The sequence below is a fragment of the Aulonocara stuartgranti genome (genome assembly GCF_965226115.1).
Source record: "Aulonocara stuartgranti genome assembly, chromosome: 4".
NCBI lineage: Eukaryota > Metazoa > Chordata > Actinopteri > Cichliformes > Cichlidae > Aulonocara > Aulonocara stuartgranti.
Window position 1 is genome coordinate 36008361 of NC_138942.1, and position 143460 is coordinate 36151820.

At 42.2% G+C, this 143460-nt stretch overlaps 7 protein-coding genes and 1 long non-coding RNA gene across 23 annotated transcripts; 7 read left to right on the plus strand and 1 right to left on the minus strand.

Moving 5' to 3' along the window:
- Positions 1–5600: 5600 nt before the first annotated feature.
- On the plus strand, positions 5601–13970 carry LOC309704964 (uncharacterized protein). Of its 4 annotated transcripts, XM_082530507.1 has the most exons (5): positions 5601–5871; positions 7800–7994; positions 8147–8252; positions 11861–12877; positions 13203–13970. In XM_082530507.1, exons 3-5 carry the CDS (start codon positions 8235–8237, stop codon positions 13893–13895), a joined length of 1728 nt encoding a protein of 575 aa, XP_082386633.1. In that variant the 5' UTR covers positions 5601–5871; positions 7800–7994; positions 8147–8234; the 3' UTR covers positions 13896–13970. The 4 variants fall into 4 exon arrangements, with proteins under 4 accessions (XP_082386633.1, XP_082386631.1, XP_082386634.1 ...); XM_082530505.1 differs by having other exon boundaries at positions 7800–8252; XM_082530508.1 differs by having other exon boundaries at positions 7800–8252; positions 13206–13970.
- Positions 13971–15300: 1330 nt separating this feature from the next.
- Positions 15301–20731, plus strand: LOC309704982 (uncharacterized protein). Of its 5 annotated transcripts, XM_082530557.1 has the most exons (12): positions 15301–15527; positions 15639–16244; positions 16371–16470; positions 16689–16902; positions 17000–17178; positions 17274–17367; positions 17746–18101; positions 18197–18314; positions 18389–18480; positions 18582–18673; positions 19502–19603; positions 19805–19916. In XM_082530557.1, the coding sequence occupies exons 4-8, from the start codon at positions 16720–16722 to the stop codon at positions 18261–18263; spliced, it is 879 nt and encodes a 292-aa protein (XP_082386683.1). In that variant the 5' UTR covers positions 15301–15527; positions 15639–16244; positions 16371–16470; positions 16689–16719; the 3' UTR covers positions 18264–18314; positions 18389–18480; positions 18582–18673; positions 19502–19603; positions 19805–19916. The 5 variants fall into 5 exon arrangements, 4 of the variants coding, with proteins under 4 accessions (XP_082386683.1, XP_082386681.1, XP_082386682.1 ...); XM_082530555.1 differs by lacking the exons at positions 16371–16470; positions 16689–16902 and having other exon boundaries at positions 15639–16257; positions 17050–17178; XM_082530556.1 differs by lacking the exons at positions 16371–16470; positions 16689–16902; positions 18582–18673; positions 19502–19603; positions 19805–19916 and having other exon boundaries at positions 15639–16249; positions 17045–17178.
- A 2660-nt stretch (positions 20732–23391) lies between these two features.
- On the minus strand, positions 23392–28102 carry LOC309704974 (uncharacterized protein). Its single transcript, XM_082530535.1, has 7 exons — positions 28014–28102; positions 27372–27577; positions 26756–26921; positions 25024–25785; positions 24820–24887; positions 24266–24309; positions 23392–23533 (listed from the first exon to the last, which is right to left on the minus strand). The coding sequence occupies exons 2-7, from the start codon at positions 27573–27575 to the stop codon at positions 23482–23484; spliced, it is 1296 nt and encodes a 431-aa protein (XP_082386661.1). The 5' UTR covers positions 27576–27577; positions 28014–28102; the 3' UTR covers positions 23392–23481.
- A 27624-nt stretch (positions 28103–55726) lies between these two features.
- On the plus strand, positions 55727–64714 carry LOC309704958 (uncharacterized protein). Of its 2 annotated transcripts, none has more exons than XM_082530495.1 (4): positions 55727–55997; positions 58273–58378; positions 61996–63264; positions 63590–64714. In XM_082530495.1, exons 2-4 carry the CDS (start codon positions 58361–58363, stop codon positions 64280–64282), a joined length of 1980 nt encoding a protein of 659 aa, XP_082386621.1. In that variant the 5' UTR covers positions 55727–55997; positions 58273–58360; the 3' UTR covers positions 64283–64714. The 2 variants fall into 2 exon arrangements, with proteins under 2 accessions (XP_082386621.1, XP_082386622.1); XM_082530496.1 differs by having other exon boundaries at positions 63593–64714.
- Positions 64715–67699: 2985 nt separating this feature from the next.
- Positions 67700–68547, plus strand: LOC309705021. The gene is made up of 2 exons (XR_014276428.1): positions 67700–67760; positions 68191–68547. It is a non-coding gene; the product is annotated as an uncharacterized lncRNA (long non-coding RNA).
- An 855-nt stretch (positions 68548–69402) lies between these two features.
- LOC309705004 (uncharacterized protein) lies at positions 69403–73790 on the plus strand. The gene is made up of 12 exons (XM_082530598.1): positions 69403–69499; positions 69718–69950; positions 70048–70226; positions 70322–70415; positions 70794–71149; positions 71245–71362; positions 71437–71528; positions 71630–71721; positions 72568–72669; positions 72871–73038; positions 73164–73319; positions 73551–73790. The coding sequence occupies exons 2-6, from the start codon at positions 69768–69770 to the stop codon at positions 71309–71311; spliced, it is 879 nt and encodes a 292-aa protein (XP_082386724.1). The 5' UTR covers positions 69403–69499; positions 69718–69767; the 3' UTR covers positions 71312–71362; positions 71437–71528; positions 71630–71721; positions 72568–72669; positions 72871–73038; positions 73164–73319; positions 73551–73790.
- Positions 73791–113446: 39656 nt separating this feature from the next.
- On the plus strand, positions 113447–122267 carry LOC309704963 (uncharacterized protein). 2 transcript variants are annotated; one of them, XM_082530503.1, is made up of 4 exons: positions 113447–113717; positions 115993–116098; positions 119717–120817; positions 121143–122267. In XM_082530503.1, the coding sequence occupies exons 2-4, from the start codon at positions 116081–116083 to the stop codon at positions 121833–121835; spliced, it is 1812 nt and encodes a 603-aa protein (XP_082386629.1). In that variant the 5' UTR covers positions 113447–113717; positions 115993–116080; the 3' UTR covers positions 121836–122267. The 2 variants fall into 2 exon arrangements, with proteins under 2 accessions (XP_082386629.1, XP_082386630.1); XM_082530504.1 differs by having other exon boundaries at positions 121146–122267.
- A 2392-nt stretch (positions 122268–124659) lies between these two features.
- LOC309704983 (uncharacterized protein) lies at positions 124660–131563 on the plus strand. 7 transcript variants are annotated; one of them, XM_082530564.1, is made up of 14 exons: positions 125257–125313; positions 125744–125822; positions 126013–127052; positions 127271–127503; positions 127601–127779; positions 127875–127968; positions 128347–128702; positions 128798–128915; positions 128990–129081; positions 129183–129274; positions 130127–130228; positions 130430–130597; positions 130723–130878; positions 131110–131561. In XM_082530564.1, exons 4-8 carry the CDS (start codon positions 127321–127323, stop codon positions 128862–128864), a joined length of 879 nt encoding a protein of 292 aa, XP_082386690.1. In that variant the 5' UTR covers positions 125257–125313; positions 125744–125822; positions 126013–127052; positions 127271–127320; the 3' UTR covers positions 128865–128915; positions 128990–129081; positions 129183–129274; positions 130127–130228; positions 130430–130597; positions 130723–130878; positions 131110–131561. The 7 variants fall into 7 exon arrangements, with proteins under 7 accessions (XP_082386689.1, XP_082386690.1, XP_082386687.1 ...); XM_082530561.1 differs by lacking the exon at positions 127271–127503 and having other exon boundaries at positions 126013–126130; positions 126221–126831; positions 127646–127779; positions 131110–131560; XM_082530562.1 differs by lacking the exon at positions 127271–127503 and having other exon boundaries at positions 126013–126109; positions 126221–126831; positions 127646–127779; positions 131110–131560.
- Positions 131564–143460: the final 11897 nt, after the last annotated feature.

Sequence of the window (143460 nt, forward strand, 5' to 3'; positions counted from 1 at the left end):
AGTGGTAGCCCACTGTATCTTGCATGCGTGAGCCCAACACTTCTCTGTAATTGTCAAATTACCCTCCTTTTCCCACTTCGCTTTAATATACAGAGTGCTGTCGTTTTTACACCGCCGGATGCTGTTATATAATTTAGAAATAATTTTACTTTGCACTTCAGATTTGGTTAGTAATAAGAATGTTTCTACAAATTAAGTTGTGATTAAAATAATTTCTGATCTGTAGATATCTAAAAAAATCATCAGATCCCAAGTCATGTTTACTCCTCAAGAGATTTATTCTAAAGACACTTCTTCAGCTGAGAATCTAAAGGTAGAAACACACAGACGCTGCAGCTTTTACTTGCAAGGGCATGATCACAGATGCTCCCACCAGAGTGGGGCCTGTGATGTGCGCTCTGTTCTTGCACTTGTCTTTATTTATATACAAACGTAATACAACAGTGAATACATCTATTCATAGGCAGAGGGATGTTAGTGTGTAGGGAGTGTGTGTGTGGTTCTCTTCTTGTTAGTGCAGATAAAGTGTCCAGCTCTCCTCTTCCTGGCAGGAGTGAAATAATCACAGCTGGTTCAGCTTTTATCGCTGTGAGGAAGAATTTATCAAATCTAAGTCATCAAAAGGTCATCATGCAGTATTCTGTCACATGCAAACTTATATCACTCAAAGCTTATACTGACTGCTAAGTACAATTTTATATTGACAAACTGAAGGAGGAACACACTGAGAAAAAAAAGGAACAAAAAAGGGCAGCTCTTGGATTTACGTGAGCATCTCACGTGTGTTTAACACGATTGCCTCAGGCTTTAAAGATCTGTACAAAATTCAACTTCATTGCATCAAATACAGGAAATCATAGCTTTCCTGTATTTCCTCCATTGTTGGCATGCTGGTTAGTGCTGTTGCTCCACAGTAAGAAGCTCCTGGGCTCAAGGCCACAGTCTGGCTAGTTTGCAGTGGTTTCTCTCTGGGTATTCTGGTTTCCAGTGTGAGAGGAAAAGTCAGGCAGTTATTAGAGCTAGGTTAACTGATGATTCTAAATTATCCATGAATGTAAACGGCTGTGTGTTTCTATCTGATAGACTGGTGAGCTGTCCGGGGTGTACCCTGCCTGGTAACCTATCACTTCAGGGTTATTTCCCGGCCCTGCTGCAACCAGGATAAAGATAGGAGGATGGTAGTTGTTGTAGACCCCTTCAATTTTTATGGTAACCAGGATCTAGACTTGATACTGAGACAAAAACGGTGCCGACTTTAGGATTAGTGAATGTCCACAACAATTCACCCAGCCTGTAGAAGAAGGGTGGAGGTTTTGTCTTGCTTTGTTTGTGCAGGAGCAGAAGGATGACAGAGACTAAAGGGGGAGGCTGTAGCTTCACATGAGTGTGAGCTGCAGACTGAACCCTTTGGTTGCTAATGTTGAGTCACTGATGTTTGCATTAAGAAAATTGTGTTTTATTAGCTGTGTTTTAATTAAGGTATCACATTATATTGTTGGGAATGTTAAATGCTAAAGTGAAGAAAAGCTTTGATTTCACTCATGACTGAACATGTTATTATTAACCATAGCAGGCCACTGTAAAGAGTCAATTAACTTTTATAGAGGAAAAAAGGCCAAAAACTCTGTGAATACCTATGAATAACAGGCAATGATAGACTTGTCACATTCAAAATAGAGATATGTAATAACAAACACGAGTCCGTGTCATTTAGGTTCTCCATTGAAATAGTCAATCATTTAGAAAAGTAGAATATATATATATATGTCTCAACGCTGTTTCTCAATAATATTAAAAACCTAAAAACTATTGTTGTGGAAGATAGAAGTCACTGTGACAGCCCTCTGACAGTGGAGGACGTTTGTAATCCTATTTCTGCACTTAAGGCCAACAAATCTCCCGGCACAGATGGTTTAACTGCAGAGTTTTATGAATCATTTTCTAATCTCCTGGCTCCGTTCTTACTGCAGCTTTTCATAGGAAGTGTAGAGAATAACATCCTCCCTCCTACTCTTACTCAGGGTCTCATAACACTTATTCCAAAGCCAAACAAAGACTTACTTCTTATTGATAATTGGAGACCCATCTGTCTGCTCAATGATGACTATGAGATTATGACTTTAGTACTTGCTAACAGAATGAAAGAGTTCTTGGACACAATTATGGATGAGACACAATCAGGCTTTATGAGAAACAGACACCTTTCTAAGAACAATCCGTCCAGCCCTTAGTGTTATTAGTGATTTCTCTGAGGCATCTGGTTTATGTCTAAATCTTAAAAACATGTGAATTACTAGCAATTAAAGGCTGCACTGCAAATGCTCTCTGTAACATTTCTGTTAAACAAGAAGTCACACACCCAGGACTGTTAATATCCAAAGACCAAAAGTCAAGATGCTCGTCAAACTTGTCAAACAGTGTTGGGGAATTCTCTTTTTTTTTTTTTTTTTTTTAACGATCAGAAATGCTTTTATTTCTCAATGTATACGTTTTAAACAGTCATCGTAATTTCTCTTTTTTTATCAGCCATAGTAGACATGTCCAACTGGGACTTAACCCACATATGGTTGCTGGAGTCTATCCCAGCTATCACAGGGTGAGAAGCACCATACAATCTTAGCAGTTGCAGGTTTAACCATTCATGCTCACATTCACACCACATCAGTTTAGAACCACAATATAACCTATTATGTCAGCATTGAGGGCAGGCTGGGGGGTTTGTACCATTTTCTCTCCAGGAAGCTTTGGGTGGTTCCTTCCGGTGGAGCTACCTTCCTGGGCTTTCTGTTCCCTGCATCTGGAAGTAATAATTCATTAGAGACCTCCATATTTAAGGACCGGTTGTGGCCGTGATTTTCTGGCAAACTGTTATACCTACCTTCATGAATTTATGATCCACCTGCTCAACCACCAGAAGAACTCTCCTGTTTCTCTTTTTTTCACTTTCCCACTCTCAACTGGCCCTGCTTCCTGCACCTTCCACATTGCTCCCCACCTCTGTGAGACTCAATATGCTCTGGACCCAAACCACCATGCTCTTTACCCTGCTCCAGAACCCAGCCTGCCCACAGACCTACCTCCTCTCTTCCTCCACTCTGGGAGCCACAAATCCTCCCAGACCCCCAGCATCCGACTCCTCTCCCTTCACTACTGCACCTCTTGAAAAAAATAAAATAGCTCCAACAGAAAGACTCAAACAAGGTGATGTGGCATGGAAAGCTTCCAAAGGTTGCATGAAAACTGAGTAAATTAAAATAATTTACTGCAGTTCTAACTGTAAAAAAATCATCAGTAGAAAAAACACAACTCTGCTAAGATTAACACACATCTATATAAAGCAGGAAAACATCAGTAAATCATTTTTATCTTTCAATAAGGGGATGGGAAAGTCTCACATTAGGATGCGCTAGTTACTGTTTTCTACTGAATACATTTTTAGAAATTGTGACCTGAATATTATTTTGCTGAATGTCTTTAACCGAATGACTGACTTTCCTGTCTTTTTCTTTCGTTTCATTCCTCGCCTCAGCTCTCACACCAAAAGAAACCAATGATCATTTTATGACAGTTAAAAATAGAATAATGGTGCACACAAATTGCAACGTGATTGGAGAATAATGTGCTCAATTATTTGTGTGTGTGCGTTTTAAAATACATGAACACAAAAAGTGGGTAAGACATCTTTTCTGAGAGTGTATCTTTCAAAGGTCTCTAGAAAACATCAGTGGGTACTTCTAGTGTTGGGTGGTTATCCTTCAACTTGAGGGTATTAACTGTTAAACATTATGGTGTTAAGGTTAGGACAATGTGCTTGATTTTTTTTTTTTTTTGTGTCCCGTTTGGATCTATAGCCATCAGAATTGTTGTCTTAAGGCCAAGAAAGATGCCAAGCGGATTTATTTTACCAAGTGGATCATCATGGCCTTGCCATATTGGTCCATTTGATTGACCTTTATTATAATTATGAATTTATTTTATTTTCAGTTGCTACAAACGGGACAGACATGACTGGGGGATAGGACAGGGAGAAAGAATGAAAGAAAGAGGGAGAGAAAGAAAACCAAAGGGGAGAAGAGACGGTGAGAAGGGGGGGAAGAGAGAAAAAACAAACACCTGGGTCACCTGTATGGAGAAAAAAAACAGAAGAGAAAGCAAACAACAAAGTGCAACATAATAAAAACAGCACCATCACAATAAACTAGCTAGCAGTAGATATCAGTAGATACTAAATAATAAACGATATTGTGCAGCACGCAAGATAGACAGCGCACAATGTGCTTTGAGGCAGCAGCCAAGAAAGCTGTAGTCCACGTCTGTGAACACCTGTGTGTACACCTGTGTGCATACCTGTGTGGATCAGCATGCTTGTATTCCAAAGGTTTCTCCATGTAACGATCTGCTAGAGGGTGTGGGGGGGCCACAGCCCCGTCCTCCAGGGCATGAAGCAGGTATGGAGGAGATCAAAACTCGAGACATCCAGAGGCCCCCAGAACACAAGAGACCAAGGAAGACCAACAGAGGGGCAGCCGCGCCACTGTCCCAGAAAGAGCTGAGGAGAGTCCCAGATAAGGGCTCACTCAGCAGCCGCGGAGCAGAAGCCAGGGGGGGTTGCAGTGACGCGCCCGTGAGCTCCGCCGGCAGCCAGCCGTGCCTGAGTGACCGAGCCCCAGGCCGAGAGGCCGGGGGCACCCCACCTCCGAAGTGGCCCAAGCGAGCCCCAGGCTCCAGGCCCCGATAAGCGGTCACCAGGGAGTGAGCCGGTGTGTACCCGGACGCCCACCCCCAGACACAAAGAACCACCAACGCACCGACACCTGAGGGAGTCCACCACTGGCAGGGGAAGTGGTGTTGGGGAATTCTCAATGGTGCTTGGTGCCATACCCTCAGGGACTTTAATGTTATATAAAAACACTGACAGCTCAATATCTGCCTCAGTCACTCTCCCTGATCCAGCTGAGTCAGCAGTGGGAAAAATCTGCTTTTCACAGGAACTTGGTAACAGCAATAAGAGAATACGTAGTTTATTCCAAGAAGATATCGTCTCTCTCCCATATATAGAATATCTTACTGGAACCGACATGTTCCAGATATCACCTGGAAGACAGTCTGGATGATCCCATAAATATCTAGTTGTGAACAAGGTGAAGGAAATCTCATATAAAATTCTTCATAAATGTGACCCAGCCAGTCACTATATGGTAACATTTAAAAGAGACATAAATACTAATTGAACTTTCTGTGGGGATCATCCAGAAACTGTGACACATCTCTTTTGGTTCCTCTACACAGAGATTCTGGAAGAATTTAGCAGTTTTGTTATTGTCTATATTTTAAGGGAGTTTTCTTTACGATGGGAAAATGTTTTATTCTGTTTCTTTAAGTTCCCCAGGAAGAATGATAAATGTTTTTTTATAAAAAATTTGTTAATACTTTTAGCTATTTTATATCCATAAATGTAAGTTTATTAATAAAACACCATATTTCTGCCTTTTTATAAGGATATGAATTGTACATACAATCAATTTCAGACTCAACCAACAAAAAGCCTCTCAGAACAATATTTATATGTAGATTTTTTTCGCCTCCTCATATCATCATTTTTTTACTCCTGGTTCTGTATGTTCATGTTCTGTTCTTTTGTAAACTTCATCTGTTTGTATGTTGTATACTCATTGTGTTTCAATAAAGTTCGATTTAAAAAAAGGTACGTTCTAAACGAAGCTTCAGACGTCACTGATCACGTGACTCTGGCCAAACGAATCAAGCCTCGACACGGTGCTTCTGAAGCAGCGCGTTGATCTTTCTGACACACGCACCGGAGCGTCAGCTTCAAGCGGACCATCACTACGTCTCACATCTAAAGGTGTCAAGGTAACTTTGAACTGAGTTCAGTCAATCTGGAGTTTTTCCAAGTTTTCTGTTGCTCTCTGTGAGAGAAGAGCGTTAAAGGCGGGGCTCTCCAGAGTCCAGCAAAACAGGAAACCACAGCTGGGTGTGTGTAAGTGTGCAAACCAATAGAATGCATCGTGGTGGGAGGGGGGGGCATCACGGGCAAGAAAAAAATAAAATAATCGGTCGTACCCATGCTTCCCCGACGTCATGCCAGCGCATATTGGGAAATTCGTAGGCACCGATCGGTTTTCTATCAGCCATTTGCTGGGAGTAAGGGCGCCCTCCGTTTGCGAGGTGCGCCTGCTGCTGGCGGCACAGGGAGGAGAGGGCGGGGCGGCGGGGAGTCTCTGGCTGGCTGGAGCGGCATCTAATAACCAACTCGCAAAACAAAATAAAAACAACAAACAGATATTATGATACAGACTTATAATCTGCACCCATGTTTTTTCTACATTCTATAAAGTGAGCGCGAGAGCCCTCGGTGCGCCTGCGCGCTGCTGAAGTCAAAGTAAACTTTATTGTCATCTCCGCTACAGACAGTCCAGCATATAGAGAGACGAGACGACGAGGCTGCAGTTACAGCGGTGCAAGTAAACAAACAATAAATATAAGAAGAGTAAGAAAATAAATATAACTTTAGGACTCGAGGTAAAGGATCAATAACAATTTAAATTTATAATTTACAGTTTGATGATTTAAAGTCTCACACAACCCGTCAAAAGGGGCGGGGCCGGCTGCTTCCAAGTAGAGCACATTTCATTTATAATGATGTAAATCCAAGCCCATCATGGATTCACGATCTGAATCCTGGGTTGTGTGAAATCCCAGAAATCAACCTTAGACAAAGTGAATCTGTGAACTAAGGTGTAGGTCTGTTAGGTTAATTGTGCTGATCCTCGGGTTGGGGGATTTGTGTTTGTACTGGAGCGCAAAATTCAAACCAATGGAAGATGGACAACAAAAGTTCAAAGCCATCAGGTGCTCAGTTTATGTATTTATTTTTGGCCTGCATCAGTAAGAAATGCCAAATTATATACACAAAGTTACAGGAATCACCACTCCTGTTATTCATGATGATTTCAGTAACATCACATAATAACATGTAACATCCTGTAAGCACAGTCTGCCTGTGTCTTTTCTCTGCAAATGAACATTTTCAGCCAATATAGGTAATACATCAACATGGCTGCCGTGGCTAAGTTAGGAATATTTATAATGTCATTTCAAAACTTGCATATGATCTGCAATTTGTAGCAGATCTACTGACTGTCACAGCAGCTGGAGCAGTCTCAAATGCAGGTCAGTCCACTGCTGCCCCCTGTGGCCAAGTGCCATAGCTACTGCTGGATGAACTCGTGACACATCTGCACCTGTTTCTATGAACACATTGAGTCTGAGTGGCTGCACTTACACTGGTGCATTCAAACATATTGAAAGATGGCAGCAATGTGGATTGTCAAGACTCAAACCAACCATTGAGCAAAGACAGCAGGATCACTTGTTTCTGTTTGTTATACAGCCAGATTTACTCGTGACACACATGTGCAGCTGCTTTATCACCTATTCTGAATTTGTTTCAAGCACAATACATTTGTTACACATGTTGGGATATTGTGTTTGTTTTAAATGTTATATACCTGTGTGGTATGTGACTTGTGTTGCCATGACGCCAGGTCTCTCTTGGAAATGAGATTTTTAATCTTAATGAGATTTTTTTTTACCTGGATAAATAAAGGACTAATTTGTAACTTTCAGTGTTTTCCGGTCTTCCAAAAGAAAAAAACCTTCAACTACATGACATGCAGTTGTGTATTTGTTTTCACCTTATCATACACTTGAAGTTTTACAAATCCCCACTTCTTTAGTGAATATCATTTCAGTCTCAGACAACCTCGTTTCTCTTACAGAGGTTGAATGCACCTTCTGCGGATGGCGGTACCACACAGTGTGCGTGGACTTCCCCTGCACAGAAGGCAACTACAAATGCTGTGAATGCTAAATAAAGAGAAACAAATGATCCCTGTTGTCTTTGCTTGATGATTGGTTTGAGTCTTGACAATCCACATTGCTGGCGTTGCATCTTTCAAAGCCAGCAATGGCAGGTATCAGTGCTCAAAGCTTTTGTGTTTGTTTCCAACAAGTTGCCCACCTCGGGAAACAAAAATGTGTTCTTTTACTTGTCAGATGAACATATGAGACACTTTGACTCTTCAGTGCAGTGTGGAGCCTAACAAAGATCTGTTTTGTGTCCCAGCTGATCAGCAGGAGGAGGAGAGTCTGACGGAGCAGCAGAGGAACATTTTCAGCTACTTGGACTCAGCTCAGCCACTACAGAGGAAACAATGAGCTCAACACAGAAGGTGACAGACAGAGCAGGACCATATGACCAAAGATATTTATCACCATATACATCTGAACATTTGCCATAACGATGTAGCTGACGATAGAATTGACAGCAGACAAAATACTTTACAGCTGCACAACTTTATTAAAAAGCCATCAATGTATTTTCACTGAAACAAGCAGCTGTTGTTTATGTGCATTAAAGTTATATAAAAATGTAACAGTGCAAATGCAAATTCCTCGCTGACAGTTTAACCAAAAGGCGTTTCCAGTGGAAACTGGCCGACACATCCTGAGCATAACCATGTATAATATCCACTAAACTTCAGAAGAGGTTATACAGTCGTGGCCAAAAGGTTTGAGAATTGCATAAATATTGGAACCTGGAGAAGTTGCTGCTTAAGTTTTTCTAATAGCATTTTGCCTGCACTCCAGAATGTTATGAGGAGTGATCAGATGAACTGCATCGTCCTTCTTTGCCATGAAAACGAACTTAATCCCCAAAAAGCCTTACCACTGCATTTCATTGCTGTCATCAAAGGACCTGCTGAGACCATTTCAGTGATCGTCTTCTTAACTCAGGTGAGAATGTTGGCGAGCACGAGGCTGGAGATCATCATGGCTGTATCCCGATTCAGGTTCTGCAGCTTTAAAGTCCTCAAGGGCCGCGTACTCAAAGGCCGCTAAGGCCGAAGTGCGAGGCTCGTAGGCTCGTGAAATGGGACGTCTAGCCTCCGTCGCGCTGCCCAGGTTGCCTAGCAACCATGATACTAACAGCTGGAAACGTTTCATACAGCTTTGTTTGACAGAAATGAAGGAGAACATATTTAGTTCATTTGTTTCTACATGAGCTCTGTGTGATTTGATGAGTATCTGAGGCTGAGACCACAGGACTGTGAAACATGATTGTTGGGCTTCATTTCTGTGCTGAACAGTCGTTTAAGATTAGCTGTAAATAACAATTAGCTGATGTTGTTCATGAGACTAAAGTCATCTCACTGTGGTAATGTAAATATAATATGGCCAATATTATAGTTATTATATTAATCACTTCACTCACAGACAAGTATCTGTGACAGTGTGTATACAGATGTATCATATATAAGAGACAAATATTGTTCTTTTAATATGTTGTCATTACTAAATTTGGCTCAATGCTTACATATATGTGTAAAAGCAAATGTAGGAGCTGTGATAACTGTGTCTGATAGAATGAAGAGCAGACTGATATATGAAATATTCCTTTATTGGGTGAGAAAATCAGACCATGTCATAACTGCTGTAAGTCACACAGAATAGATATCAGAGCCTTAAACAGGCTGACGTCTGCTAAATGGGTCAAACTGGGCAGAAAGTCTACAAACACATAACATCCTTATAGAATATGATGTAACACTATAGATCAACTTAGCTCAGAATATATAAAGCATATAAACAGTTACAGCAATATGATGCAACAAACACAGCAGCTACTGATCCAAAATACTCAAAGCTTCATAGAACTGAAACCAACATTTATTTTAGCTCCATTCTGCTGCTGATACAGACTTTAGGTTTCTGAACATTAAACTTGTTGCTGCCTTTCATAGTGTGTAGCTTGAAGGCCCTGAGTACTCTGAGTACTTTCTCCCACACTGGAAACACTGGGATGATCACATTATGTGAACATTACCTAATAAGACTGATTCAGCACAGACAGTTATGTTAAACTTTCCTAGCAGTCCTTCACAAACAGGGAACAGTCTGTCTATTCTCTCCATCTGTCAGCTGCTGCTGGCTCTTCCTCCTCCTCTTCCTCACACACTGCTGAGTTTGTCCTGGTGGATCATCAGGGCTGCAAAGCCTCACAGATGATGTGCAGCAGTGGGTCCCTCAGTCTGTCCTCACTCTGGACACTTGCAGTCGTCACACATGGAAATCAAATGTGTGATAAGCTGCAGGATTCAAACACAAGTGTAACTTATAAACACACGTTCATACTTTTATTCCACAATCAGAGAGAAAGAAACAGAGAGAGAGTGCAGGACAGACAGACAGGTGACAGTCTCAGGTGTACACACTGCTACACAACAGCACAGAGAAGCAGGATTTAGTGTTTGTGTTATTACGAGTGTAAACAAGAAGAGTTCCAGATGGTGCAGTGGACACATGTGTGACTGCTGTGATTAAAGCATCTTTCTTTCAGCTTAACGAGTGAACCGTCAGCTCGTTCAAACACGTTAAAGTGCGTTTGGCTCGACACCACCGAACAGAGGCAGCAATATAACACAGCTAACATTAACAGTGCAGTGGATCCTGCTTGTGCCGTGATGTTCAGGACTGCAAATCGAGCAGCATCACTGACTTTCAGCTTGTTGTGTTTGTGGATATATGACTGACTTTAATTATCCATGAAATCATCACAATCTCTGTCAGATTAAGGTCGACTATTGAACGGCGTATATTTTAAAGGCTTTAAAACCAAGTTAACGCTGAAAGTACAAACATCACTAATGTCACATAACTCTGCCGACAAGGCATAGCTATGGCTATGAAATGCTCTTTGTGTATCACTTCTTCATTATGAAAGATGTCATTAATGCACTAGTAATGTCTCATCTGGAGTATTGTTCAATCATTTGGTCAGCAGCTAATAAGACAGATCTTAACAGACTTCAGTTAGTCCAGAATAAGGCGTCCAGATTAGTGTGAAGATGTTCATACTATACTAATATTGATCAAATGCATAATAACCTTTCTTGGCTTCCTGTACAGGCTAAAATATTCTATGGCTTACTTGTAGTTCTAAAGAAAGCAATTCTGTTAAACACACCACATTTATTCTGCTCAGCTGCAGTATCCAGATGAAATACATCATCATATTACACAGTTTTCAACAAGCTGCAATTTAGTAAATGCTCGAGTTAAAAGTAACGTTTTGTAAAACTGTTACATTTAGAGCAACTTTTAAGTGGAATAAGTTGCCTTAAAAAATTAGAGAATTATTCAAAACTTCAATGAACACTTAAAAGCCGATTTACAGAGCTTTTAGTTGTTGTAAATATTGTAAGACATGATTTGTTTTTGAAATTTGTGTAATGTGCCTCAATGTTATTGATATTATTATTATTGATTGCTTATATTTGAACAATTGTGAAACCTCACTGTGGATGTAAGAGTGCAATTATGTGGATATCTTGAATCCACTTTATTGTGTAATATTTTATGTGAGTATTTGACGGAAGACGAGCAACATCTGTTGTGGAAGCTAACGGGGTTCCTTTAGAATAAACAAACAGGATTTATTATCACTGAATAATTCTGTATAAATCTATACAAATTATAGAAATATGTAACAGGAAACAACAAAATAATCTAAATTATAAAATAATGTGTGTGTGTGTGTGTGTGTGTGTGTGTGTGTGTGTGCATGATTTTAGTGTTTGAACAGTCATGAATTATCTTTAACAGCAGGTTGGATGTAATGTGTTAGAACTACCAGCAGGTGGGGATAAGAGACCTTTAAGGTGTTTGGTGCCACGCTCCACCTTCAGGTTTAAAACTAGTGTTAATGGAGTTTGAAGGCTGAGTTTGTTCCACGACTGCATTTCACTCACTGCCTCTGTTTGTATCTCTGTCACTGCAGGACCAACATGGAGCCAGAAGTCAGCGCTCTCAGGAGGCCGACAAACCTCACAGAAGAAAGGGAGAGAAAAAACACACCTGTGACGAGTGTGGGAAGGAGTTTACTCTGAAGGCTTCACTAAAACAGCATCAGGTCATCCACACTGGAGAGAGACCGTTCAGCTGTGAACAGTGTGGAAAGTCTTTTTCCTGGATGCGTTGCCTAAAAACACACCAACTCATCCACAGTGGAGTTAAAGCGTACAGCTGTGATCAGTGTGGCAGAGCTTTTACTCGCAGTAGCCACTTACAGAGGCATCTAGTTACCCACTCTGGAATTAAGGCATACAGCTGTGATCAGTGTGGCAGAGCTTTTACTCAAAGTAGCCACTTACAGAGGCATCTAGTTACCCACTCTGGAATTAAGGCATACAGCTGTGATCAGTGTGGCAGAGCTTTTACTCAAAGTAGCCACTTACAGAGTCATCTAGTTACCCACTCTGGAATTAAGGCATACACCTGTGACGAGTGTGGGAAGGGTTTTACTGAGAAGGCTTCACTAAAACATCATCAGGTCATCCACACTGGAGAGAGACCGTTCAGCTGTAACATGTGTGGAAAGTCTTTTTCCTTGAAGCGTTCCCTAAAAAGACACCAACTCATCCACAGTGGAGTTAAAGCGTACAGCTGTGATCAGTGTGGCAGAGCTTTTACTCGCAGTAGCAGCTTACAGAAGCATCTAGTTACCCACTCTGGAATTAAGGCATACAGCTGTGACATCTGTGGAAAAACTTTCAGCCAAAGAGGGCACCGAAATGAACATCTACGCATTCACACCAGACATGATGTGTACTGCTGTGAACAGTGTGGCAAATACTTTACAACAGACGCACAGTTACAACAACACATGTTTACCCACACTGAGGAGAGACCTTATCAATGTGACCTGTGTGAGAAGACTTTTAAATCTCCACGTCACCTGAGACAACACCAACAGATCCACACCAGAAAGAGACTCTACAAGTGCAGCTACTGTGAGGTATGTATTTATATTGTTATCTTGTCATTTTAGCCTGACTGTTTGGAACAACTCTGCTCATTAAACTGTGTTAGCATGTTAGCAATTCTACTGCATGGAAAAGCAGCTCTGAGTGATTATTCAGATTTTCCTTTCAGTTATGATTTTAGTATTACTGTAGTATTATGGTGGTAGTATTGTAGTTATTGCAGCCCAGTAAACTGAGTGTGTTAACTGAAACAGTCAAATGTAGTTGGACGTCTGCAGAGATGCTCTTTATTTCAGGCGACGTTCAGGATACAAATGTTGAAGGACTGACTTACACTGTCTTTGTGTCTTTGTTTAGAAGCAGAGCGACACAGATGGATCCAGTTCTCAACCCTGTCATCACTGTGGTGGTGGGAAAGACTTTCTTTGTGACCTCTGTGGAAAAACTTTCAGTCAGCAAATTACCCTAAAAGTACATCAACGTAGACACACTGGAGACAAACTGAAATACTGCAAAGAATGTGGGAGAAGCTTCACCACATCAAGTGGTTTAAAACGACATAAACTGATTCACAGTGGGGTTGAAAAGCACCTCTGTGATCAGTGTGGGTCATCCTTCACCACTGAAGGTGAACTTAAAAGACACAAACGAGTCCACACAGGAGAGAAACCACACAAGTGCAGACACTGTGAGAGAAGCTTCTCACATTCACATGGTCGTAACAGGCATGAACGTACACACATGGAAGGAAACTACAGCTGTGACCAGTGTGACAAGAGCTTCAGGAATCTCAGTTCATACTCTGCACACAAACGATCCCACGTTACTAATAAACTGTTTCACTGTTACCAATGTGCCCAAACATTCACCTCATTGTCTGCTCTGTGCAAACATCAGCGCGATCACTCAGGGCTGAAATCACTCCCATCACTGGATCACAGTGAATCTGAAGACACAGAAAGATCCTCTGGTTTCTGTGTCAGACTCAAAAAGCTTGAGATCAGGCTCCACAGAGTTCAGATAGAATCATTTAAACTTGTGTTGAACTGAACTGGTTGCTGGGCTGAACTTCTACATAATACAGATCTACATGGGATCTTCTTTTCTTTGTTTTACTGAGTCAGTTTTGTCCTTTTTTCTCTGTCCTGGTTTTGCTCGTCTGTAAATGATTGAAACTCAGTCAAATAGTTCATTGTTCTCCAGCAAAACGTTTTGGAAACTCATGTTTAACCTTTGAAACTCTGACATGTTTTAGCACACAAGGCTTCATCGGGGAGTTCACTCATGATTGGACCATGAGAACAAAGGTTTTTAGTTCTTTCAAAGAGAGTCTTGGAGATGTTTGATGTTTCTGTTTTTCTGAAACCACCTGAAAGAAAAACTATTTTTCTTGCTTTATGTAGTGTGGAAGTTTTTAATGTTTCTTCATCTGTGATGTTCTTGAATGTGTTCACGTGAAGATGGTACAAATAAACTGTCCTTTCAGCTTTAGCTCCTAATTTATTCATTATTTATGGATGTAGCACAGCAGCCGTCTCTTGATTAACACATGGAGGGCTCGGGATCTGATGGTGTCGTCTCCCTAATTTGCCCACTCAGTAAATCTCACTCATGGCCAAGAAATTGAAATAAACCTTGTTTCCCTGCTGGATAGTGATCCACTGTAACTCTGCTCCTCCTTCCTGTTTAGGATTTCTGTGGCTGAAGTAAAATTCCCTCTTTTACCAACCCGTTCTCACTCCCGACGCGTAAAATAATGACGATTTGTCACGTCCCTTAACTTCTCATGCTGACGCCTAAGGTACCCTTCCACGTTTTTATGTGACGCTGTGGGTTGTCAATTCATTCCAATATGAACGTGCTCGCGGCGATCAGAGATGCTTCGAGCAGAGGCTCCAGCCATCCATTTACTCCAATAATAACCCCGTCACGGCGAAACATGACGCCGTGAAGCACAATCTAACTGGAGACCCGGGGACCCTCTCCGCGAACGGGTTTTTCTCCCTAATTTAATGCTTTCTTTTAATGACATCGTTAACATTTCTCAACAAAAACACGTGAAAGTATCACTGATAATTCAACAATAAAATGGCTTCATGTTGTGGCCATCACACAGTGTTTTCCAAACTGATTCACGATCTGAAAGTGCGCAGATTTAACGTACATAATCCTTTGTTAGGTTTATTATTTTCATTTCACACGTAAAACACATTTATAGATTCATTCACCACTCCTGTTAGTTTTGGATGCGCTCGGCTCCAGCCAATCAGACGCAACCTGTGTAAGCAAAGGCTGACGGGAGAACGGAGAGACCCATTTATAAGAATAAGAAAATGAGGCGGAACTGATTGATTCTAATGCAGGTATGTAAAAAATACATATATTTAACATAATACCTTGATGTGTGTTTCAAAGTTTGTTTTTTCATAAACGCTTCAAACAAACAGAGGTAAACGTTATGTTATTTGAATTTTTGTTTAAAGTTTATGTCAAATTAAGTTGGTTAACTTAAGATGTTTGATAATCTTTGCTTTAATCATGGACTGTATTTTAGGTGTTCCCTTTTTTCCTTGTTAATTGCGTAGAATGATGCACGGAGTGAACCTCAGCCAAGACCAGTGCGCTGGAAAACACGTGACAGACAGGGAGCTTTTATTCCTCAAAGACCATCAACCAGTCGAAGTACTAGTTGCATGCCACGTGGTCAGTGTTCACACAACCATTGATTTTATCTCACAACTTGTTTTCACCGAAGAATTTCAGTAAGTAAATATTCTTCATCCCCCCCCCCAGTGTCCAGAGAGCAGCATCAATGTCCACGTAAAGAACCTGGTTATGTTGCCAGTGTCAACCCAACAAAAGGTACTTTACCTTCTTGTATATGTTGTGATTTCTGTTTACTTTTATATTTGTTGTTATAGTTGAGTTATGCAGGGCTTTTGTGCAGTCCTAAGAAACATACTGCCCAGAGTGTTTTTCACTTTGTGGAAGAGTTTCTTCCTTTCTTTATTTTTTTTCTGTTAGTGTGTGGAACTGAGGTGCTTCGTCAGGAGCTCCTTCAGTTGTTGGAGGCTGGAGAAGAGGACGCAGCCATGACTTGTGAGACGTCGTCTGAGTCAGCTGCTACTCACTGGGCGATCAGAAATATGGTGTCCTCGCAAAAGTGGAAAGAGGCCAGGCCTTGTCTTATAGACAATATGTTAGCTACTCTGGATCCACAGTCACACCGTGTGTGTCAGTGTGGCAAACAAGTAGTTGTGAGGTGCCTGGACTGCCTGTCTCTTCCATTCCTTTGTGCTGACTGTGATATTGCAGTTCACACACGCTTTGTCCTGCACAACAGAGAGGCAGTAACAGGAGGGTTTTTGCAGCCTTCATCAGAGTTTCACAAGCCAATAGGTACAGTTTTTAAGTCTTGTGCATTTCTTGCTATGTATGAGTATGAGTGGGTGCTGTTATTGTATATTTATTGTGTATCAGTTAATTTCTAATTCTTTTTATATATATTGTGTGTTTTAATGTTAGTTCGGCTGTTGCCTGTGCAAAGGCCAGACTGTGTGTGACTGCCCAGCAGGTAACGTTGAGGTTTCACCCGGCGCAATTGTGGCTCTTGTAACCATAAATGGTAAGTTGCCCTTTTGTCACACACTACATACACAATAGATGTGTTTGGAGGTTTTATTGCAAATTGTGCATTGCTATCTTTGTTTTAATTACCCTCGGCCCGCAGTATATGTGGGCACCTGTCAAAGGTCATTTGGATTTACCAGACCGCTTTGAAAACAACATGAAAAAAATGAATGCTTTGAGCCATGACTGAATTTCTCCTGATCCTTTCTAAAGGCCGTTATAACCTTGCACCAGCTGTGGCCTAATGTGGTCCCCCTCAGTTAAGGACATCCTGGGTAGTGGATATTGGCCTGGCACCTTAAATTTCTGCACCCTGTTTTCAATGGATGCCTTTCAGTCTTTCTATGACATTAAGAAGGCTGCACCAGGGATGTCACTTAAGGCATTTGTCAAAATGCTGGATGAACGAACAGCCCATTTTGGAAGGGTGAGTTCCTAAATTTGCCAAGTTTAAGGAAATTGTGCAAATCAATGTTTATGCTGACTGTCCTTGAATATTCTGTTGTATGTCCTCTATGTAAAAGAATGGCCGAATATCAGCTGATGCCTTCAGTAAAAGTTTCTTGGAGTGGAGTGCTGTAAAGTTTGAGGTGGACAGGATGTGCAAGGAGCCATGCTTTAGCTGCCCTGCCTGCACTCCACACATGCTTGCCGTCTCAGTTGATGGAAACCGCAAGCTTTATCGCTTTCAGTCTAATGCAAGGTACATTATGCATTGTGGACATAAGTCAAATATGGATTTGTAGAAAAATGTATTTTAATGTTTCTTTTCAAACAACTGTCACTGTGTTCGTTCAGCACTTCAGAGCAGGGGAACTTTGAAGGTGTCTTCATTGAAAAAGATGAGGAAGTTGCTGAGTTTGTGAAATACATCCAGAGACACACAAATCATGTAAGATACACATATATATTAGTGCTGTTAATCTTGTTAAAATGACGTTAATGCCGTAACCATATACACTTACGTGTGTGTGTGTGTGTGTAGACATATATGGATGGGTCGATATTTTTTTTTTATTTTTCTCTTGGTGTTGTCGTAATACTATTTACTTTACTTTATCTTAATGTGTACTTAATTTTGTCACCATGTGTATTTAAAAAAAACAACATGATTTTTATTTTGTGTTATCAGTGCTGTCCTGGGGAGATATGAGGTCTTGTGTGACTCGAGGCTAATTCAGCTAATTGTTATGCATTTGTTTTAAAAAGTTTGTCCCTGATAGGGCTTCATCATGTCATGTCTTTTATGTTAAAATCTTTGAGTGTATAGGTCCCGGGGAAAGGGTTGTGCGGATCTTCATCTTGGACTGCAGCAAAGGAGTCATCCAAAAAGTCCACTGGGAAGTTGGATGAGGAGGGCATGGAAATAGCTGTTTGTCGCCACGGAGTCCTCTTAGCTGCATTGAACATGTTTCGAGGGGAGATCTTTGCTTACCCCCTTTTTCTCCAGAGGAAGTTGGCAGCTAGCGTCCCAGGACATATTACGTTCCTTTGCTCCGATGTGGCCTGTAAATATTTCCCCTATTTAACCAAGGTGGCTCAGCAGTGCCCTGAGCTGAGGAACCTCTTGTCAATGCTTCCTCTTCTCTCCGTCATGCATGCAAAGCTCACACTTGGAAATGCGAGGTATACTGCAGCTTGTAGTTTTGGATTAGTTTGAGACATTTTGTTATAAGGTTGAATGAATTCAGCAGTCATGTATTGTGACCTCCTTTCTATAGATCAAATGGGGAGGTGCGTTTCAGGATGGGGCCGGTTCAACAGTTGGAGAAGAGGTGGAACAAGTAAACAGTTTCCTGTCTAGGGCGGCCATCACAACGAAGTACATGTCTAAAGCAGGTGTGTGTCCGTGTCTGAGATTCCACTCAGTCTCCTGCTCATTAATTCTAATTTGTATACTAACTGAAATGCAGGGCGAACAGACATGCTGACCCTCCTGGCTTTGGGGTGGAACAAAAGGAAAGTGGAACAACTGGGCCGCACTTTGAGCCAGTGATATCTAAAGGTCATTTTTTCAACACCCATTTTAATGTGTGTGGTAATGGGGGGAAAACACCAGTACTCTTTTAATGTCAATATGAATGACATTTATGAATGCATTCTTAGATCATAAGGATCCTTAGAGAACAAGTGGAGCCTGAATGCGAGCAGAAATGAGCTGGGTGTGGATGACGACACACTGCAGCAATGGGCTGAAGGTGAGTCTCAATATAATAAGAGATAAGAGATAAGATAAGATAAGATAGAACTTTATTAATCCCTCAGGTGGGTTCCTCTGGGAAATTCGACTTCCAAAAAAAGCACAGCACCGACCAAAGTTACAGTTACAGAACTGTTATATATATATATATACACACACACACACACACACACACACACACACACACACACACACACATATAAATACAGAGACAAATATAAATAAAATATACAAAGGGGATAAATAGAATAAATAGGAATAAAAAATAAAAATACAAGTGAATTGCACATTTCAAGTATTGATTCTATTGCACTGTTGACTATTTACAAAAAGTATTGCACAAGGTATTGTACAGTGAGGTGCAGAGGCACTACAGCTTAGTTGTTCCCCCCTCCTTTGTCCTCCTGTTTCCCCTCCCTCTCCCCTCCAGAGAGGAGTTAAACAGTCTGATGGCGTGTGGGACAAAGGATGTATAACTCATGTATAACAATAGGACCCACCATGGCCTCATTAAAGAACTTAGAGTTAAGATCTTTCTGACAGTGTCAACAAACAATGAAAAATAAGCCTTGGAAAAGCAAATTTATGGCAGAGTTGTTGCGTTTCATCAAATTGGATAGAACCTGGGTTGAAATAATGTCGTACTAGTTGGTTTTATAAACCTGAACACCAACATACTTGTTATCTCATGATTATCATGAGATAGCAGCACATGAAGGCTCCAGATGTCTTATAATGAATGTCATCAAGTCAGTGATTACAGAGTCCAGTGTAGTTTGGTGACTGTTACTCATCCTGTGCTCTGATTAATATTCCTCTCACTTAGAAAGTGATCAAACTGATGGCAGCCTTGGAGCGTTGCAGGCACGAATAGAGGAGCTTGTCGTCATCATCAGAGTGCGAACACAAAGTCCTTACAGACAAAATGGTACGTCCCAGTTTCTTTGAAACGGACCGTTTGATGCTGAGTTTGTACAGCTTGTGCAGCTACTTTGTAAACAGAATAAAATCAGATCCAGGTTTGTTTGAGCTGGATGTGATTTGTTCCAGCAAACAAATTGATGAGTGTAGATTAAAATGTAACTATATACATTATGTGAAGGTGTGAATTTTTTATGCTTATTTACAGATAGCAACAAGAGGCGACACAGAATTCGCAAGGTCATCTTAGTTGAGAAGAAACGCTTGGCGGCTGCTGTTGACGACTACAACAAGCTCGCTGAACCAACAAAGCAAATCGTATCCAGTGATGCCCTCATGCAGACCGATATTTGGCCCTGGCAGAGCACAAGTGAACGTAAGCTCTTGATTTCCAAATATCCTTTTTAAACAAACTCCCAGTATCTGAGCAGTAGTTGAATGTTTTGTTCTTGAATCATAATATGCTGCTATGTTTTCCCATCTGATGTTGTTAAACTGTAGCTGCTGCTGACCTCCGGACAAAGAGAAAGGTCTTTGAGAAGGTGATGGCTGTGAGGCGCCTGAGAGAGGAGGAGATGATGCTCTGCAGGGAGATGCAGCATCACTGGACAGTGTTGCGAATGCGTTCTGTGGTGTTGGGGACAATCTCCTCAGACTGTAAGCACTTTATTTATTTATTAATTTTTTGATGAATCGATTGAAAATAAGAGCAGATGCTAAAGTCTTACTGGATCTTTTACCTATATCTAGATTGCTAGCTAACACTGCCTTCTCCCTTTTAAAAAAATGTTTAATTACAGCATCCTAATTCCTTGTGTTTATGAGGTGATGTTTTTTTTTGTTTGTTTTTTTTACTTTTCTCATTTATTTGTTTTGTTCTTTTTACAGCCTCCTTTGTTGGCATGTCGGAGGATGCACAGAAGGGACTCTGTAGCCTGGTTTTAAAAAAACAAAGTGAACTGAAAGCTGAAATGCTCAAAGTAAAGGACGTGTACAAGAGAATCCTCAGCCACCAACCACTCCTGGAAATGGACTCGGAGGAGGAGGAGGACATTCCAGACGATGCCACTGAGAGTGATTTGAGCACTTCTGATGAAGACTGATTGTGTCATCATTGATGTTTTGTTTGGTAAAATAAAAAGTTAATCACATCTCTGTTCAATGTGATTTTTCAACAGACATTTTACATTTTGAGAAGAAAAATGGAATTCCCTTGGTGCAGTTGTTTACCCTGAATCATTATTTCCCATCTAATTTAATGACTAGTGTACATGTTCAGATACGATAACATAATTTAATTTATGGGATGCTTTCTGGGCTGCTCAAATTATCACAAAATTTAAAAGCACCAGGCAGCACACTCACAAGTAAATTTTTTGTTCAGTGTTTTGTCGAAGAAATCAACAAGTACAACTGAGATGTTTGCTGTAGTGGTGTGTTTGTTAAGAAGCATGCCAGCACACTGGTGAACTGACAGTCCCAGAATGCACCCGAGCCAGTGACTCGCCCCAGAGCAAATGAAATTGCTTATCTAGAAAGACAACCGTGATCAAAGAAGAAGTAAAAGAGTAGGGAACAAATGGTAAGGGAAGGTACTGTGGGGTAGGAAAGAAAGGCCAGAGCTGTGCAAAATGACCTCCAGCAGGCCACAAATGTGCACGTCTGCTCAAACGGTCAGAAATGGACTCCATGAGGGTGGTATGAGGGCCCGACGTCCACAGGTGGGGTTGTGCTTACAGCCCAACACCGTGCCGGATGTTTGGCATTTGCCAGACAACACAAAGATTGGCAACTTTGCCACTGGAGCCCTGTGCTCCTCACAGATGAAAGCAGGTTCACACTGAGCACTTGTGACAGTCTGGAGACGCCGTGGAGAACCTTCTGCTTCCTGCAACATCCTCCAGCATGAGTTTGGCAGTGGGTCAGTTTTGGTGTGGGGTGGCATTTCTTTGGGGAGCTGCACAGCCCTCCATGTGTTCGGCAGAGGTAGCCTGACTGCCATTAGGTACTGAGATGAGATCCTCAGACCCCTTGTGAGACCATATGCTGGTGCGGTTGGCCCCGGGTTCCTCCTAATGCAAGACAATCCTAGACCTCATGTGGCTGGAGTGTGTCAGCAGTTCCTGCAAGACGAAGGCATTGATGCTGTGGACTGGCCCGCCCATCCCCCAGAACTGAATCCATTTGAGGACATCTGGGACATCACGTCTCGCTCCATCCACCAACTGCACCACAAAATGTCCAGGAGTGGGCAGATGCTTTAGTCCTGGAGTCTGGGAGGAGATCCATCAGGAGAGCATCTGCCACTTCATCAGGAGCATGCCCAGGTGTTGTAGGGAGGTCATACAGGCATGTGGAGGCCACACAGACTAGTGAGCCTCATTTTGACATGTTTTGAGGACATTACATAAAACCAGATTAATGATTCTGTATTGCATTGATCAAGGAACCAACCCAATAGGAGCTAAAGGAATCCTCTTGACATTACTTCACTCAGTAAGTTTATACTATGTTTAATGTGCATTTTCTTCATCAGTTTAGAACATAACATGTTAGCGCTCCCTGGTCCTTTTTGGAGACAGATCCTGAGACAGCAGGCAGCTTTGGAGAACTCGTGTCAGCTGTGGTAATTAAGGAATACTTTGATTTAATATTGATTTCATCACAACTATCCTCTGGCACATATTCCTGGATATATACAATGACATAAGTAAACTCCCATTTTAGAATCATTGCCTTCTTTGATCTGACTTATTGCCTCAGACTTTGGCCCCGTGTCCCCAAAACTACAGAGAATCCATGACACTGGGTAAGAGGCCTTGATCATGTTATAAGTGAGAGAGTTTGGTGTAACAGTGGTTGAACATGCCAAATCAATCCACAACATACTGCCATTCCCCAGCTGTAACCTGCATATGCATCAAACCAAAATCCAGTACCACAGCCACATGATAGACGTACAGATGAGGTTAAAGGGCTGTCTCATTTTGCCAGATAGCTTCATCCCAAAAAAGATCAACATTCTTCAAAAACAAAAGTTTGTGAATATTTGCTTTTTTGCCAGGCCTAAACCAACCTGTTAAACTTATCAAATTATTGTCATAGATACGAACCTATTGATTGAAACAGAATAATCCATTGAAGCCTCCATCATCATCCACGATCACTGTTACTGTTCAGATTATTTTATCTCTGTTTTCCTCTAGAATGTTTTGAAAATCAGCATTTGATCAACAGACTTTTTAAAAGTTTATTTTGATCCTATTGTTTACGTGTGTAATTGCATTTTTATTGAAATTATGACAGGAAAACCCTCAATCAAATTGTATCTTTGATATCTAATAATAATATTAACCATAATGTTACATATGTAATATGTACACAATAATATTGTGCAAACAAACAAGAAAAATAGCAAAAAATGTCAATTTTTTTAATACCCTGTATATAAAGACCACATATGACCACAACTCCAAATGTGCAATTGTCACTGCATCTAAACATGACATATTACAAAAAGGTAGAAACATATAATATACAATATGTTCTGAAGCTGGTACTGGTGCAGTTAACTTTGCTTTAGGCTCCCATACACAGTAGGTGTTACTTACTATACGTGCAGTAATATGTTATAATAAGCAAGTCACTTCTATATTTATGAGCATGTAGACAATAATGTTGGCTGATATGTAAAACTATGAGATGTCAAGTGCAGGGAAGATATTATTGATCGATCAGATTCATGAATATGTTAGGTACTTAAGCCACAATTAGAGAGTGAAACAGAGACACTGGTTGAAATGTATAGTAAATATTTTATTTTGAACTTTTATGCTGAACTACAAGCTGTGAACTGTGCGATCTCTGCCACCTGTGGTGCCTGGTTTACTGTGTGTAAAACTGCGCAGGTTCCCATGTGTCATCCCACACTTTGCCACTGTCAGGAGAAAAACATAACAAACAACAACCACACACAAAATAGGACAATTTAGGTTGTGACATATGACAATTTTTTAGGATGAAATATCTTCTATATTCATGTCATGCTTTATACACCTTCATTGTAATATAAATTAATCAAATCAAGTCAGAGAGTATTAATATATGAAGCAGACGTCAAGCAGGACCACAGCAGCAGCCACGATCCATCGGAACCTGCTGGATGAGAGAGCACAGAAACTCCAGGGAAGAAGTTTAGTTAGTAACATGCATGAACTGCATTACTGAGACATGTGTGTTTACAGATGGTGGTGAGGGAGAGGGGGAGAGTTTTCAGTAAAAGGAGACGTGACTGCATCTTCAACCAATACTGAGCCTGCATAACCCTGAAAGAGACAGAGAGAGAGGGGGGGGGGGGGGGGGCACTAACCCCCAGCAGTCTGGTCCTATTACAGCATAACTAAGGGCTGAGCTGAACCAGCCCTAACTATAAGCTCTATAAAGAAGTAAAGTCTTATGCCTACTCTTAAAAGTGTTGACCATGTCCACCTCCAAAACTCATAATGGACTTTGGAGGTGGACAGCTATCAAGCTCCTCACAGAAGAGGAGCTCGATAGCTAAAAGCTCCCAATTTACTTTAGTCCAAATACATGAATTCAAATTGAAGTGATAACTATTTATCAACAATATGAATGTCTGTTCCCGTCCAACAAAGTTGTTACTACATACCATGTTGAGCAAGGCTTCCACTTGACTTTAACTTCTTCTTTTTCCTGAAAAACATGATATAAACAAACAATTAATTAAGAAAGACATGCAAGTTGCATACAAAAAGGAGCTTATAAACATTTGTGTACTATTGAATGGCTCAATATATTATACAATTAGTTTACAAAAACATAAGAACCACTATAATGCTTGTACTGCCAGCATCGAGTGCATGTCAGCAAAGCAACACTGCTTACATTGTGGCTCACAAGCAAAACTAACTGAAGCAGATGTTACTGAATGGGAAGGAGCACCTCCACATCAATCACTCCTTCTGAGCATGATGTCAGGAGGACTTTAAAGAACGTAAACATCAGGAAGGCAGCACGACCAGGTCGTATCAGGTGGTCTGTTCTTATTTAATTTCCTATTTGGAGTGAAATCCTGACTCAGTGGCTGAATTAGTGAAGATTCATCAAATACAAAAGCTTATGGATAGTCAGTCAGGCACAGTTCAAATCTGGGAAGTCCAAAGACGCAAACAAATCTGCACAACAGCAGGCTAAATTACTTACATTTACAACTCTCCTGTCTACTATCTCTTCATATTTGAAAATCTTCTGTGTACGGTGTTTTCGGCATTCTGAAAAATAACAAATGAAATATTTACATGAGTTCTGTAAAACTGGAAAAAATGCAAAAATTAAGAAAAAGAAATCTTAACAAACTTAACGAACCTGTCATGTGTTTCGTACATTTACAATACCATAACATCTAACCTTTCCTTGTCCTTTTTTTGTTTGGGACATCCGAGGTGTACACCGTAGAAATTGAGGGAGATGTAGGATGTGGAGATGGAGAGGAGGATGCAGGAGGAAGCAGAGATGAAGAGGAGGATGCAGGAGGAAGCAGAGATGGAGAGGAGGATGCAGGAGGAAGCAGAGACAGAGAGGAGGATGCAGGAGGAAGCAGAGACAGAGAGGAATATGCAGGAGGAAGCAGAGATGGAGAGGAGGATGCAGGAGGAAGCAGAGATGGAGAGGAGGATGCAGGAGGAAGCAGAGATGGAGAGGAGGATGCAGGAGGAAGCAGAGACAGAGAGGAATATGCAGGAGGAAGCAGAGATGGAGAGGAGGATGCAGGAGGAAGCAGAGATGGAGAGGAGGATGCAGGAGGAAGCAGAGATGGAGAGGAGGATGCAGGAGGATGCAGAGATGGAGAGGAGGATGCAGGAGGAAGCAGAGATGGAGAGGAGGATGCAGGAGGAAGCAGAGATGGAGAGGAGGATGCAGGAGGAAGCAGAGATGGAGAGGAGGATGCAGGAGGAAGCAGAGACGGAGAGGAGGATGCAGGAGGAAGCAGAGATGAAGAGGAGGATGCAGGAGGCTGACAGAGGGAAGATGTTGGTTCAGGCTCTAAATGAAGAATAAATTCCTGGTTTAGAGCCTCTGGGTCTGGGACTGGTCCAGCATCCACACTGTCAGCAGAGGATGGTCCAGCTGCTGGTGTAGAACGTTTAGCAGGAGGTGAAGCTTGTAATTCTGAAAAATTTTAAATATTAAACATTCATTAAAATGGGTTGAAAAAATGTACAGTACACATAAACACATAATAAGTAGTGATTTGCATGTTTTCAGTTAAGTTTTACTAAAGATACAACTGGTAAATATTGGCATCAAATAAGTCATCTCGCACACTCACTGACCCAAATAATTCAGTACAAGTGCCCTCGGGGGTAGTGTGACATCTGTAGTGCTTTTCTACATTGTACATTAAAAAATTAATGAGTGTGACTATAAATCCAGATAGATAATGACTTTTTCCTCTGATGACACTACTTTCCTGACTTTGTAGTGCATAACATTTGACACTTCAAGCTAGTACTGTGACTTAGGAGTTTTGTACAATGGTGATGCTAACTACCTCAGGGAGGTAATCAGGTGACCTCTTAAGAAGTATATAAGTTATTTAAGAATCTTGGTGTTCATATTGGTAACATTATATAACATTTGTTATACTAGAAAGTCTCGAAGAGAATTATCAGGTCTGGTTTTTGTGAAGATTTTTAAAATTACATTTGTATATACATGAGTGTGAAAGACCATACTATACACACACACATACAAAATTGTTCAGGTGGGTAACACCAGAGGTTCAGTATGGCTAGCTTTGGTGATGTGACCGACACATGGGGAGGTAATAAGGCAGATATAACACTATTTTCATGTTAGCAACAGGACATGTAGGACAGCTGTCACCTCACAGCAAGAAGGTTACTGGTCTGAAACTTGGCTGAATACTAGAATAGAACAGAACAGAATAGAGTAGAGTAGAATAGAATAGCTGGTGACTGTTAACTATCCTCATCCTCACCATCTTGTTTGTCTCTATGTACCCCGTGATGATCTGCCTTCTTATCTAGGGTGTACCATGAGTATCACCCAAAGACAGCTAGGATAGGCTACCTGATAAGGACACCTGGTTACAGATAATGGACAAAGCATATCTTACTTCTCAGAAGGTGTTCATAAAGCTTCCTCATCTTCATGAGGATGTCACGTGCAGCACCTTCCGCTGGTTCGATCTGAGTGATCACGTCCCCTACTATACGGCCCTTACGGTCAAACTGTCCAAGAAACAGAATTGGTTGGTAGCCCAGGGCATGTAGCTTTGAAACCTGCAAGAACAACAAAGAAAAACATGCAGCCAGTCTTTCATGTAAGCAAACGGATGTTTAACAAACCTTTAAGTTTCACATCTTTGTTGTTTTATTGTTGTCGATAGTTAAAAAGTATTTATGGTGACCAAACCTGTAAATGTATGATAAAATCCATCTTGAAATGTTTTGTCTCTCAGTTAATAGCCGATTAAATTAAAAATCAGAAGTAGCTTAAATAAAAATAGTTTTTAACAAGTTTTTTCTAGTTGGATGTCTTTAGTGTGATGATGTTATTCTGATGTGAATAACTTTTTTATTTATGCTCTTTTATAAATTAATATTTTATGTGTATATACATGTCTTGTTAGTTTCTTACTTCATGATATACAAGAAAACATTGACAACTGTGATTAATAAAGAATTGTCTAGCAGACCAACCACTTATTAGATCAGAACTTTTAAACTTACTGACAACTGGGCTGAATTAACCACCCTGCTCGCATTTCTGTTTTTTTTAACAGAGGCAGCCCAGTTACTGTTTTTAAACTGTTCTTGTTTCTTTTTCAATCCCTCCTTTAGGTTCAGGCTGCCCAGGCATCCACTGCATGTCTTCCTGTTGCAGGTGTTTGGGGCCTGACAGGAAGGGCATGGTTTGGTTTTTGGCTTTGTCATTTCTGCAAATGAAAATGGAACATGTAGGGATTATTTCAGGTCTGTTTTGGTGAAACGATTACAAAAATAATTTATGACCAAAGAAATAACTTATGTTACGAGGCAGTATTACACCATATTTAGAAAAAAAATCAATTACGAGATTAAAGTCGTTAATATTGAGTTAATTACGTGAATAGGGTTAAAAAAAAACCCTGAATTGATTACAGAAAAGATACATTGCTAAAATAGAGCAGTACTAACATTAGCTGGGTGGCCAAGCAAGTGTCTTACACATGAGAATACATCACAAAAAAAATGAAATAAACTTTTGCAGAAGTAGTTCTCTTGGTACACAGACTGCTCTGTGAAAACATTTCAAGTTTAATATCAGTTTAATATCACTGAAATTAATATTTCAGTGAACATGCAAATTACCCACAGTTTATCACAACTTACTTAGCTAGGATCTGCCTCGTGTCCAGTCGAAAACTTCGCTGCAGGACCGTGAGTTGAAAGATACATTTACTGCGACTCCCAAGATGCATTGCAGTAAAAACCATCCAATCGCCTTGCTTAAGATCTGTTGACGTGTCGCTAAAGGCGCGCTGTAGATAAATATTGCAATTTGTAAAAAATAAAATACTAAAATTTGCAATTTTTAATTACATAATTAAACACTGGGCCAGTTTAATTTCGTATTATCGCTGGTTATTATTTTAGAGTAAATAAAGGAATAACGGGTAGCACCAAGCTGTTGTTATCTTCATTCCCATAGCGACGGCGGTCGAGGATTATGGGTAGTGTGCAGTTACGGGATTAGTGCGTCTGCGTAAATTGGTCTGATTGGCTGGAGCCGAGCGCATCCAAAACTAGCAGGAGTGGTGAATGAATCTATAAATGTGTTTTACGTGTGAAATGAAAATAATAAACCTAACAAAGGATTATGTACGTTAAATCTGAGCACTTTCAGATCGTGAATCAGTTTGGAAAACACTGTGTGATGGCCACAACATGAAGCCATTTTATTGTTGAATTATCAGTGATACTTTCACGTGTTTTTGTTGAGAAATGTTAACGATGTCATTAAAAGAAAGCATTAAATTAGGGAGAAAAACCCGTTCGCGGAGAGGGTCCCCGGTTCTCCAGTTAGATTGTGCTTCACGACGTCATGTTTCGCCGTGACGGGGTTATTATTGGAATAAATGGATGGCTGGAGCCTCTGCTCGAAGCGTCTCTGATCGCCGCGAGCGCGTTCATATTGGAATGAATTGACAACCCACAGCGTCACATAAAAAGGTGGAAGGGTACCTTAGGCGTCAGCATGAGAAGTTAAGGGACGTGACAAATCGTCATTATTTTACGCGTCGGGAGTGAGAACGGGTTGGTAAAAGTATATCCTTGCTGTACCCTTAATGCTAATTATGCTAAATTAACCGCTGCCTTTGCCCCTTTGGGATTATTCTTATGTCACTGGGATGTTGACCTTTGACCTTCACATTAGAGAGATGGGCAGACATAATTAGTGTATGAATTTTAAAGTAACAGGTAATAAAGAGAGTGTAGCAAATGTAGTCAGGTTTATTACTCTGTATCACACATGAGTGCCCGAGGGAGGCGGGGCTGACTGGGGAGACACAGGAAACAGAGAGACAGGGCTGACTCGACATGAAACGATGAAACGTGGGACACGGGAACAGAAACTAAACACAGGCTGAAATGAACACTGAGGGAGGGAGAACTAAGATTACTGAGAGCCTGATAAATAAGAAGAACAAAAACCAAGAAAAACAAGAGTCAAAGAAAAGCAAAAACACAAAGCATTGGGCCAGGACCCACTGCTGTGACATTTATATGTGATAAAAACATTAAAAACTGCTCAGATGTTGAAATCTTTCTACGTATACTTTAGGTTCAGCTCTGCAGCCTGGCATTTGGTTAAGCATGATTCAAACATTTGATTTTGTTTAACTGGTTTTAATTATAGTTACTTTTTGTGAACATTTGTTGCAGCATTTAAAAATACATCATTTATTTTCAAACTTTTATTTGATTTAGAGCATCATATTTGACCAACGTAAATGTTTTAATTTCATATAAAATAACTGAAACAGTGAACTAAATATCTGAAATCTTTCCTTCCTTAAAAGTTATAATCCTACTTAAGTTATAGTGCAAACGCTTAAGCAACAAATATACTTGATGCTAATTAATTAATATTTCCCTTTGATGTTGCAACTATGCGGTCACTTCTGTCTTTAAACAAAATAATATTTTCCAGTTACAGAAATCATAAAGTCCAAACTAAAGTGCTACTGTTGCTATATGCATTTTATATAAATCATGGATGATGGTCCTGACATGAAGGAAGAGAAAGTTACAGGTTGCATCCTTTGACTTTGTCTCCGTGCCTTTGGGCGATTTTCAGAAGGATAGATGTTTCTGTTCAATTCTTAAATCAATGTTTTCAAACACAAACACTATTTTAAAGCTTCTAGAGAGTAAAATATTCATGATAATTATAATAACAATAATAAAAACAAAAGCTCTCAGATCCATCAAACCAAGCAGCAGAAAGAACAATAACTGAAGAGAAAACTTTAACCTTGTAGACTTCATTATGTTCCAGCTGCTCTACAGACGCTGTGACCTCGAACTTAAGCAGGTCGTAACGTATGTGCAGCTCAATAACTTCATAATCAGACCCTGTGGTATTTAGGCAGCAGAACAACTAAGAATAACAACTACAAATAATGTTTTTAGGTTTCTGTTGTACTGCAAGGTTCTGTACAGGAGAACCAAACCAAGAGCAAATATTACGTCTCATTTACACCTGAGCACGAAGAGCCATCAACATTTAGCAAATTGAATCATCTTTGTTTAGATGCAAGAAGAATCATATAGAAATAAAAAAGTAGAAATAGAAATCCAGAGCAAAGATATCCTCTAATTCAGCGTAGCACATGTGCAGCTGCTGCGATTCACGTAAGCATTCGGCTCGTCGCTGCTGCAGATTTTTCTCTCGCTGTTCTGGCTCACAGCGCTGCAAACACAGAAATAAATATCCCCAAAGCTGTGAAAGGGAGCTAATTAGTAAGAGTATTGTTACTCTCCGCAGGAGTAGTCCAGCAGTAGAAACCAGTCCAATAACAAGGTGTGTAACATCTAGCAGGGGGACAGAAAAACCCAGGGTAACTTCTAAGGACCTCAACGTCTCTCTCACATTGTGTTTTTTAAACATGCTTCCATTTGTCACTTCAGTCTTTACTCTGAAATACAGGAAGAGAAATCATGGCTGAAACAATTTCTCATGAAACCAGGGGTGTGGTCCAACAGTCAGTTTGGTGAGGAAGGTTCCTAACTGAGAGAAGTGACCCAGAAGTATCTGTGTAGCAGCCACAATGAATCCAGATCATGAGCTGATCCGTGACTGCCTTTGTACAACTTTTACAAAGTGACTGCGAACATTGTGGAACGATTCATAGCGTTTGATTGCTTGTGTGAATGTATTAAACAGGAAACCAGGAGCTGCAGAAACCCAGTAATGCTGGGTTTCTGCAGCTGCGTGTGCGTTTATTATTATGGCTCCAGGTTACATTTCAGGTCTTCTCAGCCCACACCGCCCCACTCGAACTCTGCGCTCCTCCAGTCACATGCTGTCATTAGTTCCACGCTCCCAGTTCAAATCTAGAGGTGACAGCTTTCTCCATTGCTGTCGTCCCCCTTTCATGAAATCCTCTTCATCCTTGGAAGTCTTCAAATCCAATCTGAAGCCCCTCCTATTTTCCAAGGATCTCTCTGACACCTCTGTTATTGTGTTTCAGCTATTCTGCTCTTTTATCTCATTGGATGATGTTTGCATGTGTAGACACGTGTACGTGTAGTTTAAGTTCACATATGTGTGCTTGAGTGTGAATGTGTACATTTTTGTATATGGATGTGCATATTTGCATGTACACATATTTTTTTACAAACATATACGGATGTCTCACTGTTTCTATGATGTTTTCATCTTATCTATTTTAATTCTTTTCACCATATCATCCCTCTGTTCAGCACTTTGGCCGACACTTGATGTCTTTTAAATGTGCTATATAAATAAAGATGACTTATATTTGCATCCGTGTGTCAGAGTGTGTGTTCTTACCTTTAATTTAGGACACGCACACACAGCATAGAGTGAACAGGGACTATTATTGTCCCACAAGGAGCAACAGGACAATTGACCTACTGTATGCTAATGTGAGAGGTGCATACAGAGCCACCCCCCTCCCCCCACTAGGGAAGTCAGACCACAACCTGGTTTACCTACAGCCACAATACACACCCCTCGTCCAAAGGCAGCCGGTCACAACGTGCTCCATCCGGAGATGGACCCCAGAAAAGGAGGATGCTCTGAGAGACTGCTATGACACCACAGACTGGGATGTGCTCCTGAGCCCACATGGTGAGGACATAGAGGGGGCGACACACTGTCTTACAGACTACCTCAACTTTTGTGTGGACACAGTCGCCCCTGCTAAGACGGTACGGTGTTATCCTAATAACAAACCGTGGGTAACACAGGAAGTCAAAGCTGTCCTCAACATGAAGAAGAAGGCTTTCAGGAGCAAAGTGAAGGAGGAGATGAAAGCAGCACAGCGGGAGGTGAAACGCTGCCTGAGGGAAGCAAAGGACACCTACAGGAGGAAGGTGGAGCAGAAGTTGGAGAGGAACAATATGAGGGAGGTCTGGAATGGTGTGAAAACCATCACAGGCCACAACACCAAGAAAAGCACAGTGGGGGGGACTGTGGAGAAGGCAAACGAACTCAACAACTTCTTCAACAGGTTTGACCAGCCCACAACCCCCCCACCCTCACCCTCACTACAGAGTCCTCTCCCCACTCTCCTGCCTCCCTCGCTTCCCCCCCTTCCTGACACCATGACACCCCCCTCCTCCAATCAGCAGCAAGACATCTCCCCCCCTCCCCTCCTCCCAAACATCTCCCAGTGTCACAGTGGATCAGGTCAGGAGGCAACTGAGGAAGCTTCGCCCCAGAAAGGCAGCAGGCCCAGACAAGGTGTGTCCTAGGATGCTTAAGGCGTGTGCTGCTGAACTTGGGGAGCCGCTACAACGAGTCTTCAACCTCAGTCTGCGACTGGGGAGAGTGCCCGCCCTCTGGAAGACATCCTGCATCGTCCCGGTCCCCAAAAAGAACCGGCCCAATGAGCTGAATGACTTCCGACCGGTGGCACTGACGTCACATCTTATGAAGACTCTAGAGCGGCTCTTCCTCAACCTCCTCCGACCACAGGTACAACATGCCCAGGACCCACTACAGTTTGCATACAAGGCGGGTGTCGGAGTGGAGGATGCCATCCTGTACCTCCTACACAGAGCCCACTCACACCTGGATGAGGGATACTGTTTCTTGACTTTTCCAGTGCCTTTAATACCATCCGGCCCTGTATGCTTCAGGAAAAACTGAACAGGATGGAGGTGGACCCCTGCCTGGTGGCTTGGATCTCCGACTACCTCACCGACAGACCACAGTACGTCAGGCTGAAGGACATCACGTCTGACACAGTGGTCAGCAGCACAGGAGCACCACAGGGAGCTGTGCTGTCCCCTCTTCTCTTCACCCTGTACACCTCTGACTTCTGCTACAACTCTGAATTATGCCATATTCAGAAGTTTGCAGATGACACGGCCATCATGGGGTGTATCTGGGATGATCAGGAAGAGGAGTACAGAAGTCTGGTGAGGAACTTTGTCGCATGGAGTCACACAAACCACCTGCAACTCAACACCTCAAAGACTAAGGAACTGGTTGTGGACTTCGGGAGGTCCAGAGAAGGTCCACTGCCGGTTCAGATAGAGGGGGAGGAGGTGGAGGTGGTCAACAAGTACAAGTACCTCGGGCTGTGGGTGGACAATAAACTGGACTGGTCATGCAACACAGAGCACCTGTATAAAAAAAGCCCAAAGCCGACTGTACTTCCTCAGGAGGCTGAGGTCTTTTAACATCTGCAGGAAGCTCCTGAGGATGTTTTACCAGTCAGTGGTTGCTGGAGTACTTTTCTATGCTGTGGTGTGCTGGGGGAGCAGCACAGCAAAGAGGGACTCATCCAGGCTGGAGAAACTGATCAGGAGGGCTAGCTCTGTGGTCGGCATGAAGCTGGACACTCTGGTGACAGTGGCAGAGAAAAGGACATTAAAGAAACTGATGGACATTATGGACAATGCTGGGCATCCTCTGCACACGGCCATAAACAACCAGAAGAGTCTGTTCAGTGACAGGTTGCTTCTCCCCAAGACAAGAACTAACAGACTTAATAACTCCTTTGTCCCACACGCCATCAGACTGTTTAACTCCTCTCTGGAGGGGAGAGGGAGGGGAAACAGGAGGACAAAGGAGGGGGGAACAACTAAGCTGCAGTTCCTCTTCACCTCACTGTACAATACCTTGTGCAATACTTTTTGTAAATAGTCAACAGTGCAATAGACTCAATACTTGAAATGTGCAATTCACTTGTATTTTTATTTTTATTCCTATTTATTCTATTTATCCCCTTTGTATATTTTATTTATATTTGTCTCTGTATTTATATATGTGTGTGTGTGTGTGTGTGTGTGTGTGTGTGTGTGTGTGTGTGTGTGTGTGTGTGTGTGTGTGTGTATATATATATATAACAGTTCTGTAACTGTAACTTCGGTCGTTGCTGTGCTTTTTTTTGGAAGTCGAATTTCCCAGAGGAACCCACCCGAGGGATTAATAAAGTTCTATCTTATCTTATCTTATCTTATCTTATCTTATCTTATCTTATTAAGCGTGTGGCCTGTGTGTATCTATGCCAGTGAAACTGGATCTGCTCATTTTGAATATTGAAAAATATTGTGACTTAAGACAAACATAATAACTAAAACAGAGCAGAAACACGACAATTCAGCAGAAAAGTAACAACTTAAGCAGAAATATTGGAAAATGAGCAGCTGAAAAAAGCTGAATAAGGTGACGTTCACTCAAAACTACTTGTTGTTCAACTGTGAAAAACTGGCAGAAATGTTAAAAACACACGAAAGAACAGCCAGCAGATACACACAATTAGAAATATGAGCACATATGGAAACACAAATGCACAGAGACACACAGGATGTCAGTCAACCACTCTGAATATTCAATTTGAATCTTCCTGGTTTTATGGATTCCCCTCGAACCAATGGCCATAATTTCCTAACCGTAGGGGCTGGAGCGGTCATTCTTAGACCGTTCTGTTCAGAGGAGATGGGGGAATCTTCAAGTGTTGATAGTTCATAATTAAAATATAAATTATTAAAGATATATGGCTTATAATGCACCATAACTGAGTAGAGTTGAACTGCCTTGACTTGCCCTCAAACAACGGTTTGTAAGTCTAAATCTATTTGAAGCATCGATATCATTCTTTCACTGTCACATACAGCAGGCTTTGGTGAACAGTTAAGGCAATATTTTCCGGTCTCAGGCACATTTCATACACTGTGCTCTGCAGACAGGCACACGGACCTTTCAGGTCTACAAAAAGTTTCAAATGAAAAGCTCACAGGTGTGTTTATTAACTCAGTGTTGCAGAATCACAGTGATTCATTAAAAACGTCTGCAGAAGTTGCAAACTTATGATTCATGTCATAAGTTATGATACACTGCTCTCCCCTGCATAAGCTGTTTTTATAGTATCAGCATTGGTATCAGCAATACTGGCCATACATTTACTTGGTATCACATCTATCCCACAATCTGCAGTACTGCACACACTAAGATCACAGTGGACAGATTCTGTCTCTATGCTGGGAACGTCTGTGTTTCCCGGGATCAGCTGTTGCAGATTGTTGGTGCATGGAGGGCTGGGGCCTCTTCTGCCCCCCCTAACGGAGACCACGTAGGTAGTCGGAGGCTGTAAGACAGCGGCTCTCTGGAGAAATCTGATACCTCAGGAGGATGACAGGATTCAACCAGAGAAGCTGCTTCATTATAAACGAGTCTGTGGTTTATAACTGAAAGCTATGATACACATAAACAGCCGTCCATGCACTTAAGTAGTGAGTGAGTATTCACTCCAGTGATGAGCTGTGAGAAAGAAACTGCACACACAGCGAGCGGGCGACCATAAGATTATTATTGCCAAGCAAGAACCTGCAGCTCGAGCAGGCTGAAGAAATCCTTTAATGCTGATGCAGGCTTCACAGTGTAGAAACGAGAACTCTAAGAAACAAAAGAGCAGAAGTCATGTATGAAACACAACACAGTTAACATGTGAAGCACTTAAAAGAAAACACAAATAAAACACTTCCAGTGAGGCGTGGCGATTTAAACATTGCCTGTACTGCTCAGCAGTTGTAATGGCATCAAGAATATCTGCACATAGTTCATAATTACAATTAGAATGAACATTTCTTTCACTAAACTCAAAGTCACTCATTATAGAGCGACATCACTATTTTAACGCAGATGCTCTGATGTAGTAGGTCCAAATACAGGATGGTGGGTCACCCACCCTCCTGCTCCAACATGGTAGGAAAATTATACGGTAGAAAATGTTTATATTCATAACAATGTGAATTTTCTGCTTTAAATACTTTTATATATGTTTTTAAAATGGTCCCTCCACCCACTTTTAGTCCTTTTTCAGACATTGAAATCGGAGGAAATGTTCCAAAAATGTGCTGATTTGAAAGTGAATGATGCCGATCTTTGTTTCCATAGCACAGATTTGTCTGAGACATCATCGAGTGTCAGCCTGTGCCTCTAAGGAGCGTCCAGCGTCCTGTTCATTGTCCATTTCTATCATAATGCACGCACTGGGGTTAAATATTGAATAACAATGTTCTTCCAACTTACGTTTTTCCCCACAGAGTTCAGACTCAATACTGTTAATAACAGACAATCATAGGGTCCTGCTGTCCACACTGTTATAGTTCTTACAGAAATACAGGCTGAAACATACAGATAGGAGCAGCTAAGAGAAGAAGAAATGTGCTGAAACTGTCAGAAAGGAGATTTATTTGTTTCCACTTTACATGTGTGTGAGCATGTGAAAGTTTGTGGATGTTCTTTGTCTGTGTGTCTGTATATAAGATGTAAGGGCGGTGGCCACAGAGATGGTCCTGGTGTTTCACTGGGATGCTCTCTCCACATTGCAATGTGTTTATTAAACCCACTTCAAATCAAGCTCACTGGGTGTGTTGCAGAGTATATAGTTAGTGTAGTTGTTGTTTTGTTTTGTGTGTCAGTTCTACTACTAAGTGTCTGTAATGTCGGGTTGTGTTTAGTGGTTGAGAGGAGGCGGCAAAAACACTTAGCAGGATAGTCAAAATCAGAATCAGAATCAGAATCAGAATACTTTATTGATCCCTGGGGGAAATTATTTTTTGTTACAGTGCTCCATTTTAAACCAACATTAAGACAAGACAGACAATACGCTAACTAAGAATAGTACAATATATACATATATATACATACATACTGTCATGGTCCTGAGTCTGAGAACTCAGTGTTTTGTGTTCCTTGTGCTTTTGTTCATTCAGAGTGTGTATTCTGTTGTGATTTTGCCATTTGTTAGGTTTCTGTTCTTTGCCTGCCTGCTTCCACTTCTCTGTGTTCCCTCTGTCTGTCCATGGTGTTATTGTGTCTGCTCATGAGTCTGCCTGTCAAGTTCAGTGTCCGGTCTGGTTCTCTTTTATTCTGAAAGTTCATGTCTCATGTCAGTGTGTTCAGTTTTACCTCTCCCCTGTCTCGTTAGCCTTATTGCTCCCAGCTGTGTCTCCCTCCTGTGGCCCATTCCCTGATTACTCCCCGTGTATTTAAGCCCTGTGTTTTCCTGTGCTCTGTCGCGTCGTCTGTTTAACTCCATGTCAGTCTGCAGTATTCTGTTACCTGGTATTCATTCTGCGTCTCTCTGCCATCTCTCTTTGTGCATTTCGCTCCTCCTCCCGTGAGTGTCTGGTTTAAGTTTTGTTCTTTAGTTTTCCCAGTTTAGGTTTGTTTACTCCCCGCTCTGCTCTTCCTGTTTTGTCACTTTATCACCTCTGCAAATAAATTTTCACTCGCACCCCAGTCAGTGCCTGCATCTTGGATCCTTTTCTCAATTCACCACACGACTGCTGTGCAGCCGTGACAGTACGACGCGACCACAAGATGGATCCAGCGGTCTTGGCCGGGGAGAGCGACCTCACACGTGCCCTACGCCTGGTGGACTGGGTAACCCACACCTCCAATGCACGAGCGAAAGTTGTGGGGATAAATGCCGTTGAGGCAATCCTGGCAGGAAATCCCTATCTCCACCAGGTCCGGGGATTTACAGACTTAATCGCTGAGCTGCATAAAGCCCAGGAAGCGGTGCAAGCTCGGGAAGTAGCCAATTGTGCCCAGCAACAATGCACTACGACCGCCACAAAGCATCCGTCTCAGATTCACCCACCGGAGGTTTCACGGCCCGACCCCCCAGAGGTTTTTCCCTGCCTGTCGGAGCCGTCAGCGGTGGGGAGGAAACATTCGCGCCACCGACGCTTCACCCCACAGCCGGATTCAGGGACTCCTGTGCGACCAGCTGTGGTGAGTTTTAAGGACGCTGGTGCTTCTGGGACTGTGTTTTCTGGGGCCGTTCATGGGGAGGGTAAAGACAGTACACGGCGTTTACCTACCTTCGTGGTAACTGACCTCTCACAAGTTGGCATTTTCAAAACATCCATAACAGTAGCTGACTGTGTTTCATCCACTCCACCACCAACTCCAGTCTCACTTCAACCAGTACATCAGCCTTTAGCCAGTTCATTAGCCCAGCCTGCATCTATGCCATTAGCCCGATCACCCGTTCCCTCCATACTGGAGGCTGTGTCTGTGCCACCCATTTTGAATCTCGTTCCTAGCACCCATTTTGAGCGGAGAGACAAATGCATTAAAACCACTCTAGTTTCTCAGAAACTGGCTAATTTAGAGACTGTTACTCGCCCCAGGGCCTCCCCAGAGGCTGGGTCTCAGCCCCCAGCAGACTCAGGACCCCTGGCGGTTAAGAAGCCAGCTGAGGACCACACCCGGCCGTCGCTGCCTGAGCAGACCCAATGCTCTGTGCAGCTGCAGTCTGCCATGTGTTTGCCAGAGGCCCGTGCGCCTGCTGGTTCTGTTGCGTCCCTGCCAGAGGCCCGTGCGCCTGCTGGTTCTGTTGCGTCCCTGCCAGAGGCCCGTGCGCCTGCTGGTTCTGTTGCGTCCCTGCCAGAGGCCCGTGCGCCTGCTGGTTCTGTTGCGTCCCTGCCAGAGGCCAGTGTGCCTGCTGGTTCTTTTCTGTCTCTGCCAGAGGTCTCCTCACCTGCTGGTTCTGTCCTGTGTGTGCCAGGGGCTTTAGTGCCCACTGGTTCTGAGACTGTTTTTGCTGGGGGGCCCGAGGAGCCCGTCCAGCCTTCTGCCTCGTCAGCTGGGGGGCCCGAGGAGCCCGTCCAGCCTTCTGCCTCGTCAGCTGGGGGGCCTGAGGAGCCCGTCCAGCCCTCAGCTGCAGTCTCATCACCAGCTGCAGTCTCATCACCCTCGCCTGGTCCAGCTTCCGCTTCCTCATCAGCATCGCCTGGTCCAGCTTCTGCTTCAGCATCGCCTGGTCCAGCATCGCCTGGTCCAGCATCCGCTTCAGCATCGCCTGGTCCAGCATCCGCTTCAGCATCGCCTGGTCCAGCATCCGCTTCAGCATCAGCTGCTTCGTCTGGTCCAGAATCCGCATCATCCTCATCAGCTGCTTCGTCTGGTCCAGCCTCTGCATCATCCTCATCAGCTGCTTCGTCTGGTCCAGCCACTGCATCATCCTCATCAGCTGCTTCGTCTGGTCCAGCCACTGCTTCATCCTCATCAGCTGCTTCGTCTGGTCCAGCCACTGCTTCATCCTCATCAGCTGCTTCGTCTGGTCCAGCCACTGCTTCATCCTCATCAGCTGCTTCGTCTGGTCCAGCCACTGCTTCATCCTCATCAGCTGCTTCGTCTGGTCCAGCCACTGCTTCATCCTCATCAGCTGCTTCGTCTGGTCCGGCTCCAGCCTCCTCTTCATCCTCGTCTGGTCCGGCTCCAGCCTCCTCATCAGCCTCGCCTGGTCCGGCTCCAGCCTCCTCATCAGCCTCGCCTGGTCCGGCTCCAGCCTCCTCATCAGCCTCGCCTGGTCCGGCTCCGGCCTCCTCATCAGCCTCGCCTGGTCCGGCTCCGGCCTCCGCTTCTGCTTCAGCCTCGCCTGGTCCAGCCTCCGCTTCTGCTTCAGCCTCGCCTGGTCCAGCCTCCGCATCCTCATCATCCTCATCAGCTTCGTCTGGTCCAGCCTCCGCCTCCGCCTCGTCTGGTCCAGCCTCCGCTTCGCCTGGGGCTGCAGGGGCCACGCAGCCTTCAGGTCCCCTACTACCACCTCCACATCGTCGGTCATCTGCCAGGCCGCTTGTTGGGCATCTCCGCCACTGTGGACGCCCTCCTGAACGCCCTCCTGAACGCCGCCACTACCTTCCACGTGGCCGGCCTCCGGACTTGTTTCCACACCGCTGTTGCCGTCCGCACAGTCGGCCCCCAGAGCTGTTTCCACGCCGCTGTTGCCGTCTGCACGGTCGGCCCCCAGAACTGTTTCCACACCACTGCCTACTGCGTGGCCGGCCTCCGGACCTGCCCCACTGCTGCTGCCTTTCACACGGTCGGCCCCTGGAACTGAACTGTTTTGGCCTCCGGGTCGGCCCCCTGACCTTGTCCGTCTGGGCCTTTTCGGACTATGTCCCTCCGTCCTGGACCCCCACCGCCCGCCCTGGTCGGGTCGTTTTCTGTTTTTTGGTTCGTGGGGTTTTTTTTTTGGCTTTGGTCCGTTTTTGTGTTTCTGTTGGGCTGTCTGGTGCCAGCCCTTGAGGGGGGGGTACTGTCATGGTCCTGAGTCTGAGGACTCAGTGTTTTGTGTTCCTTGTGCTTTTGTTCATTCAGAGTGTGTATTCTGTTGTGATTTTGCCATTTGTTAGGTTTCTGTTCTTTGCCTGCCTGCTTCCACTTCTCTGTGTTCCCTCTGTCTGTCCATGGTGTTATTGTGTCTGCTCATGAGTCTGCCTGTCAAGTTCAGTGTCCGGTCTGGTTCTCTGTGTCTGTTAGTTTCCTGTTTTATTCTGAAAGTTCATGTCTCATGTCAGTGTGTTCAGTTTTACCTCTCCCCTGTCTCGTTAGCCTTATTGCTCCCAGCTGTGTCTCCCTCCTGTGGCCCATTCCCTGATTACTCCCCATGTATTTAAGCCCTGTGTCTTCCTGTGCTCTCTGTCGCGTCGTCTGTTTAACTCCATGTCAGTCTGCATTATTCTGTTACCTGGTATTCATTCTGCGTCTCTCTGCCATCTCTCTTTGTGCATTTCGCTCCTCCTCCCGTGAGTGTCTGGTTTAAGTTTTGTTCTTTAGTTTTCCCAGTTTAGGTTTGTTTACTCCCCGCTCTGCTCTTCCTGTTTTGTCACTTTATCACCTCTGCAAATAAATTTTCACTCGCACCCCAGTCAGTGCCTGCATCTTGGATCCTTTTCTCAATTCACCACACGACTGCTGTGCAGCCGTGACACATACATACATAAGTCACTTATAAATAAATAGTTGGAAAAGAAACATGTGTAGTTGTAGCAGCAAACAGTGTGTTAAGTGGATGCGTTGTACAAGGAGATGGCCACAGGCAGGAAAGATTTCCTGTGTCGTTCAGTGGTGCATCATGGGTAATCTCAGTCTCTCACTGAACGAGCTCCTGTGACTGACCAGCATGTCATGGAGTGGGTGGGAGGTGTTATCCAACATTGTCTTTATCTTGGACAGCATCCGCCTCTCCGACACCACCTTGAGGGAGTCCAGCTCCATCCCCACAACATTGCTGGCCTTACGGATCAGTTTATTAAGTCTGTTGGCATCTGCGACCCTCAGCTTGCTCCCCCAGCATGCAACAGCATAGAGGATCGCACTGGCCACAACAGACTCGTAGAAAATCCTCAGCATTTTCCGGCAGCTGTTGAAGGACCTCAGTCGCCTCAAAAAATAGAGACGACTCTGGCCCTTCCTGTAAAGTGCTGTGGTGTTTTTAGCCCAGTCCAGTTTATTGTCAATGTGTACTCCAAGGTATTTATAGTCCTCCACAATGTCAACACTGACCCCCTGGATTGAAACAGGGGTCAAGTGTTTCCTGGTCTTCCTGAAGTCCACGATCAGTTCCTTGGTCTTTGCCACGTTGAGCTGCAGATGATTCTGCTCACACCACGTGACAAAGGAGTCGACCACAGCCCGGTACTCTGTCTCATCATCCCTGCTGATGCATCCAACCACCGCAGAGTCATCAGAAAACTTCTGAAGATGGAGGTCTCTGTGCAGTGGCTGAAGTCTGTGGTGTAGAGGGTGAAGAGGAAGGGGGAGAGGACAGTCCCCTGTGGTGCCCCTGTGTTGCTAATCACCTTGTCAGACACACACTGTGGGAGACGTACATATTGTGGTCTTCCTGTCAGGTAATCAACAATCCAGGACACCAGAGAAGCATCCACCTGCATCGCTGCTAACTTATCACCCAGGAGGGTCGGCCTGATGGTGTTGAAAGCACTGGAAAAGTCAAAAAACATGACCCTCACAGTGCTCGCCGGCTGGTCCAGATGGGTGTAGACACGATTGAGCAGGTAGATGATGGCGTCCTCTGTTCCGAGACGAGGCTGATAAGCGAACTGAAGGGGATCCAGATGTGGTCTTACTATGGGTCGCAGCTGGTCCAGGATGAGCCTTTCCAGGGTCTTCATGATGTGGGAGGTCAGTGCCACGGGCCTGTAATCCTGGGGGCCACTGGGACGAGGCGTCTTTGGTACAGAGAGAATACACACTCACACTGGGAATTCCACAGTGTGTCCTTTAATGCACCTGATAATGGATTGCATTTATATAGCGCTTTTCGAGACGCTCAAAGCGCTTTTACAATACCACTATTCATTCACTCTCACATTCACACACTGGTGGAGGCAGCTACAGTTGTAGCCACAGCTGCCCTGGGGCAGACTGACAGAAGCGAGGCTGCCATATCGCGCCATCGGCCCCTCTGGCCAACACCAGCAGGTGAAGTGTCTTGCCCAAGGACACAACGACCGAGACTGTCCGAGCCGGGGCTCGAACCGGCAACCTTCCGATTACAAGACGAACTGCCAACTCTTGAGCCACGATCGACCTTCTCTTCGGCAACCATATAAGCCCGGTTGAACGGCTGCAGCTTAACAAACATAGTGTTTACAAACATAGCACAGTGTTCGTACAACCCATAACGTTGCAAAAGAAAGGTGTCTGGAGAGGTAAAACATAAAATCCGTCCCTCCTCATGCACTAGCGTGCAAGCACATGTCCACACATTCACAGAGAGGGCAGTGGCGCATACCGATGACAACATTAACCCTCAACTTGGGTTGTCTTAAAGAGACACTATACCACTGTGACTTTTACATGTCACAGCAAAAAAGCCACCAACAGCAGGTTGAAGTGTAAACGCTGTGGGGAAACAGGAGGAGTGATACACCTCCTGTTTCCCCACAAAACAGCACAACCAAGGACTTAGAAGCACAATATAAAATACAAGTTAAAATGCTGGGTCACAAAGAACCGTGACAGACTCACCTTTAACTGCCCAAGACAAAGTTATGTGACATTAGTGATGTTTGTACTAACTTGGTTTTAAAGCTTTTACTTTAACTTATACGCTGTTCAATAGTTGTAGTTGATGATTTTATGGATAATTAAAGTCATATATAAGGAGGATTTTTGCTTCGGTTTTCTCATATTTTTTTCTCAGTCTCATCTTTTGTCATTTCAACTCCATGTGTGGCAGATTCCAACCTCAGCCAAGCTTTCCTATAACAATAAAAGACTATAAAGACACATCTCCGGGATGCACTGGTACGCATCTTCAGTGATGTATCCTGGGGTCATCAGGTGTTTCGGGTCTCACAACATCATACACCCTCGCCCAGGCGACCCAGCTGGGGGTGATCAGGCCCCGACTTGCGTACCAGTAGCTACCCACGGATCAGCCCTCTTGATCCACAGCCACCTTGTGGCTTTCTCTGCCGCTTCACTCACAGCCTGGATGGCCCTCTTCTTGGCTGCCCCAGCCACGCCCAGCCAGCCTAGGACTTTGCAGAGTGATCGTCCTGCAAAGCCCCTACAACCCACTTCTATGGGCTCATAGAAAGTCTTCCAGCCCCTTCCCCTGCACTCCTGCACTAGTTCCTAGTACTTTCCTCGTTTCCTTTCATTGGCCTCCTCGATCTGCTCTTCCCAGGACACTGTGAGTTCCAGCATGATCAGCTGTTTTGAGGCCTCAGAAATAATTATCATGTCTGAACGGAGGGATGTTTTTGCAATGTTCTGAGGGAACTGTAGCTGTTTACCCAGGTCAGCCTGTAGCTGCCAATCAGAGGCTGTGTTGAAGAGGCCGGTTGTTAAATTCGGGCGCACCTGGGGTTTCTCTCCAGCCTTAATGAAAGAGATTGCCTTCCTCGGAGCATGATGATGCTTGCTGGTGCTGATTCCTGAGGCAATCTTTTCAGCAACTACTCTGAGCACCTGGTCGTGCCGCCAACGATACCGACCATCGGCCAGGGCCCTTGGGCAGCTGCTAAGGAGGTGTTCTAGGGTCCCTCTTCCAGAGCACAGGGGACAGACAGGTGTCTCGCTCTTCCCCCACAGATGGAGGTTTGCTGGGCTTGGCAGAGTATCGTATACTGCCTGCACTAGGAATCGGATCCGGTGGAAGTCTGCCTGCATGATGTTTGCCCAGGTGACCTTGCGCTGCAAGGTGCTCTCCCACCTTGTCCATGCTCTCTGCCGCTTAAGGCCTACAGCTCGACTTACTCGCCCCTCCTCCACACTTGCTCGGACCTCTTCCTGGAGTAGCTGGTGTCTCTCCTTTCCCTGTGCCCTGCTGACCTGGGCCTTTGGGAAGTACCCCAAGCCTGCTCCCCCTGTTGCTAAGACCCTCACCAGTGTTTTCTGCCTTAGGTGTGACTCCGCCACCTCAACTGCCTTCTCAGCCTTCCACTTTCTTCCTGTCCTTACCTCAATACCTGCTGATGCCACCTTGCAGTCTTTAGAATCTCTGTACTGTAGGGCTTCTTCTAGAGCGGGTATTGGACGAATGTCACCAGTGTCACCAATTTTCTAAAGAAATATATTTCAGAAGGTTCTGTTGACATGAAAATCTCACCAGATGTGGCAACAACCCATCAAATCCACACATGCAAAGTAATCAAACCACACGTTTCCATAGATTATGTGTAATAAAGAGAAATAAGACAGGGAAAAAGTCTTGAACACACTTGCTGCAGTTTGTTTAACACTTTGTACAAAAGCCTTTGTGTATGATGACAGCATCAAGATGCCTCCTGGTGGACAAATTAGTCGAACACATGTATTCTGTGCGCTGTGGGCGTGGCTCTACACAAAGTGACAGATAGTCTCTGAGGTAACCACCATGAGATGCTCAAATGCTCTTAACTTGCACATCACATGTGCTCAGACGTTTCTCCACATCAACAGGGCCCCTTCTATAAACTGTGAGGATTCAGGTCAATGGCCGTTCTATCAGCTTTAGTTTCTCTCTCTGAAACCAGCTGGCTGTGTTTGGGATCATTGTTTGCTGAAATGTCAACCCTTGTTTCATCTTCATCAACACAAATTTTACACTAGAGGGTGTATTTACAAATGTACTTACAATGTCTCAGAGTTTATGAAAAATCTAATATTAAACAGTTCCTAAAATAAGCACACTGGTCAACTGGCTAATTCATTTCTTTTATTTTTGTGTCTTCAGTCTCCTGTGAATGTGGAGTCAGTGTTTCTTCCCCAAGATCTATATTTGAATTTTAAGTTGCTTTCAGATCATGTGAATGATCACACAGATCAGACTTGGTGCAGATAAAGTTAAAGGTGCAGATACATTTGAATTAAACTTGAATGAGCCCTTTCCACATCTGATCTCTGCTCTTGTTACAGTCACAGTTTCCAGGAAGCTCCACAAGTGTGACGTGCTGGAGAAGAGGTTTGTTTGGCAGCCTGACAGTCACACACTTCACTAGTGGCCAATACCACGTCTTTGCCTTATTACCTTCTCTTTGTCTTGAATCATTACTTGAAGAAGAAATGACATAACTAAAAGTTCATATTAAATAAACTGAAACTAGCAAACCCAAAGTAACAAATGAGTTTTGCATCAATCATTGGTTTTTAATTTGAGATTGTTTCGAGTTCGAAAAATGTTGAGCAACAGAACACACCAGCAGAGGCTCAGGAGAGTGCAATCAGACAATGAGTTTATTAAAACACACGCAGGAGAAGAAGTATACAGCATCACATCAGCAAAACGCCTCCCCCTAAGAATACACAAGATGATGATTTCATAGCATCAGGGTTTTACGCCCCCTCGTGCGTCAATTACAGATTAAAATACATCGATTACAGTCAATGGTACATCTTAAATGTGTAAAAAGAGATACAAAAGTTCAGTTTTTGATAACACCTGCCATACATGGTAATACATTTCAAGCCTACATGGTCCCTGAAGACTGATCCCTTTCTTAACTGCTCTCCTGTCATCTGTTACCAAGTAGACTAACATGCAGTTAGAAGCTAAATGAATTCCAGACCTTTGGCCTGGCAAGTTTCTAGATTATATGTGTTTGCAAGCGTGTACGCGGCCTTCTATGTTCCAGGTCACCCACACAATGGATTGTGAAGACATAGCGCTTCACAAAGCTTGAGACCTTTAATAGACTGAACATCAACTCTGAATGAGCACAAATATGCAATGTGTATAAAATGATCATAGCTACACCTGTAATGAAAAAGGTTAATATGATGGCAAACATCTTTGATACAATATCAATCCTGTAAGTAATATTATTAAGGCAATGTTAATAATGCAGGTTATATTATTGCAGTAAAAATAATTTCTGTATCTCCACAAGATCTACGTATGTCCAAGAATGCTAATCACAAACTGCTAATGAACTTCTACCATGGAGCTCCTTCTGCTGCACACTGTGGTTCAGCTGCTGTGGAGGACAAGAGGAAACTGCAGCGGGTGGTGAGGGCAGCAGAGCGGCCCTGGGCCCGACACTAACCTCCCTCAGAGACATTTATATACTGGCAATGTCATCCTCAAGGACCCCTCGCACCCTGGACACTCACTGTGCACCACCACCCATCACATTGCACCTTATATTGCACTGATCACCTCCTCCTTTGTCTGGCATATAACTTGTATATAAAAAAAGCAGGAACTCCAGCAACACTTGAGGGAAGAAGAACAACTTTAATAATTGACCACCGCGTTTCGGCTTGTGGCCTTCATCACGGTCATAGTAAAACATTGTAAAGAATTGCTTAAATACAAGACAGGAAACAGAAAAAAATTCAAATTAACCAGTCAAAACTTCATAGATAGGTCAGCTGACATATAATAGGTAGGTATTGGTTAATTGGTTAAGTCCCGCCCAAGTAAATACTGGGCTAGATCATTAATGATGAGGAGGGGGGGACATAACCCCCATATGTCTGAAAATAACACATGCATGAAATGCATAAGAAGGATGCTATAAATATACACACAGATTTTAAACAAACAAAACAAAAACAGGGGGGCAGTCTTTAATGGTAAAAGCACGTTAGAATTAGAAAACAAGATTACATCATCACATGGGAACACATTTGTTAAAAGAACCTTATTTATGTCTCTAAATTGTAAAGTCTCTAAAGATTAGACTTAAAATTAGGACTTAAGATGAGATGTCTAGCACGCTACTCCTTCTTTGGCTGAACTAACAAGATTACTTGAATAAACATTACTCATGTGAGAGTAATTTAACTGATAAAATTAGGATAAAAAAATAAAAATAATTCTTTTTAAAAAAGGTGTAGTTCATAAAACCTCATTGATCGAAAAATGCTCATTCATACCTCTGGGGTGCAGACTCTTAAAACGGAATATCCAAGATGCTTCTCTTTTTTTCCGGATAAAATTTATGTTGCCACCTCTTTGGTTTAGTTTAATGGCTTCAATGCCGGAAAAATAATGGTGAATTTGGATGTTTATCGTTGAAGTGTCTTGCAACAGGGCTGGTTGAATCATTCCTCTTGATCGAACTTCTGTGTTCATTAATTCAATCTTTAAGAGGGCGGGATGTTTCTCCTATATATATCTTATTGCATGGGCACTGTATCATGTAGATTACATTTTTAGTTCTGCATGTGATAAAGCCCTTTGTGGCAATGGCTTTGTCACCTATAGGGTCTTTGAATGATTTGACATTTTTGGTGTATTGACAATTAATGCATCCCCCACACTTGAAATTACCATGTAGGTTATGAGTTATCAGGGTTTGATCTGGAGTGTCACCATTGGTGATCAGGTAGATTCTGTTCCAGTTATAGTCCCATAAATCATGAAGCTTGCTGCCAGAAAAGCTTCAAATCTCCTTTAAAAGCTATTTGTGGTCTTGGTTGTGGTCACTGATATCATTTGCAAAAACCCCAGTGTGAGAATTGTTGTGTGTGTGTGTGTGCGCGCGTGCGTGTGTGCGTGTGTGCGTACATGCGTGTGTGTGTGTTTGTGTGTGTTTGTGTGTGTGTGCGTGCGTGCGTGCGTGCGTGCGTGCGTGTGTGTGATTAACATTATCGTGCAAACGAACCAACAGAGTTTGATTCTACCGGCTGAAAGTCTCCATAAATGCAGGCGTTTCGGCGGCTACACCGGCTTCCACGAGTGTGACGCTTATTTTGAGAAAATAATAGAATATAAATTTATTTTTATATTTCAATATCACAATAATCTTCCAATGTAGAACTACAAGTTAAAAAAGAACTAACATAAATCAAATACACTTCAGCTAAACACTTCTAATTTATTTCCATCTTACATGCTGTGACTGCAGCCATTCCCACATCTCTGTGAATGGGACTCATGGACATGGATCAGTGGTTGTTGATCAATGGTCCTGAGAATCTGCATAATTAAGATGAAGGAACGGAGCTCCCAGCCCATCGTTCCTGCAGCTGCTTTCAGTCTTTATGCAAATGTCCTGTTTGTAAGACTGAAACCTGCAGCTGAGACTGAAGACGTCACCTGATGATGACGACACGTTTCTCCCACAAAACGCTGCGTCCAGATGAACAGAAGCAACAGACTCACTTTCCTGGATGATTGAGATGCATCAAGACTTCATTGTGTGTTACTTCTCATTCAGCACAGACACATTATTCCTGTTAGGTCATGTCAGCTGTCACTCAGTACAAGCACAACTGTGAACAACACAAACTTCTCTTCAATGTGTCACAGAAACACTAAGTGTGAGAGCCTGTATGACACACAGGACAGACTGTAAGCTCTGCTGGCTGCACAGCACTTTGTAGCAGTTTTCCAACATGTCCTCCACCCGTGATGTCAGTGGTGGGACCCCAGTCACAGCACTCAGCACCACCTCCTTTAAATGGATTTTATAGCAGTTCCTCCCGTTACTCGGTGCAACGCTTCTTAAATGTGTTTTTGCAGGATAAAACACAGCAGGTGGTGTAGAGAGGACGTCAGCTGACGGAGCAGAGGGAGGCAGACTGTGGATAAATGACAGAGTGAGAGGAGAGCAACCATGACAGAAGCACAGGTGTGGCAGATAGAAGTGGCTTTATAGACACTTATTGTCAGTCCTCGTGCATGCTGTGGAAATAAGTGTCTGTGTCATGAGGTGACATGTGAGCTTATCTTTGGTCAATAATGTCATGATCGGCTGTGTGCAGGCAGGAATTTGACCCAAACGCAAACTCACTGGAGACAAGACTGAACTCAAAATGGCAGCTTTTATTGCTGAACACAAAACTCTACAAAACCTAAACTGGGAAGACTCTAACAAAACACACATAGGGAGCCACAGGTAGAAACAGAAAGAGAAGAGAAAAGAAAAGAAGAAAAAAACAAAAACAAAAACAACCCCCCCCCCCCAAAAAACAACAAACAAACAAACAAACAAACAAACAAACAAACTAGGGTTAGGAGGCAGCAGGGCAGCCAGGTTTACGTAGTACTCAGGGTTGTAACATCGTACACAAAATCACACCTCATATGCTTAACATAGTCTGTCCATTTAGACCATATTCCCTGGAAGTTTAAGAGAAAATGACACTTTTTCCATCGTATAGATCTCTTGTACAGAATGGATCCAGTCTTCTATCGTTGGTGGTTCAGGCTTAAGCCATCTTCTCGTAAGAGGCTTTTTACTTACGGCCAGAAGGATGTACAGGAGTCTTCTGTCGTTGGAATCCAGTTTATCCACTGGTGCATTGCACAAAAACATGGTCTCAAAAGTTGAAGGAAAAACAAATGAAAAAACATTTTGTAAATGATCATGGATTAGAGACCAATACTGGCGAATATCTTTACAGTCCCAAAAGATGTGGAAATGGTTAGCTCCGTCTCCCCCACATCTCCAACATTTATCACCAAGTCCTCGATATCTTTGTTGAGCAGGGGTAATGAAAAATCTCATGATGCTTTTCCAGCTAAATTCATGCCAAACATTAGACCCAGTGGTAGCCCACTGTATCTTGCATGCGTGAGCCCAACACTTCTCTGTAATTGTCAAATTACCCTCCTTTTCCCACTTCGCTTTAATATACAGAGTGCTGTCGTTTTTACACCGCTGGATGCTGTTATATAATTTAGAAATAATTTTACTTTGCACTTCAGATTTGGTTAGTAATAAGAATGTTTCTACAAATTAAGTTGTGATTAAAATAATTTCTGATCTGTAGATATCTAAAAAAATCATCAGATCCCAAGTCATGTTTACTCCTCAAGAGATTTATTCTAAAGACACTTCTTCAGCTGAGAATCTAAAGGTAGAAACACACAGACGCTGCAGCTTTTACTTGCAAGGGCATGATCACAGATGCTCCCACCAGAGTGGGGCCTGTGATGTGCGCTCTGTTCTTGCACTTGTCTTTATTTATATACAAACGTAATACAACAGTGAATACATCTATTCATAGGCAGAGGGATGTTAGTGTGTAGGGAGTGTGTGTGTGGTTCTCTTCTTGTTAGTGCAGATAAAGTGTCCAGCTCTCCTCTTCCTGGCAGGAGTGAAATAATCACAGCTGGTTCAGCTTTTATCGCTGTGAGGAAGAATTTATCAAATCTAAGTCATCAAAAGGTCATCATGCAGTATTCTGTCACATGCAAACTTATATCACTCAAAGCTTATACTGACTGCTAAGTACAATTTTATATTGACAAACTGAAGGAGGAACACACTGAGAAAAAAAAGGAACAAAAAAGGGCAGCTCTTGGATTTACGTGAGCATCTCGCGTGTGTTTAACACGATTGCCTCAGGCTTTAAAGATCTGTACGAAATTCAACTTCATTGCATCAAATACAGGAAATCATAGCTTTCCTGTATTTCCTCCATTGTTGGCATGCTGGTTAGTGCTGTTGCTCCACAGTAAGAAGCTCCTGGGCTCAAGGCCACAGTCTGGCTAGTTTGCAGTGGTTTCTCTCTGGGTATTCTGGTTTCCAGTGTGAGAGGAAAAGTCAGGCAGTTATTAGAGCTAGGTTAACTGATGATTCTAAATTATCCATGAATGTAAACGGCTGTGTGTTTCTATCTGATAGACTGGTGAGCTGTCCGGGGTGTACCCTGCCTGGTAACCTATCACTTCAGGGTTATTTCCCGGCCCTGCTGCAACCAGGATAAAGATAGGAGGATGGTAGTTGTTGTAGACCCCTTCAATTTTTATGGTAACCAGGATCTAGACTTGATACTGAGACAAAAACGGTGCCGACTTTAGGATTAGTGAATGTCCACAACAATTCACCCAGCCTGTAGAAGAAGGGTGGAGGTTTTGTCTTGCTTTGTTTTGTGTTTGCAGGAGCAGAAGGATGACAGAGACTAAAGGGGGAGGCTGTAGCTTCACATGAGTGTGAGCTGCAGACTGAACCCTTTGGTTGCTAATGTTGAGTCACTGATGTTTGCATTAAGAAAATTGTGTTTTATTAGCTGTGTTTTAATTAAGGTATCACATTATATTGTTGGGAATGTTAAATGCTAAAGTGAAGAAAAGCTTTGATTTCACTCATGACTGAACATGTTATTATTAACCATAGCAGGCCACTGTAAAGAGTCAATTAGCTTTTATAGAGGGAAAAAAGGCCAAAAACTCTGTTAATACCTATGAATAACAGGCAATGATAGACTTGTCACATTCAAAATAGAGATATGTAATAACAAACACGAGTCCGTGTCATTTAGGTTCTCCATTGAAATAGTCAATCATTTAGAAAAGTAGAATATATATGTCTCAACGCTGTTTCTCAATAATATTAAAAACCTAAAAACTATTGTTGTGGAAGATAGAAGTCACTGTGACAGCCCTCTGACTGTGGAGGACGTTTGTAATCCTATTTCTGCACTTAAGGCCAACAAATCTCCCGGCACAGATGGTTTGACTGCAGAGTTTTATGAATCATTTTCTAATCTCCTGGCTCCGTTCTTACTGCAGCTTTTCATAGGAAGTGTAGAGAATAACATCCTCCCTCCTACTCTTACTCAGGGTCTCATAACACTTATTCCAAAGCCAAACAAAGACTTACTTCTTATTGATAATTGGAGACCCATCTGTCTGCTCAATGATGACTATGAGATTATGGCTTTAGTACTTGCTAACAGAATGAAAGAGTTCTTGGACACAATTATGGATGAGACACAATCAGGCTTTATGAGAAACAGACACCTTTCTAAGAACAATCCGTCCAGCCCTTAGTGTTATTAGTGATTTCTCTGAGGCATCTGGTTTATGTCTAAATCTTAAAAACATGTGAATTACTAGCAATTAAAGGCTGCACTGCAAATGCTCTCTGTAACATTTCTGTTAAACAAGAAGTCACACACCCAGGACTGTTAATATCCAAAGACCAAAAGTCAAGATGCTCGTCAAACTTGTCAAACAGTGTTGGGGAATTCTCTTTTTTTTTTTTTTTTTTTAACGATCAGAAATGCTTTTATTTCTCAATGTATACGTTTTAAACAGTCATCGTAATTTCTCTTTTTTTATCAGCCATAGTAGACATGTCCAACTGGGACTTAACCCACATATGGTTGCTGGAGTCTATCCCAGCTATCACAGGGTGAGAAGCACCATACAATCTTAGCAGTTGCAGGTTTAACCATTCATGCTCACATTCACACCACATCAGTTTAGAACCACAATATAACCTATTATGTCAGCATTGAGGGCAGGCTGGGGGGTTTGTACCATTTTCTCTCCAGGAAGCTTTGGGTGGTTCCTTCCGGTGGAGCTACCTTCCTGGGCTTTCTGTTCCCTGCATCTGGAAGTAATAATTCATTAGAGACCTCCATATTTAAGGACCGGTTGTGGCCGTGATTTTCTGGCAAACTGTTATACCTACCTTCATGAATTTATGATCCACCTGCTCAACCACCAGAAGAACTCTCCTGTTTCTCTTTTTTTCACTTTCCCACTCTCAACTGGCCCTGCTTCCTGCACCTTCCACATTGCTCCCCACCTCTGTGAGACTCAATATGCTCTGGACCCAAACCACCATGCTCTTTACCCTGCTCCAGAACCCAGCCTGCCCACAGACCTACCTCCTCTCTTCCTCCACTCTGGGAGCCACAAATCCTCCCAGACCCCCAGCATCCGACTCCTCTCCCTTCACTACTGCACCTCTTGAAAAAAATAAAATAGCTCCAACAGAAAGACTCAAACAAGGTGATGTGGCATGGAAAGCTTCCAAAGGTTGCATGAAAACTGAGTAAATTAAAATAATTTACTGCAGTTCTAACTGTAAAAAAATCATCAGTAGAAAAAACACAACTCTGCTAAGATTAACACACATCTATATAAAGCAGGAAAACATCAGTAAATCATTTTTATCTTTCAATAAGGGGATGGGAAAGTCTCACATTAGGATGCGCTAGTTACTGTTTTCTACTGAATACATTTTTAGAAATTGTGACCTGAATATTATTTTGCTGAATGTCTTTAACCGAATGACTGACTTTCCTGTATTTTTCTTTCGTTTCATTCCTCGCCTCAGCTCTCACACCAAAAGAAACCAATGATCATTTTATGACAGTTAAAAATAGAATAATGGTGGACACAAATTGCAACGTGATTGGAGAATAATGTGCTCAATTATTTGTGTGTGTGCGTTTTAAAATACATGAACACAAAAAGTGGGTAAGACATCTTTTCTGAGAGTGTATCTTTCAAAGGTCTCTAGAAAACATCAGTGGGTACTTCTAGTGTTGGGTGGTTATCCTTCAACTTGAGGGTATTAACTGTTAAACATTATGGTGTTAAGGTTAGGACAATGTGCTTGATTTTTTTTTTTTTTTGTGTCCCGTTTGGATCTTTAGCATCAGAATTGTTGTCTTAAGGCCAAGAAAGATGCCAAGCGGATTTATTTTACCAAGTGGATCATCATGGCCTTGCCATATTGGTCCATTTGATTGACCTTTATTATAATTATGAATTTATTTTATTTTCAGTTGCTACAAACGGGACAGACATGACTGGGGGATAGGACAGGGAGAAAGAATGAAAGAAAGAGGGAGAGAAAGAAAACCAAAGGGGAGAAGAGACGGTGAGAAGGGGGGGAAGAGAGAAAAAACAAACACCTGGGTCACCTGTATGGAGAAAAAAAACAGAAGAGAAAGCAAACAACAAAGAGCAACATAATAAAAAAACAGCACCATCACAATAAACTAGCTAGCAGTAGATAACAGAAGATACTAAATAATAAACGATATTGTGCAGCACGCAAGATAGACAGCGCACAATGTGCTTTGAGGCAGCAGCCAAGAAAGCTGTAGTCCGCGTCTGTGAATACCTGTGTGCACACCTGTGTGGATCAGCATGCTTGTATTCCAAAGGTTTCTCCATGTAACGATCTGCTAGAGGGTGTGGGGGGGCCACAGCCCCGTCCTCCAGGGCATGAAGCAGGTATGGAGGAGATCAAAACTCGAGACATCCAGAGGCCCCCAGAACACAAGAGACCAAGGAAGACCAACAGAGGGGCAGCCGCGCCACTGTCCCAGTAAGAGCTGAGGAGAGTCCCAGATGAGGGCTCACTCAGCAGCCGCGGAGCAGAAGCCAGGGGGAGTCGCAGTGACGCGCCCGTGAGCTCCGCCGGCAGCCAGCTGTGCCTGAGTGACCGAGCCCCAGGCCGAGAGGCCGGGGGCACCCCACCTCCGAAGTGGCCCGAGCGAGCCCCAGGCTCCAGGCCCCGATAAGCGGTCACCAGGGAGTGAGCCGGTGTGTACCTGGACGCCCACCCCCACCCCCACACACAAAGAACCACCAACGCACCGATGTCTGAGGGAGTCCGCCACCGGCAGGGGAAGTGGTGGTAGGGAATTCTCAATGGTGCTTGGTGCCATACCCTCAGGGACTTTAATGTTATATAAAAACACTGACAGCTCAATATCTGCCTCAGTCACTCTCCCTGATCCAGCTGAGTCAGCAGTGGGAAAAATCTGCTTTTCACAGGAACTTGGTAACAGCAATAAGAGAATACGTAGTTTATTCCAAGAAGATATCGTCTCTCTCCCATATATAGAATATCTTACTGGAACCGACATGTTCCAGATATCACCTGGAAGACAGTCTGGATGATCCCATAAATATCTAGTTGTGAACAAGGTGAAGGAAATCTCATATAAAATTCTTCATAAATGTGACCCAGCCAGTCACTATATGGTAACATTTAAAAGAGACATAAATACTAATTGAACTTTCTGTGGGGATCATCCAGAAACTGTGGCACATCTCTTTTGGTTCCTCTACACAGAGATTCTGGAAGAATTTAGCAGTTTTGTTATTGTCTATATTTTAAGGGAGTTTTCTTTACGATGGAAAATGTTTTATTCTGTTTCTTTAAGGTCCCCAGGAAGAATGATAAATGTTTTTTTTATAAAAAATTTGTTAATACTTTTAGCTATTTTATATCCATAAATGTAAGTTTATTAATAAAACACCATATTTCTGCCGTTTTATAAGGATATGAATTGTACATACAATCAATTTCAGACTCAACCAACAAAAAGCCTCTCAGAACAATATTTATATGTAGATTTTTTTCGCCTCCTCATATCATCATTTTTTTACTCCTGGTTCTGTATGTTCATGTTCTGTTCTTTTGTAAACTTCATCTGTTTGTATGTTGTATACTCATTGTGTTTCAATAAAGTTCGATTTAAAAAAAGGTACGTTCTAAACGAAGCTTCAGACGTCACTGATCACGTGACTCTGGCCAAACGAATCAAGCCTCGACACGGTGCTTCTGAAGCAGCGCGTTGATCTTTCTGACACACGCACCGGAGCGTCAGCTTCAAGCGGACCATCGCTACGTCTCACATCTAAAGGTGTCAAGGTAACTTTGAACTGAGTTCAGTCAATCTGGAGTTTTTCCAAGTTTTCTGTTGCTCTCTGTGAGAGAAGAGCGTTAAAGGCGGGGCTCTCCAGAGTCCAGCAAAACAGGAAACCACAGCTGGGTGTGTGTAAGTGTGCAAACCAATAGAATGCATCGTGGTGGGGGGGGGGGGCATCACGGGCAAGAAAAAAATAAAAGAATCGGTCGTACCCATGCTTCCCCGACGTCATGCCAGCGCATATTGGGAAATTCGTAGGCACCGATCGGTTTTCTATCAGCCATTTGCTGGGAGTAAGGGCGCCCTCCGTTTGCGAGGTGCGCCTGCTGCTGGCGGCACAGGGAGGAGAGGGCGGGGCGGCGGGGAGTCTCTGGCTGGCTGGAGCGGCATCTAATAACCAACTCGCAAAACAAAATAAAAACAACAAACAGATATTATGATACAGACTTATAATCTGCACCCATGTTTTTTCTACATTCTATAAAGTGAGCGCGAGAGCCCTCGGTGCGCCTGCGCGCTGCTGAAGTCAAAGTAAACTTTATTGTCATCTCCGCTACAGACAGTCCAGCATATAGAGACGAGACGACGAGGCTGCAGTTACAGCGGTGCAAGTAAACAAACAATAAATATAAGAAGAGTAAGAAAATAAATCTACACTTTAGGACTCGGGGTAAAGGATCAATAACAATTTAAATTTATAATTTACAGTTTGATGATTTAAAGTCTCACACAACCCGTCAAAAGGGGCGGGGCCGGCTGCTTCCAAGTAGAGCACATTTCATTTATAATGATGTAAATCCAAGCCCATCATGGATTCACGATCTGAATCCTGGGTTGTGTGAAATCCCAGAAATCAACCTTAGACAAAGTGAATCTGTGAACTAAGGTGTAGGTCTGTTAGGTTAATTGTGCTGATCCTCGGGTTGGGGGATTTGTGTTTGTACTGGAGCGCAAAATTCAAACCAATGGAAGATGGACAACAAAAGTTCAAAGCCATCAGGTGCTCAGTTTATGTATTTATTTTTGGCCTGCATCAGTAAGAAATGCCAAATTATATACACAAAGTTACAGGAATCACCACTCCTGTTATTCATGATGATTTCAGTAACATCACATAATAACATGTAACATCCTGTAAGCACAGTCTGCCTGTGTCTTTTCTCTGCAAATGAACATTTTCAGCCAATATAGGTAATACATCAACATGGCTGCCGTGGCTAAGTTAGGAATATTTATAATGTCATTTCAAAACTTGCATATGATCTGCAATTTGTAGCAGATCTACTGACTGTCACAGCAGCTGGAGCAGTCTCAAATGCAGGTCAGTCCACTGCTGCCCCCTGTGGCCAAGTGCCATAGCTACTGCTGGATGAACTCGTGACACATCTGCACCTGTTTCTATGAACACATTGAGTCTGAGTGGCTGCACTTACACTGGTGCATTCAAACATATTGAAAGATGGCAGCAATGTGGATTGTCAAGACTCAAACCAACCGTTGAGCAAAGACAGCAGGATCACTTGTTTCTGTTTGTTATACAGCCAGATTTACTCGTGACACACATGTGCAGCTGCTTTATCACCTATTCTGAATTTGTTTCAAGCACAATACATTTGTTACACATGTTGGGATATTGTGTTTGTTTTAAATGTTATATACCTGTGTGGTATGTGACTTGTGTTGCCATGACGCCAGGTCTCTCTTGGAAATGAGATTTTTAATCTCAATGAGATTTTTTTTTACCTGGATAAATAAAGGACTAATTTGTAACTTTCAGTGTTTTCCGGTCTTCCAAAAGAAAAAAAACCTTCAACTACATGACATGCAGTTGTGTATTTGTTTTCACCTTATCACACACTTGAAGTTTTACAAATCCCCACTTCTTTAGTGAATATCATTTCAGTCTCAGACAACCTCGTTTCTCTTACAGAGGTTGAATGCACCTTCTGCGGATGGCGGTACCACACAGTGTGCGTGGACTTCCCCTGCACAGAAGGCAACTACAAATGCTGTGAATGCTAAATAAACAGAAACAAATGATCCCTGTTGTCTTTGCTTGATGATTGGTTTGAGTCTTGACAATCCACATTGCTGGCGTTGCATCTTTCAATGCCAGCAATGGCAGGTATCAGTGCTCAAACCTTTTGTGTTTGTTTCCAACAAGTTGCCCACCTCGGGAAACAAAAATGTGTTCTTTTACTTGTCAGATGAACATATGAGCCACTTTGACTCTTCAGTGCAGTGTGGAGCCTAACAAAGATCTGTTTTGTGTCCCAGCTGATCAGCAGGAGGAGGAGAGTCTGACGGAGCAGCAGAGGAACATTTTCAGCTACTTGGACTCAGCTCAGCCACTACAGAGGAAACAATGAGCTCAACACAGAAGGTGACAGACAGAGCAGGACCATATGACCAAAGATATTTATCACCATATACATTTGAACATTTGCCATAACGATGTAGCTGACGATAGAATTGACACCAGACAAAATACTTTACAGCTGCACAACTTTATTAAAAAGCCATCAATGTATTTTCACTGAAACAAGCAGCTGTTGTTTATGTGCATTAAAGTTATATAAAAATGTAACAGTGCAAATGCAAATTCCTCGCTGACAGTTTAACCAAAAGGCGTTTCCAGTGGAAACTGGCCGACACATCCTGAGCATAACCATGTATAATATCCACTAAACTTCAGAAGAGGTTATACAGTCGTGGCCAAAAGGTTTGAGAATTGCATAAATATTGGAACCTGGAGAAGTTGCTGCTTAAGTTTTTATAATAGCATTTTGCCTGCACTCCAGAATGTTATGAGGAGTGATCAGATGAACTGCATCGTCCTTCTTTGCCATGAAAACGAACTTAATCCCCAAAAAGCCTTACCACTGCATTTCATTGCTGTCATCAAAGGACCTGCTGAGACCATTTCAGTGATCGTCTTCTTAACTCAGGTGAGAATGTTGGCGAGCACGAGGCTGGAGATCATCATGGCTGTATCCCGATTCAGGTTCTGCAGCTTTAAAGTCCTCAAGGGCCGCGTACTCAAAGACCGCTAAGGCCGAAGTGCGAGGCTCGTAGGCTCGTGAAATGGGACGTCTAGCCTCCGTCGCGCTGCCCAGGTTGCCTAGCAACCATGATACTAACAGCTGGAAACGTTTCATACAGCTTTGTTTGACAGAAATGAAGGAGAACATATTTAGTTCATTTGTTTCTACATGAGCTCTGTGTGATTTGATGAGTATCTGAGGCTGAGACCACAGGACTGTGAAACATGATTGTTGGGCTTCATTTCTGTGCTGAACAGTCGTTTAAGATTAGCTGTAAATAACAATTAGCTGATGTTGTTCATGAGACTAAAGTCATCTCACTGTGGTAATGTAAATATAATATGGCCAATATTATAGTTATTATATTAATCACTTCACTCACAGACAAGTATCTGTGACAGTGTGTATACAGATGTATCATATATAAGAGACAAATATTGTTCATTTAATATGTTGGTACTAAATTTGGCTCATTGCTTACATATATGTGTAAAAGCAAATGTAGGAGCTGTGATAACTGTGTCTGATAGAATGAAGAGTAGACTGATATATGAAATATTCCTTTATTGGGTGAGAAAATCAGACCATGTCATAACTGCTGTAAGTCACACAGAATAGACATCAGAGCCTTAAACAGGCTGACGTCTGCTAAATGGGTCAAACTGGGCAGAAAGTCTACAAACACATAACATCCTTATAGAATATGATGTAACACTATAGATCAACTTAGCTCAGAATATATAAAGCATATAAACAGTTACAGCAATATGATGCAACACACACAGCAGCTACTGATCCAAAATACTCAAAGCTTCATAGAACTGAAACCAACATTTATTTTTAGCTCCATTCTGCTGCTGATACAGACTTTAGGTTTCTGAACATTAAACTTGTTGCTGCCTTTCATAGTGTGTAACTTGAAGGCCCTGAGTACTCTGAGTACTTTCTCCCACACTGGAAACACTGGGATGATCACATTATGTGAACATTACCTAATAAGACTGATTCAGCACAGACAGTTATGTTAAACTTTCCTAGCAGTCCTTCACAAACAGGGAACAGTCTGTCTATTCTCTCCATCTGTCAGCTGCTGCTGGCTCTTCCTCCTCCTCTTCCTCACACACTGCTGAGTTTGTCCTGGTGGATCATCAGGGGTGCAAAGCCTCACAGATGATGTGCAGCAGTGGGTCCCTCAGTCTGTCCTCACTCTGGACACTTGCAGTCGTCACACATGGAAATCAAATGTGTGATAAGCTGCAGGATTCAAACACAAGTGTAACTTATAAACACACGTTCATACTTTTATTCCACAATCAGAGAGAAAGAAACAGAGAGAGAGTGCAGGACAGACAGACAGGTGACAGTCTCAGGTGTACACACTGCTACACAACAGCACAGAGAAGCAGGATTTAGTGTTTGTGTTATTACGAGTGTAAACAAGAAGAGTTCCAGATGGTGCAGTGGACACATGTGTGACTGCTGTGATTAAAGCATCTTTCTTTCAGCTTAACGAGTGAACCGTCAGCTCGTTCAAACACACGTTAAAGTGCGTTTGGCTCGACACCACCGAACAGAGGCAGCAATATAACACAGCTAACATTAACAGTGCAGTGAATCCTGCTTGTGCCGTGATGTTCAGGACTGCAAACCGAGCAGCATCACTGACTTTCAGCTTGTTGTGTTTGTGGATATATGACTGACTTTAATTATCCACAAAATCATCACATTCTCTGTCAGATTAAGGTCGACTATTGAACGGCGTATATTTAAAGGCTTTAAAACCAAGTTAACGCTGAAAGTACAAACATCACTAATGTCACATAACTCTGCCGACAAGGCATAGCTATGGCTATGAAATGCTCTTTGTGTATCACTTCTTCATTATGAAAGATGTCATTAATGCACTAGTAATGTCTCATCTGGAGTATTGTTCAATCATTTGGTCAGCAGCTAATAAGACAGATCTTAACAGACTTCAGTTAGTCCAGAATAAGGCGTCCAGATTAGTGTGAAGATGTTCATACTATACTAATATTGATAAAATGCATAATAACCTTTCTTGGCTTCCTGTACAGGCTAAAATATTCTATGGCTTACTTGTAGTTCTAAAGAAAGCAATTCTGTTAAACACACCACATTTATTCTGCTCAGCTGCAGTATCCAGATGAAATACATCATCATATTACACAGTTTTCAACAAGCTGCAATTTAGTAAATGCTCGAGTTAAAAGTAACGTTTTGTAAAACTGTTACATTTAGAGCAACTTTTAAGTGGAATAAGTTGCCTTAAAAAATTAGAGAATTATTCAAAACTTCAATGAGCACTTAAAAGCCGATTTACAGAGCTTTTAGTTGTTGTAAATATTGTAAGACATGATTTGTTTTTGAAATTTGTGTAATGTGCCTCAATGTTATTGATATTATTATTATTGATTGCTTATATTTGAACAATTGTGAAACCTCACTGTGGATGTAAGAGTGCAATTATGTGGATATCTTGAATCCACTTTATTGTGTAATATTATATGTGAGTATTTGACGGAAGACGAGCAACATCTGTTGTGGAAGCTAACGGGGTTCCTTTAGAATAAACAAACATAGGATTTATTATCACTGAATAATTCTGTATAAATCTATACAAATTATAGAAATATGTAACAGGAAACAACAAAATAATCTAAATTATAAAATAATGTGTGTGTGTGTGTGTGTGTGTGTGTGTGTGTGTGTGTGTGTGTGCATGATTTTAGTGTTTGAACAGTCATGAATTATCTTTAACAGCAGGTTGGATGTAATGTGTTAGAACTACCAGCAGGTGGGGATAAGAGACCTTTAAGGTGTTTGGTGCCACGCTCCACCTTCAGGTTTAAAACTAGTGTTAATGGAGTTTGAAGGCTGAGTTTGTTCCACGACTGCATTTCACTCACTGCCTCTGTTTGTATCTCTGTCACTGCAGGACCAACATGGAGCCAGAAGTCAGCGCTCTCAGGAGGCCGACAAACCTCACAGAAGAAAGGGAGAGAAAAAACACACCTGTGACGAGTGTGGGATGGAGTTTACTCTGAAGGCTTCACTAAAACAGCATCAGGTCATCCACACTGGAGAGAGACCGTTCAGCTGTGAACAGTGTGGAAAGTCTTTTTCCTGGATGCGTTGCCTAAAAACACACCAACTCATCCACAGTGGAGTTAAAGCGTACAGCTGTGATCAGTGTGGCAGAGCTTTTACTCGCAGTAGCCACTTACAGAGGCATCTAGTTACCCACTCTGGAATTAAGGCATACAGCTGTGATCAGTGTGGCAGAGCTTTTACTCACAGTAGCAGCTTACAGAGTCATCTAGTTACCCACTCTGGAATTAAGGCATACAGCTGTGATCAGTGTGGCAGAGCTTTTACTCACAGTAGCAGCTTACAGAGTCATCTAGTTACCCACTCTGGAATTAAGCCATACAGCTGTGATCAGTGTGGCAGAGCTTTTACTCGCAGTAGCCACTTACAGAGGCATCTAGTTACCCACTCTGGAATTAAGCCATACAGCTGTGATCAGTGTGGCAGAGCTTTTACTCGCAGTAGCCACTTACAGAGTCATCTAGTTACCCACTCTGGAATTAAGGCATACAGCTGTGATCAGTGTGGCAGAGCTTTTACTCGCAGTAGCCACTTACAGAGTCATCTAGTTACCCACTCTGGAATTAAGGCATACACCTGTGACGAGTGTGGGAAGGGTTTTACTGAGAAGGCTTCACTAAAACATCATCAGGTCATCCACACTGGAGAGAGACCGTTCAGCTGTGACTTGTGTGGAAAGTCTTTTTCCTTGAAGCGTTCCCTAAAAAGACACCAACTCATCCACAGTGGTGTTAAAGCGTACAGCTGTGATCAGTGTGGCAGAGCTTTTACTCGCAGTAGCAGCTTACAGAAGCATCTAGTTACCCACTCTGGAATTAAGGCATACAGCTGTGACATCTGTGGAAAAACTTTCAGCCAAAGAGGGCACCGAAATGAACACCTACGCATTCACACCAGACATGATGTGTACTGCTGTGAACAGTGTGGCAAATACTTTACAACAGACGCACAGTTACAACAACACATGTTTACCCACACTGAGGAGAGACCTTATCAATGTGACCTGTGTGAGAAGACTTTTAAATCTCCACGTCACCTGAGACAACACCAACAGATCCACACCAGAAAGAGACTCTACAAGTGCAGCTACTGTGAGGTATGTATTTATATTGTTATCTTGTCATTTTAGCCTGACTGTTTGGAACAACTCTGCTCATTAAACTGTGTTAGCATGTTAGCAATTCTACTGCATGGAAAAGCAGCTCTGAGTGATTATTCAGATTTTCCTTTCAGTTATGATTTTAGTATTACTGTAGTATTATGGTGGTAGTATTGTAGTTATTGCAGCCCAGTAAACTGAGTGTGTTAACTGAAACAGTCAAATGTAGTTGGACGTCTGCAGAGATGCTCTTTATTTCAGGCGACGTTCAGGATACAAATGTTGAAGGACTGACTTACACTGTCTTTGTGTCTTTGTTTAGAAGCAGAGCGACACAGATGGATCCAGTTCTCAACCCTGTCATCACTGTGGTGGTGGGAAAGACTTTCTTTGTGACCTCTGTGGAAAAACCTTCAGTCAGCAAAATACCCTAAAAGTACATCAACGTAGACACACTGGAGACAAACTGAAATACTGCAAAGAATGTGGGAGAAGCTTCCCCACATCAGGTGGATTAAAAACACATGAACTGATTCACAGTGGGGTTAAAAAGCACCTCTGTGATCAGTGTGGGTCATCCTTCACCACTGAAGGTGAACTTAAAAGACACAAACGAGTCCACACAGCAGAGAAACCACACAAGTGCAGACACTGTGAGAGAAGCTTCTCACATTCACATGGTCGTAACAGGCATGAACGTGCACACATGGAAGGAAACTACAGCTGTGACCAGTGTGACAAGAGCTTCAGGAATCTCAGTTCATACTCTGCACACAAACGATCCCACGTTACTAATAAACTGTTTCACTGTTACCAATGTGCCCAAACATTCACCTCATTGTCTGCTCTGTGCAAACATCAGCGCGATCACTCAGGGCTGAAATCACTCCCATCACTGGATCACAGTGAATCTGAAGACACAGAAAGATCCTCTGGTTTCTGTGTCAGACTCAAAAAGCTTGAGATCAGGCTCCACAGAGTTCAGATAGAATCATTTAAACTTGTGTTGAACTGAACTGGTTGCTGGGCTGAACTTCTACATAATACAGATCTACATGGGATCTTCTTTTCTGTTGTTTTACTGAGTCAGTTTTGTCCTTTTTTCTCTGTCCTGGTTTTGCTCGTCTGTAAATGATTGAAACTCAGTCAAATAGTTCATTGTTCTCCAGCAAAACGTTTTGGAAACTCATGTTTAACCTTTGAAACTCTGACATGTTTTAGCACACAAGGCTTCATCGGGGAGTTCACTCATGATTGGACCATGAGAACAAAGGTTTTTAGTTCTTTCAAAGAGAGTCTTGGAGATGTTTGATGTTTCTGTTTTTCTGAAACCACCTGAAAGAAAAACTATTTTTCTTGCTTTATGTAGTGTGGAAGTTTTTAATGTTTCTTCATCTGTGATGTTCTTGAATGTGTTCACGTGAAGATGGTACAAATAAACTGTCCTTTCAGCTTTAGCTCCTAATTTATTCATTATTTATGGATGTAGCACAGCAGCCGTCTCTTGATTAACACATGGAGGGCTCGGGATCTGATGGTGTCGTCTCCCTAATTTGCCCACTCAGTAAATCTCACTCATGGCCAAGAAATTGAAATAAACCTTGTTTCCCTGCTGGATAGTGATCCACTGTAACTCTGCTCCTCCTTCCTGTTTAGGATTTCTGTGGCTGAAGTAAAATTCCCTCCATCCATCACTTATCCCAGCTAACCCAAAGTGAAATAAAGTTTTGCTCGTCTTAAAAAAGCATTACAATAATGGGCATTACCAATGCAAACTGAATGATACAGAAGATGTAAGAAGAGACTTTGATCAGTTAATAAAGCTCATGATCTGGATTCATTGTGGCTGCTACACAGATACTTCTGGGTCACTTCTCTCAGTTAGGAACCTTCCTCACCAAACTGACTGTTGGACCACACCCCTGGTTTCATGAGAAATTGTTTCAGCCATGATTTCTCTTCCTGTATTTCAGAGTAAAGACTGAAGTGACAAATGGAAGCATGTTTAAAAAACACAATGTGAGAGAGACGTTGAGGTCCTTAGAAGTTACCCTGGGTTTTTCTGTCACCCTGCTAGATGTTACACACCTTGTTATTGGACTGATTTCTACTGCTGGACTACTCCTGCGGAGAGTAACAATACTCTTACTAATTAGCTCCCTTTCACACCTTTGGGGATATTTATTTTTGTGTTTGCAGCGCTGTGAGCCAGAACAGCGAGAGAAAAATCTGCAGCAGCGACGAGCCGAATGCTTACGTGAATCGCAGCAGCTGCTCATGTGCTACGCTGAATTAGAGGATATCTTTGCTCTGGATTTCTATTTCTACTTTTTCATTTCTATATGATTCTTCTTGCATCTAAACAAAGATGATTCAATTTGCTAAATGTTGATGGCTCTTCGTGCTCAGGTGTAAATGAGACGTAATATTTGCTCTTGGTTTGGTTCTCCTGTACAGAACCTTGCAGTACAACAGAAACCTAAAAACATTATTTGTAGTTGTTATTCTTAGTTGTTCTGCTGCCTAAATACCACAGGGTCTGATTATGAAGTTATTGAGCTGCACATACGTTACGACCTGCTTAAGTTCGAGGTCACAGCGTCTGTAGAGCAGCTGGAACATAATGAAGTCTACAAGGTTAAAGTTTTCTCTTCAGTTATTGTTCTTTCTGCTGCTTGGTTTGATGGATCTGAGAGCTTTTGTTTTTATTATTATTATTATAATTATCATGAATATTTTACTCTCTAGAAGCTTTAAAATAGTGTTTGTGTTTGAAAAAATTGATTTAAGAATTGAACAGAAACATCTGTCCTTCTGAAAATCGCCCAAAGGCACGGAGACAAAGTCAAAGGATGCAACCTGTAACTTTCTCTTCCTTCATGTCAGGACCATCATCCATGATTTATATAAAATGCATATAGCAACAGTAGCACTTTAGTTTGGACTTTATGATTTCTGTAACTGGAAAATATTATTTTGTTTAAAGACAGAAGTGACCGCATAGTTGCAACATCAAAGGGAAATATTAATTAATTAGCATTATATATATTTATTGCTTAAGCGTTTGCACTATAACTTAAGTAGGATTATAACTTTTAAGGAAGGAAAGATTTCAGATATTTAGTTCACTGCTTCAGTTATTTTATATGAAATTAAAACATTTACGTTGGTCAAATATGATGCTCTAAATCAAATAAAAGTTTGAAAATAAATGATGTATTTTTAAATGCTGCAACAAATGTTCACAAAAAGTAACTATAATTAAAACCAGTTAAACAAAATCAAATGTTTGAATCATGCTTAACCAAATGCCAGGCTGCAGAGCTGAACCTAAAGTATACGTAGAAAGATTTCAACATCTGAGCAGTTTTTAATGTTTTTATCACATATAAATGTCACAGCAGTGGGTCCTGGCCCAATGCTTTGTGTTTTTGCTTTTCTTTGACTCTTGTTTTTCTTGCTTTTTGTTCTTCTTATTTATCAGGCTCTCAGTAATCTTAGTTCTCCCTCCCTCAGTGTTCATTTCAGCCTGTGTTTAGTTTCTGTTCCCGTGTCCCACGTTTCATCGTTTCATGTCGAGTCAGCCCTGTCTCTCTGTTTCCTGTGTCTCCCCAGTCAGCCCCGCCTCCCTCGGGCACTCATGTGTGATACAGAGTAATAAACCTGACTACATTTGCTACACTCTCTTTATTACCTGTTACTTTAAAATTCATACACTAATTATGTCTGCCCATCTCTCTAATGTGAAGGTCAAAGGTCAACATCCCAGTGACATAAGAATAATCCCAAAGGGGCAAAGGCAGCGGTTAATTTAGCATAATTAGCATTAAGGGTACAGCAAGGATATACTTTTACCAACCCGTTCTCACTCCCGACGCGTAAAATAATGACGATTTGTCACGTCCCTTAACTTCTCATGCTGACGCCTAAGGTACTCTTCCACGTTTTTATGTGACGCTGTGGGTTGTCAATTCATTCCAATATGAACGCGCTCGCGGCGATCAGAGACGCTTCGAGCAGAGGCTCCAGCCATCCATTTACTCCAATAATAACCCCGTCACGGCGAAACATGACGCCGTGAAGCACAATCTAACTGGAGACCCGGGGACCCTCTCCGCGAACGGGTTTTTCTCCCTAATTTAATGCTTTCTTTTAATGACATCGTTAACGTTTCTCAACAAAAACACGTGAAAGTATCACTGATAATTCAACAATAAAATCGCTTCATGTTGTGGCCATCACACAGTGTTTTCCAAACTGATTCACGATCTGAAAGTGCGCAGATTTAACGTACATAATCCTTTGTTAGGTTTATTATTTTCATTTCACACGTAAAACACATTTATAGATTCATTCACCACTCCTGTTAGTTTTGGATGCTCTTGGCTCCAGCCAATCAGACGCAACCTGTGTAAGCAAAGGCTGACGGGAGAACGGAGAGAACCATTTATAAGAATAAGAAAATGAGGCGGAACTGATTGATTCTAATGCAGGTATGTAAAAAATACATATATTTAACATAATACCTTGATGTGTGTTTCAAAGTTAGTTTTTTCATAAAAGCTTCAAACAAACAGAGGTGACTGATCTCGGAAACGGTGTAATGTATTTAAAAATGGCTACAGCTACCGTCAGCATGCTTGCTAGGTAACGACTACACGTGGCTACTGCAGCATTAGCCATTTAATCCAACGATGATGGATTAAATCTATTACAAACGTTAAAGGACTTGTGTGCTGCAAAATACCCTCACATGGTGCGCAAAGCAGTTTTTGCGCTAAGAGTTCTGCTAGCTCTTTACAAACTGATGATGCTAACGTTAATTGCTAACATTAACCGGAGCGCCAAGACTGAAAATCATTTGAATTGCGTTAGTTATGTGTTTATGTCACTGAGTTCTGCAAAAATCTCTTTCCTCTTTAGCTTGAAAATGAGTGATTCAGAGGATCCCGAGCTGGAGGAAGAGCTTCAGGCTGCTGACGAACTCCTTCAAGATATGCAGGTAACATTTTTAGTGGAAACAGTTGTTAAAGAGGGAACACATATTTTGTACGGAGTAAACGTTATGTTATTTGAATTTTTGTTTAAAGTTTATGTCAAATTAAGTTGGTTAACTTAAGATGTTTGATAATCTTTGCTTTAATCATGGACTGTATTTTAGGTGTTCCCTTTTTTCCTTGTTAATTGCGTAGAATGATGCACAGAGTGAACCTCAGCCAAGACCAGTGCGCTGGAAAACACGTGACAGACAGGGAGCTTTTATTCCTCAAAGACCATCAACCAGTCGAAGTACTAGTTGCATGCCACGTGGTCAGTGTTCACACAACCATTGATTTTATCTCACAACTTGTTTTCACCGAAGAATTTCAGTAAGTAAATATTCTTCATCCCCCCCCCCAGTGTCCAGAGAGCAGCATCAATGTCCACGTGAAGAACCTGGTTATGTTGCCAGTGTCAACCCAACAAAAGGTACTTTACCTTCTTGTATATGTTGTGATTTCTGTTTACTTTTATATTTGTTGTTATAGTTGAGTTATGCAGGGCTTTTGTGCAGTCCTAAGAAACATACTGCCCAGAGTGTTTTTCACTTTGTGGAAGAGTTTCTTCCTTTCTTTATTTTTTTTCTGTTAGTGTGTGGAACTGAGGTGCTTCGTCAGGAGCTCCTTCAGTTGTTGGAGGATGGAGAAGAGGACGCAGCCATGACTTGTGAGACGTCGTCTGAGTCAGCTGCTACTCACTGGGCGATCAGAAATATGGTGTCCTCGCAAAAGTGGAAAGAGGCCAGGCCTTGTCTTATAGACAATATGTTAGCTACTCTGGATCCACAGTCACACCGTGTGTGTCAGTGTGGCAAACAAGTAGTTGTGAGGTGTCTGGACTGCCTGTCTCTTCCATTCCTTTGTGCTGACTGTGATATTGCAGTTCACACACGCGTTGTCCTGCACAACAGAGAGGCAGTAACAGGAGGGTTTTTGCAGCCTTCATCAGAGTTTCACAAGCCAATAGGTACAGTTTTTAAGTCTTATGCATTTCTTGCTATGTATGAGTATGAGTGGGTGCTGTTATTGTATATTTATTGTGTATCAGTTAATTTCTAATTCTTTTTATATATATTGTGTGTTTTAATGTTAGTTCGGCTGTTGCCTGTGCAAAGGCCAGACTGTGTGTGACTGCCCAGCAGGTAACGTTGAGGTTTCACCCGGCGCAATTGTGGCTCTTGTAACCATAAATGGTAAGTTGCCCTTTTGTCACACACTACATACACAATAGATGTGTTTGGAGGTTTTATTGCAAATTGTGCATTGCTATCTTTGTTTTAATTACCCTCGGCCCGCAGTATATGTGGGCACCTGTCAAAGGTCATTTGGATTTACCAGACCGCTTTGAAAACAACATGAAAAAAATGAATGCTTTGAGCCATGACTGAATTTCTCCTGATCCTTTCTAAAGGCCGTTATAACCTTGCACTGCCAGTGGTGAGCTGCACCAGCTGTGGCCTAATGTGGTCCCCCTCAGTTAAGGACATCCTGGGTAGTGGATATTGGCCTGGCACCTTAAATTTCTGCACCCTGTTTTCAATGGATGCCTTTCAGTCTTTCTATGACATTAAGAAGGCTGCACCAGGGATGTCACTTAAGGCATTTGTCAAAATGCTGGATGAACGAACAGCCCATTTTGGAAGGGTGAGTTCCTAAATTTGCCAAGTTTAAGGAAATTGTGCAAATCAATGTTTATGCTGACTGTCCTTGAATATTCTGTTGTATGTCCTCTATGTAAAAGAATGGCCGAATATCAGCTGATGCCTTCAGTAAAAGTTTCTTGGAGTGGAGTGCTGTAAAGTTTGAGGTGGACAGGATGTGCAAGGAGCCATGCTTTAGCTGCCCTGCCTGCACTCCACACATGCTTGCCGTCTCAGTTGATGGAAACCGCAAGCTTTATCGCTTTCAGTCTAATGCAAGGTACATTATGCATTGTGGACATAAGTCAAATATGGATTTGTAGAAAAATGTATTTTAATGTTTCTTTTCAAACAACTGTCACTGTGTTCGTTCAGCACTTCAGAGCAGGGGAACTTTGAAGGTGTCTTCATTGAGAAAGATGAGGAAGTTGCTGAGTTTGTGAAATACATCCAGAGACACACAAATCATGTAAGATACACATATATATTAGTGCTGTTAATCTTGTTAAAATGACGTTAATGCCGTAACCATATACACTTACGTGTGTGTGTGTGTGTGTAGACATATATGGATGGGTCGATATTTTTTTTTTATTTTTCTCTTGGTGTTGTCGTAATACTATTTACTTTACTTTATCTTAATGTGTACTTAATTTTGTCACCATGTGTATTTAAAAAAAACAACATGATTTTTATTTTGTGTTATCAGTGCTGTCCTGGGGAGATCTGAGGTCTTGTGTGACTCGAGGCTAATTCAGCTAATTGTTATGCATTTGTTTTAAAAAGTTTGTCCCTGATAGGGCTTCATCATGTCATGTCTTTTATGTTAAAATCTTTGAGTGTATAGGTCCCGGGGAAAGGGTTGTGCGGATCTTCATCTTGGACTGCAGCAAAGGAGTCGTCCAAAAAGTCCACTGGGAAGTTGGATGAGGAGGGCATGGAAATAGCTGTTTGTCGCCACGGAGTCCTCTTAGCTGCATTGAACATGTTTCGAGGGGAGATCTTTGCTTACCCCCTTTTTCTCCAGAGGAAGTTGGCAGCTAGCATCCCAGGACATATTACGTTCCTTTGCTCCGATGTGGCCTGTAAATATTTCCCCTATTTAACCAAGGTGGCTCAGCAGTGCCCTGAGCTGAGGAACCTCTTGTCAATGCTTCCTCTTCTCTCCGTCATGCATGCAAAGCTCACACTTGGAAATGCGAGGTATACTGCAGCTTGTAGTTTTGGATTAGTTTGAGACATTTTGTTATAAGGTTGAATGAATTCAGCAGTCATGTATTGTGACCTCCTTTCTATAGATCAAATGGGGAGGTGCGTTTCAGGATGGGGCCGGTTCAACAGTTGGAGAAGAGGTGGAACAAGTAAACAGTTTCCTGTCTAGGGCGGCCATCACAACGAAGTACATGTCTAAAGCAGGTGTGTGTCCGTGTCTGAGATTCCACTCAGTCTCCTGCTCATTAATTCTAATTTGTATACTAACTGAAATGCAGGGCGAACAGACATGCTGACCCTCCTGGCTTTGGGGTGGAACAAAAGGAAAGTGGAACAACTGGGCCGCACTTTGAGCCAGTGATATCTAAAGGTCATTTTTTCAACACCCATTTTAATGTGTGTGGTAATGGGGGGAAAACACCAGTACTCTTTTAATGTCAATATGAATGACATTTATGAATGCATTCTTAGATCATAAGGATCCTTAGAGAACAAGTGGAGCCTGAATGCGAGCAGAAATGAGCTGGGTGTGGATGACGACACACTGCAGCAATGGGCTGAAGGTGAGTCTCAATATAATAAGAGATAAGAGATAAGATAAGATAAGATAGAACTTTATTAATCCCTCGGGTGGGTTCCTCTGGGAAATTCGACTTCCAAAAAAAGCACAGCAACGACCAAAGTTACAGTTACAGAACTGTTATATATATATATATATATACACACACACACACACACACACACACACACACACACACACACACACACACACACACACACATATAAATACAGAGACAAATATAAATAAAATATACAAAGGGGATAAATAGAATAAATAGGAATAAAAAATAAAAATACAAGTGAATTGCACATTTCAAGTATTGATTCTATTGCACTGTTGACTATTTACAAAAAGTATTGCACAAGGTATTGTACAGTGAGGTGCAGAGGCACTACAGCTTAGTTGTTCCCCCCTCCTTTGTCCTCCTGTTTCCCCTCCCTCTCCCCTCCAGAGAGGAGTTAAAGAGTCTGATGGCGTGTGGGACAAAGGATGTATAACTCATGTATAACAATAGGACCCACCATGGCCTCATTAAAGAACTTAGAGTTAAGATCTTTCTGACAGTGTCAACAAACAATGAAAAATAAGCCTTGGAAAAGCAAATTTATGGCAGAGTTGTTGCGTTTCATCAAATTGGATAGAACCTGGGTTGAAATAATGTCGTACTAGTTGGTTTTATAAACCTGAACACCAACATACTTGTTATCTCATGATTATCATGAGATAGCAGCACATGAAGGCTCCAGATGTCTTATAATGAATGTCATCAAGTCAGTGATTACAGAGTCCAGTGTAGTTTGGTGACTGTTACTCATCCTGTGCTCTGATTAATATTCCTCTCACTTAGAAAGTGATCAAACTGATGGCAGCCTTGGAGCGTTGCAGGCACGAATAGAGGAGCTTGTCGTCATCATCAGAGTGCGAACACAAAGTCTTTACAGACAAAATGGTACGTCCCAGTTTCTTTGAAACGGACCGTTTGATGCTGAGTTTGTACAGCTTGTGCAGCTACTTTGTAAACAGAATAAAATCAGATCCAGGTTTGTTTGAGCTGGATGTGATTTGTTCCAGCAAACAAATTGATGAGTGTAGATTAAAATGTAACTATATACATTATGTGAAGGTGTGAATTTTTTATGCTTATTTACAGATAGCAACAAGAGGCGACACAGAATTCGCAAGGTCATCTTAGTTGAGAAGAAACGCTTGGCGGCTGCTGTTGACGACTACAACAAGCTCGCTGAACCAACAAAGCAAATCGTATCCAGTGATGCCCTCATGCAGACCGATATTTGGCCCTGGCAGAGCACAAGTGAACGTAAGCTCTTGATTTCTAAATATCCTTTTTAAACAAGCTCCCAGTATCTGAGCAGTAGTTGAATGTTTTGTTCTTGAATCATAATATGCTGCTATGTTTTCCCATCTGATGTTGTTAAACTGTAGCTGCTGCTGACCTCCGGACAAAGAGAAAGGTCTTTGAGAAGGTGATGGCTGTGAGGCGCCTGAGAGAGGAGGAGATGATGCTCTGCAGGGAGATGCAGCATCACTGGACAGTGTTGCGAATGCGTTCTGTGGTGTTGGGGACAATCTCCTCAGACTGTAAGCACTTTATTTATTTATTAATTTTTTGATGAATCGATTGAAAATAAGAGCAGATGCTAAAGTCTTACTGGATCTTTTACCTATATCTAGATTGCTAGCTAACACTGCCTTCTCCCTTTTAAAAAAATGTTTAATTACAGCATCCTAATTCCTTGTGTTTATGAGGTGATGTTTTTTTTTGTTTGTTTTTTTTACTTTTCTCATTTATTTGTTTTGTTCTTTTTACAGCCTCCTTTGTTGGCATGTCGGAGGATGCACAGAAGGGACTCTGTAGCCTGGTTTTAAAAAAACAAAGTGAACTGAAAGCTGAAATGCTCAAAGTAAAGGACGTGTACAAGAGAATCCTCAGCCACCAACCACTCCTGGAAATGGACTCGGAGGAGGAGGAGGACATTCCAGACGATGCCACTGAGAGTGATTTGAGCACTTCTGATGAAGACTGATTGTGTCATCATTGATGTTTTGTTTGGTAAAATAAAAAGTTAATCACATCTCTGTTCAATGTGATTTTTCAACAGACATTTTACATTTTGAGAAGAAAAATGGAATTCCCTTGGTGCAGTTGTTTACCCTGAATCATTATTTCCCATCTAATTTAATGACTAGTGTACATGTTCAGATACGATAACATAATTTAATTTATGGGATGCTTTCTGGGCTGCTCAAATTATCACAAAATTTAAAAGCACCAGGCAGCACACTCACAAGGACATGTTTTGTTCAGTGTTTTGTCGAAGAAATCAACAAGTACAACTGAGATGTTTGCTGTAGTGGTGTGTTTGTTAAGAAGCATGCCAGCACACTGGTGAACTGACAGTCCCAGAATGCACCCGAGCCAGTGACTCGCCCCAGAGCAAATGAAATTGCTTATCTAGAAAGACAACCGTGATCAAAGAAGAAGTAAAAGAGTAGGAAACAAATGGTAAGGGAAGGTACTGTGGGGTAGGAAAGAAAGGCCAGAGCTGTGCAAAATGACCTCCAGCAGGCCACAAATGTGCACGTCTGCTCAAACGGTCAGAAATGGACTCCATGAGGGTGGTATGAGGGCCCGACGTCCACAGGTGGGGTTGTGCTTACAGCCCAACACCGTGCCGGATGTTTGGCATTTGCCAGACAACACAAAGATTGGCAACTTTGCCACTGGCGCCCTGTGCTCCTCACAGATGAAAGCAGGTTCACACTGAGCACTTGTGACAGTCTGGAGACGCCGTGGAGAACCTTCTGCTTCCTGCAACATCCTCCAGCATGAGTTTGGCAGTGGGTCAGTTTTGGTGTGGGGTGGCATTTCTTTGGGGAGCTGCACAGCCCTCCATGTGTTCAGCAGAGGTAGCCTGACTGCCATTAGGTACTGAGATGAGATCCTCAGACCCCTTGTGAGACCATATGCTGGTGCGGTTGGCCCCGGGTTCCTCCTAATGCAAGACAATCCTAGACCTCATGTGGCTGGAGTGTGTCAGCAGTTCCTGCAAGACGAAGGCATTGATGCTGTGGACTGGCCCGCCCATCCCCCAGAACTGAATCCATTTGAGGACATCTGGGACATCACGTCTCGCTCCATCCACCAACTGCACCACAAAATGTCCAGGAGTGGGCAGATGCTTTAGTCCTGGAGTCTGGGAGGAGATCCATCAGGAGAGCATCTGCCACTTCATCAGGAGCATGCCCAGGTGTTGTAGGGAGGTCATACAGGCATGTGGAGGCCACACAGACTAGTGAGCCTCATTTTGACATGTTTTGAGGACATTACATAAAACCAGATTAATGATTCTGTATTGCATTGATCAAGGAACCAACCCAATAGGAGCTAAAGGAATCCTCTTGACATTACTTCACTCAGTAAGTTTATACTATGTTTAATGTGCATTTTCTTCATCAGTTTAGAACATAACATGTTAGCGCTCCCTGGTCCTTTTTGGAGACAGATCCTGAGACAGCAGGCAGCTATGGAGAACTCGTGTCAGCTGTGGTAATTAAGGAATACTTTGATTTAATATTGATTTCATGACAACTATCCTCTGGCACATATTCCTGGATATATACAATGACATAAGTAAACTCCCATTTTAGAATCATTGCCTTCTTTGATCTGACTTATTGCCTCAGACTTTGGCCCCGTGTCCCCAAAACTACAGAGAATCCATGACACTGGGTAAGAGGCCTTGATCATGTTATAAGTGAGAGAGTTTGGTGTAACAGTGGTTGAACATGCCAAATCAATCCACAACATACTGCCATTCCCCAGCTGTAACCTGCATATGCATCTAACCAAAATCCAGTACCACAGCCACATGATAGACGTACAGATGAGGTTAAAGGGCTGTCTCATTTTGCCAGATAGCTTCATCCCAAAAAAGATCAACATTCTTCAAAAACAAAAGTTTGTGAATATTTGCTTTTTTGCCAGGCCTAAACCAACCTGTTAAACTTATCAAATTATTGTCATAGATACGAACCTATTGATTGAAACAGAATAATCCATTCAAGCCTCCATCATCATCCACGATCACTGTTACTGTTCAGATTATTTTATCTCTGTTTTCCTCTAGAATGTTTTGAAAATCAGCATTTGATCAACAGACTTTTTAAAAGTTTATTTTGATCCTATTGTTTACGTGTGTAATTGCATTTTTATTGAAATTATGACAGGAAAACCCTCAATCAAATTGTATCTTTGATATCTAATAATAATATTAACCATAATGTTACATATGTAATATGTACACAATAATATTGTGCAAACAAACAAGAAAAATAGCAAAAAATGTCAATTTTTTTAATACCCTGTATATAAAAACCACATATGACCACAACTCCAAATGTGCAATTGTCACTGCATCTAAACATGACATATTACAAAAAGGTAGAAACATATAATATACAATATGTTCTGAAGCTGGTACTGGTGCAGTTAACTTTGCTTTAGGCTCCCATACACAGTAGGTGTTACTTACTATACGTGCAGTGCAGTATTACTTTACCTTGTAATATGTTATAATAAGCAAGTCACTTCTATATTTATGAGCATGTAGACAATAATGTTGGCTGATATGTAAAACTATGAGATGTCGAGTGCAGGGAAGATATTATTGATCGATCAGATTCATGAATATGTTAGGTACTTAAGCCACAATTAGAGAGTGAAACAGAGACACTGGTTGAAATGTATAGTAAATATTTTATTTTGAACTTTTATGCTGAACTGCAAGCTGTGAACTGTGCGATCTCTGCCACCTGTGGTGCCTGGTTTACTGTGTGTAAAACTGCGCAGGTTCCCATGTGTCATCCCACACTTTGCCACTGTCAGGAGAAAAACATAACAAACAACAACCACACACAAAATAGGACAATTTAGGTTGTGACATATGACAATTTTTTAGGATGAAATATCTTCTATATTCATGTCATGCTTTATACACCTTCATTGTAATATAAATTAATCAAATCAAGTCAGAGAGTATTAATATATGAAGCAGACGTCAAGCAGGACCACAGCAGCAGCCACGATCCATCGGAACCTGCTGGATGAGAGAGCACAGAAACTCCAGGGAAGAAGTTTAGTTAGTAACATGCATGAACTGCATTACTGAGACATGTATGTTTACAGATGGTGGTGAGGAAGAGGGGGAGAGTTTTCAGTAAAAGGAGACGTGACTGCATCTTCAACCAATACTGAGCCTGCATAACCCTGAAAGAGACAGAGAGAGAGGGGGGGGACACTAACCCCCAGCAGTCTGGTCCTATTACAGCATAACTAAGGGCTGAGCTGAACCAGCCCTAACTATAAGCTCTATAAAGAAGTAAAGTCTTATGCCTACTCTTAAAAGTGTTGACCATGTCCACCTCCAAAACTCATAATGGACTTTGGAGGTGGACAGCTATCAAGCTCCTCACAGAAGAGGAGCTCGATAGCTAAAAGCTCCCAATTTACTTTAGTCCAAATACATGAATTCAAATTGAAGTGATAACTATTTATCAACAATATGAATGTCTGTTCCCGTCCAACAAAGTTGTTACTACATACCATGTTGAGCAAGGCTTCCACTTGACTTTAACTTCTTCTTTTTCCTGAAAAACATGATATAAACAAACAATTAATTAAGAAAGACATGCAAGTTGCATACAAAAAGGAGCTTATAAACATTTGTGTACTATTGAATGGCTCAATATATTATACAATTAGTTTACAAAAACATAAGAACCACTACAATGCTTGTACTGCCAGCATCGAGTGCATGTCAGCAAAGCAACACTGCTTACATTGTGGCTCACAAGCAAAACTAACTGAAGCAGATGTTACTGAATGGGAAGGAGCACCTCCACATCAATCACTCCTTCTGAGCATGATGTCAGGAGGACTTTAAAGAACGTAAACATCAGGAAGGCAGCACGACCAGGTCGTATCAGGTGGTCTGTTCTTATTTAATGTCCTATTTGGAGCGAAATCCTGACTCAGTGGCTGAATTAGTGAAGATTCATCAAATACAAAAGCTTATGGATAGTCAGTCAGGCACAGTTCAAATCCGGGAAGTCCAAAGACGCAAACAAATCTGCACAACAGCAGGCTAAATTACTTACATTTACAACTCTCCTGTCTACTATCTCTTCATATTTGAAAATCTTCTGTGTATGGTGTTTTCGGCATTCTGAAAAATAACAAATGAAATATTTACATGAGTTCTGTAAAACTGGAAAAAATGCAAAAATTAAGAAAAAGAAATCTTAACAAACTTAACGAACCTGTCATGTGTTTCGTACATTTACAATACCATAACGTCTAACCTTTCCTTGTCCTTTTTTTGTTTGGGACATCCGAGGTGTACACCGTAGAAATTGAGGGAGATGTAGGATGTGGAGATGGAGAGGAGGATGCAGGAGGAAGCAGAGATGAAGAGGAGGATGCAGGAGGAAGCAGAGATGAAGAGGAGGATGCAGGAGGCTGACAGAGGGAAGATGTTGGTACAGGCTCTAAATGAAGAATAAATTCCTCGTTTAGAGCCTCTGGGTCTGGGACTGGTCCAGCATCGACACTGTCAGCAGAGGATGGTCCAGCTGCTGGTGTAGAACGTTTAGCAGGAGGTGAAGCTTGTAATTCTGAAAAATTTTAAATATTAAACATTCATTAAAATGGGTTGAAAAAATGTACAGTACACATAAACACATAATAAGTAGTGATTTGCATGTTTTCAGTTAAGTTTTACTAAAGATACAACTGGTAAATATTGGCATCAAATAAGTCATCTCGCACACTCACTGACCCAAATCATTCAGTACAAGTGCCCTCGGGGGTAGTGTGACATCTGTAGTGCTTTTCTACATTGTACATTAATAAATTAATGAGTGTGACTATAAATCCAGATAGATAATGACTTTTTCCTCTGATGACACTACTTTCCTGACTTTGTAGTGCATAACATTTGACACTTCAAGCTAGTACTGTGACTTAGGAGTTTTGTACAATGGTGATGCTAACTACCTCAGGGAGGTAATCAGGTGACCTCTTAAGAAGTATATAAGTTATTTAAGAATCTTGGTGTTCATATTGGTAACATTATAACATTTGTTATACTAGAAAGTCTCGAAGAGAATTATCAGGTCTGGTTTTTGTGAAGATTTTTAAAATTACATTTGTATATACATGAGTGTGAAAGACCATACTATACACACACACATACAAAATTGTTCAGGTGGGTAACACCAGAGGTTCAGTATGGCTAGCTTTGGTGATGTGACCGACACATGGGGAGGTAATAAGGCAGATATAACACTATTTTCATGTTAGCAACAGGACACGTAGGGCAGCTGTCACCTCACAGCAAGAAGGTTACTGGTCTGAAACTTGGCTGAATAATAGAATAGAACAGAACAGAATAGAGTAAGTAGAACAGAATAGCTGGTGACTGTTAACTATCCTCATCCTCACCATCTTGTTTGTCTCTATGTACCCCGTGATGATCTGCCTACTTATCTAGGGTGTACCATGAGTATCACCCAAAGACAGCTAGGATAGGCTACCTGATAAGGACACCTGGTTACAGATAATGGACAAAGCATATCTTACTTCTCAGAAGGTGTTCATAAAGCTTCCTCATCTTCATGAGGATGTCACGTGCAGCACCTTCCGCTGGTTCGATCTGAGTGATCACGTCCCCTACTATACGGCCCTTACGGTCAAACTGTCCAAGAAACAGAATTGGTTGGTAGCCCAGGGCATGTAGCTTTGAAACCTGCAAGAACAACAAAGAAAAACATGCAGCCAGTCTTTCATGTAAGCAAACGGATGTATAACAAACCTTTAAGTTTCACATCTTTGTTGTTTTATTGTTGTCGATAGTTAAAAAGTATTTATGGTGACCAAACCTGTAAATGTATGATAAAATCCATCTTGAAATGTTTTGTCTCTCAGTTAATAGCCGATTAAATTAAAAATCAGAAGTAGCTTAAATAAAAATAGTTTTTAACAAGTTTTTTCTAGTTGGATGTCTTTAGTGTGATGATGTTATTCTGATGTGAATAACTTTTTTATTTATGCTCTTTTATAAATTAATATTTTATGTGTATATACATGTCTTGTTAGTTTCTTACTTCATGATATACAAGAAAACATTGACAACTGTGATTAATAAAGAATTGTCTAGCAGACCAACCACTTATTAGATCAGAACTTTTAAACTTACTGACAACTGGGCTGAATTAACCACCCTGCTCGCATTTCTGTTGTTTTTAACAGAGGCAGCCCAGTTACTGTTTTTAAACTGTTCTTGTTTCTTTTTCAATCCCTCCTTTAGGTTCAGGCTGCCCAGGCATCCACTGCATGTCTTCCTGTTGCAGGTGTTTGGGGCCTGACAGGAAGGGCATGGTTTGGTTTTTGGCTTTGTCATTTCTGCAAATGAAAATGGAACATGTAGGGATTATTTCAGGTCTGTTTTGGTGAAACGATTACAAAAATAATTTATGACCAAAGAAATAACTTATGTTACGAGGCAGTATTACACCATATTTAGAAAAAAAATCAATTACGAGATTAAAGTCGTTAATATTGAGTTAATTACGTGAATAGGGTTAAAAAAAAACCCTGAATTGATTACAGAAAAGATACATTGCTAAAATAGAGCAGTACTAACATTAGCTGGGTGGCCAAGCAAGTGTCTTACACATGAGAATACATCACAAAAAAAATGAAATAAACTTTTGCAGAAGTAGTTCTCTTGGTACACAGACTGCTCTGTGAAAACATTTCAAGTTTAATATCAGTTTAATATCACTGAAATTAATATTTCAGTGAACATGCAAATTACCCACAGTTTATCACAACTTACTTAGCTAGGATCTGCCTCGTGTCCAGTCGAAAACTTCGCTGCAGGACCGTGAGTTGAAAGATACATTTACTGCGACTCCCAAGATGCATTGCAGTAAAAACCATCCAATCGCCTTGCTTAAGATCTGTTGACGTGTCGCTAAAGGCGCGCTGTAGATAAATATTGCAATTTGTAAAAAATAAAATACTAAAATTTGCAATTTTTAATTACATAATTAAACACTGGGCCAGTTTAATTTCGTATTATCGCTGGTTATTATTTTAGAGTAAATAAAGGAATAACGGGTAGCACCAAGCTGTTGTTATCTTCATTCCCATAGCGACGGCGGTCGAGGATTATGGGTAGTGTGCAGTTACGGGATTAGTGCGTCTGCGTAAATTGGTCTGATTGGCTGGAGCCGAGCGCATCCAAAACTAGCAGGAGTGGTGAATGAATCTATAAATGTGTTTTACGTGTGAAATGAAAATAATAAACCTAACAAAGGATTATGTACGTTAAATCTGAGCACTTTCAGATCGTGAATCAGTTTGGAAAACACTGTGTGATGGCCACAACATGAAGCCATTTTATTGTTGAATTATCAGTGATACTTTCACGTGTTTTTGTTGAGAAATGTTAACGATGTCATTAAAAGAAAGCATTAAATTAGGGAGAAAAACCCGTTCGCGGAGAGGGTCCCCGGGTCTCCAGTTAGATTGTGCTTCACGGCGTCATGTTTCGCCGTGACGGGGTTATTATTGGAATAAATGGATGGCTGGAGCCTCTGCTCGAAGCGTCTCTGATCGCCGCGAGCGCGTTCATATTGGAATGAATTGACAACCCACAGCGTCACATAAAAAGGTGGAAGGGTACCTTAGGCGTCAGCATGAGAAGTTAAGGGACGTGACAAATCGTCATTATTTTACGCGTCGGGAGTGAGAACGGGTTGGTAAAAGTATATCCTTGCTGTACCCTTAATGCTAATTATGCTAAATTAACCGCTGCCTTTGCCCCTTTGGGATTATTCTTATGTCACTGGGATGTTGACCTTTGACCTTCACATTAGAGAGATGGGCAGACATAATTAGTGTATGAATTTTAAAGTAACAGGTGATAAAGAGAGTGTAGCAAATGTAGTCAGGTTTATTACTCTGTATCACACATGAGTGCCCGAGGGAGGCGGGGCTGACTGGGGAGACACAGGAAACAGAGAGACAGGGCTGACTCGACATGAAACGATGAAACGTGGGACACGGGAACAGAAACTAAACACAGGCTGAAATGAACACTGAGGGAGGGAGAACTAAGATTACTGAGAGCCTGATAAATAAGAAGAACAAAAAGCAAGAAAAACAAGAGTCAAAGAAAAGCAAAAACACAAAGCATTGGGCCAGGACCCACTGCTGTGACATTTATATGTGATAAAAACATTAAAAACTGCTCACATGTTGAAATCTTTCTACGTATACTTTAGGTTCAGCTCTCCAGCCTGGCATTTGGTTAAGCATGATTCAAACATTTGATTTTGTTTAACTGGTTTTAATTATAGTTACTTTTTGTGAACATTTGTTGCAGCATTTAAAAATACATCATTTATTTTCAAACTTTTATTGGATTTAGAGCATCATATTTGACCAACGTAAATGTTTTAATTTCATATAAAATAACTGAAGCAGTGAACTAAATATCTGAAATCTTTCCTTCCTTAAAAGTTATAATCCTACTTAAGTTATAGTGCAAACGCTTAAGCAACAAATATACTTGATGCTAATTAATTAATATTTCCCTTTGATGTTGCAACTATGCGGTCACTTCTGTCTTTAAACAAAATAATATTTTCCAGTTACAGAAATCATAAAGTCCAAACTAAAGTGCTACTGTTGCTATATGCATTTTATATAAATCATGGATGATGGTCCTGACATGAAGGAAGAGAAAGTTACAGGTTGCATCCTTTGACTTTGTCTCCGTGCCTTTGGGCGATTTTCAGAAGGACAGATGTTTCTGTTCAATTCTTAAATCAATTTTTTCAAACACAAACACTATTTTAAAGCTTCTAGAGAGTAAAATATTCATGATAATTATAATAATAATAATAAAAACAAAAGCTCTCAGATCCATCAAACCAAGCAGCAGAAAGAACAATAACTGAAGAGAAAACTTTAACCTTGTAGACTTCATTATGTTCCAGCTGCTCTACAGACGCTGTGACCTCGAACTTAAGCAGGTCGTAAAGTATGTGCAGCTCAATAACTTCATAATCAGACCCTGTGGTATTTAGGCAGCAGAACAACTAAGAATAACAACTACAAATAATGTTTTTAGGTTTCTGTTGTACTGCAAGGTTCTGTACAGGAGAACCAAACCAAGAGCAAATATTACGTCTCATTTACACCTGAGCACGAAGAGCCATCAACATTTAGCAAATTGAATCATCTTTGTTTAGATGCAAGAAGAATCATATAGAAATGAAAAAGTAGAAATAGAAATCCAGAGCAAAGATATCCTCTAATTCAGCGTAGCACATGTGCAGCTGCTGCGATTCACGTAAGCATTCGGCTCGTCGCTGCTGCAGATTTTTCTCTCGCTGTTCTGGCTCACAGCGCTGCAAACACAAAAATAAATATCCCCAAAGGTGTGAAAGGGAGCTAATTAGTAAGAGTATTGTTACTCTCCGCAGGAGTAGTCCAGCAGTAGAAACCAGTCCAATAACAAGGTGTGTAACATCTAGCAGGGTGACAGAAAAACCCAGGGTAACTTCTAAGGACCTCAACGTCTCTCTCACATTGTGTTTTTTAAACATGCTTCCATTTGTCACTTCAGTCTTTACTCTGAAATACAGGAAGAGAAATCATGGCTGAAACAATTTCTCATGAAACCAGGGGTGTGGTCCAACAGTCAGTTTGGTGAGGAAGGTTCCTAACTGAGAGAAGTGACCCAGAAGTATCTGTGTAGCAGCCACAATGAATCCAGATCATGAGCTGATCCGTGACTGCCTTTGTACAACTTTTACAAAGTGACTGCAAACATTGTGGAAGGATTCATAGCGTTTGATTGCTTGTGTGAATGTATTAAACAGGAAACCAGGAGCTGCAGAAACCCAGTAATGCTGGGTTTCTGCAGCTGCGTGTGCGTTTATTATTATGGCTCCAGGTTACATTTCAGGTCTTCTCAGCCCACACCGCCCCACTCGAACTCTGCGCTCCTCCAGTCAGATGCTGTCATTAGTTCCACGCTCCCAGTTCAAATCTAGAGGTGACAGCTTTCTCCATTGCTGTCGTCCCCCTTTCATGAAATCCTCTTCATCCTTGGAAGTCTTCAAATCCAATCTGAAGCCCCTCCTATTTTCCAAGGATCTCTCTGACACCTCTGTTATTGTGTTTCAGCTATTCTGCTCTTTTATCTCATTGGATGATGTTTGCATGTGTAGACACGTGTACGTGTAGTTTAAGTTCACATATGTGTGCTTGAGTGTGAATGTGTACATTTTTGTATATGGATGTGCATATTTGCATGTACACATATTTTTTTACAAACATATACGGATGTCTCACTGTTTCTATGATGTTTTCATCTTATCTATTTTAATTCTTTTCACCATATCATCCCTCTGTTCAGCACTTTGGCCGACACTTGATGTCTTTTAAATGTGCTATATAAATAAAGATGACTTATATTTGCATCCGTGTGTCAGAGTGTGTGTTCTTACCTTTAATTTAGGACACGCACACACAGCATAGAGTGAACAGGGACTATTATTGTCCCACAAGGAGCAACAGGACAATTGACCTACTGTATGCTAATGTGAGAGATGCATACAGAGCCACCCCCCTCCCCCCACTAGGGAAGTCAGACCACAACCTGGTTTACCTACAGCCACAATACACACCCCTCGTCCAAAGGCAGCCTGTCACAACTCGCTCCATCCGGAGATGGACCCCAGAAAAGGAGGATGCTCTGAGAGACTGCTATGACACCACAGACTGGGATGTGCTCCTGAGCCCACATGGTGAGGACATAGAGGGGGCGACACACTGTCTTACAGACTACCTCAACTTTTGTGTGGACACAGTCGCCCCTGCTAAGACGGTACGGTGTTATCCTAATAACAAACCGTGGGTAACACAGGAAGTCAAAGCTGTCCTCAACATGAAGAAGAAGGCTTTCAGGAGCAAAGTGAAGGAGGAGATGAAAGCAGCACAGCGGGAGGTGAAACGCTGCCTGAGGGAAGCAAAGGACACCTACAGGAGGAAGGTGGAGCAGAAGTTGGAGAGGAACAATATGAGGGAGGTCTGGAATGGTGTGAAAACCATCACAGGCCACAACACCAAGAAAAGCACAGTGGGGGGGACTGTGGAGAAGGCAAACGAACTCAACAACTTCTTCAACAGGTTTGACCAGCCCACAACCCCCCCACCCTCACCCTCACTACAGAGTCTTCTCCCCACTCTCCTGCCTCCCTCGCTTCCCCCCCTTCCTGACACCATGACACCCCCCTCCTCCAATCAGCAGCAAGACATCTCCCCCCCTCCCCTCCTCCCAAACATCTCCCAGTGTCACAGTGGATCAGGTCAGGAGGCAACTGAGGAAGCTTCGCCCCAGAAAGGCAGCAGGCCCAGACAAGGTGTGTCCTAGGATGCTAAAGGCGTGTGCTGCTGAACTTGGGGAGCCGCTACAACGAGTCTTCAACCTCAGTCTGCGACTGGGGAGAGTGCCCGCCCTATGGAAGACATCCTGCATCGTCCCGGTCCCTAAAAGGAACCGGCCCAATGAGCTGAATGACTTCCGACCGGTGGCACTGACGTCACATCTTATGAAGACTCTAGAGCGGCTCTTCCTCAACCTCCTCCGACCACAGGTACAACATGCCCAGGACCCACTACAGTTTGCATACAAGGCGGGTGTCGGAGTGGAGGATGCCATCCTGTACCTCCTACACAGAGCCCACTCACACCTGGATGGGGGAAAAGGCACGGTCAGGATCCTGTTTCTTGACTTTTCCAGTGCCTTTAATACCATCCGGCCCTGTATGCTTCAGGAAAAACTGAACAGGATGGAGGTGGACCCCTGCCTGGTGGCTTGGATCTCCGACTACCTCACCGACAGACCACAGTATGTCAGGCTGAAGGACATCACGTCTGACACAGTGGTCAGCAGCACAGGAGCACCACAGTGAACTGTGCTGTCCCCCCTTCTCTTCACCCTGTACACCTCTGACTTCTGCTACAACTCTGAATTATGCCATATTCAGAAGTTTGCAGATGACACGGCCATCATGGGGTGTATCTGGGATGATCAGGAAGAGGAGTACAGAAGTCTGGTGAGGAACTTTGTCGCATGGAGTCACACAAACCACCTGCAACTCAACACCTCAAAGACTAAGGAACTGGTTGTGGACTTCGGGAGGTCCAGAGAAGGTCCACTGCCGGTTCAGATAGAGGGGGAGGAGGTGGAGGTGGTCAACAAGTACAAGTACCTCGGGCTGTGGGTGGACAATAAACTGGACTGGTCATGCAACACAGAGCACCTGTATAAAAAAGCCCAAAGCCGACTGTACTTCCTCAGGAGGCTGAGGTCTTTTAACATCTGCAGGAAGCTCCTGAGGATGTTTTACCAGTCGGTGGTTGCTGGAGTACTTTTCTATGCTGTGGTGTGCTGGGGGAGCAGCACAGCAAAGAGGGACTCATCCAGGCTGGAGAAACTGATCAGGAGGGCTAGCTCTGTGGTCGGCATGAAGCTGGACACTCTGGTGACAGTGGCAGAGAAAAGGACATTAAAGAAACTGATGGACATTATGGACAATGCTGGGCATCCTCTGCACACGGCCATAAACAACCAGAAGAGTCTGTTCAGTGACAGGTTGCTTCTCCCAAAGACAAGAACTAACAGACTTAATAACTCCTTTGTCCCACACGCCATCAGACTGTTTAACTCCTCTCTGGAGGGGAGAGGGAGGGGAAACAGGAGGACAAAGGAGGGGGGAACAACTAAGCTGTAGTGCCTCTTCACCTCACTGTACAATACCTTGTGCAATACTTTTTGTAAATAGTCAACAGTGCAATAGACTCAATACTTGAAATGTGCAATTCACTTGTATTTTTATTTTTATTCCTATTTATTCTATTTATCCCCTTTGTATATTTTATTTATATTTGTCTCTGTATTTATATATGTGTGTGTGTGTGTGTGTGTGTGTGTGTGTATGTATATATATATATAACAGTTCTGTAACTGTAACTTCGGTCGTTGCTGTGCTTTTTTTGGAAGTCGAATTTCCCAGAGGAACCCACCCGAGGGATTAATAAAGTTCTATCTTATCTTATCTTATCTTATCTTATCTTATCTTATCTTATCTTATCTTATCTTATCTTATCTTATCTTATCTTATCTTATATTATCTTATCTTATCTTATCTTATTAAGCGTGTGGCCTGTGTGTATCTATGCCAGTGAAACTGGATCTGCTCATTTTGAATATTGAAAAATATTGTGACTTAAGAGAAACATAATAACTAAAACAGAGCAGAAACACGACAATTCAGCAGAAAAGTAACAACTTAAGCAGAAATATTGGAAAATGAGCAGCTGAAAAAAGCTGAATAAGGTGACGTTCACTCAAAACTACTTGTTGTTCAACTGTGAAAAACTGGCAGAAATGTTAAAAACACACGAAAGAACAGCCAGCAGATACACACAATTAGAAATATGAGCACATATGGAAACACAAATGCACAGAGACACACAGGATGTCAGTCAACCACTCTGAATATTCAATTTGAATCTTCCTGGTTTTATGGATTCCTGTCAAACGACTGGCCATAATTTCCTAACCGTAGGGGCTGGAGCGGTCATTCTTAGACCATTCTGTTCAGAGGAGATGGGGGAATCTTCAAGTGTTGATAGTTCATAATTAAAATATAAATTATTAAAGATATATGGCTTATAATGCACCATAACTGAGTAGAGTTGAACTGCCTTGACTTGCCCTCAAACAACGGTTTGTAAGTCTAAATCTATTTGAAGCATCGATATCATTCTTTCACTGTCACATACAGCAGGCTTTGGTGAACAGTTAAGGCAATATTTTCCGGTCTCAGGCACATTTCATACACTGTGCTCTGCAGACAGGCACACGGACCTTTCAGGTCTACAAAAAGTTTCAAATGAAAAGCTCACAGGTGTGTTTTTATTAACTCAGTGTTGCAGAATCACAGTGATTCATTAAAAACGTCTGCAGAAGTTGCAAACTTATGATTCATGTCATAAGTTATGATACACTGCTCTCCCCTGCATAAGCTGTTTTTATAGTATCAGCATTGGTATCAGCAATACTGGCCATACATTTACTTGGTATCACATCTATACCACAATCTGCAGTACTGCACACACTAAGATCACAGTGGACAGGTTCTGTCTCTCAGCTATGCTGGGAACGTCTGTGTTTCCCGGGATCAGCTGTTGCAGATTGTTGGTGCATGGAGGGCTGGGGCCTCTTCTGCCCCCCCTAACGGAGACCACGTAGGTAGTCGGAGGCTGTAAGACAGCGGCTCTCTGGAGAAATCTGATATCTCAGGAGGATGACAGGATTCAACCAGAGAAGCTGCTTCATTATAAACGAGTCTGTGGTTTATAACTGAAAGCTATGATACACATAAACAGCCGTCCACGCACTTAAGTAGTGAGTGAGTATTCACTCCAGTGATGAGCTGTGAGAAAGAAACTGCACACACAGCGAGCGGGCGACCATAAGATTATTATTGCCAAGCAAGAACCTGCAGCTCGAGCAGGCTGAAGAAATCCTTTAATGCTGATGCAGGCTTCACAGTGTAGAAACGAGAACTCTAAGAAACAAAAGAGCAGAAGTCATGTATGAAACACAACACAGTTAACATGTGAAGCACTTAAAAGAAAACACAAATAAAACACTTCCAGTGAGGCGTGGCGATTTAAACATTGCCTGTACTGCTCAGCAGTTGTAATGGCATCAAGAATATCTGCACATAGTTCATAATTACAATTAGAATGAACATTTCTTTCACTAAACTCAAAGTCACTCATTATAGAGCGACATCACTATTTTAACGCAGATGCTCTGATGTAGTAGGTCCAAATACAGGATGGTGGGTCACCCACCCTCCTGCTCCAACATGGTAGGAAAATTATACGGTAGAAAATGTTTATATTCATAACAATGTGAATTTTCTGCTTTAAATACTTTTATATATGTTTTTAAAATGGTCCCTCCACCCACTTTTAGTCCTTTTTCAGACATTGAAATCGGAGGAAATGTTCCAAAAATGTGCTGATTTGAAAGTGAATGATGCCGATCTTTGTTGCCATAGCACAGATTTGTCTGAGACATCATCGAGTGTCAGCCTGTGCCTCTAAGGAGCGTCCAGCGTCCTGTTCATTGTCCATTTCTATCATAATGCACGCACTGGGGTTAAATATTGAATAACAATGTTCTTCCCACAGAGTTCAGACTCAATACTGTTAATAACAGACAATCATAGGGTCCTGCTGTCCACACTGTTATAGTTCTTACAGAAATACAGGCTGAAACATACAGACAGGAGCAGCTAAGAGAAGAAGAAATGTGCTGAAACTGTCAGAAAGGAGATTTATTTGTTTCCACTTTACATGTGAGCAGCACAGCAAACACAGTGAAGCCAGTTAACCTCAAAGTGCACCAGTCACAGTGGACACAGAACAAAGCATCGACTTTCATTACCATCAAACTTTGTTGTGATTTAACATTTACTTCAGCCTCCTTTAAATTTGATTCATGTGACATCAGGACAACATTCCAGGGAGAAGCGATCGAGCGGCGTCCCCCCGGTGTTTTATCCCACATCTCGTACTCAATGTTTCTTTCAGCCCAGAAAAGTTCATGTGATCATCGAACATTTAAGCGTCAGCATCAAAATAAAAAAGAGCCAGATTTCAACAAACTCCTAAGAATTTCAGGGACCTGTACAACCGTCACAATTTCAGTAAGAATCTTTCATGGTTTCATCAAATATGCTAAAGTCAGTCCAACATAAACTGGTCAGTTCTGAGGAAGCTCTGTGATTTCATATGGAATGGCTCGGGCTCGAGTATCACATCCAAGGTTGTGCCAGACGCGGATGCGCGAGCAGCTCAGTGCGCACTCGCAGAGCAGATTCTCCACACGGAGCGGACATACCCGGACTCTCTCATCATTGCTCTTGGGGACTTTAACAAAGCCAATCTGAGCCATGAGCTTCCGAAATACAAACAGTATATTAAATGCCCGACCAGAGAGGAGAGGACATTGGATCACTGCTACAGCACGATCAGCGGGGCCTATCGTGCGGTGCCCCGCGCTTCACTCGGACTTTCTGATCACGTCATGATCCACCTAATCCCCGCGTACAGACAGAGGCTGAAGCTCTCCAAACCTGTCGTGAGGACCAAAAAACTGTGGAGCAACGAGGCTGTGGAGGAGCTTCGCACGTGTTTGGAGACCACAGACTGGGACACTTTGAAGGCTGCTTCTAACAGCTTGGATGAGTTTACAGACACTGTCACCTCCTATATCCACTTCTGTGAGGACAGCATTGTGCCATCACGCACCAGGGTGAGTTATAACAATGACAAACCCTGGTTTACCCCTAAACTCAAAAAGCTGTGGCTGGAAAAGAGTAAGGCGTTCAGAAGCGGAGACAGGGACTGCTACAGAGAGGCCAAGTACAAGTTCACTAAGGAAGTGGACATTGCCAAACATCAGCACTCTGAGAAGATGCAGCAGCAGATATCAGAGAATGACTCGGCCTCTGTGTGGAAAGGTTTTAGGAATATCACCAACTACAAGCCTAAAACCCCCCACTCCACTGACGACTTGCTCTTGGCCAACACCCTTAACGACTTCTACTGTCGTTTTGACGAGCCATCAGGCAGCCTTCACACCTCCAACGGCCCCAACAATAGAGACACTTTGGACACTAATTCCCCCACCTCTCCCCCCTCCATAGAGCCATCACCACCTTCAAACTGTTCACCTACAACACCCGCCCCCTCACCCCACACAAAAGAGGATTTCACACCACCTCCTCCGACCACAACTCTTCATATTCATGAAGCAGATGTGAGGAAGCAGTTTAAGAATCTGAATGCTCGGAAAGCTCCCGGCCCAGACGGCGTGTCTCCTGCCACCCTCAGACACTGTGCAAACGAGCTGGCCCCAGTGTTTTCTGGCATCTTCAACTCCTCACTGCAGGCATGTCATGTGCCTGCCTGCTTCAAGTCCTCTACCATAATCCCTGTCCCCAAGAAACCTAGGATCACTGGACTAAATGACTACAGACCCGTGGCTCTGACATCTGTGGTCATGAAGTCATTTGAGCGCCTAGTTCTCTCCCATCTCAAGACCCTCACGGCCCCCCTCCTGGACCCCCTGCAGTTTGCATATAGAGCCAACAGGTCTGTAGACGACGCCATCAACATGGCCCTACACTTCATCCTGCAGCATCTGGACTCCCCAGGAACCTACGCCAGGATCCTGTTTGTGGACTTCAGCTCTGCCTTCAACACCATCCTTCCAGACCATCTCCGAGGCAAGCTTTCCCAGATGAATGTGCCTGATCCCATCTGCCGGTGGATCACTGACTTCCTGACGGACAGGAAGCAGCACGTGAGGCTGGGGAAGAATGTCTCGGACTCCCGGACCATCAGCACCGGCTCCCCTCAGGGCTGTGTTCTTTCTCCTCTGCTCTTCTCCCTGTACACCAACTGCTGCACCTCCACCCACCAGTCTGTCAAGCTAATCAAGTTTGCAGATGACACCACCGTTATTGGACTCATCTCGGACGGGGACGAGTCTGCCTACAGGAGAGAGGTTGAACGTCTGGTGTCCTGGTGCAGCCACAACAACCTGGTGCTGAATGCCCAGAAGACAGTGGAGATTATTGTGGACTTCAGGAAGCACACAGCCCCACTCCCCCCCATCATCCTGACTGACACCCCCATCACCTCTGTGGACTCATTCCGCTTCCTGGGTACCACCATCACCCAGGACCTGAAGTGGGAGCCCACCATCACCTCCGTCATCAAGAAAGCCCAGCAGAGGATGTACTTCCTGAGGCAGCTGAAGAAATTCAACCTGCCAACACGGACGATGATGCAGTTCTACACTGCAATCATCGAGTCCATCCTCACCTCCTCCATCACCGTGTGGTACGCTGGAGCCACTATCAGGGACAAACAGAGACTGCAGCGTGTTGTGCGCTCTGCTGAGAAGGTGATTGGCTGCAGACTCCCATCTCTGCAGGACCTGTACACCTCCAGGACACTGCGGCGTGCAGCCCGGATCTCAGCTGACCCTTCCCACCCTGGACACAGTCTGTTTGACCTGCTCCCCTCAGGCAGGAGGCTCCGGTCCATTCGCACCAGAACCTCTCGCCACAAGAACAGTTTCTTCCCCTCTGCTGTTGGACACATGAACAATAACCACATGACTGTCCCCGCCACTCACACATGACCCTACGCTGTGTCACTGCATCATTTCATGTCTGGCACTGATCACCACCTGCACTCATGTATATATCCTTCTACGTAGCACTCTTAATTCTTATTCTCATGTATATATCTAATGTATATGTCATGCACATATCTTTCTTTCTACATAGCACTTTAATTCTTATTGTTTGCACTGAAGCACCGCAGCAATTTCCTAATGTTGTAAACCTCAACATCTGGCAATAAACCCATTCTGATTCTGATTCTGATTCTGATTCTGAAGAGAAGTGGAAAACAGCAGGACACCTGCAGCCTGGTGATACAGGAGCAATAAAAGCTGCACACAGTGCTATCAATGATCACCAGCAGTTATCAAACTGAAGCTAGACACCCGGATGTTTCTTTCACAGCACATAACAACATTTTAAACTGCTACAGTTTCAGTTATGCACGGCGAGGTTTGTCGCACACCTAGATCACACACGCTTATACAAACAGGAAGAGGCGTGCTCAGCTCCACCTTCTCTGAGGCTACCCTGTAAATGTCACACGTGCCTCACAAGGAAAGATCTCAGCTGCCACACTGAGAGTGGTGAAGGCAAACGTCCAGCCTGGCTCCAGTGGCTAGTGCAGGTTGGGATACTTCACGCAGAATCTGTCAAAGGCATCATATATGGCCTGTCTGGAAATGAAACAGGTAACGTTAACGTAGCAAAGCTGTCCATGACAAACAAATCATATACGTAAAAATGATGAAATGTGTGAAATACTGTGAGGGTGGCCCAACTCTAACATCAGATTAACCAGACAACAGCCACAGTTTAACGAACATTCTCAGACATGTTAAACCGTCCACAGCCAGTTATCTGTCTATATGTACCACGCCTGAACCAGGAAGTGCAGCTGTGACACTTCTACAAACAACTTTGGCTCCTGTGAACAATTTCTAGATTTTCTTTGAATTTGACGTCATATTTGGTACAGTGGAGACATCATTCAGGTATTGACATTGTTAAGGTTCAAAAATTGAGGAAGGAGAGTACAAACCATGGTCCAGAAGCTCTTGGTCAAACAATGATTTTAATGAATACACACGTGTGGGAAGACACTCTGTACGCAGACAGCAAGTGGTCTTCGACTTAATCAAAGCATACACAGATTTTTATAGCATCAGGGTTTGATTTAATGACGCCCCTTCATACGTCACAGACAGGATATATACACATACGTCAATATCAAAACCACAACGACTTTTGACACAATTTAAAAGAACAATTGTCTTCTATCTTCATAACAGGTGCTTCCTGTCACTGCCGGATGCTCGCTTGTCATCTTGGCACCTCAGCAGCAGTTCTACTACAAACTGCTCTTTTTGCAACCCCAAGCAAAACATGATTAAACTTTCACCTATAAATGATTCTCTCTAACTGAGTGTGTGTGTGTCTGTGTGCTAACCACAATTGCACCCTATTTCACCTCGCCGACTAGCTCCTGACCCCTAACCAGACAGAGAGACAGAAGCCACCCTCAGATATGTAATAACCGAAGTGAAACTATGGATATGTCATCTACTAAATAAATGTTTTAATCAAGAACCCCTACTAAAAGCTTAATACAAGAATATGAACATATAAAAGATATTAAAATGAACTGTTGTGTAAGCATGTACTGCAATTCCTTCTATGTTCTAGTTTTCCCTCAGCATGGATCATCTAGACACTCTCACTAGATGAAGCTTTAGACCATTAATGAACCTGAACATCAACTCAAATAAGCACAGATATGCATTATGTATAAAATAGTTATAACTGCACCTGAAATACAAGGTTAACATAATAACTGTATGCATAACATCTTAAGGCCTTCTTAAAGCTATCTGTTACATTGTTAAAGCAATGATCGTCTTAGCCTGCTGCTCAAAATAACTTTCTGCTTTCACTTCTGCAAACTCTCTGCAACTTCCTGTCAGCCTGCAACTTAGCCTTTCTGAAAGACACACACTGTTCAACCTCTGAATGCAATATAAACTACAGATTATATTATTAATGCAATGGTGATGATGATAATTCTTTAACAATAGCAGTAAAATAATTTCCCTGCTCCACAACATCTAGTCTAAATTCATATTCATAATGAAGGACGCTCTGGTCCATAATGCTCATTGCATTGTTACTAATGTCAACTTTCTGCTATAAAACAGCAACGTTTCAAAACTAGAGCTTGTAGAATAGAGCAGATAAATATGGATTGTGTGTATTCTCAGATTTAGCATGTTTTTGTGTGAGTATAGTTTAATTAGGCATAAATGAGAAACTTAAAAAACACCTTTTGGATCATTTTCAACACTATAACTTTACCTGAATATATTCTGTTTAAATAGGTATGCACTGATGTGTCCTCCTCTCAGATATCTGACTTCACAGCCTGGCCAGATCTCCTGCAGACTCAGGACTCCTGTTCGGGGCACATATGCATCCTCTTTGGCCTGGACGACAACGATGAGACTGGTATCTACAGGAACTGCAGCAGAGAGGGAAACAACGAGCAGAAAACTGACACTTCCTGTGTAAAAGCAGATTAAACAAAGGCTCTACAGGTGCGAAAAAGACGGTGCTGAGTTTCTCTGATCTGAGGAGAACATCGTTTTTCATCAGCTTGTTGCGAGTCTCTTAATTCTTTCCACACTTGGCTGATATTCCTTCTATACGGTTTCAATTTTACAAGCCAACGCCCCCGTGGTGTCATTGTCCATCTTTCTGCTACACGACTGCAGTGCAGTAACTCCTCGAGCCAAAGGTCAGTTTTGAAAAACTCTGTTATATTCGGAGCATCTTTAAAGTGGAATAAACAGCCTCACACAATGAGAGCACTGGCTGCTACTGCTAGTTTAAAAACATAAAAGCCTATTCACAGTTTTTAATTATTGTAAACATTGTAAGAGGCCGATGTTGTGCCTCAGTGTTATTGATATTTACATGCTTACAACCTCACTGTGGATGTAAGAGCTAAATTATGAGGATATTTTTGCATCTACTTTATTGTGTAATGTTTCATTAGCTTATACTTGATGGCTCGGGCCCCTGGAAGACTAGCAAGCACTACTGTGGAAGCTAATGGGGTTCCTTATATATAAACAGATAAATAAACCCTTTCTAATAGGCAGCAGCAGTTAATTCTTTACTAATGCATTTCCTCCTTTGCTTTACATTAATACCCCTGAAAGCTCCAGACCGACAAACTACTCGTATGTTTGCTTTAATGGAGGTGGTCACACTTTCTAAAGATTAATTCATCAAACGCATTTGAGTAGCAACACCCGGCTGCTGCTGCTGCCTGTAAGTTTCTTTTTTTGGACACTTAATCATTCACCACTGACAGGTTTAACAGAGAATGTGCTTTTACCTGAACTAACCAGATCCCATCTTTAGTGTCCTCTACTAATTCATAGAAGTGCACCTCTCCACTGAAGTGTGTGGTGCTGGAGCCGTCGGCCTCTGTCTGCTCCTTCTGCTTCTTTATGGCCGAGTACAGCTCCCCCTGTGTCAGCTCTCCTGTGACAGAGCAAAGTGCAGCAGCTTTTAAAGAGCACTGATACTTGACATCCATGCAGCAGTGGTCTACGTACAGGCAAAGACTACATACACACACTGCGCAAAGTTCTTGAACCACCTCATGTTTGTTTTTGTGTCACATCCAAGGCCGGGACAGTTAAAGTGGTCTTGAGTACAAACATTTTTCACTCTTCAGTCCAGTTTTTGTACAGAACCATTTTCAAAGGAAGTTGCTTTTTTTCTCCTTCTTTGATAAGCCACATAACGCTGACCTACGAATCAAGCAAACAGAAATAAGGGACCTAAATCAAAGGATGAACCGGTGTTGTGCCAGTCATATGACGAAATGAACAGTATCTATAAATTTCTCCCTCTCATACTATTTAAAAAAATAAAAAAACAAACCCTAATTCTTCATCCTGCGTCTTTATTCTTCGAGCGTGGTCAGAAGAGGAGCTTGTCCTGTGCAGTATCTCTGCTGTTCCCAGGACTGTGCTCTTGATCTCTCATGTCATTCCTGGGATCTGCTGGAGCCAACTGCCCAGGTATGGAGAACTCCGCCCGAGTGCTCCGATGACCACGGAGGTCACTGTCGCCTTCAGCTTCCACGTCTTTCTTGTATTGATGCCAGAGGCTTCAAACAGTTATATTGTTCCAGCAGGGCATCTTGAGGCACCTTTTGTTGTGATTTGGCGCTATATAAATAAAATTGAAATTGCATCTGACAGCCGGCAGGTGTTGATTGGTTGGATCTTGTTCTTCCCATTCAGCCGACTCCTCAGGACTCGTCTCTGCAGGTATTTGGTGGTTGCAGCTTTCCTAACAGCCTCTTCATGGTTCCCATCTGACTGTGGGACTCCAAGTATCACAGCTACATTCTCTGCCTGCAATGTGCAATCCCCTCAGTTCTGATCACCTTCCCCCTTTGTGTTACATCCTCCTACACGTCTCCAGTCCGAATGACAGGCCAGTGTTATTGCTGTTATTGATCTTAGTGGATCAGTGAGCTGATCACTCATTCACGCCTAGCATGCAGCTCGATGTCATCCATGTACAGGAGGTGGCAACATGTGCCGTTCACACAGACTCCAGATGTCCAATGACATCTGTCTCGAGGGCAGAGGTGTGTCTCTCCTCTGTTATCACTCTCTGCAGGCGTTTGCGGTTTGCAGTAGTGCTGCCGTACCATGCAGTGATGCAGCTGTCAGGCTGCTCTCCACAGTGCAGCTGTAGAACCTGCTGAGGATCTTGGCCAACATACCAAATTTCCTCAGCCTCCTCAGGAAATACAGCAGCTGCTGAGCCTTCTTGACCAGCTGTGTGGTAAATGGCCTGTATTTGTATAGCGCTTTTACTAGTCCCCTAGGGACCCCAAAGTGCTTTACACACCCAGTCATCCACCCATTCACACACTGGTGGAGGCAGCTACAGTTGTAGCCACAGCTGCCCTGGGGCAGACTGACAGAAGCGAGGCTGCCATATCGTGCCATCGGCCCTTCTGGCCAACACCAGTAGGCGGTGGGTGAAGTGTCTTGCCCAAGGACACAACGACCGAGACTGTCCGAGCCGGGGCTCAAACCGGCAACCTTCCGATTACAAGACGAACTCCCAACTCTTAAGCCACGATCCCATGTGGTGTTCAGTGTCCAGGTTTTCAGTTTTTATTTGTCATATGCAAGTTAGCACAGGGTCAACATCGCAATGAAATGTATTTGACGAGCAGAAGACAGTCACTCAGCAGAATGGTACAGTAGAAGAAAAAAATAAAATAAATAGAAAAATAGTAAAGAGCAAAATATTAATAAGATGTAGTAAAAGAAAAAAAGAGAGATTTCTAGTTAACTGACTAAATATATATATAAGTATGTATAAATATATGTACACACTAGTGATTAAATAAAGAAAGTCTTAAATAGGAATGTGCCGGTGGTGATGGGATATTGCACAGGAATGAGCAGCAGTACATCAGGTAAGGTCCTCACTGATGTGGACGCCCTGGTACTGCTGCTCACCCTCTCCACTTCACGCTCCCGGGTAAACAGCGGCTGGTGAGGCCTCTTCTTCTTCCTCGTGTCCACTATCATCTCCTTTGTCTTATCAGTGTTGAGGGTGAGGTTGTTGTCCTCACACCGTGACACCAGAAGCCACGTCGTCCTCTCCAGTGATGCGACCGATCACTGCAGTGTCATCCGTGAACTTCAAAATGATGTTGTCTTTGTTGGAGGTGACACAGTCATGGGTGACCAGGGTGTAGAGGATGGGGCTGAGGACACAACCCTGTGGGACGCCAGTGTTTGTCTGCCAGTCAAAAAGTCCTGTAGCCAGTCACAGAGGGTGGAGGGTGCAGGCCGAGTGTTGCCAGCTTGTGAGTGAGTTTGTGGGATCACAGAATTGAAAGCGGAGCTGTAATCAACCAAAAGTACCCTGATGTAGGAGTCTTTGTTTTCCAGGTGGGAGAGGTAGTAGTGAAGGGCAGCAGTGATGGTGTCTGATGTGGACCTGTTGGACCGGTGGGCACACTGCAGGGGTCCAGAGTGTCTGTGATGTTGCTCTGGATGTAGGTGGCAGATTTCTTTTCTCATGTATTAACCACATATTTAATCATATCACATTAGTTATAGTAATATCACTTTCTCACTGTACCATAGTAAGAGCACTCCTGTCACTAGTTTACATGCATGTGGAAAGTTACCACAGTGAGGCCGTTGTAATGGGAGACGTTAAACAGATAGTGGGACTCCTTCTGCTTATCAGGGATGTAACTCTTTAGGTGATGGCCAAGCATAAAACAAGGTCATAATTCTCTCTGTGAGGGAGGAGGTATAGCCCCCCTGAGAGGGGCAACATGTGAAAGTTTGTGGATGTTCTTTGTCTGTGTGTCTGTATATAAGATGTAAGGGCGGTGGCCACAGAGATGGTCCTGGTGTTTCACTGGGATGCTCTCTCCACATTGCAATGTGTTTATTAAACCCACTTCAAATCAAGCTCACTGGGTGTGTTGCAGAGTATATAGTTAGTGTAGTTGTTGTTTTGTTTTGTGTGTCAGTTCTACTACTAAGTGTCTGTAATGTCGGGTTGTGTTTAGTGGTTGAGAGGAGGCGGCAAAAACACTTAGCAGGATAGTCAAAATCAGAATCAGAATCAGAATCAGAATACTTTATTGATCCCTGGGGGAAATTATTTTTTGTTACAGTGCTCCATTTTAAACCAACATTAAGACAAGACAGACAATACACTAACTAAGAATAGTACAATATATACATATATATACATACATACATACATAAGTCACTTATAAATAAATAGTTGGAAAAGAAACGTGTAGTTGTAGCAGCAAACAGTGTGTTAAGTGGATGCGTTGTACAGGGAGATGGCCACAGGCAGGAATGATTTCCTGTGTCGTTCAGTGGTGCTTTTCGGTAATCTCAGTCTCTCACTGAACGAGCTCCTGTGACTGACCAACATGTCATGGAGTGGGTGGGAGGTGTTATCCAACATTGTCTTTATCTTGGACAGCATCCGCCTCTCCGACACCACCTTGAGGGAGTCCAGCTCCATCCCCACAACATTGCTGGCCTTACGGATCAGTTTATTAAGTCTGTTGGCATCTGCGACCCTCAGCCTGCTCCCCCAGCATGCAACAGCATAGAGGATCGCACTGGCCACCACAGACTCATAGAAAATCCTCAGCATTTTCTGGCAGATGTTGAAGGACCTCAGTCGCCTCAAAAAATAGAGACGACTCTGGCCCTTCCTGTAAAGTGCTGTGGTGTTTTTAGCCCAGTCCAGTTTATTGTCAATGTGTACTCCAAGGTATTTATAGTGCTCCACAATGTCAACACTGACCCCCTGGATTGAAACAGGGGTCAAGTGTTTCCTGGTCTTCCTGAAGTCCACGATCAGTTCCTTGGTCTTTGCCACGTTGAGCTGCAGATGATTCTGCTCACACCACGTGACAAAGGAGTCGACCACAGCCCGGTACTCTGTCTCATCATCCCTGCTGATGCATCCAACCACCGCAGAGTCATCAGAGAACTTCTGAAGATGGAGGTCTCTGTGCAGTGGCTGAAGTCTGTGGTGTAGAGGGTGAAGAGGAAGGGGGAGAGGACAGTCCCCTGTGGTGCCCCTGTGTTGCTAATCACCTTGTCAGACACACACTGTGGGAGACGTACATATTGTGGTCTTCCTGTCAGGTAATCAACAATCCAGGACACCAGAGAAGCATCCACCTGCATCGCTGCTAACTTATCACCCAGGAGGGTCGGCCTGATGGTGTTGAAAGCACTGGAAAAGTCAAAAAACATGACCCTCACAGTGCTCGCCGGCTGGTCCAGATGGGTGTAGACACGATTGAGCAGGTAGATGATGGCGTCCTCAGTTCCGAGACGAGGCTGATAAGCGAACTGAAGGGGATCCAGATGTGGTCTTACTATGGGTCGCAGCTGGTCCAGGATGAGCCTTTCCAGGGTCTTCATGATGTGGGAGGTCAGTGCCACGGGCCTGTAATCCTGGGGGCCACTGGGACGAGGCGTCTTTGGTACAGAGAGAATACACACTCACACTGGGAATTCCACAGTGTGTCCTTTAATGCACCTGATAATGGATTGCATTTATATAGCGCTTTTCGAGACGCTCAAAGCGCTTTTACAATACCACTATTCATTCACTCTCACATTCACACACTGGTGGAGGCAGCTACAGTTGTAGCCACAGCTGCCCTGGGGCAGACTGACAGAAGCGAGGCTGCCATATCGCGCCATCGGCCCCTCTGGCCATCACCAGCAGGTGAAGTGTCTTGCCCAAGGACACAACGACCGAGACTGTCCGAGCCGGGGCTCGAACCGGCAACCTTCCGATTACAAGACGAACTGCCAACTCTTGAGCCACGATCGACCTTCTCTTCGGCAACCATATAAGCCCGGTTGAACGGCTGCAGCTTAACAAACATAGTGTTTACAAACATAGCACAGTGTTCGTACAACCCATAACGTTGCAAAAGAAAGGTGTCTGGAGAGGTAAAACATAAAATCCGTCCCTCCTCATGCACTAGCGTGCAAGCACATGTCCACACATTCACAGAGAGGGCAGTGGCGCATACCGATGACAACATTAACCCTCAACTTGGGTTGTCTTAAAGAGACACTATACCACTGTGACTTTTACATGTCACAGCAAAAAAGCCACCAACAGCAGGTTGAAGTGTAAACGCTGTGGGGAAACAGGAGGAGTGATACATCTCCTGTTTCCCCACAAAACAGCACAACCAAGGACTTAGAAGCACAATATAAAATACAAGTTAAAATGCTGGGTCACAAAGAACCGTGACAGACTCACCTTTAACTGCCCAAGACAAAGTTATGTGACATTAGTGATGTTTGTACTAACTTGGTTTTAAAGCTTTTACTTTAACTTATACGCTGTTCAATAGTTGTAGTTGATGATTTTATGGATAATTAAAGTCATATATAAGGAGGATTTTTGCTTCGGTTTTCTCATATTTTTTTCTCAGTCTCATCTTTTGTCATTTCAACTCCATGTGTGGCAGATTCCAACCTCAGCCAAGCTTTCCTATAACTATAAAAGACTATAAAGACACATCTCCGGGATGCACTGGTACGCATCTTCAGTGATGTATCCTGGGGTCATCAGGTGTTTCGGGTCTCACAACATCATACACCCTCGCCCAGGCGACCCAGCTGGGGGTGATCAGGCCCCGACTTGCGTACCAGTAGCTACCCACGGATCAGCCCTCTTGATCCACAGCCACCTTGTGGCTTTCTCTGCCGCTTCACTCACAGCCTGGATGGCCCTCTTCTTGGCTGCCCCAGCCACGCCCAGCCAGCCTAGGACTTTGCATAGTGATCGTCCTGCAAAGCCCCTACAACCCACTTCTATGGGCTCATAGAAAGTCTTCCAGCCCCTTCCCCTGCACTCCTGCACTAGTTCCTAGTACTTTCCTCGTTTCCTTTCATTGGCCTCCTCGATCTGCTCTTCCCAGGACACTGTGAGTTCCAGCATGATCAGCTGTTTTGAGGCCTCAGAAATAATTATCATGTCTGAACGGAGGGATGTTTTTGCAATGTTCTGAGGGAACTGTAGCTGTTTACCCAGGTCAGCCTGTAGCTGCCAATCAGAGGCTGTGTTGAAGAGGCCGGTAGTTAAATTCGGGCGCACCTGGGGTTTCTCTCCAGCCTTAATGAAAGAGATTGCCTTCCTCGGAGCATGATGATGCTTGCTGGTGCTGATTGCTGAGGCAATCTTTTCAGCAACTACTCTGAGCACCTGGTCGTGCCGCCAACGATACCGACCATCGGCCAGGGCCCTTGGGCAGCTGCTAAGGAGGTGTTCTAGGGTCCCTCTTCCAGAGCACAGGGGACAGACAGGTGTCTCGCTCTTCCCCCACAGATGGAGGTTTGCTGGGCTTGGCAGAGTATCGTATACTGCCTGCACTAGGAATCGGATCCGGTGGAAGTCTGCCTGCATGATGTTTGCCCAGGTGACCTTGCGCTGCAAGGTGCTCTCCCACCTTGTCCATGCTCTCTGCCGCTTAAGGCCTACAGCTCGACTTACTCGCCCCTCCTCCACACCTGCTCGGACCTCTTCCTGGAGTAGCTGGTGTCTCTCCTTTCCCTGTGCCCTGCTGACCTGGGCCTTTGGGAAGTACCCCAAGCCTGCTCCCCCTGTTGCTAAGACCCTCACCAGTGTTTTCTGCCTTAGGTGTGACTCCGCCACCTCAACTGCCTTCTCAGCCTTCCACTTTCTTCCTGTCCTTACCTCAATACCTGCTGATGCCACCTCGCAGTCTTTAGAATCTCTGTACTGTAGGGCTTCTTCTAGAGCGGGTATTGGACGAATGTCACCAATTTTCTAAAGAAATATATTTCAGAAGGTTCTGTTGACATGAAAATCTCACCAGATGTGGCAACAACCCATCAAATCCACACATGCAAAGTAATCAAACCACACGTTTCCATAGATTATGTGTAATAAAGAGAAATAAGACAGGGAAAAAGTCTTGAACACACTTGCTGCAGTTTGTTTAACACTTTATACAAAAGCCTTTGTGTATGATGACAGCATCAAGATGCCTCCTGGTGGACAAATTAGTCGAACACATGTATTCTGTGCGCTGTGGGCGTGGCTCTACACAAAGTGACAGATAGTCTCTGAGGTAACCACCATGAGATGCTCAAATGCTCTTAACTTGCACATCACATGTGCTCAGACGTTTCTCCACATCAACAGGGCCCCTTCTATAAACTGTGAGGATTCAGGTCAATGGCCGTTCTATCAGCTTTAGTTTCTCTCTCTGAAACCAGCTGGCTGTGTTTGGGATCATTGTTTGCTGAAATGTCAACCCTTGTTTCATCTTCATCAACACAAATTTTACACTAGAGGGTGTATTTACAAATGTACTTACAATGTCTCAGAGTTTATGAAAAATCTAATATTAAACAGTTCCTAAAATAAGCACACTGGTCAACTGGCTAATTCATTTCTTTTATTTTTGTGTCTTCAGTCTCCTGTGAATGTGGAGTCAGTGTTTCTTCCCCAAGATCTATATTTGAATTTTAAGTTGCTTTCAGATCATGTGAATGATCACACAGATCAGACTTGGTGCAGATAAAGTTAAAGGTGCAGATACATTTGAATTAAACTTGAATGAGCCCTTTCCACATCTGATCTCTGCTCTTGTTACAGTCACAGTTTCCAGGAAGCTCCACAAGTGTGACGTGCTGGAGAAGAGGTTTGTTTGGCAGCCTGACAGTCACACACTTCACTAGTGGCCAATACCACGTCTTTGCCTTATTACCTTCTCTTTGTCTTGAATCATTACTTGAAGAAGAAATGACATAACTAAAAGTTCATATTAAATAAACTGAAACTAGCAAACCCAAAGTAACAAATGAGTTTTGCATCAATCATTGGTTTTTAATTTGAGATTGTTTCGAGTTCGAAAAATGTTGAGCAACAGAACACACCAGCAGAGGCTCAGGAGAGTGCAATCAGACAATGAGTTTATTAAAACACACGCAGGAGAAGAAGTATACAGCATCACATCAGCAAAACGCCTCCCCCTAAGAATACACAAGATGATGATTTCATAGCATCAGGGTTTTACGCCCCCTCGTGCGTCAATTACAGATTAAAATACATCGATTACAGTCAATGGTACATCTTAAATGTGTAAAAAGAGATACAAAAGTTCAGTTTTTGATAACACCTGCCATACATGGTAATACATTTCAAGCCTACATGGTCCCTGAAGACTGATCCCTTTCTTAACTGCTCTCCTGTCATCTGTTACCAAGTAGACTAACATGCAGTTAGAAGCTAAATGAATTCCAGACCTTTGGCCTGGCAAGTTTCTAGATTATATGTGTTTGCAAGCGTGTACGCGGCCTTCTATGTTCCAGGTCACCCACACAATGGATTGTGAAGACATAGCGCTTCACAAAGCTTGAGACCTTTAATAGACTGAACATCAACTCTGAATGAGCACAAATATGCAATGTGTATAAAATGATCATAGCTACACCTGTAATGAAAAAGGTTAATATGATGGCAAACATCTTTGATACAATATCAATCCTGTAAGTAATATTATTAAGGCAATGTTAATAATGCAGGTTATATTATTGCAGTAAAAATAATTTCTGTATCTCCACAAGATCTACGTATGTCCAAGAATGCTAATCACAAACTGCTAATGAACTTCTACCATGGAGCTCCTTCTGCTGCACACTGTGGTTCAGCTGCTGTGGAGGACAAGAGGAAACTGCAGCGGGTGGTGAGGGCAGCAGAGCGGCCCTGGGCCCGACACTAACCTCCCTCAGAGACATTTATATACTGGCAATGTCATCCTCAAGGACCCCTCGCACCCTGGACACTCACTGTGCACCACCACCCATCACATTGCACCTTATATTGCACTGATCACCTCCTCCTTTGTCTGGCATATAACTTGTATATAAAAAAAGCAGGAACTCCAGCAACACTTGAGGGAAGAAGAACAACTTTAATAATTGACCACCGCGTTTCGGCTTGTGGCCTTCATCACGCTCATAGTAAAACATTGTAAAGAATTGCTTAAATACAAGACAGGAAACAGAAAAAAATTCAAATTAACCAGTCAAAACTTCATAGATAGGTCAGCTGACATATAATAGGTAGGTATTGGTTAATTGGTTAAGTCCCGCCCAAGTAAATACTGGGCTAGATCATTAATGATGAGGAGGGGGGGACATAACCCCCATATGTCTGAAAATAACACATGCATGAAATGCATAAGAAGGATGCTATAAATATACACACAGATTTTAAACAAACAAAACAAAAACAGGGGGGCAGTCTTTAATGGTAAAAGCACGTTAGAATTAGAAAACAAGATTACATCATCACATGGGAACACATTTGTTAAAAGAACCTTATTTATGTCTCTAAATTGTAAAGTCTCTAAAGATTAGACTTAAAATGTAGACTTAAGATGAGATGTCTAGCACGCTACTCCTTCTTTGGCTGAACTAACAAGATTACTTGAATAAACATTACTCATGTGAGAGTAATTTAACTGATAAAATTAGGATAAAAAAATTAAAATAATTCTTTTTAAAAAAGGTGTAGTTCATAAAACCTCATTGATCGAAAAATGCTCATTCATACCTCTGGGGTGCAGACTCTTAAAACGGAATATCCAAGATGCTTCTCTTTTTTTCCGGATAAAATTTATGTTGCCACCTCTTTGGTTTAGTTTAATGGCTTCAATGCCGGAAAAATAATGGTGAATTTGGATGTTTATCGTTGAAGTGTCTTGCAACAGGGCTGGTTGAATCATTCCTCTTGATCGAACTTCTGTGTTCATTAATTCAATCTTTAAGAGGGCGGGATGTTTCTCCTATATATATCTTATTGCATGGGCACTGTATCATGTAGATTACATTTTTAGTTCTGCATGTGATAAAGCCCTTTGTGGCAATGGCTTTGTCACCTATAGGGTCTTTGAATGATTTGACATTTTTGGTGTATTGACAATTAATGCATCCCCCACACTTGAAATTACCATGTAGGTTATGAGTTATCAGGGTTTGATCTGGAGCGTCACCATTGGTGATCAGGTAGATTCTGTTCCAGTTATAGTCCCATAAATCATGAAGCTTGCTGCCAGAAAAGCTTCAAATCTCCTTTAAAAGCTATTTGTGGTCTTGGTTGTGGTCACTGATATCATTTGCAAAAACCCCAGTGTGAGAATTGTTGTGTGTGTGTGTGTGCGTGCGTGTGTGTGATTAACATTATCGTGCAAACGAACCAACAGAGTTTGATTCTACCGGCTGAAAGTCTCCATAAATGCAGGCGTTTCGGCGGCTACACCGGCTTCCACGAGTGTGACGCTTATTTTGAGAAAATAATAGAATATAAATTTATTTTTATATTTCAATATCACAATAATCTTCCAATGTAGAACTACAAGTTAAAAAAGAAGTAACATAAATCAAATCCACTTCAGCTAAATACTTCTCATTTCTTTCCATCTTACATGCTGTGACTGCAGCCATTCCCACATCTCTGTGAATGGGACTCATGGACATGGATCAGTGGTTGTTGATCAATGGTCCTGAGAATCTGCATAATTAAGATGAAGGAACGGAGCTCCCAGCCCATCGTTCCTGCAGCTGCTTTCAGTCTTTATGCAAATGTCCTGTTTGTAAGACTGAAACCTGCAGCTGAGACTGAAGACGTCACCTGATGATGACGACACGTTTCTCCCACAAAACGCTGCGTCCAGATGAACAGAAGCAACAGACTCACTTTCCTGGATGATTGAGATGCATCAAGACTTCATTGTGTGTTACTTCTCATTCAGCACAGACACATTATTCCTGTTAGGTCATGTCAGCTGTCACTCAGTACAAGCACAACTGTGAACAACACAAACTTCTCTTCAATGTGTCACAGAAACACTAAGTGTGAGAGCCTGTATGACACACAGGACAGACTGTAAGCTCTGCTGGCTGCACAGCACTTTGTAGCAGTTTTCCAACATGTCCTCCACCCGTGATGTCAGTGGTGGGACCCCAGTCACAGCACTCAGCACCACCTCCTTTAAATGGATTTTATAGCAGTTCCTCCCGTTACTCGGTGCAACGCTTCTTAAATGTGTTTTTGCAGGATAAAACACAGCAGGTGGTGTAGAGAGGACGTCAGCTGACGGAGCAGAGGGAGGCAGACTGTGGATAAATGACAGAGTGAGAGGAGAGCAACCATGACAGAAGCACAGGTGTGGCAGATAGAAGTGGCTTTATAGACACTTATTGTCAGTCCTCGTGCATGCTGTGGAAATAAGTGTCTGTGTCATGAGGTGACATGTGAGCTTATCTTTGGTCAATAATGTCATGATCGGCTGTGTGCAGGCAGGAATTTGACCCAAACGCAAACTCACTGGAGACAAGACTGAACTCAAAATGGCAGCTTTTATTGCTGAACACAAAACTCTACAAAACCTAAACTGGGAAGACTCTAACAAAACACACATAGGGAGCCACAGGTAGAAACAGAAAGAGAAGAGAAAAGAAAAGAAGAAAAAAACAAAAACAAAAACAACCCCCCCCCCCAAAAAACAACAAACAAACAAACAAACAAACAAACAAACAAACTAGGGTTAGGAGGCAGCAGGGCAGCCAGGTTTACGTAGTACTCAGGGTTGTAACATCGTACACAAAATCACACCTCATATGCTTAACATAGTCTGTCCATTTAGACCATATTCCCTGGAAGTTTAAGAGAAAATGACACTTTTTCCATCGTATAGATCTCTTGTACAGAATGGATCCAGTCTTCTATCGTTGGTGGTTCAGGCTTAAGCCATCTTCTCGTAAGAGGCTTTTTACTTACGGCCAGAAGGATGTACAGGAGTCTTCTGTCGTTGGAATCCAGTTTATCCACTGGTGCATTGCACAAAAACATGGTCTCAAAAGTTGAAGGAAAAACAAATGAAAAAACATTTTGTAAATGATCATGGATTAGAGAGCAATACTGGCGAATATCTTTACAGTCCCAAAAGATGTGGAAATGGTTAGCTCCGTCTCCCCCACATCTCCAACATTTATCACCAAGTCCTCGATATCTTTGTTGAGCAGGGGTAATGAAAAATCTCATGATGCTTTTCCAGCAAAATTCATGCCAAACATTAGACCCAGTGGTAGCCCACTGTATCTTGCATGCGTGAGCCCAACACTTCTCTGTAATTGTCAAATTACCCTCCTTTTCCCACTTCGCTTTAATATACAGAGTGCTGTCGTTTTTACACCGCCGGATGCTGTTATATAATTTAGAAATAATTTTACTTTGCACTTCAGATTTGGTTAGTAATAAGAATGTTTCTACAAATTAAGTTGTGATTAAAATAATTTCTGATCTGTAGATATCTAAAAAAATCATCAGATCCCAAGTCATGTTTACTCCTCAAGAGATTTATTCTAAAGACACTTCTTCAGCTGAGAATCTAAAGGTAGAAACACACAGACGCTGCAGCTTTTACTTGCAAGGGCATGATCACAGATGCTCCCACCAGAGTGGGGCCTGTGATGTGCGCTCTGTTCTTGCACTTGTCTTTATTTATATACAAACGTAATACAACAGTGAATACATCTATTCATAGGCAGAGGGATGTTAGTGTGTAGGGAGTGTGTGTGTGGTTCTCTTCTTGTTAGTGCAGATAAAGTGTCCAGCTCTCCTCTTCCTGGCAGGAGTGAAATAATCACAGCTGGTTCAGCTTTTATCGCTGTGAGGAAGAATTTATCAAATCTAAGTCATCAAAAGGTCATCATGCAGTATTCTGTCACATGCAAACTTATATCACTCAAAGCTTATACTGACTGCTAAGTACAATTTTATATTGACAAACTGAAGGAGGAACACACTGAGAAAAAAAAGGAACAAAAAAGGGCAGCTCTTGGATTTACGTGAGCATCTCGCGTGTGTTTAACACGATTGCCTCAGGCTTTAAAGATCTGTACAAAATTCAACTTCATTGCATCAAATACAGGAAATCATAGCTTTCCTGTATTTCCTCCATTGTTGGCATGCTGGTTAGTGCTGTTGCTCCACAGTAAGAAGCTCCTGGGCTCAAGGCCACAGTCTGGCTAGTTTGCAGTGGTTTCTCTCTGGGTATTCTGGTTTCCAGTGTGAGAGGAAAAGTCAGGCAGTTATTAGAGCTAGGTTAACTGATGATTCTAAATTATCCATGAATGTAAACGGCTGTGTGTTTCTATCTGATAGACTGGTGAGCTGTCCGGGGTGTACCCTGCCTGGTAACCTATCACTTCAGGGTTATTTCCCGGCCCTGCTGCAACCAGGATAAAGATAGGAGGATGGTAGTTGTTGTAGACCCCTTCAATTTTTATGGTAACCAGGATCTAGACTTGATACTGAGACAAAAACGGTGCCGACTTTAGGATTAGTGAATGTCCACAACAATTCACCCAGCCTGTAGAAGAAGGGTGGAGGTTTTGTCTTGCTTTGTTTTGTGTTTGCAGGAGCAGAAGGATGACAGAGACTAAAGGGGGAGGCTGTAGCTTCACATGAGTGTGAGCTGCAGACTGAACCCTTTGGTTGCTAATGTTGAGTCACTGATGTTTGCATTAAGAAAATTGTGTTTTATTAGCTGTGTTTTAATTAAGGTATCACATTATATTGTTGGGAATGTTAAATGCTAAAGTGAAGAAAAGCTTTGATTTCACTCATGACTGAACATGTTATTATTAACCATAGCAGGCCACTGTAAAGAGTCAATTAGCTTTTATAGAGGGAAAAAAGGCCAAAAACTCTGTGAATACGTATGAATAACAGGCAATGATAGACTTGTCACATTCAAAATAGAGATATGTAATAACAAACACGGGTCCGTGTCATTTAGGTTCTCCATTGAAATAGTCAATCATTTAGAAAAGTAGAATATATATGTCTCAACGCTGTTTCTCAATAATATTAAAAACCTAAAAACTATTGTTGTGGAAGATAGAAGTCACTGTGACAGCCCTCTGACTGTGGAGGACGTTTGTAATCCTATTTCTGCACTTAAGGCCAACAAATCTCCCGGCACAGATGGTTTAACTGCAGAGTTTTATGAATCATTTTCTAATCTCCTGGCTCCGTTCTTACTGCAGCTTTTCATAGGAAGTGTAGAGAATAACATCCTCCCTCCTACTCTTACTCAGGGTCTCATAACACTTATTCCAAAGCCAAACAAAGACTTACTTCTTATTGATAATTGGAGACCCATCTGTCTGCTCAATGATGACTATGAGATTATGGCTTTAGTACTTGCTAACAGAATGAAAGAGTTCTTGGACACAATTATGGATGAGACACAATCAGGCTTTATGAGAAACAGACACCTTTCTAAGAACAATCCGTCCAGCCCTTAGTGTTATTAGTGATTTCTCTGAGGCATCTGCTTTATGTCTAAATCTTAAAAACATGTGAATTACTAGCAATTAAAGGCTGCACTGCAAATGCTCTCTGTAACATTTCTGTTAAACAAGAAGTCACACACCCAGGACTGTTAATATCCAAAGACCAAAAGTCAAGATGCTCGTCAAACTTGTCAAACAGTGTTGGGGAATTCTCTTTTTTTTTTTTTTTTTTTTAACGATCAGAAATGCTTTTATTTCTCAATGTATACGTTTTAAACAGTCATCGTAATTTCTCTTTTTTTATCAGCCATAGTAGACATGTCCAACTGGGACTTAACCCACATATGGTTGCTGGAGTCTATCCCAGCTATCACAGGGTGAGAAGCACCATACAATCTTAGCAGTTGCAGGTTTAACCATTCATGCTCACATTCACACCACATCAGTTTAGAACCACAATATAACCTATTATGTCAGCATTGAGGGCAGGCTGGGGGGTTTGTACCATTTTCTCTCCAGGAAGCTTTGGGTGGTTCCTTCCGGTGGAGCTACCTTCCTGGGCTTTCTGTTCCCTGCATCTGGAAGTAATAATTCATTAGAGACCTCCATATTTAAGGACCGGTTGTGGCCGTGATTTTCTGGCAAACTGTTATACCTACCTTCATGAATTTATGATCCACCTGCTCAACCACCAGAAGAACTCTCCTGTTTCTCTTTTTTTCACTTTCCCACTCTCAACTGGCCCTGCTTCCTGCACCTTCCACATTGCTCCCCACCTCTGTGAGACTCAATATGCTCTGGACCCAAACCACCATGCTCTTTACCCTGCTCCAGAACCCAGCCTGCCCACAGACCTACCTCCTCTCTTCCTCCACTCTGGGAGCCACAAATCCTCCCAGACCCCCAGCATCCGACTCCTCTCCCTTCACTACTGCACCTCTTGAAAAAAATAAAATAGCTCCAACAGAAAGACTCAAACAAGGTGATGTGGCATGGAAAGCTTCCAAAGGTTGCATGAAAACTGAGTAAATTAAAATAATTTACTGCAGTTCTAACTGTAAAAAAATCATCAGTAGAAAAAACACAACTCTGCTAAGATTAACACACATCTATATAAAGCAGGAAAACATCAGTAAATCATTTTTATCTTTCAATAAGGGGATGGGAAAGTCTCACATTAGGATGCGCTAGTTACTGTTTTCTACTGAATACATTTTTAGAAATTGTGACCTGAATATTATTTTGCTGAATGTCTTTAACCGAATGACTGACTTTCCTGTATTTTTCTTTCGTTTCATTCCTCGCCTCAGCTCTCACACCAAAAGAAACCAATGATCATTTTATGACAGTTAAAAATAGAATAATGGTGCACACAAATTGCAACGTGATTGGAGAATAATGTGCTCAATTATTTGTGTGTGTGCGTTTTAAAATACATGAACACAAAAAGTGGGTAAGACATCTTTTCTGAGAGTGTATCTTTCAAAGGTCTCTAGAAAACATCAGTGGGTACTTCTAGTGTTGGGTGGTTATCCTTCAACTTGAGGGTATTAACTGTTAAACATTATGGTGTTAAGGTTAGGACAATGTGCTTGATTTTTTTTTTTTTTTGTGTCCCGTTTGGATCTTTAGCATCAGAATTGTTGTCTTAAGGCCAAGAAAGATGCCAAGCGGATTTATTTTACCAAGTGGATCATCATGGCCTTGCCATATTGGTCCATTTGATTGACCTTTATTATAATTATGAATTTATTTTATTTTCAGTTGCTACAAACGGGACAGACATGACTGGGGGATAGGACAGGGAGAAAGAATGAAAGAAAGAGAGGGAGAGAAAGAAAACCAAAGGGGAGAAGAGACGGTGAGAAGGGGGGGAAGAGAGAAAAAACAAACACCTGGGTCACCTGTATGGAGAAAAAAAACAGAAGAGAAAGCAAACAACAAAGAGCAACATAATAAAAAAACAGCACCATCACAATAAACTAGCTAGCAGTAGATAACAGAAGATACTAAATAATAAACGATATTGTGCAGCACGCAAGATAGACAGCGCACAATGTGCTTTGAGGCAGCAGCCAAGAAAGCTGTAGTCCGCGTCTGTGAATACCTGTGTGCACACCTGTGTGCATACCTGTGTGGATCAGCATGCTTGTATTCCAAAGGTTTCTCCATGTAACGATCTGCTAGAGGGTGTGGGGGGGCCACAGCCCCGTCCTCCAGGGCATGAAGCAGGTATGGAGGAGATCAAAACTCGAGACATCCAGAGGCCCCCAGAACACAAGAGACCAAGGAAGACCAACAGAGGGGCAGCCGCGCCACTGTCCCAGTAAGAGCTGAGGAGAGTCCCAGATGAGGGCTCACTCAGCAGCCGCGGAGCAGAAGCCAGGGGGAGTCGCAGTGACGCGCCCGTGAGCTCCGCCGGCAGCCAGCTGTGCCTGAGTGACCGAGCCCCAGGCCGAGAGGCCGGGGGCACCCCACCTCCGAAGTGGCCCGAGCGAGCCCCAGGCTCCAGGCCCCGATAAGCGGTCACCAGGGAGTGAGCCGGTGTGTACCTGGACGCCCACCCCCACCCCCACACACAAAGAACCACCAACGCACCGATGTCTGAGGGAGTCCGCCACCGGCAGGGGAAGTGGTGGTAGGGAATTCTCAATGGTGCTTGGTGCCATACCCTCAGGGACTTTAATGTTATATAAAAACACTGACAGCTCAATATCTGCCTCAGTCACTCTCCCTGATCCAGCTGAGTCAGCAGTGGGAAAAATCTGCTTTTCACAGGAACTTGGTAACAGCAATAAGAGAATACGTAGTTTATTCCAAGAAGATATCGTCTCTCTCCCATATATAGAATATCTTACTGGAACCGACATGTTCCAGATATCACCTGGAAGACAGTCTGGATGATCCCATAAATATCTAGTTGTGAACAAGGTGAAGGAAATCTCATATAAAATTCTTCATAAATGTGACCCAGCCAGTCACTATATGGTAACATTTAAAAGAGACATAAATACTAATTGAACTTTCTGTGGGGATCATCCAGAAACTGTGGCACATGTCTTTTGGTTCCTCTACACAGAGATTCTGGAAGAATTTAGCAGTTTTGTTATTGTCTATATTTTAAGGGAGTTTTCTTTACGATGGAAAATGTTTTATTCTGTTTCTTTAAGGTCCCCAGGAAGAATGATAAATGTTTTTTTTATAAAAAATTTGTTAATACTTTTAGCTATTTTATATCCATAAATGTAAGTTTATTAATAAAACACCATATTTCTGCCGTTTTATAAGGATATGAATTGTACATACAATCAATTTCAGACTCAACCAACAAAAAGCCTCTCAGAACAATATTTATATGTAGATTTTTTTCGCCTCCTCATATCATCATTTTTTTACTCCTGGTTCTGTATGTTCATGTTCTGTTCTTTTGTAAACTTCATCTGTTTGTATGTTGTATACTCATTGTGTTTCAATAAAGTTCGATTTAAAAAAAGGTACGTTCTAAACGAAGCTTCAGACGTCACTGATCACGTGACTCTGGCCAAACGAATCAAGCCTCGACACGGTGCTTCTGAAGCAGCGCGTTGATCTTTCTGACACACGCACCGGAGCGTCAGCTTCAAGCGGACCATCACTACGTCTCACATCTAAAGGTGTCAAGGTAACTTTGAACTGAGTTCAGTCAATCTGGAGTTTTTCCAAGTTTTCTGTTGCTCTCTGTGAGAGAAGAGCGTTAAAGGCGGGGCTCTCCAGAGTCCAGCAAAACAGGAAACCACAGCTGGGTGTGTGTAAGTGTGCAAACCAATAGAATGCATCGTGGTGGGGGGGGGGGCATCACGGGCAAGAAAAAAATAAAAGAATCGGTCGTACCCATGCTTCCCCGACGTCATGCCAGCGCATATTGGGAAATTCGTAGGCACCGATCGGTTTTCTATCAGCCATTTGCTGGGAGTAAGGGCGCCCTCCGTTTGCGAGGTGCGCCTGCTGCTGGCGGCACAGGGAGGAGAGGGCGGGGCGGCGGGGAGTCTCTGGCTGGCTGGAGCGGCATCTAATAACCAACTCGCAAAACAAAATGAAAACAACAAACAGATATTATGATACAGACTTATAATCTGCACCCATGTTTTTTCTACATTCTATAAAGTGAGCGCGAGAGCCCTCGGTGCGCCTGCGCGCTGCTGAAGTCAAAGTAAACTTTATTGTCATCTCCGCTACAGACAGTCCAGCATATAGAGAGACGAGACGACGAGGCTGCAGTTACAGCGGTGCAAGTAAACAAACAATAAATATAAGAAGAGTAAGAAAATAAATCTACACTTTAGGACTCGGGGTAAAGGATCAATAACAATTTAAATTATAATTTACAGTTTGATGATTTAAAGTCTCACACAACCCGTCAAAAGGGGCGGGGCCGGCTGCTTCCAAGTAGAGCACATTTCATTTATAATGATGTAAATCCAAGCCCATCATGGATTCACGATCTGAATCCTGGGTTGTGTGAAATCCCAGAAATCAACCTTAGACAAAGTGAATCTGTGAACTAAGGTGTAGGTCTGTTAGGTTAATTGTGCTGATCCTCGGGTTGGGGGATTTGTGTTTGTACTGGAGCGCAAAATTCAAACCAATGGAAGATGGACAACAAAAGTTCAAAGCCATCAGGTGCTCAGTTTATGTATTTATTTTTGGCCTGCATCAGTAAGAAATGCCAAATTATATACACAAAGTTACAGGAATCACCACTCCTGTTATTCATGATGATTTCAGTAACATCACATAATAACATGTAACATCCTGTAAGCACAGTCTGCCTGTGTCTTTTCTCTGCAAATGAACATTTTCAGCCAATATAGGTAATACATCAACATGGCTGCCGTGGCTAAGTTAGGAATATTTATAATGTCATTTCAAAACTTGCATATGATCTGCAATTTGTAGCAGATCTACTGACTGTCACAGCAGCTGGAGCAGTCTCAAATGCAGGTCAGTCCACTGCTGCCCCCTGTGGCCAAGTGCCATAGCTACTGCTGGATGAACTCGTGACACATCTGCACCTGTTTCTATGAACACATTGAGTCTGAGTGGCTGCACTTACACTGGTGCATTCAAACATATTGAAAGATGGCAGCAATGTGGATTGTCAAGACTCAAACCAACCGTTGAGCAAAGACAGCAGGATCACTTGTTTCTGTTTGTTATACAGCCAGATTTACTCGTGACACACATGTGCAGCTGCTTTATCACCTATTCTGAATTTGTTTCAAGCACAATACATTTGTTACACATGTTGGGATATTGTGTTTGTTTTAAATGTTATATACCTGTGTGGTATGTGACTTGTGTTGCCATGACGCCAGGTCTCTCTTGGAAATGAGATTTTTAATCTCAATGAGATTTTTTTTTACCTGGATAAATAAAGGACTAATTTGTAACTTTCAGTGTTTTCCGGTCTTCCAAAAGAAAAAAAACCTTCAACTACATGACATGCAGTTGTGTATTTGTTTTCACCTTATCATACACTTGAAGTTTTACAAATCCCCACTTCTTTAGTGAATATCATTTCAGTCTCAGACAACCTCGTTTCTCTTACAGAGGTTGAATGCACCTTCTGCGGATGGCGGTACCACACAGTGTGCGTGGACTTCCCCTGCACAGAAGGCAACTACAAATGCTGTGAATGCTAAATAAACAGAAACAAATGATCCCTGTTGTCTTTGCTTGATGATTGGTTTGAGTCTTGACAATCCACATTGCTGGCGTTGCATCTTTCAATGCCAGCAATGGCAGGTATCAGTGCTCAAACCTTTTGTGTTTGTTTCCAACAAGTTGCCCACCTCGGGAAACAAAAATGTGTTCTTTTACTTGTCAGATGAACATATGAGCCACTTTGACTCTTCAGTGCAGTGTGGAGCCTAACAAAGATCTGTTTTGTGTCCCAGCTGATCAGCAGGAGGAGGAGAGTCTGACGGAGCAGCAGAGGAACATTTTCAGCTACTTGGACTCAGCTCAGCCACTACAGAGGAAACAATGAGCTCAACACAGAAGGTGACAGACAGAGCAGGACCATATGACCAAAGATATTTATCACCATATACATCTGAACATTTGCCATAACGATGTAGCTGACGATAGAATTGACACCAGACAAAATACTTTACAGCTGCACAACTTTATTAAAAAGCCATCAATGTATTTTCACTGAAACAAGCAGCTGTTGTTTATGTGCATTAAAGTTATATAAAAATGTAACAGTGCAAATGCAAATTCCTCGCTGACAGTTTAACCAAAAGGCGTTTCCAGTGGAAACTGGCCGACACATCCTGAGCATAACCATGTATAATATCCACTAAACTTCAGAAGAGGTTATACAGTCGTGGCCAAAAGGTTTGAGAATTGCATAAATATTGGAACCTGGAGAAGTTGCTGCTTAAGTTTTTATAATAGCATTTTGCCTGCACTCCAGAATGTTATGAGGAGTGATCAGATGAACTGCATCGTCCTTCTTTGCCATGAAAACGAACTTAATCCCCAAAAAGCCTTACCACTGCATTTCATTGCTGTCATCAAAGGACCTGCTGAGACCATTTCAGTGATCGTCTTCTTAACTCAGGTGAGAATGTTGGCGAGCACGAGGCTGGAGATCATCATGGCTGTATCCCGATTCAGGTTCTGCAGCTTTAAAGTCCTCAAGGGCCGCGTACTCAAAGACCGCTAAGGCCGAAGTGCGAGGCTCGTAGGCTCGTGAAATGGGACGTCTAGCCTCCGTCGCGCTGCCCAGGTTGCCTAGCAACCATGATACTAACAGCTGGAAACGTTTCATACAGCTTTGTTTGACAGAAATGAAGGAGAACATATTTAGTTCATTTGTTTCTACATGAGCTCTGTGTGATTTGATGAGTATCTGAGGCTGAGACCACAGGACTGTGAAACATGATTGTTGGGCTTCATTTCTGTGCTGAACAGTCGTTTAAGATTAGCTGTAAATAACAATTAGCTGATGTTGTTCATGAGACTAAAGTCATCTCACTGTGGTAATGTAAATATAATATGGCCAATATTATAGTTATTATATTAATCACTTCACTCACAGACAAGTATCTGTGACAGTGTGTATACAGATGTATCATATATAAGAGACAAATATTGTTCATTTAATATGTTGGTACTAAATGTGGCTCAATGCTTACATATATGTGTAAAAGCAAATGTAGGAGCTGTGATAACTGTGTCTGATAGAATGAAGAGTAGACTGATATATGAAATATTCCTTTATTGGGTGAGAAAATCAGACCATGTCATAACTGCTGTAAGTCACACAGAATAGATATCAGAGCCTTAAACAGGCTGACGTCTGCTAAATGGGTCAAACTGGGCAGAAAGTCTACAAACACATAACATCCTTATAGAATATGATGTAACACTATAGATCAACTTAGCTCAGAATATATAAAGCATATAAACAGTTACAGCAATATGATGCAACACACACAGCAGCTACTGATCCAAAATACTCAAAGCTTCATAGAACTGAAACCAACATTTATTTTTAGCTCCATTCTGCTGCTGATACAGACTTTAGGTTTCTGAACATTAAACTTGTTGCTGCCTTTCATAGTGTGTAACTTGAAGGCCCTGAGTACTCTGAGTACTTTCTCCCACACTGGAAACACTGGGATGATCACATTATGTGAACATTACCTAATAAGACTGATTCAGCACAGACAGTTATGTTAAACTTTCCTAGCAGTCCTTCACAAACAGGGAACAGTCTGTCTATTCTCTCCATCTGTCAGCTGCTGCTGGCTCTTCCTCCTCCTCTTCCTCACACACTGCTGAGTTTGTCCTGGTGGATCATCAGGGGTGCAAAGCCTCACAGATGATGTGCAGCAGTGGGTCCCTCAGTCTGTCCTCACTCTGGACACTTGCAGTCGTCACACATGGAAATCAAATGTGTGATAAGCTGCAGGATTCAAACACAAGTGTAACTTATAAACACACGTTCATACTTTTATTCCACAATCAGAGAGAAAGAAACAGAGAGAGAGTGCAGGACAGACAGACAGGTGACAGTCTCAGGTGTACACACTGCTACACAACAGCACAGAGAAGCAGGATTTAGTGTTTGTGTTATTACGAGTGTAAACAAGAAGAGTTCCAGATGGTGCAGTGGACACATGTGTGACTGCTGTGATTAAAGCATCTTTCTTTCAGCTTAACGAGTGAACCGTCAGCTCGTTCAAACACACGTTAAAGTGCGTTTGGCTCGACACCACCGAACAGAGGCAGCAATATAACACAGCTAACATTAACAGTGCAGTGAATCCTGCTTGTGCCGTGATGTTCAGGACTGCAAACCGAGCAGCATCACTGACTTTCAGCTTGTTGTGTTTGTGGATATATGACTGACTTTAATTATCCACAAAATCATCACATTCTCTGTCAGATTAAGGTCGACTATCTAACGGCGTATATTTAAAAGGCTTTAAAACCAAGTTAACGCTGAAAGTACAAACATCACTAATGTCACATAACTCTGCCGACAAGGCATAGCTATGGCTATGAAATGCTCTTTGTGTATCACTTCTTCATTATGAAAGATGTCATTAATGCACTAGTAATGTCTCATCTGGAGTATTGTTCAATCATTTGGTCAGCAGCTAATAAGACAGATCTTAACAGACTTCAGTTAGTCCAGAATAAGGCGTCCAGATTAGTGTGAAGATGTTCATACTATACTAATATTGATAAAATGCATAATAACCTTTCTTGGCTTCCTGTACAGGCTAAAATATTCTATGGCTTACTTGTAGTTCTAAAGAAAGCAATTCTGTTAAACACACCACATTTATTCTGCTCAGCTGCAGTATCCAGATGAAATACATCATCATATTACACAGTTTTCAACAAGCTGCAATTTAGTAAATGCTCGAGTTAAAAGTAACGTTTTGTAAAACTGTTACATTTAGAGCAACTTTTAAGTGGAATAAGTTGCCTTAAAAAATTAGAGAATTATTCAAAACTTCAATGAGCACTTAAAAGCCGATTTACAGAGCTTTTAGTTGTTGTAAATATTGTAAGACATGATTTGTTTTTGAAATTTGTGTAATGTGCCTCAATGTTATTGATATTATTATTATTGATTGCTTATATTTGAACAATTGTGAAACCTCACTGTGGATGTAAGAGTGCAATTATGTGGATATCTTGAATCCACTTTATTGTGTAATATTATATGTGAGTATTTGACGGAAGACGAGCAACATCTGTTGTGGAAGCTAACGGGGTTCCTTTAGAATAAACAAACATAGGATTTATTATCACTGAATAATTCTGTATAAATCTATACAAATTATAGAAATATGTAACAGGAAACAACAAAATAATCTAAATTATAAAATAATGTGTGTGTGTGTGTGTGTGTGTGTGTGTGTGTGTGTGTGTGTGTGCATGATTTTAGTGTTTGAACAGTCATGAATTATCTTTAACAGCAGGTTGGATGTAATGTGTTAGAACTACCAGCAGGTGGGGATAAGAGACCTTTAAGGTGTTTGGTGCCACGCTCCACCTTCAGGTTTAAAACTAGTGTTAATGGAGTTTGAAGGCTGAGTTTGTTCCACGACTGCATTTCACTCACTGCCTCTGTTTGTATCTCTGTCACTGCAGGACCAACATGGAGCCAGAAGTCAGCGCTCTCAGGAGGCCGACAAACCTCACAGAAGAAAGGGAGAGAAAAAACACACCTGTGACGAGTGTGGGATGGAGTTTACTCTGAAGGCTTCACTAAAACAGCATCAGGTCATCCACACTGGAGAGAGACCGTTCAGCTGTGAACAGTGTGGAAAGTCTTTTTCCTGGATGCGTTGCCTAAAAACACACCAACTCATCCACAGTGGAGTTAAAGCGTACAGCTGTGATCAGTGTGGCAGAGCTTTTACTCACAGTAGCAGCTTACAGAGTCATCTAGTTACCCACTCTGGAATTAAGCCATACAGCTGTGATCAGTGTGGCAGAGCTTTTACTCGCAGTAGCCACTTACAGAGGCATCTAGTTACCCACTCTGGAATTAAGCCATACAGCTGTGATCAGTGTGGCAGAGCTTTTACTCGCAGTAGCCACTTACAGAGTCATCTAGTTACCCACTCTGGAATTAAGGCATACAGCTGTGATCAGTGTGGCAGAGCTTTTACTCGCAGTAGCCACTTACAGAGTCATCTAGTTACCCACTCTGGAATTAAGGCATACACCTGTGACGAGTGTGGGAAGGGTTTTACTGAGAAGGCTTCACTAAAACATCATCAGGTCATCCACACTGGAGAGAGACCGTTCAGCTGTGACTTGTGTGGAAAGTCTTTTTCCTTGAAGCGTTCCCTAAAAAGACACCAACTCATCCACAGTGGTGTTAAAGCGTACAGCTGTGATCAGTGTGGCAGAGCTTTTACTCGCAGTAGCAGCTTACAGAAGCATCTAGTTACCCACTCTGGAATTAAGGCATACAGCTGTGACATCTGTGGAAAAACTTTCAGCCAAAGAGGGCACCGAAATGAACACCTACGCATTCACACCAGACATGATGTGTACTGCTGTGAACAGTGTGGCAAATACTTTACAACAGACGCACAGTTACAACAACACATGTTTACCCACACTGAGGAGAGACCTTATCAATGTGACCTGTGTGAGAAGACTTTTAAATCTCCACGTCACCTGAGACAACACCAACAGATCCACACCAGAAAGAGACTCTACAAGTGCAGCTACTGTGAGGTATGTATTTATATTGTTATCTTGTCATTTTAGCCTGACTGTTTGGAACAACTCTGCTCATTAAACTGTGTTAGCATGTTAGCAATTCTACTGCATGGAAAAGCAGCTCTGAGTGATTATTCAGATTTTCCTTTCAGTTATGATTTTAGTATTACTGTAGTATTATGGTGGTAGTATTGTAGTTATTGCAGCCCAGTAAACTGAGTGTGTTAACTGAAACAGTCAAATGTAGTTGGACGTCTGCAGAGATGCTCTTTATTTCAGGCGACGTTCAGGATACAAATGTTGAAGGACTGACTTACACTGTCTTTGTGTCTTTGTTTAGAAGCAGAGCGACACAGATGGATCCAGTTCTCAACCCTGTCATCACTGTGGTGGTGGGAAAGACTTTCTTTGTGACCTCTGTGGAAAAACCTTCAGTCAGCAAAATACCCTAAAAGTACATCAACGTAGACACACTGGAGACAAACTGAAATACTGCAAAGAATGTGGGAGAAGCTTCCCCACATCAGGTGGATTAAAAACACATGAACTGATTCACAGTGGGGTTAAAAAGCACCTCTGTGATCAGTGTGGGTCATCCTTCACCACTGAAGGTGAACTTAAAAGACACAAACGAGTCCACACAGCAGAGAAACCACACAAGTGCAGACACTGTGAGAGAAGCTTCTCACATTCACATGGTCGTAACAGGCATGAACGTGCACACATGGAAGGAAACTACAGCTGTGACCAGTGTGACAAGAGCTTCAGGAATCTCAGTTCATACTCTGCACACAAACGATCCCACGTTACTAATAAACTGTTTCACTGTTACCAATGTGCCCAAACATTCACCTCATTGTCTGCTCTGTGCAAACATCAGCGCGATCACTCAGGGCTGAAATCACTCCCATCACTGGATCACAGTGAATCTGAAGACACAGAAAGATCCTCTGGTTTCTGTGTCAGACTCAAAAAGCTTGAGATCAGGCTCCACAGAGTTCAGATAGAATCATTTAAACTTGTGTTGAACTGAACTGGTTGCTGGGCTGAACTTCTACATAATACAGATCTACATGGGATCTTCTTTTCTGTTGTTTTACTGAGTCAGTTTTGTCCTTTTTTCTCTGTCCTGGTTTTGCTCGTCTGTAAATGATTGAAACTCAGTCAAATAGTTCATTGTTCTCCAGCAAAACGTTTTGGAAACTCATGTTTAACCTTTGAAACTCTGACATGTTTTAGCACACAAGGCTTCATCGGGGAGTTCACTCATGATTGGACCATGAGAACAAAGGTTTTTAGTTCTTTCAAAGAGAGTCTTGGAGATGTTTGATGTTTCTGTTTTTCTGAAACCACCTGAAAGAAAAACTATTTTTCTTGCTTTATGTAGTGTGGAAGTTTTTAATGTTTCTTCATCTGTGATGTTCTTGAATGTGTTCACGTGAAGATGGTACAAATAAACTGTCCTTTCAGCTTTAGCTCCTAATTTATTCATTATTTATGGATGTAGCACAGCAGCCGTCTCTTGATTAACACATGGAGGGCTCGGGATCTGATGGTGTCGTCTCCCTAATTTGCCCACTCAGTAAATCTCACTCATGGCCAAGAAATTGAAATAAACCTTGTTTCCCTGCTGGATAGTGATCCACTGTAACTCTGCTCCTCCTTCCTGTTTAGGATTTCTGTGGCTGAAGTAAAATTCCCTCCATCCATCACTTATCCCAGCTAACCCAAAGTGAAATAAAGTTTTGCTCGTCTTAAAAAAGCATTACAATAATGGGCATTACCAATGCAAACTGAATGATACAGAAGATGTAAGAAGAGACTTTGATCAGTTAATAAAGCTCATGATCTGGATTCATTGTGGCTGCTACACAGATACTTCTGGGTCACTTCTCTCAGTTAGGAACCTTCCTCACCAAACTGACTGTTGGACCACACCCCTGGTTTCATGAGAAATTGTTTCAGCCATGATTTCTCTTCCTGTATTTCAGAGTAAAGACTGAAGTGACAAATGGAAGCATGTTTAAAAAACACAATGTGAGAGAGACGTTGAGGTCCTTAGAAGTTACCCTGGGTTTTTCTGTCACCCTGCTAGATGTTACACACCTTGTTATTGGACTGATTTCTACTGCTGGACTACTCCTGCGGAGAGTAACAATACTCTTACTAATTAGCTCCCTTTCACACCTTTGGGGATATTTATTTTTGTGTTTGCAGCGCTGTGAGCCAGAACAGCGAGAGAAAAATCTGCAGCAGCGACGAGCCGAATGCTTACGTGAATCGCAGCAGCTGCTCATGTGCTACGCTGAATTAGAGGATATCTTTGCTCTGGATTTCTATTTCTACTTTTTCATTTCTATATGATTCTTCTTGCATCTAAACAAAGATGATTCAATTTGCTAAATGTTGATGGCTCTTCGTGCTCAGGTGTAAATGAGACGTAATATTTGCTCTTGGTTTGGTTCTCCTGTACAGAACCTTGCAGTACAACAGAAACCTAAAAACATTATTTGTAGTTGTTATTCTTAGTTGTTCTGCTGCCTAAATACCACAGGGTCTGATTATGAAGTTATTGAGCTGCACATACGTTACGACCTGCTTAAGTTCGAGGTCACAGCGTCTGTAGAGCAGCTGGAACATAATGAAGTCTACAAGGTTAAAGTTTTCTCTTCAGTTATTGTTCTTTCTGCTGCTTGGTTTGATGGATCTGAGAGCTTTTGTTTTTATTATTGTTATTATAATTATCATGAATATTTTACTCTCTAGAAGCTTTAAAATAGTGTTTGTGTTTGAAAAAATTGATTTAAGAATTGAACAGAAACATCTGTCCTTCTGAAAATCGCCCAAAGGCACGGAGACAAAGTCAAAGGATGCAACCTGTAACTTTCTCTTCCTTCATGTCAGGACCATCATCCATGATTTATATAAAATGCATATAGCAACAGTAGCACTTTAGTTTGGACTTTATGATTTCTGTAACTGGAAAATATTATTTTGTTTAAAGACAGAAGTGACCGCATAGTTGCAACATCAAAGGGAAATATTAATTAATTAGCATTATATATATTTATTGCTTAAGCGTTTGCACTATAACTTAAGTAGGATTATAACTTTTAAGGAAGGAAAGATTTCAGATATTTAGTTCACTGCTTCAGTTATTTTATATGAAATTAAAACATTTACGTTGGTCAAATATGATGCTCTAAATCAAATAAAAGTTTGAAAATAAATGATGTATTTTTAAATGCTGCAACAAATGTTCACAAAAAGTAACTATAATTAAAACCAGTTAAACAAAATCAAATGTTTGAATCATGCTTAACCAAATGCCAGGCTGCAGAGCTGAACCTAAAGTATACGTAGAAAGATTTCAACATCTGAGCAGTTTTTAATGTTTTTATCACATATAAATGTCACAGCAGTGGGTCCTGGCCCAATGCTTTGTGTTTTTGCTTTTCTTTGACTCTTGTTTTTCTTGCTTTTTGTTCTTCTTATTTATCAGGCTCTCAGTAATCTTAGTTCTCCCTCCCTCAGTGTTCATTTCAGCCTGTGTTTAGTTTCTGTTCCCGTGTCCCACGTTTCATCGTTTCATGTCGAGTCAGCCCTGTCTCTCTGTTTCCTGTGTCTCCCCAGTCAGCCCCGCCTCCCTCGGGCACTCATGTGTGATACAGAGTAATAAACCTGACTACATTTGCTACACTCTCTTTATTACCTGTTACTTTAAAATTCATACACTAATTATGTCTGCCCATCTCTCTAATGTGAAGGTCAAAGGTCAACATCCCAGTGACATAAGAATAATCCCAAAGGGGCAAAGGCAGCGGTTAATTTAGCATAATTAGCATTAAGGGTACAGCAAGGATATACTTTTACCAACCCGTTCTCACTCCCGACGCGTAAAATAATGACGATTTGTCACGTCCCTTAACTTCTCATGCTGACGCCTAAGGTACTCTTCCACGTTTTTATGTGACGCTGTGGGTTGTCAATTCATTCCAATATGAACGCGCTCGCGGCGATCAGAGACGCTTCGAGCAGAGGCTCCAGCCATCCATTTACTCCAATAATAACCCCGTCACGGCGAAACATGACGCCGTGAAGCACAATCTAACTGGAGACCCGGGGACCCTCTCCGCGAACGGGTTTTTCTCCCTAATTTAATGCTTTCTTTTAATGACATCGTTAACGTTTCTCAACAAAAACACGTGAAAGTATCACTGATAATTCAACAATAAAATCGCTTCATGTTGTGGCCATCACACAGTGTTTTCCAAACTGATTCACGATCTGAAAGTGCGCAGATTTAACGTACATAATCCTTTGTTAGGTTTATTATTTTCATTTCACACGTAAAACACATTTATAGATTCATTCACCACTCCTGTTAGTTTTGGATGCTCTTGGCTCCAGCCAATCAGACGCAACCTGTGTAAGCAAAGGCTGACGGGAGAACGGAGAGAACCATTTATAAGAATAAGAAAATGAGGCGGAACTGATTGATTCTAATGCAGGTATGTAAAAAATACATATATTTAACATAATACCTTGATGTGTGTTTCAAAGTTAGTTTTTTCATAAAAGCTTCAAACAAACAGAGGTGACTGATCTCGGAAACGGTGTAATGTATTTAAAAATGGCTACAGCTACCGTCAGCATGCTTGCTAGGTAACGACTACACGTGGCTACTGCAGCATTAGCCATTTAATCCAACGATGATGGATTAAATCTATTACAAACGTTAAAGGACTTGTGTGCTGCAAAATACCCTCACATGGTGCGCAAAGCAGTTTTTGCGCTAAGAGTTCTGCTAGCTCTTTACAAACTGATGATGCTAACGTTAATTGCTAACATTAACCGGAGCGCCAAGACTGAAAATCATTTGAATTGCGTTAGTTATGTGTTTATGTCACTGAGTTCTGCAAAAATCTCTTTCCTCTTTAGCTTGAAAATGAGTGATTCAGAGGATCCCGAGCTGGAGGAAGAGCTTCAGGCTGCTGACGAACTCCTTCAAGATATGCAGGTAACATTTTTAGTGGAAACAGTTGTTAAAGAGGGAACACATATTTTGTACGGAGTAAACGTTATGTTATTTGAATTTTTGTTTAAAGTTTATGTCAAATTAAGTTGGTTAACTTAAGATGTTTGATAATCTTTGCTTTAATCATGGACTGTATTTTAGGTGTTCCCTTTTTTCCTTGTTAATTGCGTAGAATGATGCACGGAGTGAACCTCAGCCAAGACCAGTGCGCTGGAAAACACGTGACAGACAGGGAGCTTTTATTCCTCAAAGACCATCAACCAGTCGAAGTACTAGTTGCATGCCACGTGGTCAGTGTTCACACAACCATTGATTTTATCTCACAACTTGTTTTCACCGAAGAATTTCAGTAAGTAAATATTCTTCATCCCCCCCCCCAGTGTCCAGAGAGCAGCATCAATGTCCACGTGAAGAACCTGGTTATGTTGCCAGTGTCAACCCAACAAAAGGTACTTTACCTTCTTGTATATGTTGTGATTTCTGTTTACTTTTATATTTGTTGTTATAGTTGAGTTATGCAGGGCTTTTGTGCAGTCCTAAGAAACATACTGCCCAGAGTGTTTTTCACTTTGTGGAAGAGTTTCTTCCTTTCTTTATTTTTTTTCTGTTAGTGTGTGGAACTGAGGTGCTTCGTCAGGAGCTCCTTCAGTTGTTGGAGGATGGAGAAGAGGACGCAGCCATGACTTGTGAGACGTCGTCTGAGTCAGCTGCTACTCACTGGGCGATCAGAAATATGGTGTCCTCGCAAAAGTGGAAAGAGGCCAGGCCTTGTCTTATAGACAATATGTTAGCTACTCTGGATCCACAGTCACACCGTGTGTGTCAGTGTGGCAAACAAGTAGTTGTGAGGTGTCTGGACTGCCTGTCTCTTCCATTCCTTTGTGCTGACTGTGATATTGCAGTTCACACACGCGTTGTCCTGCACAACAGAGAGGCAGTAACAGGAGGGTTTTTGCAGCCTTCATCAGAGTTTCACAAGCCAATAGGTACAGTTTTTAAGTCTTATGCATTTCTTGCTATGTATGAGTATGAGTGGGTGCTGTTATTGTATATTTATTGTGTATCAGTTAATTTCTAATTCTTTTTATATATATTGTGTGTTTTAATGTTAGTTCGGCTGTTGCCTGTGCAAAGGCCAGACTGTGTGTGACTGCCCAGCAGGTAACGTTGAGGTTTCACCCGGCGCAATTGTGGCTCTTGTAACCATAAATGGTAAGTTGCCCTTTTGTCACACACTACATACACAATAGATGTGTTTGGAGGTTTTATTGCAAATTGTGCATTGCTATCTTTGTTTTAATTACCCTCGGCCCGCAGTATATGTGGGCACCTGTCAAAGGTCATTTGGATTTACCAGACCGCTTTGAAAACAACATGAAAAAAATGAATGCTTTGAGCCATGACTGAATTTCTCCTGATCCTTTCTAAAGGCCGTTATAACCTTGCACTGCCAGTGGTGAGCTGCACCAGCTGTGGCCTAATGTGGTCCCCCTCAGTTAAGGACATCCTGGGTAGTGGATATTGGCCTGGCACCTTAAATTTCTGCACCCTGTTTTCAATGGATGCCTTTCAGTCTTTCTATGACATTAAGAAGGCTGCACCAGGGATGTCACTTAAGGCATTTGTCAAAATGCTGGATGAACGAACAGCCCATTTTGGAAGGGTGAGTTCCTAAATTTGCCAAGTTTAAGGAAATTGTGCAAATCAATGTTTATGCTGACTGTCCTTGAATATTCTGTTGTATGTCCTCTATGTAAAAGAATGGCCGAATATCAGCTGATGCCTTCAGTAAAAGTTTCTTGGAGTGGAGTGCTGTAAAGTTTGAGGTGGACAGGATGTGCAAGGAGCCATGCTTTAGCTGCCCTGCCTGCACTCCACACATGCTTGCCGTCTCAGTTGATGGAAACCGCAAGCTTTATCGCTTTCAGTCTAATGCAAGGTACATTATGCATTGTGGACATAAGTCAAATATGGATTTGTAGAAAAATGTATTTTAATGTTTCTTTTCAAACAACTGTCACTGTGTTCGTTCAGCACTTCAGAGCAGGGGAACTTTGAAGGTGTCTTCATTGAGAAAGATGAGGAAGTTGCTGAGTTTGTGAAATACATCCAGAGACACACAAATCATGTAAGATACACATATATATTAGTGCTGTTAATCTTGTTAAAATGACGTTAATGCCGTAACCATATACACTTACGTGTGTGTGTGTGTGTGTAGACATATATGGATGGGTCGATATTTTTTTTTTATTTTTCTCTTGGTGTTGTCGTAATACTATTTACTTTACTTTATCTTAATGTGTACTTAATTTTGTCACCATGTGTATTTAAAAAAAACAACATGATTTTTATTTTGTGTTATCAGTGCTGTCCTGGGGAGATCTGAGGTCTTGTGTGACTCGAGGCTAATTCAGCTAATTGTTATGCATTTGTTTTAAAAAGTTTGTCCCTGATAGGGCTTCATCATGTCATGTCTTTTATGTTAAAATCTTTGAGTGTATAGGTCCCGGGGAAAGGGTTGTGCGGATCTTCATCTTGGACTGCAGCAAAGGAGTCGTCCAAAAAGTCCACTGGGAAGTTGGATGAGGAGGGCATGGAAATAGCTGTTTGTCGCCACGGAGTCCTCTTAGCTGCATTGAACATGTTTCGAGGGGAGATCTTTGCTTACCCCCTTTTTCTCCAGAGGAAGTTGGCAGCTAGCATCCCAGGACATATTACGTTCCTTTGCTCCGATGTGGCCTGTAAATATTTCCCCTATTTAACCAAGGTGGCTCAGCAGTGCCCTGAGCTGAGGAACCTCTTGTCAATGCTTCCTCTTCTCTCCGTCATGCATGCAAAGCTCACACTTGGAAATGCGAGGTATACTGCAGCTTGTAGTTTTGGATTAGTTTGAGACATTTTGTTATAAGGTTGAATGAATTCAGCAGTCATGTATTGTGACCTCCTTTCTATAGATCAAATGGGGAGGTGCGTTTCAGGATGGGGCCGGTTCAACAGTTGGAGAAGAGGTGGAACAAGTAAACAGTTTCCTGTCTAGGGCGGCCATCACAACGAAGTACATGTCTAAAGCAGGTGTGTGTCCGTGTCTGAGATTCCACTCAGTCTCCTGCTCATTAATTCTAATTTGTATACTAACTGAAATGCAGGGCGAACAGACATGCTGACCCTCCTGGCTTTGGGGTGGAACAAAAGGAAAGTGGAACAACTGGGCCGCACTTTGAGCCAGTGATATCTAAAGGTCATTTTTTCAACACCCATTTTAATGTGTGTGGTAATGGGGGGAAAACACCAGTACTCTTTTAATGTCAATATGAATGACATTTATGAATGCATTCTTAGATCATAAGGATCCTTAGAGAACAAGTGGAGCCTGAATGCGAGCAGAAATGAGCTGGGTGTGGATGACGACACACTGCAGCAATGGGCTGAAGGTGAGTCTCAATATAATAAGAGATAAGAGATAAGATAAGATAAGATAGAACTTTATTAATCCCTCGGGTGGGTTCCTCTGGGAAATTCGACTTCCAAAAAAAGCACAGCAACGACCAAAGTTACAGTTACAGAACTGTTATATATATATATATATATACACACACACACACACACACACACACACACACACACACACACACACACACACACACACACACACACATATAAATACAGAGACAAATATAAATAAAATATACAAAGGGGATAAATAGAATAAATAGGAATAAAAAATAAAAATACAAGTGAATTGCACATTTCAAGTATTGATTCTATTGCACTGTTGACTATTTACAAAAAGTATTGCACAAGGTATTGTACAGTGAGGTGCAGAGGCACTACAGCTTAGTTGTTCCCCCCTCCTTTGTCCTCCTGTTTCCCCTCCCTCTCCCCTCCAGAGAGGAGTTAAACAGTCTGATGGCGTGTGGGACAAAGGATGTATAACTCATGTATAACAATAGGACCCACCATGGCCTCATTAAAGAACTTAGAGTTAAGATCTTTCTGACAGTGTCAACAAACAATGAAAAATAAGCCTTGGAAAAGCAAATTTATGGCAGAGTTGTTGCGTTTCATCAAATTGGATAGAACCTGGGTTGAAATAATGTCGTACTAGTTGGTTTTATAAACCTGAACACCAACATACTTGTTATCTCATGATTATCATGAGATAGCAGCACATGAAGGCTCCAGATGTCTTATAATGAATGTCATCAAGTCAGTGATTACAGAGTCCAGTGTAGTTTGGTGACTGTTACTCATCCTGTGCTCTGATTAATATTCCTCTCACTTAGAAAGTGATCAAACTGATGGCAGCCTTGGAGCGTTGCAGGCACGAATAGAGGAGCTTGTCGTCATCATCAGAGTGCGAACACAAAGTCTTTACAGACAAAATGGTACGTCCCAGTTTCTTTGAAACGGACCGTTTGATGCTGAGTTTGTACAGCTTGTGCAGCTACTTTGTAAACAGAATAAAATCAGATCCAGGTTTGTTTGAGCTGGATGTGATTTGTTCCAGCAAACAAATTGATGAGTGTAGATTAAAATGTAACTATATACATTATGTGAAGGTGTGAATTTTTTATGCTTATTTACAGATAGCAACAAGAGGCGACACAGAATTCGCAAGGTCATCTTAGTTGAGAAGAAACGCTTGGCGGCTGCTGTTGACGACTACAACAAGCTCGCTGAACCAACAAAGCAAATCGTATCCAGTGATGCCCTCATGCAGACCGATATTTGGCCCTGGCAGAGCACAAGTGAACGTAAGCTCTTGATTTCTAAATATCCTTTTTAAACAAGCTCCCAGTATCTGAGCAGTAGTTGAATGTTTTGTTCTTGAATCATAATATGCTGCTATGTTTTCCCATCTGATGTTGTTAAACTGTAGCTGCTGCTGACCTCCGGACAAAGAGAAAGGTCTTTGAGAAGGTGATGGCTGTGAGGCGCCTGAGAGAGGAGGAGATGATGCTCTGCAGGGAGATGCAGCATCACTGGACAGTGTTGCGAATGCGTTCTGTGGTGTTGGGGACAATCTCCTCAGACTGTAAGCACTTTATTTATTTATTAATTTTTTGATGAATCGATTGAAAATAAGAGCAGATGCTAAAGTCTTACTGGATCTTTTACCTATATCTAGATTGCTAGCTAACACTGCCTTCTCCCTTTTAAAAAAATGTTTAATTACAGCATCCTAATTCCTTGTGTTTATGAGGTGATGTTTTTTTTTGTTTGTTTTTTTTACTTTTCTCATTTATTTGTTTTGTTCTTTTTACAGCCTCCTTTGTTGGCATGTCGGAGGATGCACAGAAGGGACTCTGTAGCCTGGTTTTAAAAAAACAAAGTGAACTGAAAGCTGAAATGCTCAAAGTAAAGGACGTGTACAAGAGAATCCTCAGCCACCAACCACTCCTGGAAATGGACTCGGAGGAGGAGGAGGACATTCCAGACGATGCCACTGAGAGTGATTTGAGCACTTCTGATGAAGACTGATTGTGTCATCATTGATGTTTTGTTTGGTAAAATAAAAAGTTAATCACATCTCTGTTTAATGTGATTTTTCAACAGACATTTTACATTTTGAGAAGAAAAATGGAATTTCCTTGGTGCAGTTGTTTACCCTGAATCATTATTTCCCATCTAATTTAATGACTAGTGTACATGTTCAGATACGATAACATAATTTAATTTATGGGATGCTTTCTGGGCTGCTCAAATTATCACAAAATTTAAAAGCACCAGGCAGCACACTCACAAGGACATGTTTTGTTCAGTGTTTTGTCGAAGAAATCAACAAGTACAACTGAGATGTTTGCTGTAGTGGTGTGTTTGTTAAGAAGCATGCCAGCACACTGGTGAACTGACAGTCCCAGAATGCACCCGAGCCAGTGACTCGCCCCAGAGCAAATGAAATTGCTTATCTAGAAAGACAACCGTGATCAAAGAAGAAGTAAAAGAGTAGGGAACAAATGGTAAGGGAAGGTACTGTGGGGTAGGAAAGAAAGGCCAGAGCTGTGCAAAATGACCTCCAGCAGGCCACAAATGTGCACGTCTGCTCAAACGGTCAGAAATGGACTCCATGAGGGTGGTATGAGGGCCCGACGTCCACAGGTGGGGTTGTGCTTACAGCCCAACACCGTGCCGGATGTTTGGCATTTGCCAGACAACACAAAGATTGGCAACTTTGCCACTGGCGCCCTGTGCTCCTCACAGATGAAAGCAGGTTCACACTGAGCACTTGTGACAGTCTGGAGACGCCGTGGAGAACCTTCTGCTTCCTGCAACATCCTCCAGCATGAGTTTGGCAGTGGGTCAGTTTTGGTGTGGGGTGGCATTTCTTTGGGGAGCTGCACAGCCCTCCATGTGTTCAGCAGAGGTAGCCTGACTGCCATTAGGTACTGAGATGAGATCCTCAGACCCCTTGTGAGACCATATGCTGGTGCGGTTGGCCCCGGGTTCCTCCTAATGCAAGACAATCCTAGACCTCATGTGGCTGGAGTGTGTCAGCAGTTCCTGCAAGACGAAGGCATTGATGCTGTGGACTGGCCCGCCCATCCCCCAGAACTGAATCCATTTGAGGACATCTGGGACATCACGTCTCGCTCCATCCACCAACTGCACCACAAAATGTCCAGGAGTGGGCAGATGCTTTAGTCCTGGAGTCTGGGAGGAGATCCATCAGGAGAGCATCTGCCACTTCATCAGGAGCATGCCCAGGTGTTGTAGGGAGGTCATACAGGCATGTGGAGGCCACACAGACTAGTGAGCCTCATTTTGACATGTTTTGAGGACATTACATAAAACCAGATTAATGATTCTGTATTGCATTGATCAAGGAACCAACCCAATAGGAGCTAAAGGAATCCTCTTGACATTACTTCACTCAGTAAGTTTATACTATGTTTAATGTGCATTTTCTTCATCAGTTTAGAACATAACATGTTAGCGCTCCCTGGTCCTTTTTGGAGACAGATCCTGAGACAGCAGGCAGCTATGGAGAACTCGTGTCAGCTGTGGTAATTAAGGAATACTTTGATTTAATATTGATTTCATGACAACTATCCTCTGGCACATATTCCTGGATATATACAATGACATAAGTAAACTCCCATTTTAGAATCATTGCCTTCTTTGATCTGACTTATTGCCTCAGACTTTGGCCCCGTGTCCCCAAAACTACAGAGAATCCATGACACTGGGTAAGAGGCCTTGATCATGTTATAAGTGAGAGAGTTTGGTGTAACAGTGGTTGAACATGCCAAATCAATCCACAACATACTGCCATTCCCCAGCTGTAACCTGCATATGCATCTAACCAAAATCCAGTACCACAGCCACATGATAGACGTACAGATGAGGTTAAAGGGCTGTCTCATTTTGCCAGATAGCTTCATCCCAAAAAAGATCAACATTCTTCAAAAACAAAAGTTTGTGAATATTTGCTTTTTTGCCAGGCCTAAACCAACCTGTTAAACTTATCAAATTATTGTCATAGATACGAACCTATTGATTGAAACAGAATAATCCATTCAAGCCTCCATCATCATCCACGATCACTGTTACTGTTCAGATTATTTTATCTCTGTTTTCCTCTAGAATGTTTTGAAAATCAGCATTTGATCAACAGACTTTTTAAAAGTTTATTTTGATCCTATTGTTTACGTGTGTAATTGCATTTTTATTGAAATTATGACAGGAAAACCCTCAATCAAATTGTATCTTTGATATCTAATAATAATATTAACCATAATGTTACATATGTAATATGTACACAATAATATTGTGCAAACAAACAAGAAAAATAGCAAAAAATGTCAATTTTTTTAATACCCTGTATATAAAAACCACATATGACCACAACTCCAAATGTGCAATTGTCACTGCATCTAAACATGACATATTACAAAAAGGTAGAAACATATAATATACAATATGTTCTGAAGCTGGTACTGGTGCAGTTAACTTTGCTTTAGGCTCCCATACACAGTAGGTGTTACTTACTATACGTGCAGTGCAGTATTACTTTACCTTGTAATATGTTATAATAAGCAAGTCACTTCTATATTTATGAGCATGTAGACAATAATGTTGGCTGATATGTAAAACTATGAGATGTCGAGTGCAGGGAAGATATTATTGATCGATCAGATTCATGAATATGTTAGGTACTTAAGCCACAATTAGAGAGTGAAACAGAGACACTGGTTGAAATGTATAGTAAATATTTTATTTTGAACTTTTATGCTGAACTGCAAGCTGTGAACTGTGCGATCTCTGCCACCTGTGGTGCCTGGTTTACTGTGTGTAAAACTGCGCAGGTTCCCATGTGTCATCCCACACTTTGCCACTGTCAGGAGAAAAACATAACAAACAACAACCACACACAAAATAGGACAATTTAGGTTGTGACATATGACAATTTTTTAGGATGAAATATCTTCTATATTCATGTCATGCTTTATACACCTTCATTGTAATATAAATTAATCAAATCAAGTCAGAGAGTATTAATATATGAAGCAGACGTCAAGCAGGACCACAGCAGCAGCCACGATCCATCGGAACCTGCTGGATGAGAGAGCACAGAAACTCCAGGGAAGAAGTTTAGTTAGTAACATGCATGAACTGCATTACTGAGACATGTATGTTTACAGATGGTGGTGAGGAAGAGGGGGAGAGTTTTCAGTAAAAGGAGACGTGACTGCATCTTCAACCAATACTGAGCCTGCATAACCCTGAAAGAGACAGAGAGAGAGGGGGGGGACACTAACCCCCAGCAGTCTGGTCCTATTACAGCATAACTAAGGGCTGAGCTGAACCAGCCCTAACTATAAGCTCTATAAAGAAGTAAAGTCTTATGCCTACTCTTAAAAGTGTTGACCATGTCCACCTCCAAAACTCATAATGGACTTTGGAGGTGGACAGCTATCAAGCTCCTCACAGAAGAGGAGCTCGATAGCTAAAAGCTCCCAATTTACTTTAGTCCAAATACATGAATTCAAATTGAAGTGATAACTATTTATCAACAATATGAATGTCTGTTCCCGTCCAACAAAGTTGTTACTACATACCATGTTGAGCAAGGCTTCCACTTGACTTTAACTTCTTCTTTTTCCTGAAAAACATGATATAAACAAACAATTAATTAAGAAAGACATGCAAGTTGCATACAAAAAGGAGCTTATAAACATTTGTGTACTATTGAATGGCTCAATATATTATACAATTAGTTTACAAAAACATAAGAACCACTATAATGCTTGTACTGCCAGCATCAAGTGCATGTCAGCAAAGCAACACTGCTTACATTGTGGCTCACAAGCAAAACTAACTGAAGCAGATGTTACTGAATGGGAAGGAGCACCTCCACATCAATCACTCCTTCTGAGCATGATGTCAGGAGGACTTTAAAGAACGTAAACATCAGGAAGGCAGCACGACCAGGTCGTATCAGGTGGTCTGTTCTTATTTAATGTCCTATTTGGAGCGAAATCCTGACTCAGTGGCTGAATTAGTGAAGATTCATCAAATACAAAAGCTTATGGATAGTCAGTCAGGCACAGTTCAAATCCGGGAAGTCCAAAGACGCAAACAAATCTGCACAACAGCAGGCTAAATTACTTACATTTACAACTCTCCTGTCTACTATCTCTTCATATTTGAAAATCTTCTGTGTACGGTGTTTTCGGCATTCTGAAAAATAACAAATGAAATATTTACATGAGTTCTGTAAAACTGGAAAAAATGCAAAAATTAAGAAAAAGAAATCTTAACAAACTTAACGAACCTGTCATGTGTTTCGTACATTTACAATACCATAACGTCTAACCTTTCCTTGTCCTTTTTTTGTTTGGGACATCCGAGGTGTACACCGTAGAAATTGAGGGAGATGTAGGATGTGGAGATGGAGAGGAGGATGCAGGAGGAAGCAGAGATGAAGAGGAGGATGCAGGAGGAAGCAGAGATGAAGAGGAGGATGCAGGAGGCTGACAGAGGGAAGATGTTGGTACAGGCTCTAAATGAAGAATAAATTCCTCGTTTAGAGCCTCTGGGTCTGGGACTGGTCCAGCATCGACACTGTCAGCAGAGGATGGTCCAGCTGCTGGTGTAGAACGTTTAGCAGGAGGTGAAGCTTGTAATTCTGAAAAATTTTAAATATTAAACATTCATTAAAATGGGTTGAAAAAATGTACAGTACACATAAACACATAATAAGTAGTGATTTGCATGTTTTCAGTTAAGTTTTACTAAAGATACAACTGGTAAATATTGGCATCAAATAAGTCATCTCGCACACTCACTGACCCAAATCATTCAGTACAAGTGCCCTCGGGGGTAGTGTGACATCTGTAGTGCTTTTCTACATTGTACATTAATAAATTAATGAGTGTGACTATAAATCCAGATAGATAATGACTTTTTCCTCTGATGACACTACTTTCCTGACTTTGTAGTGCATAACATTTGACACTTCAAGCTAGTACTGTGACTTAGGAGTTTTGTACAATGGTGATGCTAACTACCTCAGGGAGGTAATCAGGTGACCTCTTAAGAAGTATATAAGTTATTTAAGAATCTTGGTGTTCATATTGGTAACATTATAACATTTGTTATACTAGAAAGTCTCGAAGAGAATTATCAGGTCTGGTTTTTGTGAAGATTTTTAAAATTACATTTGTATATACATGAGTGTGAAAGACCATACTATACACACACACATACAAAATTGTTCAGGTGGGTAACACCAGAGGTTCAGTATGGCTAGCTTTGGTGATGTGACCGACACATGGGGAGGTAATAAGGCAGATATAACACTATTTTCATGTTAGCAACAGGACACGTAGGGCAGCTGTCACCTCACAGCAAGAAGGTTACTGGTCTGAAACTTGGCTGAATAATAGAATAGAACAGAACAGAATAGAGTAAGTAGAACAGAATAGCTGGTGACTGTTAACTATCCTCATCCTCACCATCTTGTTTGTCTCTATGTACCCCGTGATGATCTGCCTACTTATCTAGGGTGTACCATGAGTATCACCCAAAGACAGCTAGGATAGGCTACCTGATAAGGACACCTGGTTACAGATAATGGACAAAGCATATCTTACTTCTCAGAAGGTGTTCATAAAGCTTCCTCATCTTCATGAGGATGTCACGTGCAGCACCTTCCGCTGGTTCGATCTGAGTGATCACGTCCCCTACTATACGGCCCTTACGGTCAAACTGTCCAAGAAACAGAATTGGTTGGTAGCCCAGGGCATGTAGCTTTGAAACCTGCAAGAACAACAAAGAAAAACATGCAGCCAGTCTTTCATGTAAGCAAACGGATGTATAACAAACCTTTAAGTTTCACATCTTTGTTGTTTTATTGTTGTCGATAGTTAAAAAGTATTTATGGTGACCAAACCTGTAAATGTATGATAAAATCCATCTTGAAATGTTTTGTCTCTCAGTTAATAGCCGATTAAATTAAAAATCAGAAGTAGCTTAAATAAAAATAGTTTTTAACAAGTTTTTTCTAGTTGGATGTCTTTAGTGTGATGATGTTATTCTGATGTGAATAACTTTTTTATTTATGCTCTTTTATAAATTAATATTTTATGTGTATATACATGTCTTGTTAGTTTCTTACTTCATGATATACAAGAAAACATTGACAACTGTGATTAATAAAGAATTGTCTAGCAGACCAACCACTTATTAGATCAGAACTTTTAAACTTACTGACAACTGGGCTGAATTAACCACCCTGCTCGCATTTCTGTTGTTTTTAACAGAGGCAGCCCAGTTACTGTTTTTAAACTGTTCTTGTTTCTTTTTCAATCCCTCCTTTAGGTTCAGGCTGCCCAGGCATCCACTGCATGTCTTCCTGTTGCAGGTGTTTGGGGCCTGACAGGAAGGGCATGGTTTGGTTTTTGGCTTTGTCATTTCTGCAAATGAAAATGGAACATGTAGGGATTATTTCAGGTCTGTTTTGGTGAAACGATTACAAAAATAATTTATGACCAAAGAAATAACTTATGTTACGAGGCAGTATTACACCATATTTAGAAAAAAAATCAATTACGAGATTAAAGTCGTTAATATTGAGTTAATTACGTGAATAGGGTTAAAAAAAAACCCTGAATTGATTACAGAAAAGATACATTGCTAAAATAGAGCAGTACTAACATTAGCTGGGTGGCCAAGCAAGTGTCTTACACATGAGAATACATCACAAAAAAAATTAAATAAACTTTTGCAGAAGTAGTTCTCTTGGTACACAGACTGCTCTGTGAAAACATTTCAAGTTTAATATCAGTTTAATATCACTGAAATTAATATTTCAGTGAACATGCAAATTACCCACAGTTTATCACAACTTACTTAGCTAGGATCTGCCTCGTGTCCAGTCGAAAACTTCGCTGCAGGACCGTGAGTTGAAAGATACATTTACTGCGACTCCCAAGATGCATTGCAGTAAAAACCATCCAATCGCCTTGCTTAAGATCTGTTGACGTGTCGCTAAAGGCGCGCTGTAGATAAATATTGCAATTTGTAAAAAATAAAATACTAAAATTTGCAATTTTTAATTACATAATTAAACACTGGGCCAGTTTAATTTCGTATTATCGCTGGTTATTATTTTAGAGTAAATAAAGGAATAACGGGTAGCACCAAGCTGTTGTTATCTTCATTCCCATAGCGACGGCGGTCGAGGATTATGGGTAGTGTGCAGTTACGGGATTAGTGCGTCTGCGTAAATTGGTCTGATTGGCTGGAGCCGAGCGCATCCAAAACTAACAGGAGTGGTGAATGAATCTATAAATGTGTTTTACGTGTGAAATGAAAATAATAAACCTAACAAAGGATTATGTACGTTAAATCTGAGCACTTTCAGATCGTGAATCAGTTTGGAAAACACTGTGTGATGGCCACAACATGAAGCCATTTTATTGTTGAATTATCAGTGATACTTTCACGTGTTTTTGTTGAGAAATGTTAACGATGTCATTAAAAGAAAGCATTAAATTAGGGAGAAAAACCCGTTCGCGGAGAGGGTCCCCGGGTCTCCAGTTAGATTGTGCTTCACGGCGTCATGTTTCGCCGTGACGGGGTTATTATTGGAATAAATGGATGGCTGGAGCCTCTGCTCGAAGCGTCTCTGATCGCCGCGAGCGCGTTCATATTGGAATGAATTGACAACCCACAGCGTCACATAAAAAGGTGGAAGGGTACCTTAGGCGTCAGCATGAGAAGTTAAGGGACGTGACAAATCGTCATTATTTTACGCGTCGGGAGTGAGAACGGGTTGGTAAAAGTATATCCTTGCTGTACCCTTAATGCTAATTATGCTAAATTAACCGCTGCCTTTGCCCCTTTGGGATTATTCTTATGTCACTGGGATGTTGACCTTTGACCTTCACATTAGAGAGATGGGCAGACATAATTAGTGTATGAATTTTAAAGTAACAGGTAATAAAGAGAGTGTAGCAAATGTAGTCAGGTTTATTACTCTGTATCACACATGAGTGCCCGAGGGAGGCGGGGCTGACTGGGGAGACACAGGAAACAGAGAGACAGGGCTGACTCGACATGAAACGATGAAACGTGGGACACGGGAACAGAAACTAAACACAGGCTGAAATGAACACTGAGGGAGGGAGAACTAAGATTACTGAGAGCCTGATAAATAAGAAGAACAAAAAGCAAGAAAAACAAGAGTCAAAGAAAAGCAAAAACACAAAGCATTGGGCCAGGACCCACTGCTGTGACATTTATATGTGATAAAAACATTAAAAACTGCTCACATGTTGAAATCTTTCTACGTATACTTTAGGTTCAGCTCTCCAGCCTGGCATTTGGTTAAGCATGATTCAAACATTTGATTTTGTTTAACTGGTTTTAATTATAGTTACTTTTTGTGAACATTTGTTGCAGCATTTAAAAATACATCATTTATTTTCAAACTTTTATTGGATTTAGAGCATCATATTTGACCAACGTAAATGTTTTAATTTCATATAAAATAACTGAAGCAGTGAACTAAATATCTGAAATCTTTCCTTCCTTAAAAGTTATAATCCTACTTAAGTTATAGTGCAAACGCTTAAGCAACAAATATACTTGATGCTAATTAATTAATATTTCCCTTTGATGTTGCAACTATGCGGTCACTTCTGTCTTTAAACAAAATAATATTTTCCAGTTACAGAAATCATAAAGTCCAAACTAAAGTGCTACTGTTGCTATATGCATTTTATATAAATCATGGATGATGGTCCTGACATGAAGGAAGAGAAAGTTACAGGTTGCATCCTTTGACTTTGTCTCCGTGCCTTTGGGCGATTTTCAGAAGGACAGATGTTTCTGTTCAATTCTTAAATCAATTTTTTCAAACACAAACACTATTTTAAAGCTTCTAGAGAGTAAAATATTCATGATAATTATAATAATAATAATAAAAACAAAAGCTCTCAGATCCATCAAACCAAGCAGCAGAAAGAACAATAACTGAAGAGAAAACTTTAACCTTGTAGACTTCATTATGTTCCAGCTGCTCTACAGACGCTGTGACCTCGAACTTAAGCAGGTCGTAAAGTATGTGCAGCTCAATAACTTCATAATCAGACCCTGTGGTATTTAGGCAGCAGAACAACTAAGAATAACAACTACAAATAATGTTTTTAGGTTTCTGTTGTACTGCAAGGTTCTGTACAGGAGAACCAAACCAAGAGCAAATATTACGTCTCATTTACACCTGAGCACGAAGAGCCATCAACATTTAGCAAATTGAATCATCTTTGTTTAGATGCAAGAAGAATCATATAGAAATGAAAAAGTAGAAATAGAAATCCAGAGCAAAGATATCCTCTAATTCAGCGTAGCACATGTGCAGCTGCTGCGATTCACGTAAGCATTCGGCTCGTCGCTGCTGCAGATTTTTCTCTCGCTGTTCTGGCTCACAGCGCTGCAAACACAAAAATAAATATCCCCAAAGGTGTGAAAGGGAGCTAATTAGTAAGAGTATTGTTACTCTCCGCAGGAGTAGTCCAGCAGTAGAAACCAGTCCAATAACAAGGTGTGTAACATCTAGCAGGGTGACAGAAAAACCCAGGGTAACTTCTAAGGACCTCAACGTCTCTCTCACATTGTGTTTTTTAAACATGCTTCCATTTGTCACTTCAGTCTTTACTCTGAAATACAGGAAGAGAAATCATGGCTGAAACAATTTCTCATGAAACCAGGGGTGTGGTCCAACAGTCAGTTTGGTGAGGAAGGTTCCTAACTGAGAGAAGTGACCCAGAAGTATCTGTGTAGCAGCCACAATGAATCCAGATCATGAGCTGATCCGTGACTGCCTTTGTACAACTTTTACAAAGTGACTGCAAACATTGTGGAAGGATTCATAGCGTTTGATTGCTTGTGTGAATGTATTAAACAGGAAACCAGGAGCTGCAGAAACCCAGTAATGCTGGGTTTCTGCAGCTGCGTGTGCGTTTATTATTATGGCTCCAGGTTACATTTCAGGTCTTCTCAGCCCACACCGCCCCACTCGAACTCTGCGCTCCTCCAGTCAGATGCTGTCATTAGTTCCACGCTCCCAGTTCAAATCTAGAGGTGACAGCTTTCTCCATTGCTGTCGTCCCCCTTTCATGAAATCCTCTTCATCCTTGGAAGTCTTCAAATCCAATCTGAAGCCCCTCCTATTTTCCAAGGATCTCTCTGACACCTCTGTTATTGTGTTTCAGCTATTCTGCTCTTTTATCTCATTGGATGATGTTTGCATGTGTAGACACGTGTACGTGTAGTTTAAGTTCACATATGTGTGCTTGAGTGTGAATGTGTACATTTTTGTATATGGATGTGCATATTTGCATGTACACATATTTTTTTACAAACATATACGGATGTCTCACTGTTTCTATGATGTTTTCATCTTATCTATTTTAATTCTTTTCACCATATCATCCCTCTGTTCAGCACTTTGGCCGACACTTGATGTCTTTTAAATGTGCTATATAAATAAAGATGACTTATATTTGCATCCGTGTGTCAGAGTGTGTGTTCTTACCTTTAATTTAGGACACGCACACACAGCATAGAGTGAACAGGGACTATTATTGTCCCACAAGGAGCAACAGGACAATTGACCTACTGTATGCTAATGTGAGAGATGCATACAGAGCCACCCCCCTCCCCCCACTAGGGAAGTCAGACCACAACCTGGTTTACCTACAGCCACAATACACACCCCTCGTCCAAAGGCAGCCTGTCACAACGCGCTCCATCCGGAGATGGACCCCAGAAAAGGAGGATGCTCTGAGAGACTGCTATGACACCACAGACTGGGATGTGCTCCTGAGCCCACATGGTGAGGACATAGAGGGGGCGACACACTGTCTTACAGACTACCTCAACTTTTGTGTGGACACAGTCGCCCCTGCTAAGACGGTACGGTGTTATCCTAATAACAAACCGTGGGTAACACAGGAAGTCAAAGCTGTCCTCAACATGAAGAAGAAGGCTTTCAGGAGCAAAGTGAAGGAGGAGATGAAAGCAGCACAGCGGGAGGTGAAACGCTGCCTGAGGGAAGCAAAGGACACCTACAGGAGGAAGGTGGAGCAGAAGTTGGAGAGGAACAATATGAGGGAGGTCTGGAATGGTGTGAAAACCATCACAGGCCACAACACCAAGAAAAGCACAGTGGGGGGGACTGTGGAGAAGGCAAACGAACTCAACAACTTCTTCAACAGGTTTGACCAGCCCACAACCCCCCCACCCTCACCCTCACTACAGAGTCTTCTCCCCACTCTCCTGCCTCCCTCGCTTCCCCCCCTTCCTGACACCATGACACCCCCCTCCTCCAATCAGCAGCAAGACATCTCCCCCCCTCCCCTCCTCCCAAACATCTCCCAGTGTCACAGTGGATCAGGTCAGGAGGCAACTGAGGAAGCTTCGCCCCAGAAAGGCAGCAGGCCCAGACAAGGTGTGTCCTAGGATGCTAAAGGCGTGTGCTGCTGAACTTGGGGAGCCGCTACAACGAGTCTTCAACCTCAGTCTGCGACTGGGGAGAGTGCCCGCCCTATGGAAGACATCCTGCATCGTCCCGGTCCCTAAAAGGAACCGGCCCAATGAGCTGAATGACTTCCGACCGGTGGCACTGACGTCACATCTTATGAAGACTCTAGAGCGGCTCTTCCTCAACCTCCTCCGACCACAGGTACAACATGCCCAGGACCCACTACAGTTTGCATACAAGGCGGGTGTCGGAGTGGAGGATGCCATCCTGTACCTCCTACACAGAGCCCACTCACACCTGGATGGGGGAAAAGGCACGGTCAGGATCCTGTTTCTTGACTTTTCCAGTGCCTTTAATACCATCCGGCCCTGTATGCTTCAGGAAAAACTGAACAGGATGGAGGTGGACCCCTGCCTGGTGGCTTGGATCTCCGACTACCTCACCGACAGACCACAGTATGTCAGGCTGAAGGACATCACGTCTGACACAGTGGTCAGCAGCACAGGAGCACCACAGTGAACTGTGCTGTCCCCCCTTCTCTTCACCCTGTACACCTCTGACTTCTGCTACAACTCTGAATTATGCCATATTCAGAAGTTTGCAGATGACACGGCCATCATGGGGTGT

Bases quoted from the DNA above. Each gene is read 5' to 3' on its own strand.
- LOC309704964 (XM_082530505.1), top strand. The intron at 12,878-13,202 runs GTATGTATTTAT...GTCTTTGTTTAG, and splicing joins ACAAGTGCAGCTACTGTGAG to AAGCAGAGCGACACAGATGG.
- LOC309704982 (XM_082530555.1), top strand. From the start codon at position 15,938: ATGACTTGTGAGACGTCGTCTGAGTCAGCTGCTACTCACTGGGCGATC. The intron at 16,258-17,049 runs GTCTTGTGCATT...CTTGGAGTGGAG, and splicing joins CCAATAGGTACAGTTTTTAA to TGCTGTAAAGTTTGAGGTGG. The intron at 18,102-18,196 runs GTATACTGCAGC...TCCTTTCTATAG, and splicing joins CTCACACTTGGAAATGCGAG to ATCAAATGGGGAGGTGCGTT.
- LOC309704974 (XM_082530535.1), bottom strand. From the start codon at position 27,575: ATGACAAAGCCAAAAACCAAACCATGCCCTTCCTGTCAGGCCCCAAAC. The intron at 25,786-26,755 runs GTAAGATATGCT...AAAATTTTTCAG, and splicing joins TTATGAACACCTTCTGAGAA to AATTACAAGCTTCACCTCCT. The intron at 24,310-24,819 runs GTAAGTAATTTA...CATGTTTTTCAG, and splicing joins TAGACAGGAGAGTTGTAAAT to GAAAAAGAAGAAGTTAAAGT.
- LOC309704958 (XM_082530495.1), top strand. The intron at 63,265-63,589 runs GTATGTATTTAT...GTCTTTGTTTAG, and splicing joins ACAAGTGCAGCTACTGTGAG to AAGCAGAGCGACACAGATGG.
- LOC309705004 (XM_082530598.1), top strand. From the start codon at position 69,768: ATGTGGTCCCCCTCAGTTAAGGACATCCTGGGTAGTGGATATTGGCCT. The intron at 70,416-70,793 runs GTAAGATACACA...TTGAGTGTATAG, and splicing joins TCCAGAGACACACAAATCAT to GTCCCGGGGAAAGGGTTGTG. The intron at 71,150-71,244 runs GTATACTGCAGC...TCCTTTCTATAG, and splicing joins CTCACACTTGGAAATGCGAG to ATCAAATGGGGAGGTGCGTT.
- LOC309704963 (XM_082530503.1), top strand. The intron at 120,818-121,142 runs GTATGTATTTAT...GTCTTTGTTTAG, and splicing joins ACAAGTGCAGCTACTGTGAG to AAGCAGAGCGACACAGATGG.
- LOC309704983 (XM_082530563.1), top strand. From the start codon at position 126,520: ATGACTTGTGAGACGTCGTCTGAGTCAGCTGCTACTCACTGGGCGATC. The intron at 126,832-127,645 runs GTTTTTAAGTCT...AGTTTCTTGGAG, and splicing joins TTCACAAGCCAATAGGTACA to TGGAGTGCTGTAAAGTTTGA. The intron at 127,780-127,874 runs GTACATTATGCA...GTGTTCGTTCAG, and splicing joins CGCTTTCAGTCTAATGCAAG to CACTTCAGAGCAGGGGAACT.